General features: G+C 28.5%; 12 protein-coding genes and 2 long non-coding RNA genes across 16 annotated transcripts; 8 read left to right on the top strand and 6 right to left on the bottom strand.

The window, feature by feature from the left end:
* Positions 1-23,138: 23,138 nt before the first annotated feature.
* LOC124936252 lies at positions 23,139-25,090 on the top strand. The gene is made up of 2 exons (XR_007099098.1): positions 23,139-23,182; positions 23,330-25,090. It is a non-coding gene; the product is annotated as an uncharacterized LOC124936252 (long non-coding RNA).
* A 3,485-nt stretch (positions 25,091-28,575) lies between these two features.
* On the top strand, positions 28,576-31,257 carry LOC124935971 (zinc finger BED domain-containing protein DAYSLEEPER-like). The gene is made up of 2 exons (XM_047476416.1): positions 28,576-28,727; positions 29,085-31,257. Exon 2 carries the CDS (start codon positions 29,109-29,111, stop codon positions 31,092-31,094), a length of 1,986 nt encoding a protein of 661 aa, XP_047332372.1. The 5' UTR covers positions 28,576-28,727; positions 29,085-29,108; the 3' UTR covers positions 31,095-31,257.
* Positions 31,258-34,089: 2,832 nt separating this feature from the next.
* On the top strand, positions 34,090-37,939 carry LOC124935871. The gene is made up of 8 exons (XM_047476303.1): positions 34,090-34,232; positions 35,734-35,900; positions 35,989-36,115; positions 36,228-36,341; positions 36,411-36,609; positions 36,682-36,739; positions 36,808-36,883; positions 37,559-37,939. The coding sequence occupies exons 2-8, from the start codon at positions 35,844-35,846 to the stop codon at positions 37,804-37,806; spliced, it is 879 nt and encodes a 292-aa protein (XP_047332259.1). The 5' UTR covers positions 34,090-34,232; positions 35,734-35,843; the 3' UTR covers positions 37,807-37,939.
* A 1,407-nt stretch (positions 37,940-39,346) lies between these two features.
* LOC124936962 (36.4 kDa proline-rich protein-like) lies at positions 39,347-39,887 on the bottom strand. Its single transcript, XM_047477487.1, has one exon. The coding sequence runs from the start codon at positions 39,861-39,863 to the stop codon at positions 39,414-39,416; it is 450 nt and encodes a 149-aa protein (XP_047333443.1). The 5' UTR covers positions 39,864-39,887; the 3' UTR covers positions 39,347-39,413.
* A 4,442-nt stretch (positions 39,888-44,329) lies between these two features.
* Positions 44,330-47,818, top strand: LOC124935837 (anaphase-promoting complex subunit 8-like). The gene is made up of 5 exons (XM_047476270.1): positions 44,330-44,464; positions 44,617-44,760; positions 44,860-45,169; positions 46,097-47,347; positions 47,474-47,818. Exons 2-5 carry the CDS (start codon positions 44,660-44,662, stop codon positions 47,567-47,569), a joined length of 1,758 nt encoding a protein of 585 aa, XP_047332226.1. The 5' UTR covers positions 44,330-44,464; positions 44,617-44,659; the 3' UTR covers positions 47,570-47,818.
* A 3,101-nt stretch (positions 47,819-50,919) lies between these two features.
* On the top strand, positions 50,920-54,197 carry LOC124934407 (calmodulin-binding receptor-like cytoplasmic kinase 3). Of its 2 annotated transcripts, none has more exons than XM_047474934.1 (7): positions 50,920-51,551; positions 51,634-51,816; positions 51,899-52,146; positions 52,785-52,950; positions 53,037-53,126; positions 53,200-53,504; positions 53,768-54,197. In XM_047474934.1, exons 1-7 carry the CDS (start codon positions 51,311-51,313, stop codon positions 53,972-53,974), a joined length of 1,440 nt encoding a protein of 479 aa, XP_047330890.1. In that variant the 5' UTR covers positions 50,920-51,310; the 3' UTR covers positions 53,975-54,197. The 2 variants fall into 2 exon arrangements, with proteins under 2 accessions (XP_047330890.1, XP_047330891.1); XM_047474935.1 differs by having other exon boundaries at positions 51,643-51,816.
* Positions 54,198-54,200: 3 nt separating this feature from the next.
* LOC124934408 (actin-related protein 2/3 complex subunit 3) lies at positions 54,201-55,184 on the bottom strand. The gene is made up of 4 exons (XM_047474936.1): positions 55,168-55,184; positions 54,981-55,089; positions 54,630-54,899; positions 54,201-54,536 (listed from the first exon to the last, which is right to left on the bottom strand). Exons 1-4 carry the CDS (start codon positions 55,168-55,170, stop codon positions 54,394-54,396), a joined length of 525 nt encoding a protein of 174 aa, XP_047330892.1. The 5' UTR covers positions 55,171-55,184; the 3' UTR covers positions 54,201-54,393.
* Positions 55,185-55,670: 486 nt separating this feature from the next.
* Positions 55,671-61,963, top strand: LOC124936142 (protein S-acyltransferase 24-like). The gene is made up of 13 exons (XM_047476605.1): positions 55,671-56,150; positions 56,245-56,385; positions 57,492-57,604; positions 58,272-58,351; positions 58,482-58,645; positions 59,427-59,565; positions 59,659-59,758; positions 60,013-60,070; positions 60,142-60,219; positions 60,298-60,396; positions 60,552-60,630; positions 60,700-60,848; positions 61,328-61,963. Exons 1-13 carry the CDS (start codon positions 55,875-55,877, stop codon positions 61,778-61,780), a joined length of 1,929 nt encoding a protein of 642 aa, XP_047332561.1. The 5' UTR covers positions 55,671-55,874; the 3' UTR covers positions 61,781-61,963.
* Positions 61,964-64,501: 2,538 nt separating this feature from the next.
* On the bottom strand, positions 64,502-64,879 carry LOC124935473. Its single transcript, XM_047475905.1, has one exon. The coding sequence runs from the start codon at positions 64,877-64,879 to the stop codon at positions 64,502-64,504; it is 378 nt and encodes a 125-aa protein (XP_047331861.1).
* Positions 64,880-70,397: 5,518 nt separating this feature from the next.
* On the bottom strand, positions 70,398-81,585 carry LOC124935474 (protein ENHANCED DISEASE RESISTANCE 2-like). Its single transcript, XM_047475906.1, has 8 exons — positions 81,447-81,585; positions 81,057-81,395; positions 71,369-71,493; positions 71,156-71,257; positions 70,893-71,084; positions 70,728-70,823; positions 70,555-70,656; positions 70,398-70,490 (listed from the first exon to the last, which is right to left on the bottom strand). Exons 1-8 carry the CDS (start codon positions 81,583-81,585, stop codon positions 70,404-70,406), a joined length of 1,182 nt encoding a protein of 393 aa, XP_047331862.1. The 3' UTR covers positions 70,398-70,403.
* Positions 81,586-87,012: 5,427 nt separating this feature from the next.
* LOC124936698 (nuclear cap-binding protein subunit 2-like) lies at positions 87,013-89,781 on the top strand. 2 transcript variants are annotated; one of them, XM_047477216.1, is made up of 7 exons: positions 87,013-87,121; positions 87,308-87,373; positions 87,882-88,105; positions 88,986-89,124; positions 89,196-89,229; positions 89,378-89,491; positions 89,630-89,781. In XM_047477216.1, exons 2-7 carry the CDS (start codon positions 87,356-87,358, stop codon positions 89,764-89,766), a joined length of 666 nt encoding a protein of 221 aa, XP_047333172.1. In that variant the 5' UTR covers positions 87,013-87,121; positions 87,308-87,355; the 3' UTR covers positions 89,767-89,781. The 2 variants fall into 2 exon arrangements, with proteins under 2 accessions (XP_047333172.1, XP_047333173.1); XM_047477217.1 differs by having other exon boundaries at positions 87,035-87,125.
* Positions 89,782-89,813: 32 nt separating this feature from the next.
* On the top strand, positions 89,814-90,692 carry LOC124936699. The gene is made up of 2 exons (XR_007099145.1): positions 89,814-90,138; positions 90,536-90,692. It is a non-coding gene; the product is annotated as an uncharacterized LOC124936699 (long non-coding RNA).
* Positions 90,693-91,683: 991 nt separating this feature from the next.
* LOC124935475 (ABC transporter G family member 10-like) lies at positions 91,684-94,793 on the bottom strand. The gene is made up of 3 exons (XM_047475907.1): positions 94,035-94,793; positions 92,197-92,851; positions 91,684-92,063 (listed from the first exon to the last, which is right to left on the bottom strand). Exons 1-3 carry the CDS (start codon positions 94,791-94,793, stop codon positions 91,714-91,716), a joined length of 1,764 nt encoding a protein of 587 aa, XP_047331863.1. The 3' UTR covers positions 91,684-91,713.
* Positions 94,794-97,743: 2,950 nt separating this feature from the next.
* On the bottom strand, positions 97,744-98,326 carry LOC124935476 (pathogenesis-related protein PR-4-like). Its single transcript, XM_047475908.1, has 2 exons — positions 98,054-98,326; positions 97,744-97,960 (listed from the first exon to the last, which is right to left on the bottom strand). The coding sequence occupies exons 1-2, from the start codon at positions 98,324-98,326 to the stop codon at positions 97,796-97,798; spliced, it is 438 nt and encodes a 145-aa protein (XP_047331864.1). The 3' UTR covers positions 97,744-97,795.
* Positions 98,327-120,919: the final 22,593 nt, after the last annotated feature.

The following is a 120,919-nucleotide window of genomic DNA, read 5'->3' on the forward strand; positions in this document are numbered from 1 at the left end:
AAGTAAATAAAAAAGTAAATAATAAATTAAAAGAACTATATTTTATAAAATTTATAATTCATAAATATATCAAAATAATTCTCATTGATTATTTTGAAACCATTTATCTAGTTTACAAAATTATAATAAAAAATTTGTTTCATATAATATTATCTTTGAAATCATGATTCAAATTATAAAGTGATTTTATTATTATCTATATTATAATATAATTTATTTTAATATAAAGAATATTTTTTAAATTATGATTTAGATTTTTGTAGATCATCATAATTAATGAAAAATATAACAAATGTTTTTAAAAAATAATGAACATTTTTATTTAGTTTATTTTATCACTAATAATATTTGAAAATTAACACAATAAAATAATATCTTAATGCTTGACATAAAAGTGCATTATCTTCCTTTTAGTTAAAAAAAATATAAAATATATAAAGAAATAATTTTTTTTTCTTTTATCACTTTTGCAAAATAAGATATAAAAAAAACTTTGTGATCTATCATAAAATATGTTATCAAATAAGTTTAAGTGAAACCAAAAAAAAATCATCTTTAAATCTATCAGAAAAAAAATCTATCAATTGATTTCCTTGTATAAATATATTATAAAAATATTGTCCTAATCTAGTAATTTACAATAAATTTTAATATTTTTAATTAAGAAAACTAATACCCACTTAAATTTAAATTTCAAATCTGTAATAGAATTAGTTTAAAATTGCTTTATACTAATTATGTTTTTATTTTATTTTTGTTAAGAGAAGGTGTGAAAAGGACCATAAAGAGAAGGACTTTTATGTAAATAACTTATTTATGTCCATAAAAAAATAATAAAACAATTTGTTTAGCGCGTGAGCGTAGGTTAGTGGACTAAAAAGTGAGTTTCCTGACATTAACATATCTTTTCGTTATTTTATCGTATTTGTTTTTTTTTTACTAACACGATATATTTGTCAAATTCTCGTGCATTGCGCGGCGCGTTAAGCCGTTATAATTAGCTATGTAGAGGCTGTTTGGTTTGCTTCTATAATAAGCCTTCTTTAGCTTATTGAAAAAATAATAATTTTATACATAAATATTTTAATAAGAGTAAATATGCCTTTTTAACTTATTATAGAAATGAGCAAATTTATACACAAACCTAACCTTTTGACAAATTAAATAATTAATATTTATATTTTATATCCTTTTAAATTATAAAACATTATACTTACGTCATTTTCTCAAAAATCCATTCATACTTTTAATTTTATATTAATATTTTATAATTTAACTTATTCATACATCTTCAAACAAATTCACAATCTTTCATTTAAATAATAAAATATTTGTAGGGATGACACAACTTTTTTTTATTCAACAAGATGATATAAGCATCCTTTATTTAATAATTTGTTATACTAATTTTAATCCTTCCCTAAAAAAAATTATAACATTTTATGTTTAAAAAATAATTTTTTATATTTTTATCTATTTTAAGCGTTTAAACTTATGAATTCAACATGTTTTTATCATCACATTTTTTTTATTCATTCTCTATTTTCATTTTTATTTTTCTATTTTTTTTTTTACTTTTTAATATAATTTTATTTAATCATTAATTAATAAGATCAAATAAAAATCTAAATAGCCTATTCTTTTACTTTTTAAAACAAAATTTAAAAAAAAAATTAAAAAAAAATCAATATCAAACAAGCTCTCGTATTTAACTTTTTTTTAAAATAATAAAATATTTATTTGAAGATGAAATTTTAAAAATCCATATCCAATAGATATTTTTTTAATAAGTATATTTTTTTCTTATTTGTTAATTTATTTTATTTACTTATTTAATTATTTATTCTAATTAAAATTTAAAATTATATATTAAAAAAATTAAAATTAATCTATTTATATGATTTATTTTAAAATAAATTATTTTTTAATTTAAGTAATTTATTAATATTTAAAATTGAGTTAATAAAAAAAATTATTTTAAATAAAAAATATTAAACTTGTAAATATATAATTTAAGTAATGAGTTATATATTATAAATGATTTATAAAAAAATATTTTAAAATAATTTTTTATGTATAAATAAAAGTGGACAACAGATTAAGCATATAGTCCACAAACACATTTAACTATCTAATTAGACGTAAAACTTGTCACATGTCGAGTTCGAACCCAAGACCTTAAGGTGAGAATATCCACTTATTTTTGTCGTAGGCTAGAAGAGGGTATATATATATATATATATATATATATATATATATATATATATATATATATATATATATATATATATATATATATATATATATATATGAGAAATTATTAGGTGAGGGAATGACTTGTCATAATCTTATTCGTTAAAAAAATCAAATAATTTCTCTATTTTCTCTCTTTTTTCTTTCACTTTTATATTTTCCAACCAATGAAGATATGTCAAGTCATTTACTCCAACCATTTCTTGTTCTACCCATGTTTCAAACAATTTTTCTCAAACTACCCATATTTTCATTCATATTCCCAAAATACCCACATTTCTCTCTCTAAATCATTAATTAACCATTAATTATCCATCTTTCACCCTAAACTTAATTATTATTTGATTTTATAAATATAAATATATAACTAAAATTAATAATAAAATATATTATATAAATAACATATATATTTTATTTTTACTTAATTATATAATATAATATATATAATTAAAATTAAACATTTTAAATTTAATAGGTTTAATTTTAATTATATATATTATATTTTTACTTAATTTTAAAAATATAATATATATAATTAAAATTAAACATACTAAACTAAATAATAAATAATATTATAAATTAAAATAAAATATCTAACATTAACTTTAAATAAAATAAAATAAACCTTAAAATAAATTTCATAAATCTTAAAATATTTATAAAAGTGTCAATTAAAAAACTTTAAAATAAAATAAATTACATAAACTTTAAAATATTTATAATATTTTACGTTTTATGTAAAACATATGTGTTATTTTAATATTCATGTAATATATGTATTATTTTAATACTTATATAATTTAATAAATTTTATTTTAACATATAATATTGAAGTTTTATGTAATGTATTTTATTTTAGTGTATAATATTTTATTTAAATTATTTAATTTAAAATATTTAATTTAAATTATATGTATTATATTTATAAAATTAAGTAAAAATAAAATATATATATTATTTATATAATATATTTTATTATTAATTTTAGTTATATATTTATATTTATAAAATCAAATAATGATTAAGTTTAGGGTGAAAGATGGATAATTAATGGTTAATTAATGATTTAAAGAGAGAAATGTGAGTATTTTGGGAATAAGAATGAAAAGATGTGTAGTTTGGGAAAAATTGTTTGAAATATAGGTAGGACAAGAAATGATTCTCATTTCTTCACCAAATTCTCTCACTATCACTCCTCTATATATATATATATATATATATATATAATTATATATATATATTCATTATTAAAATATTATACAATTTTATAAAAAAAAATTATTATTTAAATATATATATATATATATATATATTTATTGAGAAGTGATAGATGAGAAAAATTTAGACAGAAAAGAGAGAATGTCGTGCCATTACCTAGATAGAAAAAAAATTATTTTTGAGTGTTCCATGTAATTTCTTTTCTCATTCCCTTTTTCAAATTTCAAAATTGTAATAAAAAATAAAACATACAAATAAAACAAAATATTTCAACTTAGAAGACATCTATTATTTACTATAAAAATATATATAATCTTAAAAAAAAAGTTATAAACATAATCACGGTCAAAGATAAGATGCACAACCAATACAAACAATAGTATTTGAATCAAATTTTAAACATGTAATATGAATATTATTATTTGAAGAATTCAATGTTATGTGGCATTGAATTTCTATCACATTCACATCTGTATTTCTTGTTTGTTTTAATAATGACATCATCATTAGTACTTATCACAAAATATATTGAATATTGTCCTCTGTATATATGACCCTACTTACAAAAGAAAATTAAATGTCTCACCAAATAAAATTGACATAACAAGGCTCAGTCATTATAAAATTAAAATGTAAAGAAATGTCAAACAACCCTAATTAGTGATTGAAGAACTTTTTATATTGTTATATGTGGTGATGAAAGAAAAAGACAAGACATGTAAAATATAGTTAAAAATTAATAATGGCAAAATATGTCTCACCTTAATTAGTTTCATTTTCCTAATTGGATGTTTAATTGCAATTTGCTAATATGAAACCAATAATAATTAATCTCCACTCCTATATATTTTCCACAATTTTCTTATGGGTGGTGAACAATTAGTTAAACAGACAACTTTTACATCTGAAATTGAATTGGTACCCATATCTTCTTAATTGACAATAAAGCTTTGTCATATGAGCATTGTTATTAAGGGCAAATGAAAAAAAAAAAATTGGTAAGGGAATGATTTGAACTTTTTCATTTTTATCTTATTTTCTATATTCTCTTTTACTTGTCTTTTTAATTGTATGATTGATGTTCAGTTTTATTTCAATCTTCTCTTGGTGGGAAGTATTGCGAAACATATATTTTTTCTTCTTTACCTATATAACTTTGTATTTCATCTTTTACATAGTTGTGAGTTATATTTAAAATAGGAGAAATGATTGAGGAGGAATTTAAGTGAGGGATTACATTGGCTTGGCGCAAATTGATTGATTTAAAAAATAAAATAATTTATCTTTTTTTCACACTTTTTTTTCAACCAATGAGTGGTGCTACCTCCCCAAATTCTCTACATCTCGATAAATCATTGATTGATTCACTGTAGTTCTAGACCTCTGTTTTTCTGATGAAATTGGTAGTAGCATGTGCTCTCTTATGATTCCATACAAAATTTAATTAATAGAATTATCAAGTGACTTATTATTAGTTTAACCAAAAAATATTGATATATATATTATTAAGAAATATCTTTTTTTTGTCTTATTAATATTTGTTATAGCTTTGTACATATTATTGCACAATAAAGACATATAGGACAATTCAGGTCTGTTTCATGTTGACGGGTTCGGATTAACTGGTTAATTACAGGTTGAACAATACTAAAATATTAATAATAATTCTTTCATAAGAAAGAGTTAATTAATTTTTTTATTTAAAATGATACAAATATGAAAACTCGAACATTTTATTTAAAAATGTAAGTTTTTACATTTGAAAACTAAACTAAATAATATTAAACGAAAAATAAATTAAGAGTGAAATAAAAGGTACAATATGTGAGATTATTAACACATATATTCTCCTAAATTTTAAACATATATATAGGTCTTACAAACTAACTAAAATAAAATAAGAAGATGAGAAAATTTTGGATTTAGGAGTGATTCCATAAAAATCTTTCATTTATAAGTAAGCAAATTGATTTTTTAGATTGGATATATGTTTGTTGCTTGTAATTTAGCCTAATCTGCCTAGCAACAAATTAAATCCAAAGGCTTATTAGGTTTGAGTTATTAAATCATCTTTAAATATCTAACTATCTTCTGAATTATTTAATTTAAACGTAATTACTAAATAATTCAATCTTTTATAATCTAATTTTGAATAAAACTATTTAAATAACGATAAAAAATTAATATTAATATTTAAAGAAAAAATATTTTATTGAAAAATATAAGTTATTTTGATATCTCTTCGTTAATAAATGGATTAATGAAAAACAAAAATTACCCAATATGTTTATCCAATTTGAATTATTAATCAAACATTATTTCATTCTTATTCTCGTCAACATTATTTAATTCACTAACTAAAATATTAAAATATTATTTATTTTAAATTATTATTTTATATTTTATATTTTATTAATTATATATTAATATATTTTTTTTAATATTTTTACTAAAGAAACCACAGTCTTCATACAATCATCAATTTTTTAAATAACTAATTTTTGCAAGAAACTCAAATCTGAATCAGCCTTAGAGACTTAGAGTCTAACTTTACATAAAAAAAAATTGAATTGAGAGTTTAAAAATTAAACTTAACATTTTGATAGGTCAAAATTGAAGGGCATATTTGAATTTTGAAAAAACATGAAGTGTTTTCGGTTATATATATATATATATATATATATATATATATATATATATATATATATATATATATATAAAAGAAAAAAAAATTGCAAAAATATTTTCAATCCATTATAACTTTATTTAAGTGGAATATGGAAAGAAAAAATAATCAATAAGATCCAAAATAAACTATATTATTAACAATGAAATAGTATAAATAGTTTTATTTGTATTTTTTTTTGAAATAATTATTTTTTGAAATATCCACTTAGATAGTTTCCTCATTATCCCTAAAATTCGTCGATGTCTTGAATTTTCACTATGGATATCGTGTTTACTATGGATATCGTGTTTAAATGGTCGTATTCGACTCAGGTAATTAAATCGTGTTAGAATCTCAATTTTGTCGTGTCTCAATCTTATGCATGTCAATAATATTATGTCTTGATTCACTAAAATATTATGATTCATGAGCTTTTTCGTGTCGTGTTAATTCGTATCGTTCTAACTCGTGTTTAAATTTGTGTTTCGTGTTATTGCGACTAGGGTTGGTCATCGTGTCGGATTAATACTCGTTTTAATGCGTGTCATATCGTGTCTTGACACACTCAAAATATTATGGCTCGTGGATCCATTTGTGCCTTGTTAAATCATGTTTAAATCTATTTATCTTGTTGTTAATGTCTACATTATTATTATTATTATTATATTTTAAACAGGTTAGTATAAATTTTAACAATGTCAACTGAGATCAATTCTTTGTATGTTTGTATTTTGCATGCTAGAGCAAGAATCAGGTTTCTTCTTCAACATAAGGTATTTTGACGAGTTAGTGACAAACGGAGAATGGAATGATGCTGAGAAGTATTTGTCTGGATTTATGAAGTTACATGATAACCAATACTCAATCAATGAGATATTTTTCTAGATTCGGAAACAAAAGTATTTGAAAGCTCAGATAGGCTAAAATCAAATGTTTTTAAAGCATATTTTAGCTTCATTTTCTGTCTATCTTGGCTGGATCTTATATTTTCTTTTAAATTAATAGGAAAGACCGTCCTAATGCAATGGAAATCCTAGTGAAGGAATTAAAAAAAAAATTGCATTACAGAAATAACTCAACTTATGACATTGGAGAATTTTAGGGATAATGTGCAACTATCTAATTATGGAGATGCAAAGTTTGCAATATAATGCTTGTTGAACTCAAAAAGTTGATTGAAGTTAACCCCTTGTTCATGGATAATTAAGTTAACTCTTCCTAGTCCGAAGAACTCAAGGCTTCAGACATTAATCAACATATATGCTTGCAATTTTGTGTCATTCCTAATTATATGTATCAATGAAATGATTTTACATTAAAATAATCATTGAATTTTTTATTGTATTTTGTAATAATTTTTGTTACAATACTAGAGTTGGACAATAGGTTGGACTGACATGATCCAACATAATAATGATACGGAACGACACGATACAATATTATTTTACTTGGGTTGTGAATTGGACATGACACAAGCACGAGATGACACTATAAAAACACGATTATGAGTTTATACGAAAATGACACAGTCACGAGTCAACACGGACACAACACGAGTATTGACACGACACAAACACGAGTATACACACGAAATAAAATAAACATAACTAATCACATTATCTAAACATGACATTATATATGTCATTGTCTACTACAAAGCCATTAAATTTCTATCAATCGAAATTGACACGACACGAGTATAAACACAACATAAACATGAATATACTGTCACGATGCCCTAATCTTCCTAGCCCAATGGGAGGCTCAATCGTCTAAGTAGGTCAGCCCAAGGAATATTCTAGAAACATTGGAAGGATGATGGTTTAAAATCATGTGAAGCATGTCCTAGATTAGTGTGTCATTAATATGGTAGTTGGTTAGTGTGTCATTAATGTGGTAGTTGAGTATTGTGTCGTTAATGAGGTAGTTGGAATAAGTCCTATAAATACCTCAAAAGTAATATTTTGTAATGATTAAGTATACAATATAATATTACTCTTTGTAAAAGTTCATTTTATCTCTCTAGGAACCTTCGCAATGTTTAAGCTGGAGGATCCAAAACTACTAAAGAAAGGGGGAGATCAAGAGAAACTGTCGTTGACATTATCGTCAGGTTGGAGAAGGTAGAACTCACCATGACTCGCGGACAAGATAACTTCGGGGACCTAGAGGAACGCATCGCCGAGACTGAGAAGGAGAGAGACGAGCTCGAAGAAAGGATGCAATGTGCCTTGAACGAGGGGTTGTCCAAATGTCAAGAGAAAATTTTAAGTTAGAACTAAGACCTAAGATCGGTTTTTTTGAGCAAGGACCGAGGAATCTGACCGAGGATTATAACTTAGGACCGAGAGGTCTAACCTAGGACTGAAACTCTTAGGTCCACGACCGAGAAAGCTAGACTTGGGACTGAGTCTCCCAGAACTAGGACCGAACAACCTAAGTTCAGGATTGAGCCTCCTAAACCCCATAACCGAACCCTTTAGTCCCTTGACTGAGTGTTTTGAGCCCTAACCTAGACCACCTTAGTTTAGACCAAGCCCGTCCGAGCCTAGATTGGTAAAAACGGACCCAAGCCCTAGGACTCTGGTCATAAGGCCTGTTTAGTTTCACTTTTCAAAATCCAAAATTATTTTTGTAATTTTAGAACCCTAATCCATTTTCAAATACTCTCGAAAGGTTAAAAAATGAATTTTAAATATTTTCGGGATATTTCTCAAACAATATTTTTTGGAATTTATTTTTAAATTCTAATACTTTTTCTAATATCTTAGGGTTTTTACTCATTCTTATATCAACGCAATCGCAGGTACGCCATTCTAAATAATTTTGTACAATTATTTACGTAATTTAAACATATCCTTGTTTAGGACCCCGAACTACTAATATAAACTCATCCTTATTTATGGAAATAAATGTTAAAAATAAAACTTTTGATACCCAGACTTTTTTACTTTATGAATAAAATCGTTCTTTTACGGGCATGAAAGACATAACGCGAAAGAATTTTCCTAAGCGTAACGAAAAAACAAACCTCTTATGGAAATTATAGTATAAAATACGTTTGTAACGTACCTTTTACTGATTTTATTTGGCGACTCTACTTTCAAATAAATATTTTTTTCTTAAATTAATTATGTTTAATTAATTTAAACTGAATTTCAAGTCAAATCATAGATTATTAAAATTTGAATAAAATTAATTATTTTTTACATAATTAATTTCAAAAACTCTTAGGTATTTTTAAAATCTTTAAAAATAATATTGTTTTATTTTTTAAAGATGTATGACACGCAAATCAAGGCTGAAACACATCGAACCTTGAGTTACCCCGCGATTCTATCTGTATTGTCACATGTCATCCAAACACGTGTTAAGCTGCGAGGGGACCATTCACGGGGGTTACAATGACATTAAATATGTCATTGTAAACTACAAATTCATTAAATTTTTATCAATCAAAATAGACACAATACGAGTATAGATACGACACAATACGAATATACACACAAAACTAAATAAACACAACTAATCACATTACATCAGCATGACATTAAATATGTCATTGTAAACTACTAACTCTATTAAATTTCTATCAATCTTTCTCATTTTCTTTCTAAAATTACTCACATTTACACTAACATTCTCAAACTATCACATCTCTATAAATATATTTATATTCTCATCTAATTAATAAATTATTTTATAAATTTAATATATAAAATTAATATTAAAATATTAAATTTAAAATTTAAAATAAAATATTAATTTAAATAATATAAAATAATTTAAAATAAATTATATGAACAGAAATAAATGAGTCTCTTAATTATTCTCTCCTTTATTTGACATTACTTTTATTAATTTATTTATTTTTTAAAATTTAAAATTATTTTATAATTTTAATTATTATTGATAGTTTAAATAATAAATATATGATAAGAATTTAACTTTCATAATATAATAATATATATTTATCATTATAATAAATAATATTTTTTAAAATATTAAATTAATGAATATTATTGAAAAAGTATATAATAAATTATATTAATTTAAATAAGAAAAGAAGGATATGGTTTTTAAAAAAAGAAATTAAGGTAATAATTGTTAATATTTAATTTAGACTATGGTAGATGGTTGATGAATATAAGGGACACGCGGGTCAAAATATTTTAAGTGTGTCACGCCACAACATGACAGGTATGAAAACGGACATCGACCCGACATGATTGGGTCGACATGATGAGTAGATCTAATTGGAATAACACGAAACAAGAATTTAAAAACGAGTTAGCATGACACGAATATACTCATGGACACAAATAAACACACTACGAAAGAGTCCGTGAATCAAAATATTTTTAGTGGATCAAGACATGCACGTGTAAAAAAATGTAAATGACGACCATCTTTAGCGATTAATTATGATAGAAATTGGTATATTAAGCTAATAATATTGATTGGTATTATAATCTATCGGTATTAAGCTAATAATAATGATTGGTTATAATACTAATCGGTATAGTTCAGGAAAAATACCGATTGATATTATAACTAATCGGTGTAGACTGTATACTCTAAAATATTTAGAATTTATTAAGTTATAGTACCAATTCGTAAAAACAAAATTTGGTATTGCTCAATTAATTAACCAAATCATTTCTCAGTGCTAAGTCGCCATAATCTATTATTTGTATCATCCTCCTCCATCCTCATCGGAGGAAACAATCGACTATCTTCTTCTACTTCCAAAATGGGAAGCGATATGGGAATCGTCAGAAACGCGGAGGATCTGGTACATTCCGTAATGAAATCTAATGACGCTTCTCACGATCATGCGCATGTTTTTAGAGTCCTAGACCTTGTTCTTTCTCTTGCCGCCAAGGAAGGCTTGTCTTCTTTTCCCGACTCTATGCTAATCTTACTTATCTCTCTTTTTGACATATGAATTGATATATAGAATCTTGCTACTTTATTCAATTGTTCTTCCTTTTTTTTATACTTCGTTTACACTTGGTTTACATTTTGACCGGTAAAAATTGAAGCTCTTCTTCATGATATATAGGTCATTGTTCTTTCTCTGCACTTACTGCTTCTGTTTATCTAATGTTTCTAATAAGAATGAATTTATTTTTACAGGAGATTACAAATATATATGTAAGGTATGTGGGTTATGTGTAAGTATGAGATAAGGTTGGTGAATATCTCTATATATATTCAATGTTGAACTGATTTGTTCTTTTTTCTATTTCTGGTGTAAAGCAATCCATCGGAGGAGAAAATTACTGAGGACTTCCTTGATAATGAGGGTATAGAGGAGAACAAAAAGTTAAAGATAGGCGTTTTCCTATACTGATTCGTTATTAACCAATCGGTGTTTCTCTATATTAATTGGTTAATACCAAACGGTGTTTCTTGAATTTGTATTACAGAGAAATTTTCTAGCGACCGATGACGATCGTATTAAATCTAATTGTTGTTTCTATATACCGATTGGGATATATTGAAAGCTTTTTTTACTAGTGACGCATATAAGATTGAGACTTGTCATAACATGTTAGTCTGATAATATTACTATTATTATTTATACAATAGCAAAATTAATAACTTAGAAAATATTTTTTTTATATAATAATATAAGTATTTAATTTATATTATATTAAATAGTTATTTACTAAACATTATGATCTATAAATATATTGTTTTCATATAAACTAGCCTTTAGCCCGTGTATTTGCACGAGTAATAATATAAAAAATCGTGAAAAAAATTACAGATAACATTTTTAATTTTATTTTTAACCGTTTTAAGTTTATGGGTGGGTCAACCCACAATCCAAACCAAGTATCCATTTACTCAACATCATTATATATTAGTTAGTTAAAAATTTGAACTTATATTAATATTAAAACGTCCCGCGTTAATCAAATTTGGTGTTAAATTTAAAATATAAAGTCTTTGTAGCCTAGTTGGTTAAAGAGTTGTACTTGTTTTGTTAGGTTGTAAATTCGAAACATACCTCTAGCATTTTTAATTTTATTTTTAACCGTTTTAAATTTTAAAACGGGTCAACCCACAATCCGACCCAAGTATCCAAATTAACTACAACTCTCGACCCGGCAATCCGGACACTTTAAAAATTAAGCATCATTATATATATATAGATTAGTTAGTTTAAAAGTTGAACTTATATTAATATTAAAATGTCCCGCGTTTATCAAATTTGGTGTTGAATTTAAAATATAAAGTCTTTGTAACCTAGTTGGTTAAAGAGTTGTACTTGTTTTGTTAGGTTCCAAGTTCGAAACATACCTCTAGCATTTTTAATTTTATTTTTAACCGTTTTAAATTTAAAAACGGGTCAACCCACAATCCGACCCAAGTATCCAAATTAACCACAGCTCTCGACCCGGCAATCCGGACACTTTAAAAATTAAGCATATTATATATATATATAGATTAGTTAGTTAAAAAGTTGAACTTATATTAATATTAAAACGTCCCGCGTTTATCAAATTTGGTGTTGAATTTAAAATATAAAGTCTTTGTAGCCTAGTTGGTAAAAGAGTTGTACTTGTTTTGTTAGGTTGCAAGTTCGAAACATACCTCTAGCATTTTTAATTTTATTTTTAACCGTTTTAAATTTAAAAACGGGTCAACCCACAATCCGACCCAAGTATCCAAATTAACCACAGCTCTCGACCCGGCAATCCGGACACTTTAAAAATTAAGCATCATTATATATATATAGATAATTAAATAAATAGAAGGTTCTATTCAACTAGTCAGCCCAATACCAAACTAAACCAAGTGTCAGGCAAACAAATTTAGCCCAGTATAATTTTTTTTTCTTTCCTTCTTCTTATTTATTTATTTTTAACTTCTTATTTATTTATTTTTAAGAAAAATTGTGTTTATTATAGTTACAACTTACAAATGAATATTAAAATCGATTTAAATTTTAACCGTTATATTATCATATTTAATTAAAAAAATTATTTTATATTGAATATAGAGTCTAATACAATGTTTTATATAATAAAATTGATATATTATGATCGAATATACAAATTTTATTTAAATATTTAACTAATTAGATACAACACTCAAAAAGTCTAAATATATTTAATTAATATTATGATGTACAGATTGCAGATCTATCAATTTGATTTTTACGTATTTATTTAATAAAAATAATTTTGTTTAAAATTATTATTATATTGATATTTTAAAACATGTCGAATTAATTATTAGATTATCAAACGAATAAATATATACCTCCAGGCTCCAGTCTTTGTTAGGTTGAATTTTGATGGAGTATAATTGACTTAATATAAACAGGTTTAATTATTAAAAAAAATATATATGACTCAACTCAATTAATATTTTTTTTTTGTATTTGTGTGTTTAGTTGTAGTTTTATTGTGATTTTTTTCACATAGAATAAAACCGTGGTCAACTTTAACCATAAATGACTAATATTTTAATGATATGAAGATTGTATAAATATACTAACGATAAAATGTGACTTTCTTGAGCAAACTTAAAATGAAATAATATTTTAAAATATTCATGAATGGTCAAAACTAAAACTCACTATTAAATGTTTTTTCATATTAGCATTGTTATTAAAGACATGAAAAAAAAAATTAAGGGAATGAAAAAAAAATTTAATTTTTATCTCATTTTCTATATTCTCTTATATAGTCTTCTTAGTTGAATGATTGATTTTGAATTTTATTATGAATTGCATTTGATCATCTGTTTTAATTATATAATTTTGTATTTAATCTCTTACATTAGACTTAGGAGGGAGATATTCTCGAAATTGACAAAGTAAAAAGGAAGCGAGTTTGAAATAGTTATAGCACCTTTTATTTTAAAATAAAAAACTCACACACTATTGTTTCAAATCATAAGGTTGTATCCATTTATTCTCTCAGACCAAATTTGAAATTAAATTCATTTTTTTAATTTTAAATATGGTTTTGTACCAATTTAGTAAGAATTTTTTTTTTTGAATTCTTTGTTGATATGACATGCTATTTTTTTCATTTATTTTTTTTCAGACCAGATATGGTCTAACTATAAGCATAGTTTCGAAATTTATATGCGAATCAATATCGAAAAAAGAAGTTTCTTAAACAATGTGATATCTCACACCGATAAATTCTTAACCTTCCTCCCTCTGATTAAGATTACATGTTCTAAATTATGTTCGTTCAGCAGCATGAATGAAAGAACGAAGAGTTTGAATCCTGAGGTTTAACTAGAGGCATCTTACATGTGGTCTTTCTTTTTCAAGAAAATAAGGACTTAGAGCACCAATCGGTTTTCTTACCGTTAACTCGATTCTGACCCTGGGCAACTCACTTGATGATTGATCTCAGTCAAAGATGCTAGAGAAGGGCATTCATTATAATAGCTTTTAGCGGCAAGAGAATGACGAGATTGTTAGAGCTGCCGAATTGAAGTCGAAGACGGATCAAGCCAAGACGATAAATACCAAGTATATAAGTATATAAGAAGTGATTTGAAAGAAAAATATTTTGTTCTCCTATCGTACAAATTCTCAATTTCTCCTTATGAGCTTCAATTCTTTTTGCTTTAATAATTCAATATTGATTTTTTTTCTAATGTATTGATACCGTCTCATTTAGGAAATAAGGGGTCTTCAACCCAATAAAACTTAGAAATACCTTCACGAATAAATGTAGGACGAATATATGAATGTTAGTTGAGATTAGCATGAAGTCGGTTAAATAGACATTATCCAATAACATTTTTTTTTTTTAAAAAAATGATATATTATTAAAAAATATACTTTTTTGTCTTATTAATATTTTATAAATATCTGTAACAGCCTTTGTACATATTATTGCACAACCAAGCCAAACATGTAGTTGCACAAGTGGTCCCTAAACTTACTCAGAACAGCACAATCCCTTTGTCCAATTGTCCCCCACAACATATAATTATACCAGTACAACAAAATCAAATTAAATTAGTTTTATGTAAATATTGTCATTTTTCACTTACAAAGTTAATTAATTTATTGAACCTTGTAATAAAATCTTTCAAAACTAATACTTTTTTAAAAAATAATTGTTATAAATTCAAATAAATTAGTCAAATACAATATATATATATACACAATTTTGGTCAGAAGCTTTGTTTTTTTATTACCATCCAATTTATTTCTCTATCAAAATCATAATGATAGTCATAAAATTAACTCATAAGTTTTGTGAGATAGTACATGTTTTAATCCCATCTCTAGTATTTTTTAAAATATAAGATTATGTCAGTAATTAACTGTACTTAATATTTTTAGAATTAGTTAAGATGAACATAAGCTAACCACATCTCGTTAAAAATAAAAAATGAAAGACAAAACAATATATATATATATAGTTAAAATTGAGGTACAATGTTAAAAATGATATTTACTTACAAATCTTACTTTCATGTTTGATTCATCACTTGAATTTTCCATACCTATATATATTACAACTATCTAGTATCATATTTTTTTTCCAATAATTATTAGTATTTATTCACTTTTAATTAAGCTCTATTTCCTTTTTATTCAATGGATTAATTTCTACTTTTACCAATAATAAAAATATATTGAAAGTCATTATTAATGTAGAATTTGATTTTTGTTTAGTGTTATAAACAATCTTTACATTATTATGGGTATCTAATTACTTTTAGATATATAAATTGGTAATTTCCAAGTATTTTGAACTAAAATATTAATAATGATTCTTTTATAATAAAAATAAATTAATACTTTTATTTTAAATGAAACGAATATGAAGATTTGAGCATGTATTCTTACAAATATGCTTTTATGTTTTGAAAACTAAATGGATTTTTACAAGTAAAATAATATTATACCAAAAAAAATAAAAAGAGAGGGAAATAAAAAGGTACAATATGTGAGATTATTTAACATGTATATTCTCCTACATTTTAAACATATATATATATATATATAGGTCTTACAAAATTACTAAATTAAAATAAAATAAGAAGAGAACAAATTTTGGATTTAGGAGTGATTCCATACAAATCTTTCACTTATAAGTAAACAAGTGAATTTTGTATATTGAATATATGTTTGATGCTTGCATTTTAGCCTAATCTCATCTACCTATCAACAATCCAAATGTTTATTAATTGATAACCCACTAACTTTTACATTGAGATAGACTTATATTTAAAGTATTTTATGAGTTTTTGGATAGTTATTTAGATCTACATATTTGAGTTATTATCTAAATTATTTTTTGATAAACTATCTGGTTGAAGAGAAATTGTCGAACTTTCTATTATTGTAGTCGTCCGATACGTATCATTAATAATGTTATTATCATGACGCTATTTAAGATTCGTTCAGGAAAATCAATAGAGTCCGTTGGGAAGTTAATTGTTGTTCTCGCGAGCTTACGAGCTCAATAACCTATTGAGTGACATTTTTTTATTTATTTTTCATGTCATATTTTGTCGTTTTGCTTAAACGATTCACAATATTTTTAATATACATTAATCATATACAAAATAAAAAATGATAATAAATCAAAAGTTAATTAAGATTGAGTTATTGAATAATCTTCAAAAATATCTCAGTTATCTTTTATTTTTATTTTTATTTTTAAAAAATTAGTAAACAATTCAATCTTTTATAATCTAATTTCAAATAGAATTTTTTAAATAACATATTAAAACTCTTAAAAGGAACTTTATATTTAATGAAAATTTAATTTTTTAAAAAGGAATTATAAGTTATTTTGATATCTCTTAGGCTTGTCTCAAATTGGTTAGTTGGGATTTTATTCAAAAACTCAATTATCAAATTTCTTATCATTTTATCTATTAAATTAATCAATCAATTAAATAAAATATCAAAAAATTTCTTATTTAAATATTTTATTATTCATTAAAGATAAATATATTTAAGTAATATATACTAAAAAAATCAGTTTTTTTCCCAAATTATATTCAACTGTTTTTTATAAGACCCAATATTTACCCCCAAATAACTCAGATCAAACGAGCTCTTAGGGTTCTTTCATAATTGTTATTTGAGGGTTTTGTTTTGTTTTTTTTTTAAATAAAATAGGTTATTTTAATTTTTAATTTGTTAAATTATTATAATGTTTTTATTATTTAAATTTTATTTTTTTTTAATAAATAAATATATTTAAGTTAATAAAAATAATAATTTGATGATTAAAATATAGTGATGCAAGGGAGATTTAAAAAAAAAAAACTCTTAAAATCTCCAAAACAAAATCTCAAAATAATTAATTAGTCAAACTAGCTCTAGTTGATAAATGGATTAATAAAAAAACATGCGAATAATATGTTATTTAAAAATGATTTTAATAACTTACATTACAGACAAAATGAATTGAGAGGAGTGAAAATTACTTAACAATTTGATAAATCAAAAAAAATTGAATGGCCTATTTGAATTTTGAATAAAAAATGAAGGAGTTTTTTTTTTCATATATATATATATAATAGAGGAGTAGTAATAGAAACAAAGGGGGGGGCGAAAGATGCGCCGGCGAGGGCACGTGGTGGGGGTAGGTCTGATACGACGCCGTAAAGAGAACGGAGGTCTGGTTCTGGTTTTAGGTCCTTCTTCTCTGCTATATCGGTACTTGTAGTACTACTTGTGATGGAACAGCAACTCATACCATGAATCACTCCTACTAAATTTACCTAAATTTACTTGCCTAGGATCCCTATCATCATTTTTCAAACACAAAAATTACTTCGTGGGTATATTCGGTTTTCCAATATTTCAAACAAACTTTATTTCACTCATGCTGTACCAAGAGATTATATGTAAGAGTCGGATTAAAAGTTCGACTTCGATTTGATCTGAAATCGCTTTGAATAAAAAAAATATAACTTTAAGATCTGATTCTAGTTCTCCTCAATTAAAAAAAACGTCATTTCACTCCTTTTCTTGTTAATAAGATCATTTAATTCATTACAATTTTCATTAATCACATTACTTAATTTATTAAATAATGCATTATTCGGTTTTAGGTTATTCAAATAATCTAAAAAATAATTAAAAAAATCAGATATCACTTCATTACTTTTTTAATCCATCAAGTTAATTAATTCATTAATCAAAATACTAAAATAATATATATTTTAAATTATTATGTTATATATATATATATATATATATATATATTCCTTTAAATATTTTTATAAAAAAAATATGTCTAACTCCTCAAAATCATCACTAATCATTATTTTCTCTCTAAGTTATTTCAATAACCCTAATCGAACAAGGTCCAAAACACTAAAAACCTACATTTTAAATTATTATTTATTATTTTATTATTATATATCAATACTTTTATGGGTCAAATGAATTGAATGAAGTTTTAACAACAACGTTCGTTATAGACGATTGAAATAAATTACTCTCGTCATGTGGTGGACGATTTGAAAAAAAAGAAATATAAGAGTTTTTGAATGGAAAAATTATAGATACGAACGTCTCAAAAAAATCATATTACACATGTTCGCTTCAATTCGAAAAAGGTGGGCTTGTGGGGGATGAGAAATTTTTGATTTTTTTGGTATTTTAAAATTTTTACGTCATTTTCATATTTATAATTTTATTTCTTCTTTTTATAACGTTTAAAATGCATTTTGCATAATTATATATTAATACCAAAAAAAAAATCAATTCTCTCTCAAAATCATTCATCCTAATTAATTTATTTTTCTCTCTTAATTTTTAAATAACCTATTACTGAACAAGCTCTGTTTGGATTCAGATTTTTCAAATGATTTGGGTTATTTAAAAATTGACATATATATATATATATATATTATATTTAACGTATTTTGGTTAAATGAATTGAATGTTGTAATGAATAATTGTTTACTTATTCAAACTGAAAGAGCATAATGTATTTTATTGTTAGAAAACTTTTGAATAAAAGATATCATTCAAAATCTCGTTATTTGAATAAAGCGTTATTCACGGTAGAATTCTTGTATGTAAATGAAAAAATATTATATTATGGTTAATCGTTGTCGTATGTATCACGAGAAGATTGAATCGATAACTCACTTATTTTTACATTGTCGAAAAAATGCTAGTATTTTGAGTCTTTTGTTGAGTATTACTATGATTCATTGGGTGATGTTGAATCTTTAAGTAGTTACTCATAATTTGGATTGATACGATTAATATGACAGTACTACATACTTAGGTTACAATCCAAATTATTGTTTAGTAGACTATTTGGTTGGAGAGAAATCACAAAACTTTCAATGATCGTAGTCGTCCGATTCGTATCATTCATAACGCTATTATTATGACACTTTCTGAGTTTCGTTCTGAAAACTAGTAGAATTCGTCGAGGAGTTAATAGTTTTTCTCGAGTACCTACGAGCTCGATAATCTATTTGGTAATTATTTTTTAAATTTTTTTATGTGATATTTTTTTAGTTATAATTTAACCATTTTCAAATAAACAAAAACGAACAAATTAAGGTGGTACTGTCAACAACTGGAGAGAAAGAGACAATGAGAGAGACGCAGCCGGCAACAGGCAGACGGTGGACGACGTGAAAGTAACGGACCTTTTGTTATTTTCCAAAGCCCAATATTATTTCAATGGCCCACCAATAAGGCCCATGGCCCCATTGCCAACACCGCTAACTGCTACTAAACGCACTGCATGCCAAAATCTCATTAATTAATTTATTTATTTAATCTAACCCTCATTATTGCCCACCCCAATATTATATATATTAAATCATTTCAGTTTTTTTTAATAAACAGTTCAGAAAACAAATTTCATACAGACTTGTGAACAGAAATAATCAGAATAAACATAAAAATGACAAACAATATCAACAACTAAAGAACATTAAAGTGAAAATTATTTTTTTTATGGGATAAATTTAAATCTGCTTTTACATTAGATAATATATCCGATGATTAAATATTCGAGGTATTTTAAAATTAATTATAATAAATTTGTTATTCAAAAACAAAATTAACTTAAAAAACACATGCATAAAAATAATTTCATACAAAAATATCTTATTAAACAAAAACGGAGAGTTCAAGTTATAGTATAGTTGTAGAAAAAAGATTGTATAGCATAACTTTAATTAATATATTATGTGTTTAAATTTATTTGATTCGGTTATTTGAATATATCATATATTTCAATCATAGTTACATAATTGAACGCGGGTTTAACTATGTTTAAATTATTGCATCTCTATATATAGCCTACAGATATAATGAATCATTTGAGTGGCTTATTACAGCTCCAATTTGTTACATTCAAATAAATTCGATCACTATTTTACAACTGTAAAGCTAGCAATCTCCCTTGACCAGGCCACATGCAATAATAGTGATTTTTTATTTTATTTTATATTTGAATAATAATCATAATAATACAGGGTGGGTATTTGTTGAATTATTTATCCCTTTATTGGGATAACAATGTTTACTTTCAACTTTTTTTCAAAAATATTTACAATCCATTACTGTATTTAAGTGGAATATGGAAAGAAAAATAAGTAATACTATCTAAAATGAACTAATATTATTAACAATGAAATATCAAATAGAGAATTTAAATAGTTTTATCTAATTTTTATTTGTTAAAAAAATATTTTATTTTATTTTTCATTTTAAAATAGGATGGATGTAGAAAAGATATAAAGGTGTGTACTTTTAAAGTTTGTGAGAATTATTTAGGATTTTTATTTATTTTTAATTGAATTTGTATAATGAAAAAGTAAATTATTTGGATTTTTAATGGATTGAATTATTATAATTTATATATTAAAATTTAAATTTTATAAAAAAAATTAAAGTAAATATATTTTAATTGATAAATCAAGTTATTGAAATAAAAAAAAATAGATTTGATTGACGAACTTTAATAAAAAGATTAAAAAAAATATATTTTAATTGATCCAAGTAAAAAATTGAACATTTTTTAAACAAACAAATATTCATTGATCTGGTGAGATAGAAATCCCATTGACAATGGAGATAATCAAACTATTACTATTTATTTGTAAAGAATCATTAAAAAAAATCATTGACTTACACAATAAGTGACATATATATAGAAAAATATTCAAATCAAATTTATATAATATTAATGTACTAATTATATATTCAATTTTTGTTTTTCTGAAATAACATATTTTAACCTCCTTACACACAATTATGGGACTAGTAAGTACTAAATAGAAATTGACAATTATTAATTTTCTCAAGAATTCTAAAATGATCTAGAGAGAGAAACTAAATGAATGAGTGATTTTGATAAAATGATAAATAATTAATATTATTAATCTAGCTTAAAACATATGTATTGGGGACCATAATACTTCCCATACCTTTTAATTAATTTTAAATATAAGAGAGGACATCAAATATTATCATCACATGGCCACTCACATGTCATGGGAATGGGTTATGCTTTTTAACTTAATTATATTTCTTCCCCCATACCATTTTCTCCTTTTATAACCTTTTCTTTTTCTTCCATATATTTCTAATTATTTAAAATGATAATTAACTTGGAAATTCACTTTATTCATTTATAACCTAGTTCCATGCCTAAAATCGTATTAACATATATATATATAAAACAATTCTTGTATTGCATTTGGTCAAATTATTTGCATAATTTAAAATAAGTAATTAATAAAAACAATTGTAATTTGATCTTCAAGCAATTCAATTATCCTATTGTCACCCTCCTAAATGAAGATTGTCATTCTATCTATAAAACTAAATCTAAAAGTTTTACTTATAATTGAGAGTAACGCAATATTATTTAAAAAATGTGAAAAACATTTTTTCCGTCCATTAATAGACATGAAAAATCACGTATATTGTAGCAAAAAATAAAATAAATGCAAATCAAGTTATAACATTAATTGTCACAAATTTAATCAAAATAAAATATATAAACTTAAAAAATAAAGATAAACACCTAATGTCAAAATATTAAAAATATCAATGAAAACATTAATGTCTAAATTACTTATAAGTTAATAATTTGACATCACATTGTCTATAAAAATAAGCATATATATAGAAAAAGGCTAATTAATGAAAGAGAATCATTTTTTTTTGTTTAAATTCAATTTCTTAAACAAATCAAGATAATTATAATATGAAAGGAGAGAAAGTAGTTTTGATTGATTACCAGAAACTAGAAGAAGAAGTTTTTCCTTCATATTATTTTTCCTTTTTTAATTTTCCAAATAATATAAATTTACACCAAAATACAAACAGAGACAAAATAAAATAAAGAACATCAAATGCACATGACATCATTGATCTTCATAAACTCTATGCTTGGATCCAAATATGATTAATATTACTAATTACACGCTTTTTAAAGTTAAACTCTTGTGAGCGGAGTAAAGACTAAGATTTCATAACTTCAAAGTCAATTTATTTATGCCTATTTATGGAATTATAGAGTCAAAATTGAGGGTCAATATAATTGAGAACATATGCAATCTAGTAGTTGACCTGCCTAATTTTATTATCTTAGCATTGATCACTTACCCAGCAAGGCTGGGACAATTAAAGTTTCCGACAGTTCGATGGACTGTTTGAGAGCCTTGCAAGAGTTTCGAGAGTTAATGATAGGAGAGAGCGATAGAGAGACTAAATTATTAAGAAAATTCATGATTAATCTTACAATTAACTACCAAGACACATGCATTTGCTAGGTTTTCCATTTAGATCAATCTAACCTGTTTATTAACTTGTAATTTCATGTATCCATTTGTTATTCTATTGTGGTTGAGAATTGAGATTAATATTTATACTTAATAAAAAAAGTAGAAATATTATTTATTTTAATTAAAAAAAAAGTAGAAATAAATGCAGAAGAGTCTACCGGTCCCCAGACGCTAACTCTTTATAAAGGGCATTGGAAATATTAAAGATATGCGATCCGTGGTGGTCCGTTACTCATCTCCAAATTTCTTGCTAGGGTTAGATTTCTCTCTCTAAAGAAGAGATTTTTATGATATTTCAGAAGATAATTCAAAGAAGAATTCACAAATCCTGTCATGATTTTCCACAGCTTTCTTGAACTACATCTCTCAAACATTGATCTATATTTCTCATTCTCTCTCTAGATCAAATCCATGGAAAGAAGAAGTTCAAGAAAGTTGTGGGAAACTATGGCAATTATGGATTTGGATGAATTGATCCAAGATTTTACTTACCCAGATAGTTAATTATCAAGGTAATTCTCAATTTTCATCTTTCCTTCAAACCCTATTTACCTTTACATGTATTAGATCAAAAGTTCATGTCTTTTGACCAAAATTCACTTGAATTAAGTCAATTCGTTGATAAATGATGATAAAGATGCCGAATTTCTTCATGGGTATCTTTTCTTTTCACTAATTCTCAGTTGAATTGCGAGAAATATAACTAAGAACTCCAAAATGATATTTTTACTGCAGGCATAGAATTTTACTGGGTTTTACTTAAATTTCAGTGAAATTAATCAAAGTGGTGAAAACTGAGCTAATTTTGCAGGGAAGATTCCCTGACTTTCTCACTTTCTCTCTTTCTCTCTCACACAGTAGACACACACACACGAGTATATAACTCAGAGTTCATCTTATTTGCCTTCTGTATCTGCTTTTTAATCTGATTCCCTCCATTTCCGTGGAAAAGGTTAAACTTTGTCTCCGTTAGGAAGTAAAAAAAACAATTTTACCCCTGTTCAGTCCCCACTTCAACTCTTATACATCTAAAAAAGATTGTTTCATCTTCTCATCATCAGCTTAGTATTCCTCTTTTAGCCCATTAATCCATACCCACAAAAAAAGTACTTTTTTTGTCTGAATTTTGATGTCATCTTTGATGATAAAATGTAAGTGATATGTCTGGTTTGTGATTATGTAACTGTTGTCTTTCATTTTTATTATTATTGTAATATTAAATGAACCGTTACAACCAACAAAGTCATGATATATTAACCTTTTTGAAAAGAAAAGAAACTTTCATTATGGGCAAGTGGTTCCTACAAAAAAAAAGGTGTTATCTTATCATGAAAAACTTTCAAATTAATTGACTCATGGTTTTCCAACAAACTCCTAACAACTTGAAGATCATGTCTTGATTTTGGTTCTTTTAATATCATAATTGACATAAATATGCAATTGCTTGTGATAAGGGAGATGGTTGTTGAAGCTCTTTTTGTGTACTTTAATGATCTTTTGATTAAATGATGGTTTAATTTGATAGTTTGGTAGAGTTGTTGTTATAACTAGATTGTATTTGATTTTGGGTTTCAACCCAAAGGAAAAAAAGTGTGAATTATGTGTGTTGAATTTTTAATTAATTAATGGGTGAGACAATGAGTTATGGTCGATTCACTTATCATGTAGGTTGCCAATGCTGTCATTTCAAACCTATACTTTTTTATCCAAATCTCACTCACTCACTTTTGTTTTTTTTTAAATAAAGATATCACAAATATGTATAAAGTGAGAGGTCCGGAATCAACACCAAACACTAGATCCTAAAAATCAGAATAGATCAACGTGTGCAACCAAAAAAAATGATAATAATAATAATAATATCGAGATCAAGATTCAAAGGACTGAAAAGTTATATCTCATGGTAAAAGACTCAAAGCTCCAAACCATCTTCATCATGTTGATGTGGGTTCTTGAAGATATATTCAAGTTAATCTTAGTTCATCGAGAACTTTGATATAGGATTTTGAAGTGTTGTTTTGGTTTATTTTCACTTATACTAGCTCAATTGACTATAGTTAATAGTTGATCATGTAATTTGTACTACTTTGATTTGTTTTTATGGCAATTAATACAACTTTTCGTGTTGATACATTCATCAATGAAAATGTAATCATTTTTTAAGAATTTATATCGACTAGGTTGACGTTCCTTTACATGACATTCTCTCGCAATCCTACACTAAACACATTTTCATCTCTACAAAATGGCGTGAGACTCCATAACATGTAATTTTTCATTGGTAGAGATATTTAAAAAAAATAAAATCATTTTAATAATACATAATTTTATAAAGCCCAAAATTATAGTGACAACCAACAAAAAGCTATTTAAGTGAAGTTACCACATTAGGTGGTCATTAATTTAATGGACAGACCAATAATCAACTTTAAAGGGACTTAAGAGGAAGCAAATAATTAAAGAGTTAATGATCTACACTCAAAATTTAAAGAGTAAAAAAGACATTGTTTTGGTAAAAAAAAATATGAGCACAAGATTTTTATTTTAAAAAAGGGGTAGCAAGAGGAATCCACTTCTCATGTGTCGAGTCAAAGAGGATTTGAAAGCCAATAGAGGATCCGAAAAAGAATTTCGTGAGGGGACGAAAGATATGCACAACCAAATAATTATTAAAGATGACAAAAAGTTTGGTTACGAGATTAAACAAAAGTGATGATATCAAATTTATTTATTAGCAAGTCATCAAAACCGTCAATAAGATCTAAGGAAATATTAAAGAAAGCAAGATGTTAAAGACAGAAAGAAAAGTTTACAAAATTCAGGACAAATTATGATAGGAAGAGGATGTTCTCCAAAGAGGGGCATGAAATTGGTGTGGAACAATCAATTTTGAATTTATTTGAAAACTGATTATTTTAAGTTTTTTGTTTCTTTCATTTTGTAAGAATTTTATCACAATTTATATTGTAAATGTTTTGTTTCTATTTTCATTATAATTTTGTGATATTCCTAATTATATGTATCAATGAAATGACTTCACATTTTAAAAAAAAGACAGATTTGTTTCGCTTGTATTTTGTAATAATTTTTGTTACAATTTATACCTTAAATATTTTATTTAACTATTTCATCATAATTTTGCGATGTTCATATATATATATATATATATATATATTTAAAAACACATAATCTAAAATAATAAAAGAAACAAAAGAAATAACGTAAAAAAAATTAACCTAAATAAAAAAATAATAATACATAAATTCGATCTAGCAATTCTAAGTTCGTCACACTTTAGTATTAATCTCAATATTGTAAATACATAAATTACATATTTATATAGTAATATGTTGGAAGTAGAAAGACCAAATTACCCTTCCAAACACATAAACAAAACAACATATCTACTTATATATTGAATAAGAATACCTATTGGGCAGGCATGGAAATATATGGAAAAAGAAAAAACTAATAAATAAACTATAAGATGAAAAAACCCAAATGGCTATAGCAAACTTGTTAAAAGTTAAAAAAAAAAAACCTCATATAATAACCACTATTGGATTACTTAGCTATCTAATGGCCAAATATTTCCTAATTAAAATGACTAACTCATACTAATTTATTAAATTTATCTTAAAATATATCTTTCATTCTATCCAAAGCCATGTAGAATATTAGTAACATAATGTTCCAAGTTACAAGCACTTTATCACAATTAAACAACATAAAAAAAGACGATAACATTGTCAGATAAAAATTCGAAAACATTTTAAACATCCAATATTGTAAGAAAACAAATTCATGATGAAAAACAACGTATTGACCAAAAGAAAAGGCATTGATAGAGTGTTTCGTCCCGTTAGGTGCCTCACCACCAAGAAAAATCAATCAACATCCCGAATCCCGAACTATAGAATAAAAACCTCAGACATCACCAACTAGATTTGGACCGTTCCAAATTTAGAACTCAAAAAATTAACCATAGTTTGCTTAGCTATTTGCTAGCCAAAATATTTCCTGATTAAAATGACTTATAATAATTTATCTTAAAATATACCTTCATTTGTTGAAACCATGAACAATATAGTAATGTAATGTTTGTCACAAGTTACAAGTCCAGTCAAAATTAAACATCATAAATAAGAACAACATCATCGTTATAGAAAAAAACTAACCGTCGGGTATGAATTCCCGACGAAAAATGACTACATCTTGGCTAAGAGGAGAAATCGACAGAGTATTTCGAGAAAAAATTTAGTGCCTCTCGTCATTAAGGAAAATTAACCGTTGTCCCACACCAAATTTGGTGCCTCGACATTTCTAAATTTGTAACCCATAACAAATTAACCATTGTTGGATTACTTAGCTATATGCATGCCTAATTAAAATTAGGCATAATGACTCATTTATAACCATAACCATACAAAACTTAGTAACCAAATATTTGTCACAAGTTACAATAATTAAGTACAAAAAATTCTATCAAAATTAAATAACATAAATAATAATAAGAACATCGTCATAAACAAAAATTCAAAATTTTCATAAACGTCGAGTAGCAGAAAAAAATTGACTTCCCGACGAAAAATGACATATTGGCCACGAGGAGGTATCAACGGAGTGTTTCGATCGCATTAAGTATCTTAACATCTTACAAAATTAGTTGACCTCACTCGCCAAACAATACAACAAGAAGATCTCACATCATCAAACCATATATGGAAAATTCTTTTGACTACTTAGTTATTTGTAGATCAAACTATTTTTCCTAATTAAAATGACTCATAATAATAACTTATTAAATTTATCTTAAAATATACTTTCACCATTTTGAACAACCATGCAAAATAATAGTAACTATAGCACATAATTTCTAATCAAAATTAAACAACATAAAAACGTCGAACAACTTCGTAATAGACAAAAATTCTAAAAACATCATAAATATCCGTTAGCAGAAAGAAAACGACTCCTAACAGAAAATGACATTTGTCAGAGTGTTTCGAACACCATTAAACCCTTAGCGTTACAGAAAAATTAGTCTCATCTCATTCCAAATTAATAATACAACAAGAAGCTCTACCATAACATCATCAACCATAGCTAGATAATTACCTAATTTGAAACAGTAATTAAACCGCTAACAAACTTATTAAAAAATTTGTAAAGCAAACCATCAAACATCGCTAACGACAAACTCAAAACAATCACGACCAACTTTATTAAACCTAATCTAAATAACGAATACACGCAACTACTCGACAACACGATTATTACTATCCGACCAAAAAAACAAATACAAATAATTTAATTACTTCTCAACTAATTTCCTAAAAAAAAAAATTAAATAAAAAAGTACAAAAATCCATATGACATCATTCATATATTTTGATTCCATGATTGAATAAAAAAAGAAAAAAAAAAATCAGAATTATTGAAAAAGTAAACCCCACCATAAAGAATGAGAAGGAGGTCCACTATATTAGGTGGGCTACATATTCCGAAACCCTAAATGGATGGGCTATGATCGGTCCATTAATTATCTTTTCCTTTCCGAAAGTCCAAAATTCAATTCGCTTGTAACCCTTGTTTTCATTTCTTCTCTTCTCTACAGACTCCTCTTTCAAGATCTTATCTTTTTACTTTCTTGTCCTTCTTTCCATAGATAAACTTACCAACCAAACATAAAGTCCAATTGGGTTTCTCGGGTTGCAGCCCAATTCCCTATCTCTCTCTTCTCTCTGCGAAACCCTAGATCTCAATCCTTTGAAGAAGATCTGCTTCTGGATCAGGCCAGGTTAGAACCTTAATTCAGATATGAAATCTTTTGTGTTTTCTGAAAATAATTTTGACCCGTAATCGTTTTACTTGTTTTCGATCTATTGGTTCTCTTATATGTTAAGTTGAAACTATATCTGTCCGTCGTACGTTATCTGATTTGTTTCTTTTCTGGTTTTCATCGGTCTTAACTCTTAATTGTCTCTATTCGCAATTGGGTCTTTGAATCTCCATGGACTTTGCATATTTTGAGATCTATTCGCAGCCCATAGTTTAGTAAAGATAACATCTTTGTAGTTTCTTCATCGATTGACTTGAATAGATGAGATCTGGTTCAGATCTGTTACTCAGTCGGGCTTTCTTCATTTCCTTTCAGGATTTGGAGTCTCCGATAGTTAAGATGGAGACAATTCCAACTGATAACAACGCTATCGTTATCGCGGCGGAACTGCCGGGCAAGCGCCGGAAAAAGAAATCCGTCGTTTGGGAACACTTCACAATTGAGACTGTCGGTGTTGGTTGCAGAAGAGCTTGCTGTAAACAATGCAAACAATCATTTGCTTACAGTACTGGTTCGAAAGTAGCTGGTACGAGCCACCTTAAACGTCACATAGCCAAAGGTTCTTGTCCTGTTCTTCTTCGTAATCAGCAGAATCAATTCTCACCCTTTAGTGCTCCATCTAAATTGGGTGGATCTGACCCACCAAAACGAAGATACCGAACTCTAAACCCGTCTTACCTTGGGTTCGACTCTGAACGATGTAGGCACGAAATTGCGAGAATGATAATCGTCCATGAGTACCCACTTCAAATTGTGGAGCATCCTATTTTCATTAATTTTGTGAAGAACCTCCAACCGAGATTTGAAATGGTTAGCTTCAACACTGTTCAAGGAGATTGTGTGGCTACTTATCTACGAGAGAAACAAAAGCTACAGAATATTATCGAGGGAATTCCGGGTCGAATCTGTTTAACCTTAGATATGTGGAATACGAGATACTCATCCGGTTATGTGTTTCTCACTGCCCAATTCATTGATAATGAATGGAAGCTTCACCGGAAACTTCTTAACTTCATTATGGAAATCTTTCCTGATTCTGATCTCGCCTTCAACCATTCTATTGCGGCTTGTCTCGCCGATTGGAACATGGAGGGTCGACTTTTCTCGGTTTCGATCAACCAACCATTGACTGATACTGGAATGGATAATATCCGAGTTTTGCAATCGCTCAAGAACCCGGGTATGCTCGGTGGACAGTTATTACTTAGCAATTGTCTCGCCCGGTCACTCAGCGAAACTGCCTTGGAGGCATTTCGGGTGGCGGAATCAACTGTCTTGAAAATAAGAGACTGCGTTAAGTACGTAAAGACTTCTGAATCCCATGAGGAGAAATTCTTCATTCTTAAGCAACAACTTCAGGTCCCGAGCTCGAAAACTTTGGCTATGGACGACATTTCGAAATGGAACACGACCTACGAAATGCTCATATCCGCCTCGGAAATGAAGGAGGTTTTTGCCTGTTTCGACACAATCGACCCCGATTTCAAATTCACCCCGACTATGGAAGAATGGAAGCAAGTCGAGACGATCTGCACTTACATGAAATTCCTTTCCGATACAGCCAATATATTAGCGTCTCCGAATCTCCAAACGACAAATGCCTTCTTCCACGAGGTTTGGAAGATCCAGCTGGAGCTGTGTCGAGCTTCAGCTGTGGAAGACCTATTCATAAGTGACATCGCAAAAGCGATGCGGGTTCCGTTTGACAATTATTGGAAAAACTGTTGTCTAGTATTGGCTATCGCTGTTGTGATGGATCCTAGGTTTAAGATGAAGCTTGTAGAGTTTAGTTTCTCGAAGATCTACGGTGAGGGCTCGGCTGAATATGTTAAGATTGTGGATGACGGAATCCACGAGCTCTTTTACGAGTACATGACGGAAGACAATGTTGGTGTTCGTGTTGGTGGTGGTGGTATCAAGATAGAAGGGTCGCCAACTAGCATGGGGGTTAACGATGCTTTGGGACTGACAGATTTCGATGTTTACATTATGGAGACTTCGAGTCAGCAAGAACGATCGGAGTTGGATCAGTATTTGGAGGAGTCATTGTTGCCTAGGGTTCATGAATTCGATGTTTTGGGATGGTGGAAGATAAATAAGATGAAGTACCCGACTTTATCGAAGATGGCTCGTGATATATTGACTATCCCTGTTTGCACTGTGGGTCCTGAATCGGTGTTCGATACAGATAGGAAGGAATTGGATGATTATAAGTGCCGGTTGAGGCCAGAGACGGCTGAGGCTCTTATTTGCGCGAAGGATTGGCTGAAAGCTGAACCGGTTGATATTTATAATGCTTTGGTGAAGATGGAATTTCCTATCTAAAGGTTATTATTATTGATGTTGTTAGACAGACTGTTAAATGCTAGTTTTTGTTTTTTGAATTGTGGTGTTTGATTTTAGACAAGTTAGGGAAAAGAATTGTGTACTATTGTTCTCTTGGGGATTTATTTGGAGGTACAGATGTTTCATGACTCAGTTTCGGTTTTTTTCTTGTGCTAGTTTTTAACTTTTTTTCTTTCTCTATTGCATTTTTATTAAGGCAATTACATGAAATGTGGAGGAAAAAAGACATTTTTGTAGGAGTTGTGATTGAGCTTGGTAGGATAGTTGGATTGATGCTTTTGGTCTATTGAGTAGGTTGAATGAACTAGGTCTTGTGAAAATACTGTCCTTAGGATGTTTATCTTGTTTTTAAGTTTGTCTTTAGGATGTTGATATCTTGTTTGTTGTTTGTAAGTTGCTTCAATACTAGAGATTGTTTTTTCATTTAATAAATTTGTTGCCAAAGAGAGAATCAAGACACTTCTGAAATGAAAACTCATGTTGGGTTGTATTTGAGGGAATCATGTAAATACCAAAATCGTTGTTTCTTTCTATTAGTGCATTTTATGATAAGTGTTTGATACTTATAGAAATCTTTTGTTACACGTTTTCTCAATAAACGATAGATCTTCTTAATGACAGAGGTGAGAAAGAATATGTAAAGATATTCAAGAAAAAGATAGAGAATGGAAGCTTTGGTTTGGAGTCGTCGCTAATTTTTTTCAAAAAAACTGTGCAAGATGCATTTGGAGAGATTCTTTATTGGTTGGATGTTTGATAACATCCTGGTGAGGGTTAAAACATCATGTTGTTCCTTCTATTTTGCTAACGGTACCATTTTGTAGGTATTACATGGGTTGACTTAAGTCAAGATGACTCGAGGATTCTATTTGACGACAAATTAAGCTAAAGGACACGACTTAATTATATCCTTCACTCCAAATGAGTAAGTTTTGAATTAAGTGGAAAGGTCTTTGTTGACATTTTTTGGTTTTAGGTGGTTCTCCTTCCTATGAAGGAAAATACAAGTTAGGAAAAGGAGTTATAATTTAGAGCCTAAATCTAGAACACTTTTAAGCTATTTTTGTTAAGTAAGTTCTAATCCTATAATGAATTGTATATAAAACTTTATAGATAAATATTCAATTTCTTTAAAACGCGAAAAACACATTATACCTTAAAGAGTACCCAAAATCATTCATTTATTAACGCCTTTTATGACATTCTATATAATTGATTTTTTATTTATTTATTTTCTTTTGATTACGCTCGTGTTAATTAAGATAAGTTAGATAGCTTAAAATGTTTGAATTCAAAAGAGAGCATACGACATTTAACCGATTAATTGGGCTGTATTTGAAATTTGGGATTTTCCTTGTTATTTTTTTTATAAATAATTATTTCATTTATATAAAAACAATTAAATTGAGCTTACAAAATTTACTAGCTTAAATTTGAATATTATTAATTTTTTTTAATAATAATCTTAAGCATGGGCTAGAAGCAACCTTTATTTTTTTTAGGTTTGTCAGGGGTTTTTCAGTTTGTCTAAGCACTAGGACAACGCAACCCTAAGCCCAACTGTCTATTTTTTTATTACTTGTAATTTGTAAATAATTAGGATAAGTTTGATTTGATTGGTTAGTATAAATTCACTTCATTGTTCAATGTAACACATTATTAATAAAAAAATATATGATAAAATGTCATTTGATTTATATATTTTGCATTAGTTGGTCGGTTATAAGTAATCTCTTATAATTTAATTATAACAATAATTTTGTTTTGTTAAATCAAATTCAGTATTAATTTATATGAATAAGTTAAATAAGTTTTGAAAAAGAGTGAATACATTTTTTTTCTTTCTCTGATATTGATCATTTAAATAGAGTTTCTCTTTACCGTAAAATGTTTATTATAAAAAATACTTATTAAGTTATTTTTTTTGAATAAATATTTGTGGATTTATGTGTAATATATATATATATATAATGATGTTTAATTTTTAAAGTGTCCGGATTGCCGGGTCGAGAGCTGTGGTTAATTTGGATACTTGGGTTGGATTGTGGGTTGACCCGCCTTTAAATTTAAAACGGTTAAAAATAAAATAAAAAATGCTAGAGGTATGTTTCGAACTTGCAACCTAATAAAACAAGTACAACTCTTTAACCAACTAGACTACAAAGACTTTATATTTTCTATTTAGCACCAAATTTGATAAACGCAAGACGTTTTAATATTAATATAAGTTCAATTTTTTAACTAACTAATATATATATATATAATGATGTTGAGTAAATGGATATTTGAGTTGGATTGTGGGTTGACCCACCCATAAACTTAAAACGGTTAAAAATAAAATTAAAAATGTTATTCGTAAATTTTTTTCACGATTTTTATGTTATTAATCGTGCAAATGGACGGGCTAAATGCTAGTTATTTAAATTTCATTTTAATCTATATTTTGAATAAAATAGTTGACTAAAATTTTCCCAAAAATATTATTGAAGATTTTCTGTCTAGGTTTATACCCAAATCCATAACAAATCCAAGTAGTGTTACTAAATTGTTATATTTGTGTAAAACTCACTGTTTGGGTTGGAACTAGGGTTGACAAGAATTGTGCCTTGGCTCGGGCTGTTTGGTTGCGCAGTAATTTCTTGCATGTGAGAGTAGGGATGGTAATCGGACAGATCGGAGCGTAAAATGTGTTTACCATCCCGTTCAATTTTAATTTTATTTTGGCGAGTTTTTTTACCATTTTTGTCCCGTTTAATTTCGGAGAATCTCTCAGGACTATTTATCTAATAAAATAAAAACGCATTATCCCAATTCAATTTTGGAAGAAAAAAAACCTAACGGACTGGTCAAAACCCGCGGGACGGATTATAATTTTCATCGTAGCAATATATTCGGGTCGAACAAATTGTAGAGTCACGGGTTGGTAATGGGTTTGCTAAACAGGTCGGTAATGGGTTGATAAGCGGGTCATATATAAAAGCTAGGTCTTCTGTATCTATTCTCTTCTCTTCTCTGGTGTGATTCCTCTCGAACTCGCCCGCCGCCGTCGCCGTCGCCGTCGCTGCCGCCGTCCTATAAGCGTTAACCATCATCTATTTCCTCTCGCCAGGTTTTCAGGTACTCTTTCTTTTGTTTGTTGAATTGCAACGATTCTTCTGATTAGGTGTTGCATACCTTAGATAATTAGAATCTATAAAACGATGAGATTTGGATTGAAATTTGGGATACTACTTACATTGTTAAGCTGGATTAAGAATTGAAAAAGTAGATGATGTGTTAGAACTGTCTTTGAGAGACATCTAAGCAGGAATATGAGAATATCTGCATATATTATGTTAGTAATTTACATTTATTTGATCATGCAAGCATGAAGTATCCCTTTCTACTGAAGATGAATTCTGTCAAGTGGAAAGGTGTTTTATATTTGACCGTAATCATAATCACTATCACTTTTGCATTGTGAAGATTCTTCTGAAATCGGGTTTGGATGCCTTTTATAATTATGATCAATACATGAATTGTGTAATTTGGATTGAAATTTGTGCTACTTCGTATCATGTAGTATCTACATTATCGTTCTATATTGATATTTGTTCCCTCCTATCCTTAGCCTTAATAAAATGCAAGCAGTTACCTGCATTCCTGCCTTTAGAAAGATAAAAAGACTAGTGCCAGTTAAAGAGGCCGAGTAGGGCACCATGTCACTTCCTTGAAATCATAATGCTTATGAAAGCAGCTGTGTTATTGTTTTGTATGATACAAATATTATTGTTTATGTGACCGTGTACTCATGCAAATTCATTTCCTAGTCTTGGAAGTATATTTCGATGTCAAAGTGTGGAATACCTTTGACATTTAGGTTTCAGTATGTTAGGTGTGTGTTGAAATGCATTTTATCTTCTTTTTTCTTTTCTTTTTTCATTCAGGTGTTCATTTAAACTTGCTTCAAAAGTTTAAATCACCCACTGGTTTTTTTGTTAAATTATGTTTGTCCATCTGATTTGAAACAATACGCTCAACTAGAGTAATTTGTGAGATTAAGCCATGAAAGAAAATCCATGCTGCTTGATAAACTACCCTGCAGCTAACAACATTTGATTTCTTCTTATAATACTAGATTAAGTTGTGCTGGTTATTTTAACTTTTGGTGCAAGTTTAATGGGTTAATTTAACTTCTGTACTTTTTGGCGGCAAAGCATTTGGGAATTTACGCATTTGGGCTCATTCTCTAGGTTCTAAAATGTTTGATAGTACATGAAGCAAGATATCTTCATAGTATTGATGCACAGATTTCTCTCATATTTATTGCATGACAAAATAAATATTATGAATTTTGAAATAGAGTATAGATGCATCTTAGTGTGAAATGCCAGCCTTGTGAAATTACATATCCTATTGAGTTCATCAACTGTTGGAGTTGGTTATAATTCTGTATTTCTTTTTGTGATGAAAAAAATACAAAAAGTAATTCATGTATTGTAGACATAATTTTTGTATCTGAAATATACTGGCAATTTCATATATCCATTTCTCAATGCAAACAAAGGCAATTATTTCAACGATTAATGTGTGAACAAATATACTTCAAGGACCTTATTGCTAATTGGGATAAATACAGGGAGGGAGCGCAAGGGAAATTTCTCAACACAAAAAGAGGAACACTTTCTAAGTCTTAGTTTCCGTGTTGGCAATAGTTTCTTGAATATATCTTTTGCCTCTTTATTGGAAATGGATCTCAAGCCTTTTAAGCTGGACATTGATGAACTCATTAATGATTTTGCCGAGGTATTATTCATCATTGACATGCCATTTCTTACTCAGTGTTGTTTTTGTGAGTTTCTGTTCATAATAGTTTGTTGCTGATGAATAACAGAAAAACCAGTCATCCTTTACGGAATGGAAGAAAGTTTGGCTTTCCAGAAAGTTTTCCCTCTTATTTGAGGCTAAGCCCCCTACAAAGCACGCCTTCTTTATGCAATCACTGTATGGTCACTGTATTGGTATGTCCTTCAAACTTAACTGCTCTTACTGTAGATTTATAGAGTTTATCTTTATTGAATAATCAGGTCACATTCATATTGTTAATCTGATATGGATTATGATCATTTTCAGGTTACATGATCTCAACAGATTCTATGCAACATAGATTGGGTGGTCTCTATTGCCTTTACTGTCTTCATGAGATTCAACCATTCAAACCGCCATTCAAAGCTTACTTATCTGTAGGTATGTTTACAATTCCCCCACAGTAATGCGATCTTTTTTATTGTATTATGAAATCATTTTGTTGGCCAGGGGAACTGACGAGTCTCAGACATCTTGTTGTTGATGCAAGAAATATGAACATAAGAGTGGTGTCTACATTAGTGAAGGCAATGCTGGAAAAGAACATTTTTCTTTTGGGGGCAGTGGATTTACGCGAAGCAGCTGTAAAGGAGAGGGTAGATGAACTCACAGATATACAGAATGCTCGAATCCAATCAGCATATAACAAGTTTGTTAATAAAACTTGACATCCTTCATTCTCTGTTATTTATTGATGCATTCCTTTCATTTGGTTCAATAGGTTATTTTCAGAGCCTTCTGGCCAGGCGAAGCTTGAGGACTACGTTCACATGGATTTGGTAATAATTTCTTTAGTGTAAATAGATTTGGATGGACTTGCATAATTTCAATACTTAATTTCTCGTAGGGTAAGGAAATAAATGTTGATGCAATAATGAAAATTTCCAAGGACTATGCAGTTGCCAAGGAGCTCGCCATCACAGGTACAAATCTATACCCGTTTTTCCTATTATTACCAAAAACCTAAGTAATATGGAGTTGTTTTATCTAGGCGGGTAAACCTAAAATTTGCTCAGGGTCTGTCTAGTTGTATTTGACCAGGTTTGGTTGAGTGATATTAGAAGAGTAGACCCTTCATCCTTCTTAGAAGGATAAATTGGCTTCATTTTAAATACTTTGTTATAGAAACAGAATCCCTATCTATAAATGTGCTTTCTTGATTTTCTTCTTCTTCTTTGCTGTTTGAAATTCATCAGTATCCTGAGGATAGCAGTTAATTGTTATTCTCCTAAATATTCATGGCAGCTGGCTTGATATCTCTGCATTTATTTCAATAATTTGGGAAACAAAAATTATTTCATATTTCTCATATCCATATGAGATCACATTTGTATGCAAACTGGGTGTTTCAAAACTTAAACCTTGTTTGATATCTATATGGGTTATTTGAATAACCCAAACTTGTTATTTTCAAATAACCTTGTTTGATATCAGTTATTTAGGTAAAAAGACATTAGGGTATAGGTATTAATAAATGACACTGATTAAACAACAAGGCGAAATCTCTACCTCTATTATTGTTTTTCAATTCTGCTTACTTAAATGTTAATTACCTCAAAAAAATGAAAAATCAATGGCTGTTGTTTTGTTCATTGAAGAGGCTAGCAAAATTGTGGATGTTCAAGACATAAAGCACATAGCAAAAGGCGACAAACTGATTGGAGAAGTTGTCAGGAAGTGTGCCGAGGATTGGAACACTCAGAAGCAACTGTTTTATCAACGAACAGGAATGGACCAGAAAGTTTCAATTGAAAAATCCAACGAGGCAGACGAAGAACACGAGGAGGGAAATGCGAATAATTTCACAGACGAACTTGAGCAGATGCTCTATAATACCGAAGATTAGAAAATAACATATAATTAGATTTAGAAATGGTTTGGTGTAAATCTTCTATTCTCATAATCAATTGTTCATTGTATTAGTATATTCAAAATTTAACTAATTTGAGTGATTAATAGGAATTTATTAATATAAGATTTATTGACAAGTTTTTGGTTATGCTCTCTTAGAATAAATATAGTTAATTAAATTGATTTTGATAATAAAATCTTGTAAATCATAGCATCATTGAACTTAGTTGAAATATGTATTAGTTTTAAGATTATATTTTAAATCTTGAATAACTTCTTTTATGTTAGCAAGTTATGTAATTCAACCCCCAAATTAGACATCTTGATATAGTGTAGAACCTTGATCTTTTTTTTTTCAACTAAAAACCATTTAATTCACTCTATCATAAATTATTTCACTAAATTTATTAATTAAAACATCTCTCATTTCTTTAAAAAGAAAATATTTTATCATTATATATTTAACATTTTAAGTTTTTTTTATCAATGAAACTCACATCTTCAAAATCACCACTAATTTATCTATGAATTCAATTCAATCATGATTATGCACATGTATGTTTTCTATTTGAGTATAATAAATCTATGAACAACATAATTATGGTGCTTGTTTTTTAGGGTTTTGTATGTTGTTAATATTAAATTTGGTTTAATAGAGTTTAATTATTCCAATAACAGATTCTAACCAATAGTAAAAACAATATTATCTATAGTTACTTCTTTTTGTCATATATGTCACATGCATTACAGCTTTTACTTATGTCCTTACACTCCTATATCACTTACCCCATAGAAAGAGTTAAAATACTATATGAATTTGAAAAGTAAATTTCAAAGAATAATTAGCAAGAATGTGTACAATAAATTAACCCATGAGCACTTACAATCACATAAAATTAATTAATATACCAATGGTTATTTTAGACTCCGAGATTGATTTTATAAAAATGGTTCGAATGATGTCATATACATGAATTTGAACTATCAAAATTTTAGTTATTTAAAGTTTTTTCTCAAATAGACAAAACACCCTTCATCTTATTTTAGTCATCTTATTTTTCTAATTAATTTATGACGTTTTAAAATAAATAATATCTAAAGACGTTTTGGATTTAATTTTTTAAATTGAGTATTGTCTTCAAAATTTACACATTCTAATTTGTCGAAGTTTGTTTTAGTGACTAGAAAAATTATGTAATACGAGGAAATATTTGAATAGAGATAGATTTTTCACAACATATAATTTTGTGTACGGTCTATCAATTTGGACGTATTATTATTTTAAATTAAATATTTTTTTTTGAGATATACACGTTTAATTAAAACGACTGAATATAACTTGAATGCTTTAAAAAATGTAATTTGTAGGATTAATTAAAAAAAAAAATACTATTTTATTTGTACAAATGTGTTAAATTAATTAAGAAATAAGATACTATGTTAAAAATAAGATGGATATTTATTTGTTAAAAATTCTTAAATGGAGAAAATAAAACTTGGATTTGTAGTTAAAAAGATAAACAAATATGTTTATCAAGTAAAATAAACTATTATTTAATATGCTAATGTAATTATTATTACAAATTGATCAACTTAAAAAGCCTAGAGGATACATGTAAATCCAGGAGGTGGTGTTTTTCCACAAGTAACAAGAAGTTGTAGAGCAAGAGGGATATAAATATTCAAGTTAAGAAGCTTTAATTTCAATGTGGTACAAATACAAGCAGCAGCCTCCAACTCCACCAGCCCTTCTAGAATTGGACAGCATCTGTTCATCACTGGTTCACCAATTCCTATATGAACCAACCCACCAAGAAGATCCACACAAGCACTCAACTTTAGTGTGTCAATCGGGCAGTTGTTGGCCGGAGATACTGGTTCAGTCACCGGAGGAAGGTTGATTGGTGGCTTGACAATGGGCTTCTTTTTGTGCTTGTGAGGATGATTGGAGCAGGAGGAACCACAATCAAGAATGGGGGCGGCGGAGGAAATGAGAATCATGGAGATTAAGAGAAAACATATTATTGTCATCTTACTAGAAAAGGCCTCCATTTTGTGAGAGAGAAAGAGAGATTGGAATGGTTTGTAAATAGGGTTTTGGTCTGTTTTATTTTTTGTTGTTATATAGGAGAGTAAGAATGATAGGATATCCAATAGACCTCGTTTGGTTCCATATTCCTTTTTCAAATTTTCATTCCTTTTACTATTCATAATTTTTTTTGTTGGAAAATGTTAAAATATCATTTCATTAAAAATTTAAAAAATGGGAGGGTCAAAAATTAAAACTAGACAAACCCTAAATATGATTAAAGAATGACAATCAAAAGATTTTAAAGAAGCTGATTAGTAACATTCGCAAAAACAAACAACAAAGATTATAAACGAAAAGAATACAATAAAAAACAGATCCTAACTACTCTAATTAGGGTGTTTATTTCTATATAAATTTGTTACGTCATATGACCTTCTTCCTCTTTTCTTTCTTTTGTGATGCAAGAAGATTGAATTGAAGAAAGATGATGAGTTTTGCTTATTCATTGTGTAATATTTCATCGTACGAATCCATAGTCGGGTTAACTTCTCATAGCAGGGAACGATCCATTAAATGAAGTTACGATGGACTTTAGGATGAGCTTGAAGAAATAAAGAGAAAATTTATGTAAATATTTCATCTATAATGAATTAGATTGAAAAAAATTAGGGAATTAAGAAGTGACGTGATTTTAATATATTAAAAAATATGATTTTTTTTTATATTTAAGCTCACCTCAACCATAATGTAAATCCATCGTGCTCACGCGTATTCCTCTTTCACTGTCCATTTGTTCATATATTTGCAATCTCCCCGCGGGAAGTGTGAGCGAGCAAGTCTTTATGTCTCCACAAGAAGTACAATTTTCATCTAGAGAACATTTAATTTTGAGACTATTAAAAGATTGTTTGAAAATAAGTCTTGTTTAACTCACTTTGTCTAAGATCAATCTTCCTGATTTTGGTTGAGGTCAAATCATATTAGCCATGTTCATCGGCATGAATTTGATTCTCACTACTAGGTTACTTCTTATTTCTTAAAAACAATTATTGACACTTCAAAACCCTACTAGGTTAGTTTATGTGGTTTCTTGTGTCATTTGTTTGTCTCTTTGTAGTACTCAGATCATCTATCTTTTTCATTTCTATAAAAACAAGTACATTAAGTTGAAATTTGGCAAACAAAAGAAAGATGATCACGTGAATATGGGGTTGGTGGGGGCTATTTACTAGTCATTTGATTGTTTCTCATTATTGACTGTAATACACTAACACTTAATAAAATATCATATTTTTTAATTTGATTATTAGAAAATAATCTCAAATAATCCATCTATACATCAAAGGAAGCTGTCTTAAAGATAAATGGCTCAATTTAATTATAACAATTTAATTAATATATATGGAATGAAATTAAATAACTTTATGAAAGTGCAAACTGTTATATCTATTGGATAGGCACTACTTTTCAGAGATGAATTTGTAAGCTTATGAATCCGTGATTCTTCTAGCCAAAATAAATTAATGAAAATATCTGTCATCTGTTTTTTTTGTTTGTTTTTATTTGTGTCAGCGAGAACCCCTCCACTCATTCTATACAGGTTAGTTTGGTGTTAATTAATAAGTTACAATTGTGTAATAAATTTTTACTGTGTATAAATAAAATCAAACATATAAGTTATTAAATGTATCAAACAAATTCAATATTAACAATTTAAATAATTTATAATGAATGCTAAGATTTTGTGTCATAGAGAAAACCTTACTCTTCCTTAGAGTTTATTTAAATAAATTATCAATAAATTTTGTCTTTTTATATATATCATATTTTTATCTATATATTCATAAACTAAAACACTAAACTATATTTTATTTTTAAATATATATATATATATATATATATTTTAAATTTCTTCCAAAAACTTTTGCGGATTTTTTTTAATCTATATTCGTATTTAAATTTAGAATTTGTTAGATCACTTGGCGCCACATATCAATATGGATCCACATATTAGCTAGGGTATAGATACAATGTTACTTCATGTGCCAAATTTTCCAAATAAGGGTGATTCATATAATTTTTCTTCATAAAATATTGTTTGCTTTATTTTATCATATGTGATCCTCCTTTATTCACTTGTCACCATGACTATTGTCCTTTTAAATTCGAATATTTAGTGATAAAAATAAGGGCTATGCATAAAAATTCAAATACACAAGTAAAAATATAGAAGTTGATTAAAATTAACCGTCATTTCAATATTTCACAGATCTATTGTATTAGTATATATGTAATCAATGGATTATATATAGCTTAAGAAACTTTTTAGAAAATATGTAACATTCAGCGTATTGGTAATTCCACAAAACTAATCGTTCTCTCATGCTAAACACAACTTTCCTCTCTTTCTCATCGATAATTGTTCCCTCTAATGATTTGATTTTCTCCTTACACAGCGTTGAAACCTTCCCTTGATGTTAAATTGAGCCAAAAACTTATCTCGTGTACAACTTTTTTTAAAAACTTAAGAAAGAGTAAAAGGACCTTAAGCTATGATAATTAAAACATTTTAGCATATTAGAAGTGATAGAATAAAGAAATCTAATGTCTATATTAAAATTGTTATTGAATGATATATGTGTCACAAATTTAAATAGATCATATCTAATATATAGACATTAAATCAAACTTATAAAAAAACTAATATTATATTGATATTATTATAATTTATCATATTGTGATAATGTCTTAAGTAATTAAACTTATAAGAAAATTAATATAATAATATAATATAATATTGATATTATCACAATTTATTATATTGTGATAATATCTTACAGATATATTATATTATATTCTACAACCCTCTTCAAACTCAAGATGGAAAAGTTCTTGAACAACTTGAGGTTGAAGAAGATCGAGATGTTGAACTGTTGATGATGTATTCTTTAAACTTCAGAAATTCGTGAGCTGTTTAAATCCATCAAATTACATGATGATAGTGTGCTGACTGAAAAGAATCAGTGAAGTAAGTAGAACTCATGATCTTTGAATTCTGAGTGAAACAACAACCGAAAAGAAACTCCGAAGTTACTCGTGAGTCTCAAGATATTCATCCAACAACAGGATGACAGTGTGTTGCCTATAATTAAAAACTAGCGAAGAAGGTAGTTCTATGAGAATAAAATGGCTGGTGAAACAACACCTAAAAATAAACACATCCTAACAGAATAATGATAGTGTGTTGACTAAATAACGTCAATAAACACATATAATATATATATATATATATATAATGATGCTTAATTTTTAAAGTGTCCGGATTGCCGGGTCGAGAGTTATGCTTAATTTGAATATATATGTGAGAGTAAATGGATACTTGTGTTGGATTGTGGGTTGACCCGCTCATAAATTTAAAACGGTTAAAAATAAAATTAAAAATTCTATAAGTATTTTTACCATAATATTTTTTTCACGGTTTTTTATATTATTACTCGTGCAAATGCACGAGATACATGCTAGTTGGATTAAGACCAATAAAAATATGAGCACCGACTACTGTAATGCAACAACTGAAAACAAAACTCAGAGATTATGATTGACGAAAAAAATAAGATTATCAATAGAATTATTTGAAAGAATTTTTTTTTATTAAAAATATATAATAATAATAATAATAATAATAATAATAATAATAATAGAGTTTTATTACGGACTTCCATCAATGACTAAAGTAATCATTGATGGAGGCAACGAAATACTAAATTTTATGCTAAAGAATAAAACGAAATCTCTTCTCACGGAGATAAATTTATACAATGATAGAATATAGAGAGAAAAGATAGAAGAGATCAAATACTTTTCATACTCCTTTGAGAGCAATTGAAATTAAACCTAAGATAATGATCAAACTCTCATTTTGGCTGGAACCATATTAAAATGTTTACACTCACAACTTACAAAATCATTTAAAACAACACCAATCTAAAAAACAAACCCTAATATAGCATATAATGCAACATAGCAAGTCTAACCTATACAAGTCAGCATTTGCGTTACTATTATCTATCCTTACACATTCGGCGCGCAAATTCAAAATACAATTAAAAAAAATCATTTGTACAAAAAATTATTTTACAAATGGTTAATCTAACTAATAAAGAAACTACAACTTATTTACTAAACTAGTCCATTGCATATTGACCAGGACCATATTCGGGTCGGAATGAAAAAGCTTAGTGTTGCGGGTCGGTAATGAATTTTAAACAGGTCATATATAAAAACCTAGTTCATTTCTATCTCATCCCTCTTTCTCCTCTCGCACTCGCCCACCGCCGTCGCCGCCGCCGCCGCCGCCGCCCATAAACGTCGACTATAATCTCTTTCCTCTCGTCCGCCTACTACCACTCCATCATTACGTTCCTGAAAAAAATCTTCTTCATTGTAAGTGTAAATGTCGATTCTGATACAGATCCATTTTGTTAAAAACTTAAGCTTGTTTTTCATTTTTCACAGATCGATCCTATTTGATTGATGCTTTCGAAGGCACATTGACGAGTAAAAATCAAACATTGAGGGAGCTATTCTTCTTTGGAATTCGCAATTACCGCCAAATCTTCAGGTACTTTTTTGCATTTGTCTGTTGAATTGCAACTGCCACAGTCTCCGGCGCCGGCGCCGTCTTCTCCGCCAGCGTCGGAATGACAGCGTCCACCGAAATATTTGAATGTCAAATGAATTTTAAATATTTTATGTTCAAATTTACTATAAAAGGTCGGCGGGGAGCGGGAATTGCTGAAATTCAGTTCATGATTTGATGAGAGAAAGAGAGATGGGAACTAAAGAAACTTGTAGGATTGAACTTCGAACTGCATATCGTCAGCTTTCTGATCGTTGCCTTTACTCCGCCTCCAAATGGTAACCCCCTTTAAAACCCTAGTCTCTAACATTTTGTTCATGATTTACTTTGATCGCTAGCTTGTTTGTGATTCCTTTAACTTGATTTCTACTTATTAGGGCTGCGGAGCAGTTAGTAGGGATTGAACAAGATCCAGCAAAGGCTACACCTTCACACACTCGATTCCAACGAGGGAGTTCCAGCATTCGGAGACGATTCAGAACCAGCGATGTAATTTCCACCCCATTCGCGGGAGTATCTTATATTTCCACTCCTGCCCTAGAGGAAGATCATGAGTTTATCGACAATGATTTTTACCTTCTGTCAAAATCATACTTTGATTGTCGAGAATACAGACGAGCTGCTCATGTTCTTCAGAATCAAACCAGCAAGAAAGCTGTGTTCTTGCGTTGTTATGCCCTCTACTTGGTTTGTTCTCTTTACGAATTCTTTACATATTGATTTTTGTCATATCTTTGTTAGTTTTAGTTTCATTCATCTTCTGCCTCTCGTTTTTTTTACACTTACCTGTCTTCATTAGATATAGGAAGAAGTTCATGTGTTAGGAACATATTGAAGTCATCATACATGGCCATCATAAAGAACTTGATGCATTTTTTTAATGATATTGCTGAAGATTGACATGATCAGTGACCTTAAAACCATATCTGCCTCTTCTTTAAAGATGCAAATCATCCTTTTTCGATTGTAGCCTTTTGAATTCCATAGGCATTGCAGCTATTGTAGTCACTGTCTCTTTTGGAAGTGTTATTCACGCCCGTGCAAACACTGAGTCATGTTGGTTCTCATATATAATGAAAATACGTGCGCTCTTGCTTGCACAACAATACAAATGATAAGTCTGAGTCCTTCACAATTTCAATGTTCACTGAAATTGATATCAGTCCTTCACAATATCAGTGTTCACTGAAATTGGTATCCTTCTTGCACGGGGCACATTGTCAAATTTCTTGGGAGGCTAAGAATCTTCTGCAACCTTTACTTTCATTATTCATTTTATGCTCATTTTTCGTTTATTCTTCACAATTTTGTTCAACCTGTCCACATTTTGTGCCAATGGGCTATGCACAACCAGATATTGATGTTTCTGATATCCCATTTAGTTGTGTTTCTTGTTGCGACTCTCTTTTCGTCATTATTTAAATGCCTTTTTATTAGAAAAAAAACAAATCACCCTGCACATAAGGAATTGGTTTTTCTTGTCATGTTCATTAGGTGCTGTTCCTTTTTGTAGCTGTACATTTCCAATCCATTTGACCTAAAATCCTAGTTATGACCTATTTGGCATGTCTTGCTTTTCACACTTTTTTGTTGTTGTGTATTTGTTTCATAAAGGCTGGAGAAAAGAGAAAAGAAGAAGAAACAATAGAACTTGAAGGACCATTAGGAAAGAGTGAAGCTGTGAACCGTGAATTGGTTTCCATCGAGAGCGAGCTATCATCTCTCCGCAATAACGGTTCAATCGATCCTTTCGGGCTGTACTTATACGGTCTTGTTCTGAAAGAGAAAGGTAGTGAAGTTCTTGCTCGCACAGTCCTTGTTGAATCCGTAAACACCTATCCTTGGAATTGGAGTGCTTGGTTAGAACTCCAATCCTTGTGCAATAGTATCGAAATCCTACACAGCCTCAATTTGAATAACAACTGGATGAAAGATTTCTTTCTCGCCAGCACTTACCAAGAACTCCGTATGCACAACGAATCCTTAGCAAAGCTCGAGCAAATCCAGGGAACGTTCGGTCTCAGTAACTACATTCAAGCCCAAATCGCGAAAGCCCAATATTCTCTACGTGAATTCGAACAAGTCGAGGTCATATTCGAAGAACTTCTGAGAAACGACCCGTACAGAGTAGACGATATGGATATGTATTCAAACGTACTCTATGCAAAAGAATGCTCATCCGCCCTAAGTTATCTCGCGCACAGGGTGATCTTAACCGACAAATATAAACCGGAGTCTTGTTGCATTGTCGGAAATTATTACAGCTTGAAAGGTCAACATGAGAAATCAGTTATGTATTTCAGGAGAGCTCTTAAACTAAATAAGAAATTCTTGACAGCTTGGACTTTAATGGGTCACGAGTATTTAGAGATGAAGAATACTCCAGCAGCAGTAGATGCCTATAGAAGAGCTGTGGATATTAACAGTTGCGATTATCGAGCTTGGTATGGCTTAGGTCAGGCTTATGAGATGATGGGTATGCCTTTATACGCTCTTCATTACTTTAAGAAGTCGGTTTTTTTGCAACCTAGTGATTCACGTTTGTGGATTGCTATGGCTCAGTGTTATGAAACCGATCAGCTTAATATGTTGGAGGAGGCGATTAAATGTTATAGAAGAGCTGCAAATTGTAACGACAGGGAAGCGATCGCGTTAGCGCAACTGGCAAAGCTGCACGATCAGCTTGGACATGAGGAAGAGGCGGCCTTCTTTTATAAGAAGGATTTGGAGAGAATGGAAGCAGAAGAAAGGGAAGGTCCCAATATGGTTCAAGCTCTGATCTTTCTTGCTACTTATTGTAAGTCTCGAAAGAGATTTGAAGAATGCGAGGTTTATTGTACTCGTTTACTTGATTACAATGGCCCGGTAAGTTGTCTTCTTTTTCTTAATCTCATTTAATGATCCCATTGATTTTAGTTGGATTATGATCATGATCCAGACACATCTCCCTTTTTGATGTTAATTTACATGGTGGTTTTTTTGGTCTTGCAGGAAAAGGAAACCGCGAAGAGCTTGCTTCGAGCTATTAGGGTATCGCAACAAGCGGGGTTTCCTCCCTCGGATGATGATGAACATTTTCCTCTCTAATAATATAGAGGTAAAGTAAAAGATTGCAGTTGTTTCTTAGAAATTCACAAAATATTAGAGTTCTTTCAGGTTTGTATTATTTTCAAATTTGAGGTTTTTAGTATGTTAGCAATAATTAAAAAAAAATGTTACTAGGAAACTGTGTGTGAAGGTATAGATAGCATTTGTTGGTTTTGCATTGTTGCAGATTATTTGAAAACAACTTTAATTTATTGAAAATTGAGATTATTTGGATAAAAGAGGTGGATACAACTATATAGTGAAATAATAATTAAAGAAAAAATTTGTTGTTAATGATTTGATGTTTTTTTGGGAAAAATTGTTGTTAATGATTTGATGTTGATGTGTTAATGGTTGGATAGATTAAAAGAGACGCACAATGCACCACAATTATATTTATTGATTAGTAAACTCAAATATTTATTTTGTTATTTTAGATTTTATTGATTTTTTTTTTAAATTGATTGATAAAATAGTAGTTAATTATTTTTAAATTTAAATTTTATAAAAATAAAATATTTTAATTAAAAAGTTAAATAATTAAACGAATTAAAATATAATATAATTAAATAATGTTTTGATAGATGGATTTTTAATTGTTTTTTAAAAATTATATATTTAAATATAAAATTAATTAAAAAATAATAATAAATAAATAGCACTATAAAAAATATATTTATAAAATTAAATATATTAATTAATTTATTTGAACAATTAATAATATTTTTTTATAATTTATATATATATATTTATTTACTTTTAATGTAAATTGATATAAGATTGTAAAATAATTATAAATTCTTAAAATTTTATTATTATAAATATAAAATCATGAGAATTTTGTTTATTAAATAGTTATCTAAAATTAAAATTGGAAATAGGTAAAAGATTTGAATCAGAACAACTCCATAAATATGGAGATATCGAGGAAATAGATGCGGTTTGAAAACTTCCGAGTCAGGCCTCTTTGGATCACGACTCACACGTGAGCTACTAGTGTCTCCTGCAACTGGAAGACCCATAGCTTCACCTAACTTCTTAAGAACTTCTTTGTCATTCTAGTACTTGACGTCACAAATAAATTCAAATACAGAAAGATGGTGGACTAAACTACTTTAACAGCATAGTGGAATAACTAAGACCATCAAATGAAAATAATCCATCCATGGGCTAAATTGGAACCTTCAAACATAAAAAGGTTCCAATGGTATTTGGCTTATATGCAGTGATAGTAACAACAAAACCTCCCGTTCTTTGGGAAAGTGATTTTCATTCTACTTGACTTACATCAATCTTAACAAATTTTCAAGAGTTTAACTAAAAAAATTGTTTAAGATTTTTTTTACTTTTGTGTGTGTGTTTTTTTTTCTATTTTTTTTTTCTTTTACATCACTCTTATTTTAATTAAATCATTTAAGTTATTAATTAAAATAAAATATCTTTATTTTACTTTTATTATGGTTTGTAAATATTACTATTATTATAGTTTTTGTATATATTATTATTATTGTTATGGTTTTTTAGATATTATTATTATTTATATTAATAATAATATAAATTAATAATAATAATATATTAATATTAATAATGATAATAATAGTAATATTAATATTAATATTAATATTAATATTGTTAATAATAATAATATTAACAATATAAATTATTAATAATATTTTTTTATTAATAATATTAATAGTATTAATAAAATTAATAATAATATCAATATTAATATTAATATTGTTATTGATAATAATATTAACAATGATATTAATCATATTAATAATATTATTATTTTAATTATTAAAATTATTTTAATTATTAATAATAATAATATAATTAATTTTGTTAATATAATTAATTTTATTAATATTATTATTAATAATATTAATTTGATTAACAATTTTTTTATTATTAATATTATTATTATTAATATATTAATAAATTTATTATTAATAAAATAATTATTAAAAATATAAATTTTATTTTTATTAATATTTTTATTAATAATAATATTATTAATAATATTATTATTTTTGTTATTAATATTATTTTTATTATTAATATTATTAATAATAATAAAATTAATATTTTTAATAATTATATTATTAATAATAATATTATTATTTATAATTTCATTATTAAAAATATTAATTTTATTAAAAATATTAATTAATAATAATATTATTATTAATAATATTAATTTTATTATTAAGAATATTAATTTTATTAATAACTTTATTATTGATAATATAATTATTAAAAATATTAATTTTATTATTATTAATATTTTTAATATTAATTTTATTATTATTAATAATAATAACATTATTATTTTTATTAATATTATTAATTTTATAAATAATTTTATTAGTAATGTTAATTTTATTAATAATTATATTAATTTTTTTATTAATAATAATAATATTATTATTATAAAGGAGTCTGTCATGTTTATTGTTTCTCAATGTTTAGATAACTTCCTTTATTTATATTATTTTTTTTAAAAATAAAAATATTATTATTAATATTGTTATTATGAATTTTGCTATTATTTATAATATTATTAATAATATTAATATTTTATTATTATTAATAATTTTATTATTATTATTAATATTAATATTTATTATTATTATTAATTTATTTTTATATTTATATTTTAATATATATATTTAAATTATTATTTATTTTATAAATAATTAATAAATATTAATAAATTTATAAAAAAATTAAAACACGATTATTAACAAATTTGAAAGAAAAAAAATCATATATAAAACAATAGTTATTTGAATTATTAATAAATTGAGTTATTATAATATTTTTTAAATTTATTTAAATTTTATATAAATAAAATAATAATATTTTAATTAATATTTTAAATTAAATTAAATAGGATAAATGATTTTTTCATAAAGATATAAAAATAATAATCAATTACCTCTAAATTCTCTTATTTATTATTATCTATAATATATTTAAAACAATCAAATTTAAAAATGACAAAATTTGAAATTAATTTTAATAGCTACTTATATATAATAAATTCTTATATCTTTTTAATAATTATAATAATATTTCTATAAATTTTTAAGAGTTTAATTAACTATACGATTTTAAAGCTAATTTAATTTTGGATATTCTAATGTTAATTTTTTTTTTAAAATTTTCTTAATTATTGTAGCTCGTATGATTTCCAAATAATAAAAATAAATGGCAATCATTATTTTATTATCACACAAAATTCTACAAGAGTCAAAGTCACGTGTGTCTATTTTTCTTCACTTTTTTTTCTTTCTTCTTAATTTCTTTCGTCTACAATCTTCCAAAATTTCACATTTCCTTGACTGTTGAATTCTATAGCCAATAATCTATCCATCTCTAACCTCTCTATTCTTGCCAATCAATTAATTATCACAATTCAATTTGTTGATTCAATCTCAGCTGCTTTCTGTATCAGGTTCATTTCTCTCCCTTCAAGTAACCATTAATGGAATTACCAAATTGAGCTTGATCAATCCTTGCCTTTCTTTTCTACACTCTTCAACATCGTTTTCCTTCGGAGTTATCAATATTCAACTATTTCTGTCGTTTTCCTTTGTTATTGATTCGATATCTGGATTATATTTGAAACCCTAATTTCACAGTTCATGAAAAAGTATTCCAACCTTGGATCTTAGTCATAGTTTTGGGTAGTGTAATTAGATCCTGAAGATAGTAAGTAGATAGTGTTTCGATTTGATGACTAATCATTGCTGCTGTATTTCCTTCTTCATTCCATTATCGAGATGGAGGGAAGTTCTTCTTTGCTTATTATTGTTTACTCAACTGCCAAGAATCCTTGGCGCTAGCGTGATACAAATTGAATCTTTAGGCTGCTCATTAAGTGATGGTTTGTTTTCCATAAATGGGAGATTGGTTGATAAAGAGTTATTCTGCAAGACCTTCAATTCTCAGTGTTGCCAATCACCTCCTTCATTAGGTAAACAACACAATGAGTAACACTTATTGTTTTTTCTTATGTATCTGAATCAATAGAATGCTCTAATAGAATGTATTTGCAGAGGGTTCAGGTCGAAAACTTTTGAGCGAAAGTAAGAATTTAGACAAGTCAGTATTGTCTTCTCCAAGGAACATGGTGGTGGCAGCATCGGGGATTATGGTTCTTTTATGTAGTTGTTTATGTCCATGTTTCTGGAGAAGAAGGAGAGAAATGGAACATCATGCTATGTCGAAGGATAATTCAAGTATGTAGAAGAATTTTGAATTATTCCACACCTTTATTATTCTTGAAGCTAATACAGAAAATTGTAATTTGTTGATTTGCAGTGAATGGTTTATCTACTTCTGCTGTGGAACTGGATAGTTATCCATTACGAATACCACCTAGTCCTTCGAGATTTTCCATGTCCCCTCCACCAAGTAGAGTAAATTCACTACATCTGAATCTGAATCTTATTATTAAAGCAACCCATCATTTCTCACCCTCGATGAAGATCGGAGAAGGTGGCTTTGGAGATGTTTACAAAGCTCAGTTTCCAGATGGACAGATAGTTGCTGTAAAACGAGCCAAGAAAGTAAGTTTTTGTTTTGATAATACACCTTTATCACTTGAGTGCTTATTTGAATTAAGTTCATTTGATGATTTGTTTAAAGTAACTTATTTATTTAGATTCAACTCAAATTAAGTTAAGTTAAAAAAGCTAAAGATATTCATCTTGGTAATATATATATAAGGGTAAGATAGTCTTGATCCAAATAATAACTTCATAAGAATGTCCAAAACAACAACTTAGACTTGAAAATGCATAAAATTACATTATAAGGGTAAGATAGTCTTTAATGACTTTCTAAAAGTTAGTTACATATTTTATCAAATCAACTAAGATATTATTTCGATTAATTACTTAAGATTTGGATATTTTCATTTAAGCTTGTTTGATCTTGGGTTATTTAAATAAACCCTATTTAAATAACTTAATTCATCAATCAAAATACCAAGATACCCTTACTTATTTTTTATAAAATGTAAATACAAAAAGACATTCTAGTAATCTAACTTAAATAATCCCAAAAACCCCACTTTTTTATCAAGCAAGTTTTTGATTTCATAACCTTCAAATAACACACTTTGTGGCTTAAAATTCAGTATTTAACATTCAATACTTATCAATAGTGTTAATATATCTCATATTTATGCTCTTTTGTGGAATAGGAACTATTCGAAGCCTTGAAAACCGAATTTACAAGCGAAATTGCACTGTTGTCTAAGATAGAACACCGAAATCTGGTGAAACTGCTCGGGTATATAGATCAAGGAAAGGAACGTCTCCTTGTCATGGAGTACATGCCTAATGGTACTCTTAGAGAACATTTAGATGGTAAGCTTCCTTATTTTAAAAAAAGATTGGCAGCTCATTAACTAACAAACTGCTAGGCCTAAAGATTTTGCTCTCTTAAAAAACAGGCGTTCGTGGAAAAACCTTGAACTTCAATCAACGGATGGAGATCTCAATCGATATAGCTCATGGCTTAACTTACCTGCATTTATATTCGGGTAATGAAACTGCTGACCCGTTTAATAAAATTCACACCTGTTTAAGCTAACCACGATTTGTTGTAATTGGCAGAGAAGCAAATTATTCATCGAGACATTAAGTCATCAAATATCCTACTGACTGAAGGAATGAGGGCTAAAGTGGCAGATTTTGGTTTCGCGAGATCAGGTGAAACTGAGTTCAACACTGAGAGAACTCATGTTGTGACTCAGGTTAGAGGGACAGTCGGTTATATTGATCTCGAGTATGCGAAAACGAACAAACTTACCCCGAAAAGTGACGTTTACTCTTTCGGGATTTTACTTCTTGAAATCTTCACAGGTCGTCGACCGTTTGAAAAGAAGTACCCGGATAATGAGAGGATAACGATTAGATGGGTATGTTTTATTTAATTGTTCAATTATTTGGCTCTAAACACGTGAAAGACAAAATTACTCACTCAGGATAGCGCTGACTGAGATAAAAGAATCTTTACAAAATAGGAAATTACTTAACTAAAGAAAGAACAAAATTCAACTTCAATTTCCCATTTGAAATTCTTTAAAGTAGTTATTGAAGAAGATGTGACATTCAAATGTGTTTTTCTCTAAATAACTTCATTTGTCTTTGCTGTTGCTTCCTACTTTGGTTTGTTTTTCAGGCATTTGATAATTACCAAAAAGGGGAGGTGATGCAGTTGGTAGACCCTTCTATGCAAGAAACACTTGAAGAGGATGTTTTGGTGAAAATATTTCATTTGGCGTTTGATTGTACAGCTTCCACACGATCTCAGCGACCCGATATGAAAGTAGTCGGTGAGAGGCTGTGGGCGATCAGAATGAAATGTCAAAGTCGTGTAAGGGGTTAGGTCAAAAGAAATACCGGTTTTCAAGATTAGCACCAATAGAAGAAAAGGTTGGATGAAATGTTTTTTTTTTCTTCTTGTTTTCATGTTCATTTTGTGTTGTAATTTGGGTGGTGTATTTGCTTAGCATTTTTAAGAATCAATCTTTTGTTTAAATTTGTAATCCTGTAATAGAAACAGAAGTTATAATTTTATTTATATCTCTTAAAGCAAATTGAAAGATTCATACTTACAAAAGGTAAAATGAAATTCAATTAAAAAGAATCCCCAGAACATGATCCATACTTACAAAAGGTAAACCACAATCATCATATTTTGAAATATTATTGTGTTTGGCCAACATTCTAAGTCTGGCTAGCTGGCCTGTCGTATAATATCGCCATAATACATACCATTATGAAAAAAATGAATGATTCAGTCAGTCAAGGAACAATAACGTTCATGAACTTTCTCTTGGCGAATGCCAGCCACCACTTGTTTGGAGTTCCATTGGGTCGATAAGCAACACTCAACAATCTCCCACTCGTTTCCTCTCTAATCTGCTTCAGATAATTCCTAAACAGCTCTGTTCATACATCCCAAAAACCAGAAATAAGAAAAATTCACATTTTACCAAAATCAAGAAGATAAGTAAAAGGTTTGTAGAAATGTTACTAACCGGATTCATTTTGCGACTGAGCTATACTAAAGAGACCGGGAAATGGAAACCCCGGTTCTCCAGGAACAGGAACATCTTCAAGCCCTAAGTTGATAACTGCTTTAGTTCCTTCTGCCAAAGTTCTACATCCTTCAAGCCTTTTCAAGGCCACATTAATGTAGAAAGTGAGGTAGATAAGAAGCTTATCAGCTGAGCTTTTGATGTCAAAGTTTCTATAGAACACATTCGCGCGAAAGAAAGTAATCGCTTCATCAACTATATCGGTTTTGTCTGAAAGATCAAAGATTTGTTCATTCTTTATTTGCATAGTAATGAGACCTAAGGTGAAGATAATACAAGTTGATTAAAAACCTTGATCAGAAACTGGAGCAGGTCCCTTTACATGACTTTTCAGAGGAAGAAGAGGACATCCACAAGCTTTCTTCACTCCTTCATCATCAGCAAAACTAGAATGGTAAACCTGCAACAAAAAACTTAATCCACATTTTCCAAAAAACTGAAAATGGTTTGTTTTCATTAGAGTTCGATTTTCTCTTACCATGTTAATCAACCAATCCTTGATTAAACCCTATTTCTCTATAATCCTGCAAGAGCTTGTACCGAACAGCAACAATCAAATAAGATATAAACCCTAATTCTCTATAATCAATGATTCTCAAACATAGGCAATAGATTAAAGATCAAACAAACTGAGCAAAAAAAGGGTATCATGGACGAAAAACAACTCAACCCAGATCCGCAGGAGAAGTATGGATCATCGTTGATCTGTTTGCTGATGGGTAATATAATAAACATATGCATATTCAATAGATCGGACAATATGAATGCTAAGTACCTGAATTACCGATTGTAAGCTCTGAATCGCGTGCGAAAATGGCGAAAATGAGGAAAATGGTGAAAATGGTTTTGAAGATGAAAGAAATAAATGATGGGTTGCTTATTGCTTGTAAATAAATGTCTGAAAGACTTGATTTTTACAGTGTTATTTACCTTATAATGTATAAATAATTCAATTTTAGGCTTTTTCCTCCACCCTTTACGCAGTCAACAAGAGGGGGGCCCTTCTCTCTCTCTCAATTGCTATATTTTTTTTTTCTTGAGAAAAACCCTACCCATTTCAAGGTCATACTCACAGTCACAACTACGCGAACAGATTCATATGTTATAATAATAACTATGTATAAGCATAAATTGATTGCGTAGTTGTGAGAATTGAGATATTTTCATTTGATCAATTCATTTTCGATGACATCGGAGATCGAGGTCGTTGAGGAGGAGGAGGTTGAATCTAGGGATCAAAATCCAGAGTCTGCCGTCGGAGGAAAGTCAGCTATCGGAGGGGAAGATGAGAATTTAAGGGATGATGTTTACACTGCGGCTGCGTATGGAGACATGGAGAAGCTTCAGAGATTGGTGAAAAGTGAAGGTCGGTCGGTTTCCATACCAGATAGTAGTGGATACTATGCTTTGCAATGGGCAGCTCTCAACAATCGGACTGCTGCTGCACAGTTTATCATTGAGGTTATTATCATCTTTGATGCAATTCATTTTCACATAATTTGTTTGAGCTGTTCTTGGGCTGGAGAAGATGACCTTATTTTCGAATATTTTGCAGCATGGTGGAGATGTCAATTCTGTAGACCATACTGGGCAAACTGCACTTCACTGGAGTGGAGTGAGGGGTGCGATTCAGGCAACTGAGCTTTTACTTCAAGAAGGGGCACGGGTTAATATAGCCGATATGTATGGGTATCAGGTTAGCTTTTCCTATGACTATGAGATAGTTTATCATCTATGATTTCTGTCAAACAGTGAGGCCATCTTAGGTAGTGAATTTTTCATGGATTAATTGTAGATTGAAGACAACATTGAGCCTATTTGGAACACCACATGGTATTTCGATTTCTCAAAATTTTAATTAAGGCAAGACAATGTTCGATTAACACAATAGTTTAGTGTTTATTTTAATTAAGTTCATAATTGTTACTTAATATCACTTCATTTTTTTAGATTCAACTCAAAATTAAGCTAAAATAGTTAAGGTGAGAAATCTGGTTTAATTAGTAAGCTATGAATGACTTAATCGGTAATTTATTAAAAGCGTCCAAATGACAAGTTTAACCGTTAATCAAATTACTTATTTATTAGAGTAAATTACCTTATGGGCTCATTATTATTAAGAAATGTGTCTATTAGTTTTAGCCCACGAAAGTCCAAACCAAACCTGTTACAAGGTCCAAGCTGCAGAAAGTCTTGAAACATTGGAAAACTATGTGAAAGAAATAATAAGAAAGCATGCCAATCATAGTAATGCCGGGAATGCAAATGTTTTGCTATCCCGTTTCATCAAAGTCTCACGTGCAGTTTCTTAAAATTCAAATTAAAGCTCTCACATTTATCAACATCATCTGCGCTAATGGTTTTCAAATTCAAATTGGCATTTACACGTTAGTATATTCAGGCGCACCACACATTCCAAATGGGCTCATTATGGCTGTTTTATTTCCTTGCAGAGAGATCACGATCCATCTATGAATACTCTGTAGTAATTAAATTATTTGTTTGCATGTTAATCTTTGTTTATGCCCTTTTGTTTGGGTTAAAGTAACACAGTTTATATTTTTTTGGAGAATGTCGGAACTTACTAATCATGTCTCAACAAATAGTTGCAAAGGACCCATCTCTTATCTTGCATCCAGAAGTCACCTGCAGATTATTATAGAAGTTTATTCAAGTGTTACATCATTAGTTTCATTTGCATCTGATTCCATAATTGATACATCATACATCAGTTTTTACTGTATATTGTCCGGTCTTCAATTTTGTTTCTTGCGAAAAAATTAACTATATGTTTGACTGCAGGTAGTCCATGTTGCAGCACAATATGGCCAGACAGGTTTCTTGTATCACATTGTGACAAAGTGGAATGCCGATCCTGATCTTCCTGACAACGATGGGAGAAGTCCTTTACACTGGTACAGTGCACTGAATTAACTAAAGTTGTGAGGCCCGTTTGAAAGTTCTAACCAAATTCTATTGTGTTTCTGGTTTTTGCTTTTACTGACATATGTTAACATCATAAATTAACTATGTAGTTATTCATACATTCAAATTAAGGCACTCACATACATTAATATCAATTTTCACACGCAAATTTATTCTTTACAGTCAACTGCTTCTTTAAGATAATCACATGCTTTCAAATAGGCTAAATATTGCTATTTCACATGTAATTGCAAACATTTTAGGACTTGCATTTTTTAATACTGTGTTGGTTGCAGGAGCTTGTATAAAAAACATGTAGCAGGTAATTTTAGTTAGATTCATGTAGGTCTCATATTTGAAATCTAGTCACAACTACAACTACAAATATATTGAAAATTGTATTTCCAAATTGGCTCAGTAATTCTGTGTCTGAAGAAGTCATTTACGGGTGTCATTTAACTTAACCTTTGTAACTGGGTTCTTGGATATTATTTTAAATTTAGTTAGAGGCCATCACTTGATCATTTGGTATAAAAGAGAACTAATTTTTTATTTTACTTTTATGTAGGATGAGAGGTGAGGTATCTTCGTTTAAATAGTAGAAATTAGGGAACCAAAAATACTGCATTCTGTTTACTAACATGTTCAACATTTTAGGGCTGCATACAAGGGTTTTGCTGACTGTATACGCCTTCTGTTATTTCTTGATTCATATAGAGGGCGGCAAGACAAAGAAGGTAAGGGATATTTTATTGCATAAATTGTTATAGAACCCACCTTACTGTATCGTCTATTTTGTTCAAATCAGTTTAATAAAAGAAACTCAATACAGCTTGTCTTATACTGGATTCAACCTTTTTTTCTCAGGTTGTACCCCTCTTCATTGGGCGGCAATTAGGGGGAATCTTGAAGCATGCACTGTTTTAGTGCAGGCTGGGAAGAAAGAAGATCTAATGGTGGCTGATCATACTGGTTTTACACCAGCTCAGCTTGCTGCGGATAAGGGTCACAGACAAGTTGCTTTTTTCCTTGTAGGTATTCCTTAGACTGTTTTCTTATGTGATTTGAGTATTTAACTGGTTTAAACAAACATGGCCTTTTAAGAGCCTATTTGGAGAGTAGTATTTTGTTACACCACGATCTCATTGAAAAATCGTCAAAAGTTAAAATTGTAAGTGATTTCTTTTTTATCATATAAGATTTTTTGGATCATGATCCAGAGTATAGTGTAATTTTTTTTTGCTTAATGTGGTCTACAATTTTTTATTTTATTTTATCATGATCCAAACTATAGTGTCAATTTTTTTGCTTCATTTGGTGTAGAGATTTTTTTCTCGATGTTGATTAGATTATTTATTGGATTCAGATTATCTTTTAAATCATTATGATCATTTGCAAATATAACAAATGTAGATTTTTCATATCATAATCTTACTTCCATCATTGTGCATCTTAAGATCAGAAATTATAAGGAATAGAGTATGCCAGAAGGGATAGTTTCATAATCTCGTGAGGCATACTTTAGAATTTTTTTTTTCTGAAATGGATGTAATTATAACAAAATTAGCCTTAAAAGTAAAAGGAAAAAACTCCCAACTACCTAAACGGACCTGAGTATACAAGGAACCCCTATATTGTATAGATCAGGATTTAATCAAGATGATAAAAGAAGAAAAAAAATGTTATCTAACCCTCAATTCCTAGAGTTATAATTCTTATTTGTGTGTTAGTATACTATAATGAGTGATTTTGTTATTTCTTCAAGGTATGTGAAACTAGCTTTACAGAAAGAGCTGAATGTGTTTTCTACAGGGGAATGCCAGAAAATTGCTTGAGAAGCGATGGGATCCAAACAGCCGCCTTGGTCGAATTTCCAAATTAGGCCTTGCACCTCTTCTTTGGTCTATCATTATTGTGCTACTTCTCACTTATATTAATTCAGTCATATTGGGTATGTTTTATCTTTGCTTAAACTTCTCTTGCACTGTATATTCATGGTTAATTCTTACCAGTTTCACCACTTTTGCTTAAACTTATGTTGCAGCATCAAATTTGCCAAGGTTAACTGCTAGCTTCGCTCTTTTTGCATGGTTTGGCGTCTTCCTAACAACTGCAGGGCTATTTTTGTTTTATAAGTGCACCAGGTATGCTTTGTCAAACTTCCTAGGTTTTTACTCTTCTTCTTCTGAAATATGAATATCTAGTATTCGATACTGGAAAATCATTTGTCCACTTTTTAATGAGACCATGGAGTTTTTTTTTTCCTAAATGAGAATTTCATTTAACCCATAGTAAGCGAGAAGAACTTTTGCATGCTTTATAATCATTTTATGTTTTACAAGTTTGATGCTGCAAGCTAGTACTATACCCACTTCCTTTTTCTGATTTATATTTGCAGGAAAGATCCAGGGTACGTTAGAATGAATGTGAATGACCCCCAAAGCATAAAGGACGATGTAAATGCTTCCTTTCTATTCAATCTCGTCTACTATAGCCACAGTAATTTTTATTGACAGAACTTTTCCAGGAACCCTTATTGAAAATTGAGATGAATAATCCTGCATTGCTGGCTGGAAACTGGTCTCAGCTCTGTGCAACATGCAAGGTTTTTTCTCCCAATCTTTTGTGACATATCATTCTTATGAACATTTTGCTAATCTAGTCATATTTGTTTTATAACTAGATTGTCAGGCCCCTTAGAGCAAAACATTGCTCCATTTGTGAACGATGTGTTGAACAGTTCGATCACCATTGCCCATGGGTATCCAACTGCATCGGAAAGGTGCTGAGTCTGAATCATTTTAATATCTTTTATATTTGTTTTTGTTTTATAACTAGATTTATTGGCACTCTTGCATTTCTGTATAAGCTTAGGATTTGGTTCCATTTCCTATAACTATGCTTCTCACCAGCTTTGTTAATTAATTTGTGTATCAGAAAAACAAATGGGATTTCTTCTTTTTTCTTGTCCTCGAAGTTCTTGCCATGCTGATTACGGGTGCTGTGGCACTTATCAGTAAGTTCCTTTGCAGCAGTTAGGATTGGGTTGGGATTTTCTGCAAGGTACTAATTTTCTGTAATGCAGGAATTTTGACTGATCAAACGGCTCCATCTTCTTTCGGAGCATGGGTGAACCATGCTGCTACTCAACATATGGGTGCTGTTGCATTTCTTCTTTCAGATTTCTTCCTCTTTTTCGGTGTGGCTGTCTTAACTATCATGCAAGCTTCTCAGGTTTGTTAAATCCTTTTAAGTTTGGAAATTGTTTCTTTAGATGAATACTAAACTCAATTCATCATTTTTTCAGTTAATTAGCTGTTTATAGTCATCTTATAGTCAAAACTTTTAAATTTGATGCCATTCTAGGTTATAAAGTTGGCATCTTGTGCCAAAAACAAACTTGTTTGATGTAGGTTTTTTTTTAATGAATCTTGTCTTTTTGGAAAAATGAAAATTTGTTTGATGAAACAAGTTGATTATTTGCATTAAATTGAAAAAAATATCACTTGTATTTAATATTTAAAATGTTGGATAATTTGGTATTTTAGCTGATTATTTGAATGATGAAGTAATTGAAGATTGGAATAGGTTATGTGGATTAATTTTCCCTTATATGGCCAATGGTCAATGAATGATAAGTTGTTTGATACTTGATAGACAGTTTGTTTTCTCACTACGATTTGCATAATATTGTTCTTATCTTTGGCTTGTAGATATCACGCAATATTACGACAAATGAGTTGGCAAATTCTATGCGCTATAACTACCTTAGGGGAGCAGGTGGGCGTTTCAGGAACCCTTTTGATCATGGAGTCAAGAAGAATTGCTCTGATTTCTTGATCAATGGATACAACGAAGATGTGGAATATGATGAAGAAGATCCAACTCTAAGGGAAGAAGGGATTGGAATGCTACCCATTTCAAGGGCTTCAGGTCATCTTCATAATCATGGCCATTCTCACATTCAGTCAGAACCAAGCGAAGGCCAAGAAGCAGCAGTCACAGATGTGAAAAGCAGCAGCAGCCGGAAAACAAATCAGAACCATGTTCATTCTTCCCATTGTAACCATAGCAACAACCACAACCACGGCCAATCAGACAGTGTACCTGTCGGTTTGGGTATAGGATTAGGGCGAAACAATTTGCGATCAATTGTTTCTTCATGATGATCTGTTTGTGAATTTGTTCATATGACCTAGTTCATTTCAAAGGTGTGCTTCTACTACTTTTAAGGATCAAAGTGAAAGAAAAAGATGAGTGAAAAAACCTTACTATTATTATTTGAACATATTGGATTAATTGGTTTGTTGGTCAATGGAAAAAAAAAATATAGATATTCATTTTTTTCATTCTTCTTATACTTTTATTTTTTTCATTAGGATAAAGAATTACATTTTAATTAAACGGAGCTCAAGTATAAAGAGATCTTGGTGATTGTTTTTTTTGTCATTTTAAATTCGGTGGTATATTTGTAACTAATTTGAATCATGCATTTAATAATAAAAACTTAACATAATAGAAAATTCAAATAAAAATTCAAATAAGTTTTCTTATTAAATGAATATTAAAAGATTAAGGCGTATAACAATAAAATTTATTTTTACACAGTAACTTTAACTAATAATTTTAATAAATTTAATTAATAATTTTATTTATATCTTGTCATAATATATCGATTTTTATCATGTCAAACTACATATTTGGTGGATCGAATCAAACCATTATATTGGGTGGATTGGATGTTTTTTTGTCCGGGTTGTGGATCGAATCAAACCATTATATTGGGTGGATTGGATGTTTTTTTGTCCGGGTTGGGTCGTTTAGGCGAACCATTTCCTGTCCTACCCACCTTTCAAACAATTTTTCTCAAATTACCCACCTTTTCATTCACATTCCCAAACTACCCACCTTTCTCTCTCTAAATTATTAATCAACTCATTAATTAACTCACTCTCTATCTTAACCCACTAATTAATTAATATCTTCACTTTTAAACTATTAATTAATTCAATTAAAATATATTATATAAATATTAAAATAAAATAACACATATATTTTATTTTTATTTAAATCTATAAATATAATATATATAATTCAAATTAAATACACTAAATTAAATAATTTAAATAGCTATTATAAATTAAAATAAAATAGAATACATTACATAAACGGGAATTGAAATAAAATATATTACATAAAAATTAAAATAAAATACATTACATCACAATAAAATACATAACATAAACATTACAATAAAATAAAATACATAATAAATATTAATCACGTTCAATATACAATAAAATGCATATTTTATCTTTATAATTCAATTTTATGATATCTACTCCATTTTCCACAAGAGCAAAAAGCTCTATATAAATCCACATTATGTTTGTTACCACCCTTCCAATATCCATTTATGGTTCTGTATTGTGCAGTAACGATTTCGAAGACTCCTCTTTGTTCATTATATGGAATAATCTTGTGTGATGATGTTTTTTTCTCAACAGTTTCAAATAATTCTCTTGACCTTTGACAATATGTTTGACCATTTTGAAGGTCATTATAAAAAAAAATTGAATTATAAAGATAAAATATGTATTTTATTTGTATATTGAACGTGATTAATATTTATTATGTATTTTATTTTATTGTAATGTTTATGTTATGTATTTTATTGTGATGTAATGTATTTTATTTTAATGTTTATGTAATATATTTTATTTCAAGTTCCCGTTTATCGTTTATGTAATGTATTCTATTTTATTTTAATTTATAATAGCTATTTAAATTATTTAATTTAGTATATTTAATTTGAATTATATATATTATATTTATAGATTTAAATAAAAATAAAATATATGTGTTATTTTATTTTAATATTTATATAATATATTTCAATTGAATTAATTAATAGTTTAAAAGTGAAGATATTAATTAATAGTTGAAAGAGAGAGGAATTAATTAATGGGTTTAGAGAGAGAAGGTGAGTTAATTAGTAGGTTAAGATAGAGAGTGAGTTAATTAATGGGTTGATTAATGATTTAGAGAGAGAAAGATGGGTAGTTTGGGAATGTGAATGAAAAGATGGGTAGTTTGGGAAAAATTGTTTGAAAGGTGGGTAGTATAAGAAATGGTTCCGTTTAGGCGGTTGAGCGATTCAAATATTTTAAAATACTCATCCTAGCATAATTTTTGTTAATTTTTTTTATTTTAAAAAAAATGCAGACTCAAATTTAAGTGTTTTGAAAAGTGAGGGAGTTAAGAAACGTACAAAATTTATGGCGCCATTAATTGAAAACTCTTTACAAAAAGAATATTTAAGTTCCCTTTTTTTTTATCTCCTTGTTGCTTCTTAAGGTTTAAGTATAAATTCACTCTTTTTTGGTCTTAATGTGATATTTTTCTTGGTTTAGAACTTGTGGCAATTTATTTCATAACTCATAACTTATATTGTAATTTATTTTTACACTGTTTCATCATTTAGTTTAGTTATTCCGATTAAAAGGAATAATAAAAAAATGTTTACTTTTTTCTAAAAAAAAATCAATTTAATTCCGTTTAGTTTAGTTTGTCAAAATCTTGAATATTCAATTTAAAAACTATAAAACTCAAGATAATGACAATTTCAAACAAATACTCTTATCAAACAAAAACTAAAATATCGAAGTAATGTATTAATAAAATTATCATCATTACATCATAATTGTAACTAATAAAGTTTTAGTGTGACCATATCGATTCCTCTATAATTGTAATTTTCACGATTAAATGGATGAATGAAAAACATTTTTTTACTTAATTGTGAAATATTAATTAGATAAAAGAAAGAAAATAATATAAAACCCAAAATTTATATATATTCTCTTTATATTAAATCCATAAAACAGTTATTTGCTAAGAGAATATATGTATACTTGATCATCTGCTTTCGACATAATAGAGAGCCGACTCGGCTTAGTTTTAAACTCGCCGCGTCGCCGCTGCTGGTGCGACGACGGCCGTATAAGAATCGCAAGCGTTCTCTTCACAAGATCTCCTTCAACACTTCCATTTCTCACAATTGAATAATCCTTATGTAAACTACACCTGAACGATCCAGGATGCGTCGTCGGCGAACACAAACAAGTCTGCTTTTGAGACGACGCCGGCGATACGGCGATCGAACGGCTGGGAGAGAATCGAACGGACGAAACAGGCGCTGGGGAAAGTCGCATGTGAATTCGCGTTGGAGAATTCGGTCTGTGATGGAATGAGGTAGAAGACATGGGCCGACTGGAATCTGGATGATGCTGTCTTGTTTGATCGGCGTTAAGAGGGGGTTCTCCGGCGATTTATTTTATAGGGAGGGAGGGAGGAAGAAAACGACAAAAAAGAGGGGGCGTTACCGTTAAATGACGGTTGTGTATTCGTGACACGTCATTGATGGTCCTGGATGATGGTGTCTGTAGTTGTGCCACGTAGAGAGAGAAAGAGAAAAGATTGATTGAGATTCCAAGGCACGAGAATTTAGATAACAGATAAGATCTTGTTCCTTAAAAGAATAAATAAAAGATATTGGATCGATCATTTTTTATGTACAAATCTCTTAATCAAATAAATGGATAACAAATCAGATTTCGCTCCTTATAATGTATAATTCTAATGTTTCTCATCTTATAACGAATGCAATAGCTAGAGATATAAGAGCAAGTGCATCAGTTACTCTAAACACAATCATTTATGCTATATTAAATTTTTTAACAATTTAAAAAAAAAAAAATACCATACATTAGTTAATCTAAACATTAATTCTAAAATAAAAAATTTTAAAATTTTGACTCTCCTAGTTTAAATTTAGCATACCAAATACAAATTTTATAATTTTTTAATAATTCTTTCTCTCTCCTCTTTTTTTAATAATTTTTTAATAATTCTTTCTTTCCCCCCTTTCTTTCTTATTATAATAATAGATTTTGGAGGGAATGCATATTTTATAATTTTGTAGGATAGAATTGTAAAATTTAGAGTAGATGATGTATTGACCAGTTAAAATTTGAGATGCTAAAATAGGTTTATGTTGTTTTAATGTATTTTAGATACTCAAATTTAGAGTAGCTGATGCAGTTGCTCTAAACAGTCAAATTCTAGTTTGATATTTTTAGTTCAGAGTAATTTATGTCAGATGTGGTTGTCTGCTCTCAAATCTTCTATATTTTCCCTCAAAGATGTCATGGGCTCGATCTTTCTAACAATGATTTGTGCAGCACTATTTACTATCTTCGCAAAAACGAGTAAATAGTCAATTTTACTCAAAGTAACACTAAATGTTTATTAAAAATAAAAAAAAAGTTTTAAAAAGAGAATAAACTCTTACAAAGAATAATATTATATAACTAGTGATTTATAAAATAAAACATTTAATGTATTTATAGGACTCTATCACTAATTTAAGGTATTCATTTTAATAGCTAATTAGTGACGCACTAATTTAGAGTATTCGTTCTAACTGTCAATTAGTGACGCACTAATCTAAGACATGTCTTTTTAATGTCAATTAATGATGCACTAATCTAGCACATGTCTTTTAACTACCAACCAATGATATTAATCTAGCAATGCCTTCCAACTAGAATATTCCTTGAGTTGGACTTACTTAGACGATTGAACCTCCCATTGGACTAGGAATATTGAGGCACCGTAACATTCTCCCCAACTCATTACGGCGACGTCCTCGTCGCGTCCTCCTTGTAATTCTAGATGATGTCTCTAAATGCGACAGAAGTTTTGAGCGATATGCTAGTTTTCCAACCCGTATCTTCCCTAAGAAAGGACATTTGTATTGCCTCACAAACCCCTTGTGAACTTTAAAAAATTGTCTCCCTTGATGGAGGAGAAGTTTTACTATCAGTCGGTTTCCTCCAAACTCCAGGTGTCTTCTCTTCTTGTCCTCTCATTTCTTCATTCTTTTGGCGGCCTTAGTTATTTCGCACTTCTCTTTCTTGAAGAGAAACTCATTCGGTTGTCTCTTCAATTCCTCCAATTTAGGAGGTTTCATGCAATAAAAAATCGTCGTCGATGGTTTAATATATTTGATTAACTCTTCTCTGTGATTCACCTCTCTCTTATGGTGGGGTTTCTTTGATAATCCAACGGGCATTACATTCTGACCTTTCTCTAGGACAGTTGTAATTTTTGGAGGTATCTTCTATTTGGATGCAACTTTCTCATCTTCTTTTAAGGTGACAAAAGATGATGGGTGAGTCTTCTTCACACCTTTTGAGAGTTGCATGACAGATAGGTGCCTAGTTTTCACTTACCCTCTTTTGTTAAAGGTATTGTGCAAGTATAGACTTGCTCTAGAATGTACATCGTATTGGCAGAAAGGAGTAAGATTGTATTTACCTTGTCTAGGAACTCTATGTCGATAACCATTTTGTAGTCATCCATGTCAATAATGGAGAAATTCATAAGGCTAATCCACTCCCCCAAGTTGATCTTTACATTACGAGCAACTCCATAAGTTTCACTTGGTTTTCAAGTTGACTGCTTTAAGCCACTCTTGCTCCTTAGTGTACCTGATCCCCAGTCTTCCCGTCTCCTTTACCTCTAAAAAGTTGTTGTTGGCTCCCGTATCATACAAAGCTTTAACCATATAGTTTTTTACTTTTATTTTCACGAATAGTCGTCTTTTCTTCGTGAACTTTGGCTCCTCAAACTTTGCTGTAACGACACTAAGTAGGTTTACAGACCCCAATTGAGATTCATCATGAAGGCGTTCTTGCTCCTCCATCAATGCTGGTAGTTTGTTTTTCATAGAGCACTTTTTTGCTTTGTGCAGCCCTTACAAAAGAAACACTTTATCCGGGTCTCTCTCCACGTTTCTCGTCTGATCTTCTCAACAATTGGGTTTGGTAAACTTAATTATGTCTTCATTGTTGTAGATATGATCTTCACCATTTTCCCCGTTGTCATTCCTTTCATAGGTCAACTTTGGTTTCTCTTGCATTCTCATTTCGACAAGAGATTCGGTCAAGACAATAGCGGTGTTTAGATATGGGACACCACGTCGTTCTAACTCCAGCTTCGCCCACATTTGTAGACCATCAGTGAAGGCGAACAAGGCTTCGTCGTCTGAGTAGTTAATGATCTCAAGGAGAGTGAAGAACTCCTTGATACTCCCCCTATGTGAGAGCCGCCGCAACTTGGACCTTGCTTCTCGAATGATATTTTTAGGATAAAACTGTCTCTTGAGTTCCTCCTTGAATTCACCCCAGGTATTGATAGAACATAGACCTCTTTCTATGTCACTATTTCTTCTCCTCCACCACAACATTGCAGTGTCTTTTAGGTACGGTATGGTAGTATATATCTTTCTCGCCTCTTCTACTAGGCCGAGTGCTTTGAAGTACTAATCCAGACCCAATAAGAAGTTGTCGATCTCTTTTGCGTTCCTCTCACCTAAATACGCTTTAGGTCTTGGAACGTCTATCCTTGTCGGATTAGGGACTCTTATAGGCGCACGTCCGCACTCTTGCGCAACCACCTTCTTGAGTAACGCCACATCCTCTTTAGTAGCTTGTAACTTAGAAATCATTACCTCAAGTTTTTTTTCAAGGTATTGATCTCATCAGGCAGGGTCTGCTCCACGATCTGAGTTTGCTCTTGATATTTAGACAACCCCTCGTTCTAGGCACCTTGCATCCCTTCTCGGAGCTCGTCTCTCTCCTTCTCAAGCTCGGCGATGCGTTCCTCTAGGTCCCTAAAGTTATCTTGTCCATAAGCCACATTGAGTTCTACTTTCTTCAACCTGACAACAATGTCAACGATAACATCTCTTGATCTCCGTATTTTTGGATCCTCTCGTTTGAACCTGGCTCGGGTTCTTAAGATCATCTCCGATCTCTTGGGGAAGTTTCTCCACTCCATCCACGTTGTTAGTCATTGCACTTTCCTTCGATCTCTTCGTCATTCTGCTCTAATACCACTTGTCACGGGTTCAGTCTTTCTACCAACTATCTGTGCGACACTAGTTACGATCTTCACAAGAACGAGTAAGTAGTCAGCCTTACTCGAAACAACACTCGAATACTTGGTGATTTACAAAGTAATAACTTTAAGGTATTTATAGGACTCATTATAGCTACCACATTAATGTCGCACTAATTTAGGGCATTCTTTCTAATTGTCAATTAGTGACGCACTAACTTAGGGTATTCCTTCTAACTTCCAATTAGTGACGCATTAATTTAGGACATGCCTTTTTTACTATCAATTAATGATGCATTAATCTAGCACATGCCTTTTAACTATTATCAATTACGGACGTTAATCTAGCACATGCTTTCCAACTAGAATATTCCTTGGGTTGATCTTACTTAAACGATTGGGCCTCCCCTTGGGTTAGGAAATATTGAAGCATCGTGACACAGGGAATGGGCAAAACAGTAAAAAAAAATTATTGTTTTACCCCCTTGAGTAGGGAAACAAAAAAGATTAGTCAGTATTTTCTTATGATGACTTGGTCGAGAGAGTACGATACATCGGTGTAAAAGTCAAAGATTGAGTTTCATCTGTGAGGTTGGTTATAGTAAGGGCTCGCTTTTAAAGATTTAGGAGAAGAAGATTCTATCATAATTTAAGTATAACAACAAAAACATAATATTTGTGTACATTCAAATATATTAAAAATTAATATATGCGGAGATTTTCCAAAAGAAAAATGAGTTTTCCAACCCAATCTGTCGGCTTTCCAAATCGAACATCATGTAATATCAAGATGATAATTGTGAAAGACCCACAACGATCGTTTGAGATGGTCGAAAGTTATACGATTTCCTTCCAACCTCGTATTATATCTTTTATATTATTATTTTTTTGAAATTTACGTTATATTATATTTGAGATATTATTTAGATTAGTAAATATGTAATTTTAATTAATAAAATTTAATTTTCGAATTTTTTAAGTTCGGGCTCGAGTAGTTCTAATTGTCAACGAACTGAGTTCGAGTAGTATCGTCGGCTCGAACTCGTTTACATTGTTAGCCATAACTAAGTAATTATATTGGAATAAAGCCTCAAGAATCATTTTACTTTCAATGGTGAATCATATATTTATGGTAATGTCTTTTATGACAAGTCAAAGTACATGATTTATTTCAAACATTTTATAAAGTGTGAGGAATTCACAATATTGTAACATGGCAATTGTTCACAATGAAATGATTTATTGAGATGTCTCTATGAGATTGTTTTGAATAATCATTTTAATATTAAGTATACAAAAACGGGTAATTGAAGTGAGAATTTTTGTTTAATAGAACATATAACAAATGTAAAAACGTTGTAAGTGGAATTGGGAGATGAAAATTAATTTATTGTCATGGGTGATTCATCAATATCCATGGCTGATTTTTATTTTTATTAGGGTACACAATATTAAAATCTATAAATTTACTATAGAGAAAGTTAAATACTCTTAGGTTATATTATCAATATTCACATGTTAATCTTTCTACCATTGTTGGATGCATATAACAACTCAAAATAATACAGAATCCCAGGGACATTAATTTACAATATATTGAGATCTAATCTCCATATTATTTCTATCATTTTAAATCCTTTCTTTTCATATTTTTTTTTATACATTTTTCTTTCTCTCTAATTCACCATAGATGAAAAAATGCGGCAGTACACCAAGAAAATAATCTGAAACAAAGATAAAATAATTTAGACACGTTCTCGATAAACATACATAAAAAGTTGCACGGTTATAAATTATAATTACCTGTTGTATTATTATCAAATATCAGGGCGATTGAGCAGTGTCTAGCCTAACACGATTCAAACGAACCGTCCCAAGAATATATTCAGGCAGTTCCGCTTCTTCTTTAGCCTAAAATTGCGCAATTATATATTATCATCTTTTACGATAAGGGTATTGAATAAAACTAACTTACCTCGATTAAGATTGCCAAATCAACTACAATAGTAGTTACATATCCAAGAACAACACCCATGACATTTCTTGCAACCGAAGACGATCCAATATCAACATCAATCTGGTAGATATTAATAATGTTTAAGGTTTTTTTTTTTGCCATAACGAATATTAAAAAAAATGTAACACTACCTCGAGGAAATTGTCTTGCCTAAGGTAATCACAAGAAACAGCTTTCCCTAATAAGTAAGGTTTCGATCCAACTGCTCGTTTGACCATCCAATGTCCCTATCATGATAAAATTATTCGTCTTAAATAATCTGCTTACGTGAAAAATGAACATTTTATTTACGATACCTCAATAATTCTTGGAATGAGTTTGAGCCTAGTGTTGCGAAACAAATTATTTCCATCAATAAACTTTCCCAATAAAGAATTTTGAGGGATAGGTCTATCAGCAGCATAATATAGAACAAGGCTGTAATTTGGTCTTGCCGGAACCTCCAAATTAACAATGAGGATAAATGGGAGTTTTTTCCCAGCTTCTGACTGCACAAAATCATGTTTAAATTAATCCAATGATGAAGATTCAAGAGGGTTTAATTCTTGGATAACGAAACCTGGACAAGCGATGATGAATGCAATGCAACTCGGCTAAAGGGTTTTTCGATTTTGAACCAATCAACCGCTATAAGCTTAAGAAATGGATCCCCACCCATCACCTGCGCGCATGCATGCAAACATCGCTCGAAACAATAAACATCGTATCGATAATATCGTTCCCTTTTCATGAGAATTATTCGTTTGTTTAACGATGATGGAGAGAAAATAACCTTTGCATTGTCTTTGAGGTACATTTTACCTCGGATCATAAAACCAGTACCACTTGGGGATGTCCAACAATTATCATGATCATTTTCATCTTTCCCGTGGCGCATGGATCCATCAAAGTAGCTACCTTGGAGAAATCAAACACAAACATTAATTAGATCATCATCTTAATATTAATTACACCAAAATTACAAAAAATAATCTTATGATTTGGACGGTTAATTGTGTTTTTAAAAAAAGATGGTTACAAATGAGCTAAAAATTAGTAATGCCTCTCTTTTTATTATTGGATCATTTAATTAACAATATATATGTTAAATATTTTACTGGATAAAAAGTTTTAGTTGAATTTAAGAATATTAATTTGTACCAAAAAATTATTATTATCACATATGAGTACACAATCATCTTGTTTGAAAATATTATTTTATTATAATTAATTAATAAAGGTATAATAAGTATAATACTCCGTATACATAATTTTATATTATATATAATCTTTATCATATTATTTACATTATAATTATAATATTATTAAAAATTTTCATCTCCTTCAATATTAATATTTTTTATTATTTTGAAATTAGTTTGATGGTACAATACAAACACATGATATTTAAATATTGAGGAGACGGATGAATAATAATTTAATCATCGTCTAAGTTTGCAAATCATTGTCTGGAAATAAAATCTAACATATGCTTCGTCATTTGAGAATTAAGTTGAAAAAATATTTTCAAAACGAAGGTGAAAGTGTTGCTCGCAACATGACTTATAAAAAAAAATGATACATCACGTATAAAAAGAATTTGCGTCTATATTCAACACAAATTAACAATTTTATAACATTTTAAATAATTTTAAATATTTATAATGTAAATTTAAAAAAAAATAAATATAAAAAACCAATTTCAAACGTGTACCAGAAATAATTTAAAACAAGATTATATATAAATAAATATTTCAAACTTAATTAAATATATAAGAAGCATTACACTTATTATTCTATTAATAATTATAATTTTTTAATAATTAAAATAAAAAGTGAATTTGATTTGATATAAAATATATGATTAATATTTATACAGAAGAATATCACTATTCTGAAAACTATTTCGGTCCCCATTTTTTTTTAGCATACTTGGTCCCATTTTTTAGCATACTTCGATCCTATCGGTCCAACTGGTTGAACATCTGATTGCACCGGATTTTATTTTAAATAAATTTTAATATATTAATACATAAATTATATATATAATCATTTAGTCGTATAAAAAAAATCAAATAAATACTAATTAAACTCAATAATTTTCTAATTAAATTAATATTGGACCAAATATTCATAATTCTCTACAATCAAAATAACAAATATCCATAATTTCTTACAATCAAAATAGCAATTACACCAACTATCTATAATTCTCTACAATCAAAACAACAATTATAAAAAATACTTATAATTTTCTACCATCAAAACAACAATCACATCAAATATACTTATAATAAATCAATAATATTAACAACAACAATATTGTCAACATCAAATGTTTAATCCAAACATAAAAGCTACAAACCACAATGTTGTGCGGAATGCAAGAAAATGATGAACAATGAAGTGTGGAAATAAACAGATGAAGAGAGATTTCTAATTGTCAAAAGATAAAGATAAAACAAATTACAGCAAAAGAAATAAACTACGCCTATAAAAATGCTGAAAACAAGAAACGTAAATACTAACTTAATTTTGCATAACTGTAGAATTAAATGTGATATTAATTCCTATACTAAAGGCAGATCATTACAAATTTCCACATTGCCTTAGTATCACCCAACAATCACACCAAATATACTTATAATAAATCAATAATATTAACAACAACAATATTGTCAACATCAAATGTTTAATCCAAACATAAAAGCTACCAACCACAATGTTGTGCGGAATGCAAGAAAATGATGAACAATGAAGTGTGAAAATAAACAGATGAAGAGAGATTTCTAATTGTCAAAAGATAAAGATAAAACAAATTACAGCAAAAGAAATAAACTACGCCTATAAAAATGCTGAAAACAAGAAACGTAAATACTAACTTAATTTTGCATAACTGTAGAATTAAATGTGATATTAATTCCTATACTAAAGGCAGATCATTACAAATCTCCACATTGCCTTAGTATCACCCAACAATCACACCAAATATACTTATAATAAATCAATAATATTAACAACAACAATATTGTCAACATCAAATGTTTAATCCAAACATAAAAGCTACCAACCACAATGTTGTGCGGAATGCAAGAAAATGATGAACAATGAAGTGTGGAAATAAACAGATGAAGAGAGATTTCTAATTGTCAAAAGATAAAGATAAAACAAATTACAGCAAAAGAAATAAACTACGCCTATAAAAATGCTGAAAACAAGAAACGTAAATACTAACTTAATTTTGCATAACTGTAGAATTAAATGTGATATTAATTCCTATACTAAAGGCAGATCATTACAAATCTCCACATTGCCTTAGTATCACCCAACAATCACACCAAATATATTTATAATAAATCAATAATATTAACAACAACAATATTGTCAACATCAAATGTTTAATCCAAACATAAAAGCTACCAACCACAATGTTGTGCGGAATGCAAGAAAATGATGAACAATGAAGTGTGGAAATAAACAGATGAAGAGAGATTTCTAATTGTCAAAAGATAAAGATAAAACAAATTACAGCAAAAGAAATAAACTACGCCTATAAAAATGCTGAAAACAAGAAACGTAAATACTAACTTAATTTTGCATAACTGTAGAATTAAATGTGATATTAATTCCTATACTAAAGTCAGATCATTACAAATCTCCACATTGCCTTAGTATCACCCAACAATCACACCAAATATACTTATAATAAATCAATAATATTAACAACAACAATATTGTCAACATCAAATGTTTAATCCAAACATAAAAGCTACCAACCACAATGTTGTGCGGAATGCAAGAAAATGATGAACAATGAAGTGTGGAAATAAACAGATGAAGAGAGATTTCTAATTGTCAAAAGATAAAGATAAAACAAATTACAGCAAAAGAAATAAACTACGCCTATAAAAATGCTGAAAACAAGAAACGTAAATACTAACTTAATTTTGCATAACTGTAGAATTAAATGTGATATTAATTCCTATACTAAAGACAGATCATTACAAATCTCCACATTGCCTTAGTATCACCCAACAATCACACCAAATATACTTATAATAAATCAATAATATTAACAACAACAATATTGTCAACATCAAATGTTTAATCCAAACATAAAAGCTATCAACCACAATGTTGTGCGGAATGCAAGAAAATGATGAACAATGAAGTGTGAAAATAAACAGATGAAGAGAGATTTCTAATTGTCAAAAGATAAAGATAAAACAAATTACAGCAAAAGAAATAAACTACGCTTATAAAAATGCTGAAAACAAGAAACGTAAATACTAACTTAATTTTGCATAACTGTAGAATTAAATGTGATATTAATTCCTATACTAAAGGCAGATCATTACAAATCTCCACATTGCCTTAGTATCACCCAACAATCACACCAAATATACTTATAATAAATCAATAATATTAACAACAACAATATTGTCAACATCAAATGTTTAATCCAAACATAAAAGCTACCAACCACAATGTTGTGCGGAATGCAAGAAAATGATGAACAATGAAGTGTGGAAATAAACAGATGAAGAGAGATTTCTAATTGTCAAAAGATAAAGATAAAACAAATTACAGCAAAAGAAATAAACTACGCCTATAAAAATGCTGAAAACAAGAAACGTAAATACTAACTTAATTTTGCATAACTGTAGAATTAAATGTGATATTAATTAATATACTAAAGGCAGATCATTACAAATCTCCACATTGCCTTAGTATCACCCAACAATCACACCAAATATACTTATAATAAATCAATAATATTAACAACAACAATATTGTCAACATCAAATGTTTAATCCAAACATAAAAGCTACCAACCACAATGTTGTGCGGAATGCAAGAAAATGATGAACAATGAAGTGTGGAAATAAACAGATGAAGAGAGATTTCTAATTGTCAAAAGATAAAAGATAAAACAAATTACAGCAAAAGAAATAAACTACGCCTATAAAAATGCTGAAAACAAGAAACGTAAATACTAACTTAATTTTGCATAACTGTAGAATTAAATGTGATATTAATTCTTATACTAAAGGCAGATCATTACAAATCTCCACATTGCATTAGTATCACCCAACAAGAAGAGCCTGATCAAACTACTATTTTTCTCATAACAGAGCAAATAGAGAGAGAGTGAATTACAGATCTAGGGTTTCAGGTTTCCTTCTTCTTCTTGTTCTTTGGCTGATCCATAGTGAGAGATTGGGGGAGCTTTTGATTGTGGAGTAGTCCAATCATTCCTAGTGTAATCACTTCTTTCATTTGAGAGCAGGGCATGTAAGTTTCTACTATTGACATTTGTTTGATTTAGTGAAACTTATCCCTCCCGTGGACGTAGGTCGATTTTGACCGAACCACGTATATTGTGTTGTCGTTTATTGCTTTGTGCTATTTCAGTTCTTGGTAATCTGTTTATCGTCATAGACGATTTGGAATCTGATTTGTTACAGGTTTTGATTTCTAAGAAGATCCATAGTTTTGCTGTTGCAAAACCCAACAGTGGTATCAGAGCAGTATTGATTGGTTATCTGTTTTAACATTGGAGTAGAGTGCTCTGCTGGTTATTTGGCGAAATTCATAGAAGAGATCAACTGGTTTCTTTGCTGGTGTTTTTGTCAGTTGTTAAGGCAGTAATAATGGGGAAATCTAGACCTGATATGGTGAGTCTGAATGGTACAAACTACAGGCAATGGAAACTGATGATCAGTGATCTGTTAGTTTCAGATGATTTGAATGAAGCAATTGAAAATGAGGGTGTTAGACCTGAGACTACAAAAGAGGCTGATTGGAAAAAGATAGATAGAAAGGCCTGCAGCTTTATTCGTTCCTGGGTTGGTGTAAATGTTGTGCACCATGTTGAGAATGAGACTACAGCGTATGGTGTGTGGAGCAAACTTGAAGCTCTCTATGCTGGGAGGTCAGCAGGGAATAAAGCAGCACTGGTACGAAGGCTGGTGAATCTGAAGTACATTGATAATAAATCAATTGCTGAGCACTTGAATGAATTTCAAAATATTTTTAATCAGCTGAGTAGTATGAAGATAAACTTTGATGATGAGGTGCAAGCACTTTTAGTCCTTGGATCTTTGCCTGCAAGTTGGGAGACACTTATTATCACTCCCAGAAACTCAGCATCAAATGGTAAAGTCAACATGGGATTTGTCACCAGTTCCTTACTTGATGAGGAGAATCGAAAGGGGGATAAACCCTCTAAGTCTGATATGTTGGTGGCTGATAGAGGAAGATCAAAAGATAATAGAAGTGGTTCGAGCAGGGGAAAGTCTAGAAGCAAGTCTAGAGCTCCAAAGAAGGATGGTGCTTGCCATTACTGTGGCAAAATGGGTCACTGGAAAAATGAGTGCTGGAAATTTAAAAATGATAAAGCGAAGGGTACAGTGAAGCCCAGAGAAAAGAAAGAACAGAGTGTAGATACATCTGCTTATGCTTCAGATGGTGAACTAACATATGCTTCTAACTGTCAAGACTCCTGTCTTAGCACATCTTCAAATGAAACAGCATGGATTGTTGACACAGGTGCATCATTCCATATAACTCCACACAAAGGTTACTTCCATTCATACAAAGCTGGTGATTATGGTGAGGTTCGCATGGGTAACAGTGGTGTGTCCAAGATAGTTGGTCTGGGTGATGTTAGAATTGAGACAAACATGGGCTGCTTCCTGACATTGAGAGATGTAAGACATGTTCCTGATTTGAGAATGAATTTGATTTCAGCAGGTAAGCTCGATGATGGAGGCTACCATAATGTTTTCAGTGGTGGAGCATGGAAGCTAAGCAAGGGTTCATTGGTTATTGCACGAGGTAAGAAATGTTGTTCCTTGTACAAGACAAATTTGAAAATTGTCTATGATGCAGCATATTCTGTTTTAATGGAGTCATCCTCTGAGTTGTGGCACAAGAGATTAGGTCACATTAGTGAAAAGGGGCTGAATGTTTTGATCAAGAGGAATGAGTTGCTGAATCTCAAGGATGCTCATCTTGAAAATTGTGAGCATTGCTTGAAGGGTAAGCAGAACAGAGTCTCCTTCAGTAAGTCAAAAGTTGAACTGAAAAAGAATGTCCTTGAATTGGTCCATACAGATGTTTGTGGTCCTATGAAGATTAAATCTATAGGCGGTGCTTCCTATTTTGTAACCTTCATAGACGATGCATCTAGGAAGGTTTGGGCTTATGCTATAAAGTCCAAGGATAAGGTTGCAGCAAGGTTTGAGGTCTTTCACAAGCTGGTTGAAAGAGAGACAGGAAGAAAACTGATGAGGGTGCGGTCAGATAATGGGGGAGAGTACATAGGCTCATTTGATGATTATTGCAAAGAGCAGGGTATTCGACATGAACAAACTGTGCCCAAGACTCCACAACAAAATGGTGTGGCAGAGAGGATGAACATAACAATGTTGGAACGGATGAGGAGTATGCTCTCCCATGCCAGGTTGGCTAAGCATTTCTGGGCTGAAGCCATGAGCACTGCAGTGTATGTGATCAACCGTTCTCCCTCCAAGCCATTGAATAATAAGTGTGCAGAAAGCGTCTGGTCAGGTAAAGATGTTAATTATGACTATTTACGTGTTTTTGGTTGTAGAGCTTTTGTGCATGTTCCAAAAGATGAGAGGTCTAAGCTAGATGCAAAAACCAGACAATGCATATTTTTGGGGTATGGTGATGAAAAGTGGGGATACAGGTGTTATGACCCAGTTGATAAGAAGGTTTTGAGAAGCCGGGATGTGGTATTCCTTGAAGATCAGACTATTGAGAATTTTGAAGATGGTGAAAAGCTTGATGCATACATACCTTTCTGGTCTTGAGTTGTCTCATGATGTTGAGGAGACAAGGCCACATGTAGCTTCAGACTCAGATAGTGATGATGATGTTCCTCAGGGTCAAGCTGTAGGCCATGGAAATGATACTAATACTGAAACTGATCTTGGTGATAATGTTGAGGTTGATTTTGAAGTTCAACAAGAAGATGGAAATCAACAGAATCAACAAACAGAGGTACTTCGGAGGTCTACTAGGGAGAAAAGACCAAGTTCTAAGTATCCTGCTACAGAGTATGTTCTTCTAACTGATTGTGGGGAGCCTATATGCTATAAGGAGGCTCTTGAGATTGCTCATAAGAAAGAATGGCTAGCTGCCATGGATGAAGAGATGAAGTCATTGCTGAAAAATGGCACATATGATCTAGTTGAAAGACCAGAGAACAGAAAAGTATTACAAAATAAATGGGTGTACAAGATCAAGTAAGAAGGTGATGATAGCAAGACAAGATACAAGGCTAGGCTGGTTGTCAAAGGTTTTGGCCAGAGGCATGGAATCGATTATGATGAGATTTTCTCACCGGTAGTGAAGATGACTTATATCCGGGTGGTGTTAAGTCTAGCTGCTTGTATGGATCTTGAGGTTGAACAAATTGATGTCAAGACTGCATTTCTCCATGGTGATTTGGATGAAGATGTTTATATGGAGCAACCTGAAGGTTATAATAAGAAAGGTGAGGAAAGCAAGGTGTGCAAACTTGTCAAAAGTCTGTATGGTTTGAAGCAAGCACCAAGGCAGTGGTATCTTAAGTTTGAGTCGTTCATGACCATCCATGGGTACATGAAGACGTCTACAGATCATTGTGTCTTTGTGCAAAAGTTTGCTTCTAATGATTTTATTATACTTCTCCTATATGTTGATGACATGCTGATTGTTGGGAGAGACAAGCTCAAGATTGCCAAGTTGAAAAATGATTTGGCTAAGTCTTTTGAGATGAAAGACTTGGGTCAAGCAAGACAAATTCTTGGAATGCAGGTCATTCGTGATCGGGTGAAGAAAAGGCTATGGTTATCTCAAGAGAGATATATTGAGAAGATTCTAAAACGATTCTGTATGGACAAGGCAAAGCCAGTTGCTTGTCCATTGGCTACACACTTGAAAATAAACAAGACAATGTCTCCCAAGGATGAAGAGGAAAGACAAGAAATGTGTAGTGTTCCATATGCTTCAGCAATAGGCAGTCTGATGTATGCAATGGTCTGTACAAGACCGGATATAGCTCATGCAGTTGGAGTACTTAGTCGTTTTCTTTCAAATCCTGGTAAGACACACTGGGAAGCGGTTAAGTGGCTAATGAGATATCTTCGAGGGACCTCCAAATACGCTTTGTGTTATGGTACTGGAAAGTCACATGTTGAAGGGTTTTCTGATTCAGATATGAGTGGTGATATTGACACAATGAGATCAACTTCAGGGTATTTGTTTACTTTTGGAGGAGGAGCTGTATCATGGCAGTCTCGTCTACAGAAATGTGTTGATTTGTCTACTACAGAAGCTGAATATATTGCCATTACTGAATGTTGTAAAGAAATGAGATGGATGAAAGAATTGTTGAAAGAAATTGGCATTGCACAAGACAGGTTTGTGGTGTTTAGTGACTCACAGAGTGCTATACATGTGAGCAAGAATCCAAGTTTCCATTCACGTTCAAAACACATCCAAAGAAGGTACCATTGGATCCGTGAAGTGCTCGAGAAGAAGGAGTTATACTTGGAGAAAGTGCATACAGATGAGAACGGGTCAGATATGATGACAAAGGGCTTGCCAAGAGGCAAGCATGAGATATGTTGTGCCAAAGCCGGAATGGTTCTGGCAAGAGCGTCACGATGATGAATGTTTATAGCAACATTCTCCCATGGCTCGGAAGGGGGAGAATTGTTGAGGTGTTCCTTGCAATTGCGGGCGGGTTTAAAATTCCGGGTAAACGGGTCAGGGTTTTCTTTTAGAAAACGGGTTAGAGTATAAATACTTTTTTGGGGTATTTTTCTCATAACAGAGCAAATAGAGAGAGAGTGAATTACAGATCTAGGGTTTCAGGTTTCCTTCTTCTTCTTGTTCTTTGGCTGATCCAGAGTGAGAGATTGGGGGAGCTTTTGATTGTGGAGTAGTCCAATCATTCCTAGTGTAATCACTTCTTTCATTTGAGAGCAGGGCATGTAAGTTTCTACTATTGACATTTGTTTGATTTAGTGAAACTTATCCCTCCCGTGGACGTAGGTCGATTTTGACCGAACCACGTATATTGTGTTGTCGTTTATTGCTTTGTGCTATTTCAGTTCTTGGTAATCTGTTTATCGTCATAGACGATTTGGAATCTGATTTGTTACAGGTTTTGATTTCTAAGAAGATCCATAGTTTTGCTGTTGCAAAACCCAACAACTACTTCCAACTGTCAACATTTAGCAGATCCAAACAATGAGTGAATTTGCTAAGTGGGACCGGCTTCGTGAACATGTCAGCAGGATTATGATGTGTGCTGATATTCTTCACTTTGATTCTTCTCTTAGTACGAAGAAAATGATAACGAACATCAATATGTTTGGTACTATCATGATGCACTTGATCTTTGGCCAAACAAATAGCACTTAAGCTATCACAAAAAACAATTGCCTGATCATGATGGATACCAAGGTCACTGATTAATCCTTTCAACCATATACCTTCCTTGGCTGCTTCAGTTAGCGCCATATACTCAGCCTCGGTAGTGGACAACGTCACCGTCGACTGTAATGTTGCCTTCCAACTAACCACAGAGTCACCAAGGGTGTAAACATAACCAGTCATTGATCTTCTACCATCGATATCTGCAGCATAATCTGAGTCAGAATAACCAGTTACGAGACACTGGTTATTACTCTCATAAATGAGACCAACATCGGATGTGCCTCTCAGATAGCGAAATATTCGCTTTACCGCTTGCCAGTGTTCCTTACCAGGTCTTGACATAAACCTGCTAACAACACTAACTGAATACGCAATATCAGGTCTAGTGCATACCATGGCATACATTAAACTACCTACCGCACTAGCATACGGTACATTAGACATGTATAACTTCTCAGCTTCAGACTGGGGTGCGAATGCAGACAAATGATCAGTAACAGTTGCAGGAGTATTGAGAGCCTTTGTTGTACTCATCCCAAAACGAGACAACATTTTCAAAATATAACTCTTCTGTGAAAGAAATAGCTTCTTTTGAACTCGATCTCTTACTATTTCCATGCCCAGAATTTTTCGTGCTCCACCTAGATCTTTCATATCAAACTCAGAACTAAGAAGGTCTTTCAGCTTTTGAATCTCCGACATCTTCTTGGCTGCGATTAACATGTCGTCTACATACAGGAGTAAATAAATCAAAGAACCATCACTGACTTTGCTGTGATAGACACAACAATCATATGCACTCCTATTGTAACCATGTTCAATCATGAAATTGTCAAACCGCTTATACCACTGTCGAGGAGACTGTTTAAGTCCATACAAAGACTTCTTCAGACTACAAACATGTGTTTCCTTACCAGGACAAGAAATCCTTCCGACTGACTCACCAGTATATCCTCTTCAATCTCACCATGTAAAAAAGCCGTCTTCACGTCTAATTGCTCGAGTTCCAGATCCTGATGTGCTACTATAGCTAGTAGTACCCTGATAGAAGTGTGTCGGACTACAGGTGAGAATATCTCATTGTAGTCTACGCCTTCCTTTTGACTGAATCACTTTGCAACTAATTGTGCTTTATATCTGGTCCCTTCAGCACTAGAGGTTCCATCTTTCCTTTTGAAAATCCATTTACACCCAATGACTCTTCTTCCCTTAGGTAAAGTAACCAGCTCCCATGTATTATTCTTGTGAAGTGATTCCATCTCCTCACACATGGCAGCAATCCATTGCGCAGAATCAGCACCATTAACAGCTTCATTGTAAGAAGATAGCTCGTTATGTATGACATTTTCAGCTACCTGAAGTGCATAACTTACCATTTCTTCAGTATCATTTATAGAGGGACTGATTGTCCTACTTCCAGGACCAGTTGAGATATTTCTTCCCTCGATTGAATGAATTAACATGTCAGGAGCTTTAATTTGCCTTCTAGGTCGTGTTGCAATGTCAAATTGACTTTCAGGTGCTCCAAATTGATAAACTTCCTCAGATGGCTTATTAGTATCGTGTGTCATGTCAGTTGTCCCTTGAACTGGAGCCACCTCAAGCTCCACCTGTTTCTCGGTATTATTATTTTCTCTAGAAAGTGATGGCTTGATAGAGGAGTTAAGTATAAACTTCTCATTAAAGGTGACATCCCTGCTGAGGATTACTCTACCTTCAGAAGATGACCAGATTCTATATCCCTTGACTCCATCTCCATAGCCCATGAAAATACCCTGTTTTGCCCTTGGTTCCAACTTTCCTTCATTAACATGATAGTAAGATGTGCACCCAAAGACTTTCAAATGAGAATAATCAACGACATTACCAGACCATACCTCGTAAGGGATTTTGCAATCAATCCCAGTGTGTGGTGCACGATTTATCAGATAGCAAGCTGTTAAGACAACCTCGCTCCAGTACTTTCTAGTCAATCCCGCATTAGAGAGCATGCTTCTAACTCTCTCTAACAATGTTTGATTCACCCTTTCTGCTACACCATTCTGCTGTGGTGTACCTCGGATAGTGTGATGTCTTGCAATCCCCATATCCCTGCAGAACTCATTAAACTCAGATGAACAGAATTCAAGTCCATTATCTGTTCGCAGCCTCTTAACCTTCTTTCTAGTTTGATTCTCCACCAGTGCCTTCCAATGTTTGAAGGTCTTAAATACCTCGCTCTTATGTCTCAGAAGATACAACCAGGTCATCCTTGAGTAATCATCTATGAATGTTACAAAATAGCTATAACCTCCTATACCTTCAACTTGAGTAGGACCCAATAATCAGAGTGGATATAATCCAGTGTGCCCTTAGTTTTGTGAACTCCCTTACTGAACTTGCGGCGATGTTTTTTTTCCGAAAATGCAGTGTTCACACAACTCAAGGTTGGTAACCTTGTGGCCAGATAGAAGATCTCGTTTGGACAGAATTTGCATCCCCCTCTCCCCCATATGTCCAAGTCGCATATGCCACAACTTGGTTACACCAGGGTGCCGATTCACAGATTTGGATGCGACCGCAGCAGAACCTGTCAGCGTCTTACCTTGTAGTATATACAAGGTATTCTGTTTAATACCTTTCAGTATTATTTTTGAACCTTTACTGATGCACAATGTTCCTTCTTCACCGCTAAACTTGAAACATTTAGCATCTAAAATGCCTAAAGATATTAAGTTCTTCTTCAGTTGAGGAACATGCCGAACGCCAGTTAAGGTCCGTATCTTACCATCATTAGTCATAATTTTGATAGTCCCAATACCCACCGTTTTACATATGGCATCATTTCCCATGACAACGTTTCCACCATCATAATCTTCATAGGTATCGAACCATTCTTTGTTCGGACTCATATGATATGAACACCCTGAATCCAACACCCACGTATCAATAGGGTGTAGAGAAGCGTTAGCTACAAGGACAATGTCCTCCTTCGAGTCGGTGTCTCTGTCTTTATGTGCTATCGCAGCCGTAGAATATTTGCCCCTTTTCTTAGGACAATTATTCTTTCAGTGACCAGGTTCTTTACAATAATTGCAGATGTCTTTAGCATTAGGGTTTTAGCTTTGTATTTCTGATCCTTCTTCTTTCCAGACCCTTTGTAGTTGACTGTGCTGACAATCAACCCAAATGCTTGATTGTCTACAATTTTACCGCTCGCCTTATGACGCAGTTCTCTAGTATGAAGTGCTGACCGAACTTCCTCTAGAGTTACAGAGTCTTTACCCACAACGAACGATTGAACAAAATTTTCAAACGAGTTGGGTAAAGATACCAACAGAATTAATGCAGCATCTTCATCTTCGATCTTAACATCTATATTTCTCAATTCAAGTAATATAGTGTTTAACTTATCAAGATGTTCACGAAGAGACTTACCTTCAAGCATACGAAGACTGAACAGACGTTGCTTCAATAACAACTTGTTAGTCAGTGACTTTGTCATGTACAAAGCCTCTAACTTCGACCACAAACCGATTGCGGTATTTTCATCTGATACCTCAGTAATCACTTCATCAGCCAGACAGAGTAAAATCGTTGAGTGCGCCTTCTCTTCCAAGACCTCAAGCTCAGCAGTGATTTTACCAGAGGAAGACTCCTTTGCAGGACCTGCAACTATCTTCGCCTTTTCCTTCGACAATGGTGCCCAGACGCCTTGTTGTTTAAGCAAGGCTCGCATTTTGATCTGCCATAGACCAAAACTGTTTTGCCCTGTGAATTTTTCGATTTTCAGATTCATTGAAGACATTCTCTCGCCATAAAACAAAAGTGATAATCTGATCGGATCTAACCCGCTCTGATACCAATTGTTGTGCGGAATGCAAGAAAATGATGAACAATGAAGTGTGGAAATAAACAGATAAAGAGAGATTTCTAATTGTCAAAAGATAAAGATAAAACATATTACAACTAATGAAAAAGAATTGCAGCTATCTAAAGTCAGAAAGAAAGAAAACGTAAATACTAACTTAATTTTGCATAACTGTAGAATTAAATGTGATATTAATTTCTATACTAAAGGCAGAGATCGTTACAAAATAGCAATTACACCAAATATCTATAATTCTCTACAATCAAAACAATAATTACAGAAAATACTTATAATTTTCTACCATCAAAACAACAATCACACCAAATATACTTATAATAAATCAATAATATTAACAAGAACAATATTGTCAACATCAAATGTTTAATCCAAACATAAAAGCTACCAACCACAATATTGAATATTCAAATCGTATAGTTCTTCTCATAATAATGATCGTGTTAACCAATCTCCATTCTCTCAATCCGTTCCAGCAACATAAGTCACCCAAATATTATCTTTATACAATATTTAACAAGGGAAAATACTAAATTTATCATTGATATTGTGATTATTTTCAAATTTATCCCTAACCTAAAAATCTGGTGTCTATATGCTTAACGTGGTATTTAAATGACGGTGTTAAATTTATATACACGTGGCAGATGTATTCACCAAACCTCTTGAAACCTCTTGAAGATCAAGAATTTGAAAAACTCAAAAAAATCTGAACTGGCAAGATTTTCCTCTTGAAGGAGCGTGTAAACAAATATTACCGTTGGAAGATAGGAACCTACTTGTACTAATGGTCTAAAGTCAATGACTTCAAATCTATTCTTCTCTCTATCAAACTGATCTATATATGTCCGGTTCTTCTATATTCTTTTTCAATTGATTCATTGCTGCTAAATAGCTTGGTTTAGTCACATTTTCATTTAAAGAAAAACATATGATTTGGTTAATTTGTTGTTAGCAAAGATTAATCAAGACCCTAGCTTTATAGCTTCTCTGTTTCACTTGACATGGCAATTGAACAAGTATTTTATGTATGCATGTGAGATTCAAAACAAAAATGCAAAATATAATAATAAAAAAATCATTCGAGGTTGAGGAAACCATGAAGATGGATCAGATTTGTGTTGAGCCTTACGAAGAAGAAAGAAAAAGAAAGAAAATAAAAAGGCTGCAAGAAGAAAAAGAGGGACTCTTAATTAAGTTAGTATCTTGTTTTGTTTGATAAATAAGTTTAATTAGTATTTATTGAAAAATAAATAAAGCCACACATACAAAAATTTAATACCATTGTTTAATAAATTTGAAAATCTTTAGCAACAATAAACATATAAACAACATATTTTTAGGTTAGGAATAAATTTACCATCCCTATTTAACAATATTAGTAAGTTATTATTACATTGAAGAACATCCAAATATGAAGTCAAATTGCTCATTAACTTTAAATTCTCAGAAAAATTAAGGTAGAGAAAATCTTGTGTGATGAACAGACAGTAATACTTCATACTGTACTAATTTGTCTTTGGTGAATTACATACTGTATTAATTTGTCTTTGAACAATTACATTATGTTCATCTTACAAATCCTTTTAGGACAAGAACAGTTGCTCTAATACTACATACTACAGTCTCCGAAATAATACAGAATAATCAGAAACATGATAAACTTATCGAGAACTCAGGTTCCCGCTGAAGAAGAGCACGCACAACACAGAGAGGGAGATAAAAAATTATAGATACAATGAGTTAAAGATGATAAATCCCGTTGAGCAGATGTTACTACGGATATTTCAGTATGACTTCTGGAGAAGAAATGCTGAAATATCCGTAAACAGAAATATCATATTTCGATAAGAGAATAATCATTTATAAAGGCAACATTTTGAATCAGAAATATTCGGTTTGATTTTCCGGTTGAACCGTCTAGTCGGACCGAATTTTGACCGGTTCGATAACCGTATTAAAGTCATATCCGAACCGCCTAATCAACCGTTTCACGGTCGGACCGGACCGGTTAAACACGTCATTTAAAGCTATAAAATCATAAATTTTTAGATTATGTTATAAATTTGGTTTTCATAAATTTAATTTATTTTTGATAAAATAAAATATTAAAAATCATTTTTGACAAACCAGATAATTTCTCAAGGGCTTCACCATCGCCGCCGCCGTCGCAGTTAATCTCTGCGAAAATCGGCGGAGGCGTTTCCATATCGCTTCGGCAGGGTAGGTTACTTTTTCTTCTTCTCCTTCTCCTTCTCATCTCAGACGGCATATCTATCTATGCTATGCTAGATAGAACATTCGAAATGTTTGAATGTGGCACCTTTAACTTTTTCCATTTCTTACTTGCATCCTTGAGTGTTATGACTTATATACTATGTTCTTATGTTGGGTTTACGTTTTTTCCAGGAAATAGACAGAAAACAGATCCGATTCTTCAATATCTACCAACTACTCATGGCTTCTCTATTCAAGGTATAGACACAGTGACTCCTTTCTTACTCTCCCAATATATTTTGCATCAATTTGACTTAAAGCTTTATTTGGTCTATGGTGGGTTAAATGGGTTTCCATTTTCTAAAGTTCCTTAATTTCATCATTCTATAAGGTACAAACTGTTCTAGTTTACCATTTCGATTAATATGTATCCATCTATCCATGCATTACTGTTATCTAGTTCCATAAGATAGCCCATCCTCAATTGAAGACATTGGATTGAGATGATTCGAGTGGAAAGCAAAAAAAAGGGTTGCAGTTTTTATTATGAGTTTATTTGAGTTTGAAATTAGTGCTCAAGTTATGGGATCTTTGATATATTTAGAAGCTGTAACATACATATATGGGCAAGTAAGACTGATGTTATGTTGTTTTCTTTGCTTATTTCATATGTGTAAATTGCTACTTTGTTTCCTCTGTATTGTTAGTTATTTCATATGCTTATTAAATTTCTGATAAGGTTCGACTTATATTTTTTGTTGGTTAGGATCCTAGCAAACTCTCGGCATATCGAGATAGGAAATTTTCAGGAACTCAAGAAGAATTTGATGAGGCACTACAAACGTCTACTACTCTTTATGTTGGGAACATGTCATTTTACACCACCGAAGAGCAAGTTTATGAGCTGTTCTCCCGAGCTGGAGAAATTAAGAGGCTAACTATGGGCCTTGATAAGAACACAAAAACTCCTTGCGGCTTTTGCTTTGTCATGTAAGAATTGTTGACATTATATATGTTGGTATTAGATATAATACCCTTTTGAAAACCATGTGCTTTATTTATTCCACATTTTCTTGACTAGATGTTTTTACATATTTGAATAGCATGTTTGGTATGACCCAAAATTGAAAGCACTCACATAAATCAACATTCATAAATATGTTATGCGTATGATGGCTGACAAGAACCCTTAATTGCTCATATATTCTATGATTTGTCAAATGGTGTTGAAAGTTGGCATTTGTTGATCAATGTGACCTGCATTAGTCATAGATGATTGGAAAATAATATATGAGATGGTATATCATGTCGCCTTAGTTGACACTATTTCTATGTTCACTTATCTTCCCCAAAACTGATAACTTCTTGCTCAACTCGGGTACTGTTCATGTTGTTATTCACCAGACATGTTATTTGCTGAACTTAGTTGCCAATGTTTTATATTTCAAAGTGACATTTGTTGGGAAGAATCATATCTTCATGAAAGTTAATCAAGCATATGGGATGATTTGACCTATCCCTACTTCTTATACATACTTTTAGCTCTGATGAAATTGTTTCCTGTCACATTTTTTCAACCAAAGACAGACATGTTAAATGTATGTCAGTAAGTTTCCTTTGATTATTGTTATATGCATAGTTGGAGAATAGCTATAAAGTTATAGAATGAAAAAGTCTGTCATTTAACTAGGGAACATTTAACAGCCAAAAGAAAGTTCTTATTGATATTTTGCGTTTTCCTTTGATTTTTTAGTTTCAAGGATTGTCAATTTTTAATAATTACAAGTGGACCTATGAGTTTCATGATTAAGTCGTGTCTCTGAGGTTAATCTAGAAAAGATGCTGAAGATGCTGTTAAATGAATAAACAGGTATTATTCTAGAAAAGATGCTGAAGATGCTGTTAAATGTATAAGTGGGACAATTCTTGATGAACGTCCAATTCGTGTGGATTTTGATTGGGGATTTCAAGAGGGAAGGCAATGGGGCCGTGGTCAAAGCGGGGGACAGGTAATGCCCATAATTTAATTGGATGAACTAACATTGTGTTTGTTCTAACTCATTGTGGTTCTCATGTCTAGGTTCGTGATGAGTACCGAACAGATTATGATCCTGATATCCTTAAGACGGCTTTAAGATGAATTTTCTATTTCCAATTTGTTAATTTTTAGTTTATTGCCTTCATTGTTACTCATGAAATCAAGTGGACATATCAAACCTTCAATCCTTTGCCATTTTTTGTTTGTTTCCTTAACGCACAAACGCAGAGGTGGTTATGGTAAATTGGTCCAGAAAGAATTGGAAGCTCAAAGAGAACTAGTTGACTATGGTGGTGCAGGATCACTAGAATCTTTCCCTCCAGTTATTCAACCCCAATGTAAGATATCCTTTGATTTTTTATTTACTTTTTGTAAGCCATTCACAGTCTATCTCGTTATTTTTCTATATAATAAGCGCACAACTGAATTTTATGTGGAAATGTTTATATTTACATCTTGAAATGTAACATTTACAGATGGTGGTAGACATGGAGGAAACCATGGTTATAGAGGTTATAGACATGGTAAAGGTAATGTTCACTTTGTTTACATATGTATTTGTTTGATTATCATGTGTTATTTGTTTGATGTAAATAGTGGTTTATTTGGGTAAAATGACCAAAATATCCTTGGTATTTAAAATTTTATAAAAGAGGTTTATTTGGGTAAAATGACCAAAATATCCTTAGTATTTAAAATTTTATAAAAGAAATAAAGTAACAATCTTTTGATATTTTAGTTGATGATTTGATAGAAGATTGATTGGTGATTGGATAATCCAAATAAACCACATCAAACATGCCCCCTAGTATAAACCAGATTCAGCCTGTAATGTATGGAATTTTTATCATGGTTATTATTATGTCCTGGAAACCTAGATTTCCGGAAGCGAGATCGGGACGATGACCGTCGTGGGCCACCAATCATCAACAAAAGAAGATCAGATCACGAGTCCAAAAGAAATCCTGATTCTGAAACTAGGCCGGTATGTCGTAGCACTAATTCTTCTTGTCTTCTTTTTAGCTTGTTTGATCTTGGGTTATTTGAAATAACATGGGTTGTGAATTTAAAATATTGTTTGATGAAAAAATGGATTATTTGGGTTAAATTACAAAAATGTCTTTTTGTATTAAAAAGTATGAGTATTTTGATGGATTAATTAAGTGATTTGGTTATTGAAAGGATGGATATCTGATGTGAAATTATCCAAATATCCCGAGATCAAACAAGTTGTTATGTTTAAAGTTTCATGTTAATTTTGTTTGTAAGATCAAAGAAGCTGATGGTGAAGTTCAAATCATTTTAATTTTTCAAATAAGTTGAATATTACTAAGATATCAATACTAAGACATCATTCATTCCTTTTTTTGATATTACTGTAGGAGAAGAATCCGCGATTTCGTGATAAGGGTGACTCTGATGAGGATTAGGAGGTAGATGATCATAAGAGGCGACATTAGATGATGATGATAGTGATTTTCTACTTTAAAATTGGATTTGCTGAAACCAGATTAAAATGCATGTTTATTTATTGCTTCATTTTAGAGTACTATATGGCTTATGCTTAGATAATTCTCCGTATCATGTTATCATGTTTGTCACATTTAAATTGACATGACAGTATATGGTTCTTATTCAAATTTGGATTCTTATACAAAGTTTGCACATTTATAGCAATTTATAGATTATGTCTTAACTCTAGATAATGACATGTCTAGATATTCCAAACAATGTATCTTTTTTGTTTTTTTTTTTATTTATTTATTTAGGAAGATAGTAGGAATTCACATTTATGGTTATAAGTTAGAAGAATAATATTTATCCCATAATTTTGAAGACAAGATGAAAGTGTGATATTATTATTATTATTGTGTTCTTGAGATTTTTCTTTTTTCTTTTTATGGCATCTTTCTAGCAACAATTTCTTCTTAATAAATGATCTGTTTGGGCTCAACTTATCAACCATTGGTAAATTAATATTTGTTAATGATATTTAATATATTCTCTTAAATTTATATAGTGAAATTAGTTTTAATGTATAAATTGTTTTAGAATTGATTTTTTTTTTGTATTTATTAATTTGTTAGTATGATATTAGTAAATATTTGGTGTCATGACAATTGATCAAGAACTTACAAATTTTTATTTTTTTAAAAGTTTTTTATATATGAATTGTAATTTATTAAAATGAAATATTGATTATAATTAATTAGTAGTTTATTCATGAATATTGATTAGTAATTAATTTTAGACCAATTTATAAGAAACGTCGCCAATTCCATTTATGGCGCTTCTTTAGTCGCTATATATGTAAAGATGTAATTTATGGTTCATAAGACCACTGCCGACGAATTATTAGCGGCGCATTTTAATACGCCGGTAATTTTCTACTTGTTGCTGCAGAGAGGAGTTCATTTGGATCGTCCTAAATAAATCATTTTCAAAAAAGCTACAAAGATTGTATGCATAGAATATTTTTTCAAATGATAATAATTCGATGATTGATAAACTCGAATGTCGCATTTGATAATAAAAAAAAGCACATCCCTAACTTAATTACCTATCTTCTTGTTCTAGAGTTTATGTAACACAAAATAATAACACTAAGCAATCTATACCCGATTATGAAAACAAACATTACTATAACATTAATCCACTTAGATGATTCATGAAACCCTAGCTGTTTCAAGAACTCTCTTCCATTTACAAGACATGTACCTTCCACAGACTGCAAACATTTCATCTCGCCCGCAGTTCCTCCAAATTCATTTATAACAATACCCTCAAACGGATACTTAAACAAGCTCAAATAATGCACGAAACGCCAATAAATCGGCACATCTTCCTTCGATATGAAATACCCAGAAAACAAAAAGAACGATCCCATAAGTGACGCAATCAATGTATAACCTGTCACAAAAAAAATTGTATCAAATTATTCAATATTTCAAAATCAAGAATTCTTGCAAGAAGTTTTAGTGACAATTTTCAACCTTAAACATTAATAGTCGGTAATTTTATTTAAAAAAAAAACATGTCTAACCTGTGACGAAATCGGAGACGATTGAACTAGCACACGCCACGACAGAATTCGACGTAACCGTCACCATCCATGCAATCAGCCAGAAATATAGGAAACCATCTAGGGTTCCCCTGAGGCCGACGAGCCAATAAACCGACAACGAGAAAAGAAACGCGACGATTAGAAGGAAAGGTAGGAAAACTAGGATACTCGAGATAACATAAGAGAAAACCCTATATGCTCCACGAGATGTTTCTCTCATCAAGATTCTCTTCTCTTCGAGAAAAACTGGTAAAACCTCTGCTGCTGATGACATTAAGAAGGTGAGGCTGAAAGCGAAGAAACCTAGTTCGGCTTGTTGTTTGAATTTCTTGGGTTTTTTGCTCATGTTCATGAATATGGTACCCAATAAGATTCCTGCAATAATTGCTTGTAGGATTTTTCCTAGGAATAGCTGTTTGTTTCTGTAAAGGTTTTTTGAAAATCTTTGGCTTAGAATTAATACCTCTTTGTATATAGGATTGGGATAGGTGATATGGTGATGATGATGATCATCATTGTTCATGACTTGATCGGATAGATTAAACTCTTGTTTAATTTCTCTTATCACTGCAGCTTCTTCAATGTCTATTTGTATGTTTTGAGCTAAATCAATGGCGAACTCGAGGACATTGACCTGAATAGAGATACAAATGTTTAACCAACAAAGATAAAAAAAAAATTACAAATAAATATGTCTTGTTTGTCTATGGTATGGGTGTAATAAAAACAATAGTGACAGAAAACCAATTGAACCAACCGAACATAGTAATGTACTATTCTTTCCTCAACGATTTGGTCTCTTCACTAACATTAGAACCGGTTTAACTAGGACCAACCCCTAAATAGTGAGGCGAACTAGAGCGCATTTGAGGAGCAGGGTCACCCAACTCAGTTGGGATTCGCTGTTACCAACCTCTGTGCCTTCTCACAAGAAGGAATGATGTAATGATTAAAAAAAATATTATATTTTTACCCTTCCTGCGAGAGTACACAAGAAGTTGGTAATAGGGAATCTCGTACACCCAACTCCAATCTTTTTCAAAAAATTAAAAAATAAATAAAATACTAACATTATTTTAAATCATTGTCTAAATCCCTCTAATAAATCAATTAAGTCAACTGAACTAAGCTATTCTTTTATAATCTTTAACTAAGAGTCTTATTCCAATTATTTTATTTTTTAAATTCAACCATAATCAAATGTCATTTCATCAACTCACTTATCATTCAAATTATTAACTAAAATATCATTTATTTTTTTAAATATATCAATATATATTAATACCATCTAATATATTTACTCAAACACACTTATCTCTTCAAAATCACAATCACTCTATATTTTTTTAAATAAGTCAATTTATTTAATAATTTTTATCTCAATATATAAAAAAAAACACACACAAAAAATATATACAAACAAGTGGAGACAGCTAATAATCTAACTCACTAAAGAGTTTAATTTTACTATATAGTTCCAACTTCCAACACAACATTCAAAGAATAAATACTAATAATAATACAATGTTCTATTTTTTATTTTTATTTTTGTTAGATATTGATATATTTTATTATTTATCAATAGATTTTGGTTGATAAACAAAACCCATTAAAGTATTTTTTAAACCTACTAAGATTTAAGAAAATTAATGTCAATAATGTAAAAAAACAACAGAATTGAACTAGCTAAATTATTTGGGATTAATTCTAAATAACCATGTTCCCTAACTAAAATGTGAGTTATTTGAATTGTAAAAACATACATACATAACTCAAAAATGACAAACTTTTCACAAAAAAAACATAAATAAAAATACCTGAGGAGGAATACAATGGCCAGAAAGTTTAAGTTGTTCTTCTAAAAGAAACAGAGGACCATGATGAAGGAGAACACCTTTAGAAATCAAAGCAACCCGATCAAGTATTTCCAAAATCCGAAAACCCGGTTGATGAATAGTCAAAACAATCGTTTTCCCATTATTTCTAGCCATAGATTTAAGCATATCCACCACATGAAAAGCCGAACCAGAATCCAACCCAGAAGTAGGTTCATCAAGAAACAAAACATCAGGATCATGAACAAAATCAAGACCAATAGAAACCCTTCTTTTCTCCCCACCAGATATACCCCTTCTCGATTCATCACCAATTCTAACATCACCAATATGATCCAAACCCATTTCCTTCAATAAATCATCAACCCTTTCAACTGCTCTTTTAGGTACTTTTAACATAGCACGATAAAGAAGTGTCTCACGAACTGTTAAAAGAGGGAATAGAGCATCATCTTGAGTTACATAACCAGAGATTTTTCGAAAATGGGGAGGATCCATTTGAGTGTCGTTTATGAAAACCTGACCAGATGATGGAATAACAACTCCGGCGAGGATTTCTAGTAAGGTGGTTTTTCCGGCGCCGCTTGGACCGGATATGGCGGTTATTTGATATGGGTTTGCTTCGAAATTAACGTTGGTTAGGATGGAATTGGTTTTAGCATTGTAATATAGATTCTTGGTTTTGATTTTGTAATGGGTATTGATATTGAGGATACTACTGCCATTGATGGGTAAGTTCATTTCTTCTTCTTTTTTTTAGAGGGAGAGAGACAAGATGAAATATGAAGAAAAATAATGTTGTAATATTATAATAAACACGTTTTTATTAAGGTAGGTAGAAAAAGAGAGAGAGAGAAATGAAAAGGGTCACAAGAAATGTCAGGTTATTTAATTAAGGTGTTTCATAGCACACAAAAGTCTTGAAGAGAGTAAGTTCCATGTGGTTGACTATATTTTTCAAAAAAAAATTGTTTATGTTTCTTTTTAAATATTAAAACTATTATTAGATTTGAGTAAAGGGTAGTGATTTAAGTGCTGTTTTGATTTGGATTTTAGAAGTAAAAGATAGAGATTTGGGATTGTTTTGAATTGGCTTTATATATATATGTATAAACATATATTAATGTTTAGTAAGTAAGTTGAATAATTTATACCAAACTTAAAAGGAGAGGTTATAGGATGTTTAATGTTAGAGATTCAAATAAATTGGTTATTATTAAATATAATTGAGGATTTAGTGAATAAATTAGAACAAATAATTAAGTTGTGTGAATCAAATTAATTACTAATCCTAGTTATTTTATAAATCTAGAAAGCTCTTTTGAAAATCTGATACATATGTAACTGATATTTATAATAAAATCTTGATATGAGGGACATCTAAATAATTATTAAACAATCATTTTTATTAATTGATTATTTAAATCATTCATTAATCTATAAAAATAACTTCGTCTATAATGCTTTACTAGATTTTTTTATTTTAATTTGTTTGGAAAATTTGTTATAATCGATTTGAGAGTTATGTAATGTATTTATATTTTTTTCTTATTTTCATTATTATTTTTATATGAAAAAATCATTAATTCTCATACACATTAGAATAACCAAGAACCATTATATTTAAGAAAAGAGATTGGATTAACAAATAGATTATCCAATTCAAACAGTAGACTTTAACTAATACAAGCCTATATAAATTTGTAACTTTAGTTTTCATCTTAATAAACAACAATAGCTACTAATTAATGTGGGTATTTTAGAATTTTATGGGAACTTTTTTTATATAAAATTGGATTTGTTTTTACAATTCTCAATTTATCAAATTAATGTCATTTTAACTATTAAATTAATGAATTTATTAATTAAAATATTATTGTTTTATTTTTATTAAATTTTAATTTTAAATATATTAAAAAGTATTTTAGTATTAAATCAATTAAAAATCCAATTAATCTACTAATTTTGTATGAAATAATATTTTTTTAGACAGAATTTCAAAAAACTCATTAAAAAAATCTAAGATCAAACAAGATCTAAAGAATAGCTTCATTGAGCTTATTCATATTTATTATATTCCAACTTAAATACTTAACTTATTCAATTCAAAATTTGTATCAAGATTATTAAGGCCCAATTTATTTATAATAATTTGTTTTCAAAATTATTTTGACTATTTTAGTTAAGCTTAGTAATAATTTATTTATTCTTATTATAATAGTGAGTGAGGAATATACTTTGGGCGTGTATTTGTGTTGGGGTTGACTTTTGGGATTGCATCTTGGAAAAAGAGAGAATATTTTGGAATTTGTAGAAATTAAAGAAGTGGTTGAGACATTGAGAATTTATTTTTGCAGAAAAACTTCAATGATAACGAAACCAAATAACTTCAAGCTTGTTTAAATACTTATTTCACTTTTTTACAAATTTTCTATATTAAATATAAATATATTTTAGTTATTCATTACTATAAACTAGATAAAATCACATTCATTAGTCATTACCCAACAAATGTGTTAGTATAGTATCCTTAAAAACTTTAGGTTTATTTTGATTAAATTTGATTTTTATTTTTATAAGCATTGCGAATATGTAAAAATTTGTTAGAGTAATTTTAGGGGGTAAGCTATCACGTAAATAAAAAAGATGAATTAAACGATTAATGTAACAAACAGATTCAACTTAACAATTAAAATAAAATGAATATTATTATCAAAGTATCTAAAGTATCTAAATGTATAATGTAGAAGAAGTTGAAGTAAACTAACCTTAATAGTAATTGAGTTTATTGCCTTAAAAAAATCTAGCAAATAATAAAATTTTATTATAAATATTTATTTTGTATGAGGATAATGGATACCCATTAATTATTATATTCTATAATAATTAAAATTTTGTAAACACAAATTTAAAACCTTACTTCAGAAACAAATTAACTTAATCTCATTTGAATCTTGTATAGATCCATTTTAAACCCAAATTTGTATATATTATGCAAATATTTGTCATAATCACCTCATTAAAGTACAATTTTAAATTAAATTTTATAGTTTGGTACATATCTTTAGTTATAATCAAGTTATTTTATTAGAGTGATACAAAATATACTTTTTTAATTGCTTAAATTGGAATAGATCATAAGTAGCAATTTCACATACTTAAAAATTGTTTCCTATGATTAAAAAATGGGGAAGAAAACTGGCATATATAAGAGTTACAAATTTGGTGTTGCTTAAAGAACAATTTTCTAAAGTTAATGTCAATGTAATAACTCACATTGTCGCAAAAGTGTTTTTCCATCACAAGAAAATATATTTGGAATCCCTTTCTAAGACATATAATCTACCCGTCTTTGATAAAGGTTAAAAAATCTCGATATTATATCTTGGTATATCATTTGACAGAATATTTAACGGTAAAAATATGCACTAACCAAATGTAACATGATCTCCTTCTTTCACACAAAAAAGCATGGAGATATATATGAGCATGAATATTGGAGTGTATCTTCTCAATTCTAATACAATTTTTGTAACAATATTAAGGAAGAATCATTGAAAAATTATTAATCTTATTGAAAAAATTCAAAATTATATAATATATGCTTTCATATTTAAAAATTATTATTGATCAAATAGATGTAACTTACTCAAAAAAAAAACATAAATGAAATTGAATATGATAAAACAAATACGATGAAAAAATATATATGAATAAAAATAAAACAACATTCATCGTAATAATCAGCAACCTACGAATTCATAACTCACGGTAAGGTGGCCTTGAGCGGATCCTTGTCCATCAGTGTCTAGTTCTTGAAAAACGTCATAATCCAAATCCAGTCCTCCGTTGCTACATTGATCCACAATCCTTACAATCACTTGAGCCCCCGTTCCTTCATTTGTCACCTACCAAAAGAACAAAAAAAAAACTTCATTAAGCATAGAAGGAATTTATTCAACTATTATTTGAAGAGTTTTATTCATATTCGATTGATTTACCTCAAGACATTGCCCACAAGCCTCCTCTCCATGAGGCCCTTGAGGCCCACAAAACGCGGTCCAACCATATTGACTTCTCCATGACAATGGCATGTCAGCATCCCATGTCGCACAATAAACACTAGCCGTGTTCAAATCCCATCCGATTTGAGCTGCGTTATACAAGTTATACGTAGCCACTACATCCGACGCACTTTGCCCTGCAACAAACACTACTAGAAATCCTAGAATATAAGTCATGCTCCATAGATATTGGGGTGACTTAATCTCCATATTTCTTTCTAACAAACACTCAAATTATTAAAATAAATTGAAATAATGATATGAAGCAATTGTGATGTCAAATTATGGTAGATGGGAAAGGGTTTTATATAGCATCTTTGTTGTGAGCCGTACATATTGTTGTGATGGATCCATCAACAATGGAGTAGGAATTTTGATGTTTGATGCTTTAGAATATCACTTTGGACCTATCACTAACGTTGTTGCATTTGCAATGTGCTTTATATGGGCTATATTTTTGTTCTATTTGTTGACTGCTAAGGAAATAGACAAATTGGATTGGGTCATTATAATTTCTTTGAAATAAAATCTATAAATATTACATTTAGATAATTATATATATATAATAATGATTTTTTTTTTATCAATAATAAAATTATAATGCCAAATATATTAGGGCCCGATAAATTCATACCCGACACAAAAATACGATCCAAACCGAATAAAAAAAATTAGGTTAAGGTTTTTATTCTTTGGTTCGGGACGAAATTAGTTCGACATGTTTAACCTAAGAAAAAATATCAAGTGATCTGAAATGACTAAAGTAGACCCTACTAACCTGTTTATTTATATATATATATATATATATTATAATTTTGTGTTTACCTTTTTCTATACACTTACTTATTTTGTTTTTGTAGAGTTTAATACTAGAGTATTTGTTATTTAATTTCATTGGGTGTAATATTAGTTACATCGAGTTAAATTAGGTTAAATTAAAATTAAGTTGATCAATCAAATCAAATTCAATCCATTACAAATAAAAATTACGGATTCTTGCTCCCCTCACATAGAGGGAACAAAACAATAATTTTAAATATTTTTTTTATTGTTTTGCCGTCTCACAAGTCACAGGGACAGAAATATCAATCCTAAATGCAAATAAACAAATAAGATAAGTTATAGATTTTTGACTTGAACACACAACCTAAATTAACACCACTATATTATTATTATTATTATTATTATTATTATTATTATTATTATTATTAAAGTTGCAATATCTCAATGATATTTTATTTTTTTGTCATCAAGGGTAGGAAAATGTATTAATTTTTAAATTATAAAAAAATCAATATTTGGTAAATATATAATTTTTTAATTGAGGATTAAAATAATAGTATAATTTATTTTGAAGGTTAACCATTTGTTTTTCTTAATTATTAATTATACCACTTAATTTATAAACTAATATATTAAAATACTGATTTTTTAAAATATAATTATTTTATTTTTATAAATAAAAAATCATCATCTCAAAACCACAATCATTAAAAATTTTTAAAATAAACAAAATATTATTTAAAACAGCATTCAACCTTTTCTAAAATAAATCAAATATTATTTAAGTAATCCCAATCAAAAAAAAAGTTACAATGACTTGATTTTAAATAATTTAAAAAATATTAGGATCATTAATTTTCTCTTCATTAATCATAAATCAATTTTTTGTAATTTATTTGTCCAACCATGCTGAAACTAAGCAATTAATATATATATATATATATTATTTTCATAAAATAATATATATTATATTATATTATATATAATATATTAATATTGTTTTAAATATTATATACTTATTAATTTTTAAATTTAAATTTAAATTAATATATATATATTATTTATATTTTTAATTTTTCTTTTTCTTTTTATTTATATATAATATTTTTTCACCTATATTTATTTATACAAATATATATAATAATATATTATAAAAATAATTTTAATTTTAATAAAATAAAAATAATAGTTTTTATATTATATATATATATAATATAATAATTTTGTTTTAAATATTATTTACTAATTAATTTATATATATATATAACTAAATTTGTATTTTTATTTTAACAATATTCTTATATTTTAAAATATTTATGAAGAACAATACATTATTACAAAATACATTTATTTATATATTATGATAAATTATTTATTAAAAATATTTTTTTATATAAATATTTATAACAAATATTTATTATTAAATCTATAAAATATTAAATATAGGATACCAATATATTATTACAAAATACATTTATTTATTTATTAGGATAAATTATTTATTAAAAATATTTTTTTTATAAATATTTATAACAAATATTTATTATTAAAACTATAAAATATTAAATATAGGATATCAATATATTATTAAAATTAATAATTTATAGTATTATTTTTTTAATTTTAGATATATATTCATAAAATATAGTTATTTTTATTGTATATATATAATAATATATTATTGAAAATATTTTGTTATGTTATTTGTTTTTAATTTATTATATATATATATATATATATATATATATATATATATATATATTAATAGAGATCTTAATTAATTTTAAAAAATAAGTAATTTATAATAAATTATAAATTGTTTTTATGTAACATAAATTTTGTAAATTAAAATGTAAATGAATATTATAATAATTTTTTAGTTATTTTTATTTGTAAATATAAATTTATATATTTATAGATACATTTTTATAATATATTTTTAATTATAATTTAATATATTTTTATATTTATAAATTTTAAAATTAAATTTATAAATAAATAAGAAGGTAAAAATAAATGATATTTTTTCTGCACCTTTTCTTTCTTCTATATAATTTGTTATAATATTTTTACAATATTATTTAAACAGTTTTATAATCATTTAATATATTTGTTATTTTAATAAATTTAATATTAATTATAATTATAAAATCTAAATATATTTTATTTAATATATAATTTTTTTATCATCATTAAGTTTTTATAAAGTAAATTTATTTATATATTCTCATAAATTATTTATTAAAATTATAATTCATTACATACATATTTATTTATTGTATTTTAATTTTAATTTTATTATCTTTTATTTTAGTTTTTTAGTAAATTTATTATATAATATAATATATTTTATTTATATAAAAATTAAAAATTAAAAATAAAGAAGTATTAAATTTATATAGATTTTTAATAGAGTAAGAAGAATATAAAAAAAAAACAAAAATATATTATAAGTTATAAACAATTAGTTATTTATTATATATATAAATAAATAAAAGATAAATCATAAATAAATATAAAATTATTTATTTAAAATAAATTTATTATATATATAAATAAATAAAAGATAAATCATAAATAAATATAAAATTATTTATTTAAAGATAAATTGTATAATTTTCTATTTTTATTATAAAATATAATAAAAAAATTGTATAATTATATTTTGTAAATAAGTTTAAAAATTATTTTAATATTTATAATAATTACTCTTTATTATTTTTCAAGGTAGCCATGATTCTTTTCTCATTCTTATATTAAGATAATTAATATATTAAGATGTATTTTAAAATAAATTTAGTTTATCATCCGCTAAAAAATCATTATAATTCATTATCAAGACATTTAAAAAAAAATAATAATAATTGATTTATTCTATTTCATAGAAATAAATAGTGAGCAAAAAAATATTTTCATATATAAATAAATAGTGAGCAAAAAAACTATAAAAATTAGAATTTATTTAAAATATTCAATAACATATTTTTGAATAATGAAGTTTTTTTTAAATAAAACAAATATTATTTAAAACAACATTCAACATTTTTTAAATAAATTAAATATTATTTAAATAATTCCAAAGTTTATAAGGAAAAAGTTACAAAGACTTGTTTTTAAATAATCTGAAATAAAAAATAATATATTTTCATCCTCTCATTAATCATAAACTATTTTTTTTTTTTTTGAATAATTTTCTATTAAATATTAATATTTTGAGTAATATTACCCCCAAAATATATCTTTTAATTAAAATTATTAAGTAACAAATAAGGTAAATACAATCAATACAAATACAAAATAAACTAGGTTTATAGATGAGGCTCAGATATGAAGAGATCTTTTAGATTTGTTTACCCAACCATGGCCGCAAATTCTCTCCACCGCTCCGATGATCTCTCCGATGACCGGAAAAAGTCACCGGTGAGAAAAGGGGTGGCCTTCTTTAACTCTGTTTTAAATTTTTGCTAAGAAATAACAGTTAAATAAAATAAATTTGAAGAAATTAAAAAAAAAAATTGAGATAAATAGGAGGCTCAGATCTGGGTAAGAAAAGAGGTGGAAACCAGACAAGATTGTTTGCCCAACCATGGCTGCAACCGGGTTGCCCCGCCAAGGAACCGGGTTGCCCCTTCTCAGTTTCCACCCAAATGAACTCCAAGAGAGAATCAAATCATCTTCATCGCCTCAATCATCTTTAAGGGCTAGTTTATGATCAATTTGACGAAATGACCCTAATAATTGGATTATTATTAAAATGCTTTCATTCTTCCTTTCTCAAACATGGCTAGCTAGCTTCTTCTTATTTCCCAAATATACTTCCTTCTTCTTCTTCTTCTTACTTCGATCGATCTGTGCATGCATAACTAGATCGCACACACCCAGAGAAGAAGAAGAAGAAGATATAAGGAAGAAAAAGAGAGAGACACACACACACACCCAGAGGGTTGTTGAATAAGGGGGGTTTTCAGATCTGAAATCATCGGCTCCGATGATCGGAAAAGTCACCGGAGAAAGAGGGGCAACTACCCTCCGGTAAAGAATTCCGACCTCTTTCCTCTTCATATAGCCTCATCCAGAAGTGGAGTTCATTCTTCCCCATCTCAGCTTAACCTAAAATCGGGTATTTATATCAACATGTTTAATTGGCTTTTGTCCTTAATACCCTCGTCTTTATAATCAAACTAATGTTAGATATATGTTCGAGTTCGGTTCCTTTCTGAACTTGAAGTATATATAAAAGAATCATTTAATTATTTACTAAATTCAATTTTATTTAAAAGAGTAATGACAATGTTAAAATAAATATTACAATTATAGGGATGACAATAAGTTCTGTATGCTCGCTATTAGTCAGTATCCAATAGTCGGGTTTGGAAATTTTTTAATCGAGTTTGTGGTTAGGCATGGAGAGGGAGAAGGTACGAAATAGAAAGAGTGTGCGAGAAACTCAAACTCAACTTTTCAAATGCTTCATTATAAAAAATGATGTTATAAATAATCATTTAACTTGTTTTTTCCATTACTACTCTAAATATCATCGTAAATATATTTCAATAAGGATATTTATCTATATAAATCTTAATCTTAAAACTTTATTTTAATAACAAAATATTAATTTCTATAATGGGTTTAAGTTTCATAAGGATGTGTGAAAAAATAAAGTAAATTGAACAAATCAATCATATAGTGTCAAAACATCTTTACAAAAATATTATGAGAGGGTTAGTAAACAAAAAGATACACATGTAATAAGGCTTTCAAATGAAATATCAGTTTGTTTGACACTAAAAAAAGGAATTGTTTGACACTAAAAAAAGGAATGTATACCGACTAGAAATAACATCACCAAAATAATTGGCTAGTATGAAATAACATCACCAAAATATTCGGCGAATATAAGTATCAAACAACCCAACAAAAGTTAAGAATATTATTTGAATTATAAAAATTCGGGACAAAATTTGATCCAAATAAAAAAAATATTAGATCGTACAAAATAAAATACAAACTCAAATCTAACCCCAAAAAACAAATCACTGTAATTTATTTATATATATATATATATATAAAATGAGTAAGATCAATACAAATATACTAATAATTATTAATGAGATTGATTTATTAAAAAAATCACTATTAATAATATTTTATTTGTACAATAATTAATTTTTATATTTAATTTTTTATATATTTATAAACTTTATTAATATTATTTATTCTCTCTTATTATTTCAAAATTAAAAAATATATAAATTAATTAATTCAATATATATATAAATAAATATATAAGAAAAAAGTAATTAGTCAAAATAAAAAAAATATATTATTAAATTTTATATTTAAAATTTTATTCTCTATATTTATTAATTATTATTAATGTAATTTGATTTATTTATATTATAAATTTTATTGAAGAAAATTCAGTTATAATAATTTAATTTAAAGTTTTATTTTTAATAAATTTTATACAAAATTATATTTATTAATCATATAAAACATGAAAGAAAATAGATAATATTATTAATCATATAAAATTTAATGAAAATAGCTTAGTATAAAAAAATTTGAAAAAAAAAATGGTACTGTAAATAGATAGATCTAGAGGCTCAGATCTCGTGGTGGTTGTTTGGCCAACCATGGCGGTTAACCCGCCTAGGAACCGGGTTGTCTCCCTTAATCAATTCATCTTTACAGCCTTAATTTTCTCTCTTTCACACTTATTCAATTTTTTAGTCTAATAAAATGATATTCAACTCATTTCCTACCCCTTCTCTCTAAAGAATATGTGATAAACATAAAAATAAAAAATTAGAATATAAAAATAATTAAACTTGATAAAAGGAGAGAGAAGGAGAAAGAGAGGGAGGCTCAGATCTGGTTTAGAAAATGGTGGAGAAAACAGAGCAAGATTGTTTACCCAACCATGGCTGCAACCGCTTATAATAAGGGTAATCGGGTTGCCCCGCCAAGGAACCGGGTTGCTTCTTCTCAGTTTCCACCCACCTGAACTCTCTCCATAGAATCAATCTTCACTGCCTCATGAATAGTACTTAACAGCTAGCCAGGATACAAATTATTGATTTCTTCTTCTTTAGATCTGAACATGCAGAAAGGTGTATGTATATATATATTGTTGGTCAAAGAAACAAGAACAAGCATGCATACTGATACAGCACCAGTCAGCATATATATATTTATATATATATATGTGAAGGAGAAGACTGAAGAGATAGAAACGCACACACTCAGAGGGTTGTTGAATGAGGAAGAGGATGAAGAAGATGGGTTTAATTTCAGATCTGAAATCATCGGCTCCGATGACCACCGGAAAGTAGTCACCGGGGAAAGAGGGGCAACTACCCTCCGATAAGAAATCCGACCTCTTTCCTATAATTATTAGCCTCATTCAGGAGAGAGAAAGAGACTTCTTTCATCACACTTCCTGTCTCCTCATAGATGTCAATATCATATTTATAAAATAATAATATATTTAATCTATCACTTCATACATTATAATATTAATAATATAAAATAAATTAAACTTTAATTATTTATTAAAATAATCTAACAAATTTTAAAATAGTATATATATATTTATATATCTAACCTAATAAGAGATTGCCTGCAAAATAATAATAATAAAAAATCTCTATTATCTATTCTTATTCTTCGGCCTTCATAATTGGGATCATTATAATACATAAACTAGAAAATAAACAATGATAGGTAAAAATATTTTTAATAAAATTATTTAAAGTGTATTAATATATAATAATAATAAACAATAATTTAAAATATAAAATATTTTAATATTTTGAGTAATTAATTGAGTAATGAGAGTGAAGTGAAAAAATGTTTGAGTGTGTTGAGTTATTAGAAAAATCGAATGAACAAAGTCTTATATTTTTTTATTTACAAATGTTACTTCCCAATTTTATTTTCTTTTATCACTCTTAATAATAATAAATATAGGGTATTTGATGGATTCATTCGAAATCCAATTAGAATCCAAAATATAAATTTTGATTAGATTGAGAAATTTGATCAAATAATACTAAATTTATTTTGGAATTAATTTAATTTCGATTGGATTCAAATAATCTAATTAATCTAAAATAATTTGAATTAAAATATATTTTGTTTTTTTTATTTACCGTTTCTCTTCTCTAACCAAATTTTTATTACTTAAATAAGTTTTTTTTTTTTTTACAAATTTATGTTTTTACAGTATTAAAATTTTAAATAATTTTTTTTAATTAAATTATAACTCTATTTTTTATATAAATATTAATTCATATATATAATATTTAATTCACTTTTTTCATTTGGTAACTAAATATAAAATAAATTAATTAATTATTATTGAATAATTTTACGTTTAAAATAAATATTTTTTAATTTAAATTGTCCAAACAATATTTAATTTAATTTGTATTAATTAATAAAATTAGTAAAATAGTTTGAAGGATAGAATACATTTTGGATTTAATATAGATATGACGAAACAAATGTGTCTATACCAATACCGTTTGCTCATTCTATAATTTAATATATATATATATATATATATATATATATATATATATATATATATATATATATATATATATATTATAAAAGTTGTGGCCAATTTCTAATATATCTAATAATAAATCATATATTTTAATATAGCCACAATAATAATTTCTAAAATAACAAATATTAACGTACAATTCACACTTATATTATATAACGTCTGCTTCTTCTGCTTCCCTTTCCCATGTCTGTTTTCCGTCTACGTCGAACTGTAGCCCCCGACGACTCCTGCTTTCCCGACTAATGTATTTGCGCAGACGACTCTTGCTTTCCCGACTAATGTATTTGTGTAGACGACTCCTACGTCTACGGAAAAAATATTGCATTTGCGCAGACGCACTTACAATTTCTTTTTTTTCGCATACGCAAAATGCATTTGCGCTTGCACAAAATGCAATTATGCAGATGTAATATACATATTCCAACCTCTTAGTTCAACCTTCTCACCTGAGATGATCGGCTTCGTTGGTCGGAGAGGAGAAGAGAGAAAGAAGAGGAGAAGGATATCCACTGCCCAACGGTCTAAAAGAAGGAAAAAACATTTATTTGGGAGTAAATTGGTCTTTTGCATGTGGCAAATTAAAGGTCAATCTTAGAAAAATTAACTTCATGTTATTTTTTATAATAACCCAATAACATTTCGTCAAATATTCCTTTACGGTTGCCTATATGTTTTTTTTCTGAGAATTATGTACTAAGATTATAAGTCTATTGAGTTTATCTACATGTGTTTTGATCTTTGCTTTTCCATTAAATAACAATACGAACATAAAGTCTAATATTCATTTATTTAATATTATTTTGTGATGTGTAAAAACATCAAAAGATAAAAATTGATGTACCTTACATTATTTAAAAATTGATTATAAGGGTCGTTGAATAAGGAAAATGAAGATGGATTTTTAGATCTGAAATCACCGGCTCCGATGATCGGAAAAGTCACCGGTGAATGAGGGGCAACTACCCTCCGGTAAGAATTCCGACCTCTTTCTTCTTCACCGTCATCAAATTCCAAATTATAAACCCTAAATCTATTTCAAGACTTTGTCAAGGGCACTTTTAGTAGTACACTTATATATATTAAATAATAATAAAAGCTCAAAAACTGTCATAATCTTTTTACTATTTTTTTCAAGTTAAATTACGGGTCTAAGTAAATTTATAAATCACATAAATTGATTTTTATTAGTTTGTAAAAAAAGTATTATTAAATAATAAAAGTTAAGTCTAAAATTTGTTTAAAAAAATAATAAACTACATATAAATTATTTTAGCATAAATCTGATTTTGACTATTTAATGAATTTCACTCGCTCTTAATTTAAATTATCTTTTTATAAGTTAAATATGCATTATTGTTTTTTTTATTACCCTAATTTGGAAATGATATTTTGTTGGTTTAGTGATTTTAAAGAAAAATTTATTCAAAAACACAACCATTCAAAACTCACTAAAATAATCCAGTAATTAACTAGAGTCAAATTTTAAAATATTAAATGTCAGGTTATAATTGTGGCGTCTAATGCTTCCTATTAAAAAAAATGACCATCCAAAAATCAAAATAAACAAACAAAGTTTTGGACCATACCAAAATTAATTTGGCCAAAAAAAAAATAATGCTTTAAAGTTTTAAATTTGATCAGCTATGTAAATTAAGAGGAAATATATTAGGCATATACTAAGGCTGACTCAAGAAAATAAACTCATATTTGATAGGAAGATCAAATTAGTATCATTATAATTATTTTATAATGATAAATTAAAATTGATTTTGAGGGAATTGTGTGATTAATATTCAAATTTATTAGTTAATAATCCTTAATTCTCACCAACTTTTCTGTTGCCATATTTGCATCCTATAGATCAAAATAATATTTTTCATCAAATTTTCACATAAAAATTAAATCTAATTCATTTTAGTATAAAATAAAAATAATTTCAGTTTGATAATTATCAATCAGCTAAAAACTACATACTTAATGGCCAGGCATTGTGTGTGGAAAAAAATTATCTCTCCCTCAGGCCCCCTCTTTTTTTTTATAAAAAATCTTTTACTTTTAAATTATGTTACATTTTCAGGTCCATTTATCAAAATTAAATTCATTTTCAAAAGAAAAAAACTAAAATAAAAATATTTTCAATTTATTCAAATAATTCATTTTATATAATACAAATTTGATTTTTTTCAAATAACTTAAACAAAGGCATGGTACTCTGTAGTCTGTAGATGGCAGATCCGGTTAAGCCCAATTTTTGGATAAATTTTAATCAAACTCAATTAGGGATATTGTATTTTTTTATAATAAAAAAATATTGGTAATCTAATATAAAAATAATTAATCAAGTATAATAATTTAAAACATTTTTTTTATTAGTTAAAAAAAACATATATAAATATATAATAATCATTTAAAATATTTGAATAAATAAATTATAAGAAAAAAAATAATATTTATTGCTAACCTTTATCTCTTCTTTCTTTTATGTATATTATAAAATTAAATAGATAAATGTGTGTACTCTAACATTTATCTATTCAATTTTAAAATTTACATTTTTAACAATTATATATTTTAGGGTGGTTAAGACCGATTTTGATTTTTATTTTACAAACCGGTTAACCGACCGTTAATGGTATCGGTTTTATCAGTTCTGGTTCTACCGGTTTTGGTCGGTTTCGATCGGTTAACCGAGTTTAACCAAGAACCGATAATTCATTTTTTTAAATTAAGTAATAAATTTATAAAATATATATATATTTTTAAATTATTGTTGATACATTCTTATTATACTATTCTTCATCTTTTCTTATCTCCATTATAATATATTATTATTATTAGAATATATTATATTATAATAATATACTTTATTGATATATTTAGGAATATGTTATAATATATAATTTTATTGTAACAATATAATAAATTTTATAGTTATTTTGTTAGCTTTTTATAGGTTTCTTGAAAAAATTCAAAGTCGATTAATCTTTGACCAACCAAGTATAAACGAATATGATTGAATCACCTTCTCAACTGATAGAACGAGAAATAGAATCGGTAAATTATAATAAAATAAAGGTTATTTGAATAATTGTGTTCATTATAATAATATGCAAAATATTATATCTGTGTTTATAATTATATGATTAAGTATTTTCAATATATTATAAATGAATCCAATTGTAAGTGAAGAATTTAACAAAAACATGGAAAATGATCATATATTACAATCTTCTGGAGAGGTAGAGAACAAACGAAAACAAATCAGGAGTGGACTGAGTAGTGTTAGTTCTTGAAAGAAACATTCAATAGTTTGGGAGCATTTTGAAACCTATATTGACTATGGAGTTTAGAAGGCTAGGTGTTTGCATTGCACTAATGCCTATTATGCAGATTCAAGCAAAAATTCTCCGTCTATAAGGCAACATATTCTTAAATATCCAAACAATCCTCAAACAAAAAAACTTACAAGTAATTCAAAATCAATTAACTTTCGATAGAAGACAAATTGATGAGGTTATAGGAAAAATAAAAGCTAGTTTACATGCTTGGAAATTTGACTATTTTACAAATAATTTTACATATTTTAATGAAATTATTTTAGTTTGTTTTTAATTTATTTTAATAAAATCATTTCAGTTTGTTTTTAAAATTTTAAAATAAAATTTTTTTATAAATTATTAAATATTATTTATAAAAATAACTAATACAAATTATAAAATATATAATTAAATTATTACCGGTTTAACGGTTAAACCGTTAGAAAATAGGTAAAACGAAAACCGAACCGTTTAATCGGTAAAAAATCGGTTAATCGGAATCGTTAGAACCGGTAACCAATAAACCGTTAAAATGAAATCGGTTAACTACCCGTTCGGTTGGATTACCAGTTTTTCGTTATTTTTTTTTCACAATCTTATATCTATTTAAACTTTAAAAAGTAATGTTTAAAATACGAGATATATGGAAATTTAAAAAATATTATTTTAATTATAATTATTAAACATAATATATTGTAAAGTAATAACATTAAAAAATTGAATAAGTTTATTTATTGTAATATATAATTTTATTTATAACAAGTTATTAACATGGATAAATTAAGTATTTAAATTCAAATAAAATATCATTACGTAAAAATAAAAATAAAACCGGAAAATCGGTAACCCAATCGAATCGGTAGTTAACCGGTTTTATTTTAACGGTTTATTAGTTAACCGATTCTAGCGGTTCCGATTAATCGGGTTTTTACCAGTTAAAAGGTTCAGTTTTCGATTTACCTATTTTTCTACCGGTTTAACCGTTAAACCGATAATAATTTAATTATACATTTTTATATTTTATAATTTATATTAGTTATTTTATAAATAATAGATATATTATAAATAATATTTAATAATCTATAAATCTTTTTAATTTTAAAATTTTAAAAATAAAATGAAATAGTAAAACAAACTGAAATAATTTTATTAATATATATAAAATTATTTGTAAAATAGTTAGAGCATTTCTATCTATAGTTTGATCAAATTTCCAAGCATGTAAACTAGTTTTTATTTTTCTTGTAACCTCATCAATTTGTCTACTATAAATTAATTGACATTAAATTACCTGTAGTGCCATTTTTGCTTGAATATGCATAATAGGCATGAGTGCAATGCAAACAACTAGCCTTCTGAACTCCACCGTCTTTGTCAATATAGGTTTCAAAATGCTCCCAAACTAATGAATGTTTCTTCCGAAAATCAACACCATTCGGTCCACTCCTGACTTGTTTTCGTTTGTTTTTTTTTTTTTTGTCTCTCCAGAAGATTGTGATATATGATCCTGACTTATTATATATCCTGACTTATTCAGATAACCTTTATTTTATTATAACTTATCGATTTCACTTCCCGTTCTATCGGTTAAAAAGGTGATTCAATCATATTTGTCTATACTTAGTTGGTCAAAGATTAATCGACATAATGAATTTGAATTTTGTTAAGAAACATATAAAAAGTAACAAAATAGCTATAAAATTAATTATATTGTTACAATAAAATTATAAATTATAACATATTCCTAAATATAGCAGTAAAATATATTATTATAATATAATATATTCTAATAATAATATAATATATTATAATAGAGACAAGAAAGGATGGAGAATAGTATAATAAGAATGTGTAAACAATAATTTTTAAAAAAACATTTCATAAATTTATTACTTAATTTAAAAAATTGAATTATCGGTTCCTAGTTAAACTCGATTAACCGTCCGGAACCGACCAAAACCGGTAGAATCAGAATCGATAAAATCGATACCATTAACAACCGGTTAACCGGTTTGTAAAATAAAAGTCAAAACCGGTCTTAACCGGAACCGGTTAACCCGCTTGAACACCCCTGATTATGTATATTTAAAAGTTTAATTATTTATTTCACTTTGAGGTGAGATTGAATAAATATATTATTGAAAAAACGGGTCATCTTGTAATTATTAGAAATATAAACTGGTTGAATTAAAGATAAGAGGAATAACTAATCCTAGTTGATTTTCAATAAACCCAATTGAATTATACATTTGGTCAATGGTTTAATGATCTACTCTCGTTAATTTAATTATTATTAGTAGTAATAAATTATCTGAAAGTCTATTATATTTAAAAATAATAATGACATACAACTTAGCTGTCATTTTTTAAAATTATTTATTATATAATATTTTCCATTATATTGATAATTAATTATACATGAAGATCATATCTTACTTTGTTTATATTTTATTCAATTAAAAAAAATGGTTTTGACAGCATTGATTATTTTTTAAAGTAGAAAGAAACATTTAATTTGATGTGAAATATTTTGAATTATACTATGAAATTGATTATTTTATTAAAATATTTATATATAAACAAAATCTTCTCAATTTATTATAATATTCAAATATTGACATATAAAATTAAATTATTTCTAGTTAATAAATGTATTAATCTACAAAATTTATTGCTACCAACTATCTTCTTTTATTATTTAATAGCACATGTTGATAGGAGAATCTTGTACGAGGTATTAAGAAGAAGAAATACATGTAAGATTTATAATTAATTTGATTATATATAAGAGTAAATAAATATTTGGGTTGAATCGTGGGTTGATCCAGACATAAATTTGAAATAATTAAAAATAAAATAAAAAATAATATATGTATGTTTCGAATTTATAACATAACAAAAACAAGTACAATTGTTGAACTAATTTAGATAATAAGACTTTATTTTTAAATTTAACATCAAATTTGATGAATATATGACATTTTTATCTATATAAGTTCAATAAGAATTTCCCAATTTTGAATATCACCCTAGTCAAGGCTCAACAGTTTGTTGTTTCAGTTAGAGAGGAGAACTAATAAAGCGACTACAACGAACGAAAGAATTGAACCAAGGGCTATTACTAGAATCCCGGGATAAAGAAAGGGGCATTCGATGGTCTTCGAGATGGTATAGTTCCATTCCAGATTAGATAGTAGGGATCGATGCAAGTACAGTTTGGGGGAGGCGGGCGTCGATCCAACCTTATGAATATTGAGACTATAACCGTTCTGAACAATAGAGTACCAGCTAAAACACATTTACCTATTTTTGTAACATCTGTTGATGTACTTCATAGTTGGGTTGTACCTTTCTCACGTGTCAAATGTGATGTTGTACTTAACTAATATATGCATATATAATAATGTTTTAATTTAAATTTTCTTGGTTTGTCGGGTTGAGAGTTTTGTTAATTTGGATATATATGTGAAAGTAAATTGATACTTGGGTCGGATCGTGATTGACCCGTCTATAAACTTGAGACGGTTAAAATAAAATTAAAATGATATATGTATGTTTTAAATTTGCAACATAACAAAACAAGTACAACCTTTTAACCAAGTGTGATTAGGGTGTAGTTTTTAATGGATAATAGGTCAGTAACAAATGAAAGTGGTTAAAAAATATGAACAAATATTTGATTGACCAAAGTGTGAGGTCACGAGGTTAATTGTCGATGAGATTGGTGATTTATTTTCTTAGGGATATGAGACATGTGAAAGTGTGATTGGGATGGTTTATCAAAGGATAAGACGTGGGTAACAAATGATCGTGAAGTCACAAGATGAGAGGTCGGTTGAGATTGTGAATGGTGGTTGGTTTACTGATGGATAAAAGGCGTGTGAAAATATGATAAATAGACATATGAAAAAGGGTGAGTCACAAGATGTCGACTAATTAACTAATTGGTTATAAATATTAAACACAAAATATGTATACATACACAAAATTATAAAATTATTTCAACAATCTTAAGTGATTTAGCGGTTAAGGTGTTCACATTTCATGAATAAGACTGGAATTTGAATCCCAAAAGATACAAATTTAAAAGTGAGTATTATAAATATTTGAGAGATCAATGTTAAAAATGCATTCTTAAGCATTTGAAAGTGTGAGGTCACGAGATAAAAGTCGAATTGTGGGTGGTTTATCAACCGAGGGGATAAAATGACATATAAAAAAGTGTGAGTCACAAGTTGATGGTCAATTGTGGGGTTAATGGTTGGTTTGATGAGATTTGGTATTGGTTGTTGATTTATTGAAGTGGGGGTAAAAGATGTCGTCTAAGATTGGTGAGTTATTTGTCGAGGAGGTAAAGAGACATATGCAAGATAAAGAGGCATGTGAAAAAGTGTGAGTCACATGATAATGGTCAATTAGGGGATTAGTGGTCGGTTTGACGAGATATAAGAGGTATGTGATCTATTGGAATTGATTATTGATTTGTTGAAATGTGAGTAAAAGAGGTCGACTAATTTGGTGGATAGTTTGCGAAGGGGATAAAGAGACATATGAAAAGTGTGAGTTACAAGAGGTTGACTAAGATTTGGTGGGTGGTTTGTCGAGTGGATAAAGAGGAATATGAAAAAAGTGTGAGTCACAAGAGGTCGACTAAGATTGGTGGAGGTTTGCCGAGGGGATAAGAGGTGTATGAAAGTGTGTGTGGTCACGAAGATGAAATGTCGATTGGGATTTGGTGGTTGGTTTGCCGAAGTGAGGGTAAATATAAGTGGTCTTCTAACAAATTAGATATTAGTGGTTAAAAATATACGAATTAGATGTTGATTGACCAAAGTGGTCGATTGAGGGATTGGTAGTTAATTTGATGAAGTGGGGGTAAAAGAAATCGCGATAAGAGTAAATATGATGAGATGTGAGGTGGGGATTTGTGGTTGATTTGTCGAGAGAAGAAGCAGATAATAAAAGGAGACATTGAATGCTAAAAATATATAAATGAGGTGTGGTCACTAGATTAGATGTCGAAATTAGGATTTGTGGGTGGTTTGTCGAGGGGATAAAGAGACATATGAAAAGTGTGAGTCACAAGATGAGAGATCGACTGGGGAGATTGATATTTGGTTTGACGAGAGATAAGAGGTGTGTAAAAGTGTGTGTAAGGTAATGACATGAGATGTCGATTGAGATTTGGTGGTTGGTTTTCCGAAAGTGGGGAATAATTTAAGAGGTTGGTAATAAATGAGATATTAGTGGTTAAAAATATATGAATGAGACGTTTGATTGAACAAAATGTAAAAGTGTGTGAGGTCACGAGATTAGAAGTCGATTGGTGAGTTATTTATCAAAAGAACAAATAGACATGTAAGGATTGGTGTTGGTTTGACGAAGATAAGAGGTGTGTGAAAGTGTGTGAGGTCACGAGATAAGATGTCGAATGAAATTTGGTGGTTGATTTACAGAAGTGGGGGTAAAAAAAGAGATCGTTGTAATATAAAAGTGGATGTTAATAAATAAGATATTAATGGTTAAAATATATAAATGAGATGTTCATTAATCGAATTGTAAAAGTGTGTGAAGTCACGAGATTAAAGGTTGATTGAAATTTATTTGTGGGTGATTTTCCAAGTGAATAAAGAGGAATATGAAAAAATGTGAGTTGCAAGATAAGAGGTCGATTAGTGGTAAAAGAGGTCGCGATAAGGGTAAAAATCGTGAGATGTGTGGTGGGATTTGTGGGGATAAGAGACCAATAAAGAAGATATCAGTGGTTAAAAATAATATGAATGAAATTTTAATTGACCGAAATGTGAAAATTTGTGAGCTCACGATACTAGAGATCGATTGATATTGGTGGTTAGTTTGCCAAGTGTGATAAGAGGCATGTAAAAAATGTGAGGTCATGATATAAAAGGTCGATTGAGATTGGTGGTTGATTTAACGAGAGATAATAAGTATAAGTGAAAGTGCGTGAGGTCACGATATGAGATGTGGATTGTATGATTGGTGGTTGATTTGTAAAAGCAGTGGTAAAAAAAATATCGCTGTAATGGATAAGAGGTCGGTAATAATATAATGCACGTCTAATAAATAAGGGTAGAGCAAGATGTATGACAACTTTAAGATCGATCTATAGTAACAAACAAGATAAATGATCTAACTCACTTAATTCTTACTAATAAGAAATTTATATTTTTTTCAAACTCATAATTTTTTTAACTTTAAATATTTAATAAATTTTAAAATATATATTAACATAAGTTTTAGATTTAACTTAATTTTTATAAATTAAAAGTAAATTTAAATAAATTAAATTTGATTATTATTAATTTATTTAAAATATTTATAGATAAATAATATTTTGTTTTATATTTTTCCGATTAATGTTAATTATTATAAAAAAAAATAAAAACTAAATTATATTTCAATTTGATTTGTTTCTATATTTATGGTTTTTTATTTTTATAATTTTAGAAAATATGAATTGTGATATTTAAATGCATTTAAAATTAAGACTAAAATAGTGTGTTCATATTATATTGACAAACCATTGAAGTGTGCAAAATTTGAAATGTGACTTAGACAGAAAATAAATTATAAAAAAAATCAAATATTTTTAAAATTGTGTATGCAAATTCAATGGATCAAATACACGAACAAACATTTTCTCATGAGATGTTTAAATTTTATATCCAAATAAAATGAGAGATAGGTTTGGTTTCACTTTTTAAAATTTAAAATTATTTTTGTAATTTTGAAACTTAAATTCATTTTTAAATAATCCTAAGAGGTCAGAAAATAATTTCAAAATATTGTTCAAATATTTTTCAAACAAATATTTAGACTAAGGTCCCGTTTGGAATTTTTTTTAAAATTTTAACACTTTTGTGATATTTTTTAGGCTTTGTACTCAATCTTACATAACCGCAATCACATATACGCACTTTTAAATAATTTTGTACAATTATTTACGTAATCTAAACTTATCATTATTTAAAACATCCGGACTAATAATTAAAAAAATAAATGTTATAAATAAATCTTTTGCTAACTAGACTTTTATAAAAAAATAAAACCGAAATCAACCGGCGCGAAAGACAAAGCACAAAAACTCTTTCCCGAGCGTAACCAAATAACAAACCCCTTATGGAAACTCTTATTTAAAGTACGCTTATACACGTACATTTTACTGAATTTTATCGACTCTGTTTTCAAATAAATAATATTTTCTTAAATTAATTATGTTTAATTATTTTAAACTGGATTTCGTCGAATCATCATTCATAACAAATCCCAGTATTATTAAAATTTAAATAAAATTAATTAATTTTATATACTTAATTATAAAAGTAGTACAATCAAAATCTTTAAAAATAATTTTTATTTTAAAAAGATATCTGACGCATAAAATAAAGTTGAAACGCATCGAACCTCGAGTCATCACCCCGGATCTCCATCCGACACTTGATAAGACGCGGACTAAAGAATTTTCCCCAGTTACAATTATATATTTGTTTATTATATATATATATATATATTAAAAATATATTTTATATTTATATATTTAATATGTTATTTTTTAAATGATTTTTTCTTTATTAATTTATATATATATATATTTTAAAAATAATTTAATATTTAATATATTATTTTTTAAATGATTTGTTCTTCACATTAATTTCTATATTTATATAATTTTTTATCATTAAGTTTTATAATATTTATATATATAATTGTATTTTTCATATATATATATATATATATATATATATATATATATAATCACCTATATTTATTTATAGAATATGCATATAAATAATAATTATTTTACATAAAATAAAATAATAATTATATTATATAATAATATATTAATATAGTTCTAAATATTATTTGCTTATTAATTTTCACATATTATTTTGATTTTTATTTATTTATATATATATATATTATTTATTTTTATTTTTATTATATTTTATCTATATATATTTCTTTTATTAATTTAATTTTAATTACCAATATTAAATTAAAAATATTCATATAGATTAATATAATATTTCACCACAATTATACACTTATATATATATATATATATATATATATATATATATATATATATATATATATATATATATATATATATATATATATATTATGTTTTTAATATATTTTTCATATTCTTATATGTAAACTTATATATTTGAAGATAAACTTATATATATATATATTTTATTTTAATTATATAATATATTTTATTTTATTTATATAAAAAATAAAATTAAATAATAATTAAACTTATAAATTATTTTAATAATATGAATAAGAATGTTTTAAAATAAAAGTATCATCCAAACATAAATTATAAAAAATAAATGCATATTATTATTATTATTATTTACTAGTTATTAATGCATATTTAGTTTAGGTTAATTATTTGTAATAAATTATATATTAATTATAATAATATATAATAAATAACATAAAAACATAAATTATAATTATATAAAATTATATATTTTATATTAATATATAATATCTCATCACAATAAAATGAAATATACAACAAAATAAATTTATTTATTTATTCTGATAAATTATTTATTAAAAATACATTGCTTAGTATAAATATTTATAACAATTTTTTTTATTAAAGTTATTAAATATATGTATATATTTTATATATTAATATATTATTTATTTATTTTTTCATTTTATTGTCAATTAATTTATTTATAAATGTAAATATATTTATTTAAAGATAAATTTTTAGTGTGTTTTTGTGGTAATTATATAATATAATATATTTTATTTATATAAAAATTAATAATAAATACACATTAAATTTATATATTCTTTTAATAAATTTTAATAAAGGAATTATAATAAAGATAAATTATAAAAAAAATGTAAAATTATTTATTTTAATTTCATAATATTTTATTTTTATTATATAATAAATTTCATTTATATTATTATTGGAGATTTGAAGAAATATAAAGAGAAATCAAAAAATAATTTCAAAATTTTTGTTGATAAATAAAACGAATATATTTTAAATATCAAACTTTAATAAATTTAATATTAATTATAATAATACAGTTATAATTATAACAAATTTAAATATAAATTCTATAAAATTATATATTTCACCGATAAATAAAATGATACAAGTGTTTACATATTTATAATTTTTTTTTTATTAAATTTAATAAATTAAAATTAATAATTTGTAATATTGTTTTATTCTTATTCTCTTTAAAAATTTATAAATGTAAACTTTTATATATATATATATATATATATATATATAATTTTATTTTAATTATATAAAAACTAAAAATAAGCATGAATTAAATTTATATATTCTTTTAATAAAGTAATCAAAAACAATAATAAAAGATGTGAAAAAAAAATATTATGAAAAATAAATTATTAATTTTTTATAATTTATTTTATAGACCTTGTGGATATTTTGGTGGATATATGGTTAATGACATTTTTGTGGATAGTAAAATAGAAAAAATATAATAATTTCAAATAAAAATATTTTTATAAATATATATTAATGAATTTTATATTTAATATATAATAAATATAAAAAACAAAACTCGATTTTTTTTATTTAAATTATTGATATAGATAAATATAATATTACAAAATAATTTTATTTATTTATTTATATATTCTGATAAATTGTTTTATAAAAAATAAAGTTATTAATATAAATATTTATAAAAACTATATTGTTTTTTTATTATAATTAGGAGATTTAGTTTAGGGTTTATTTGTTATATTATATTATTAATTTCTATTTATGTTACTGGTGGTAATGACTAATACACACTTTGTTTATTTATTTTATTACTATAAAAATACTTAATATTTTTTATTATACCATTTTTTAGGGAAATTTCTCTAGCTGTTTTGAATGAATGAGTCATTCTTTTTTATTTATTTGTTTATTTTGAATTTTATTTTATTAACCAAGTCAATATAAATATATATATATATATATATATATAAATATATTTAAAATATATCAATAATCACATAGCATATATAGCAGGTTTAAACTCAAAATTATCAATAAATTTTATTCATTAATTTTAATTTAAATAAAAGATAAAAATTAAATATATAACACTCTATAAGTTTGAGTAAAAGTAAATCATTATATACAAAATCAAACACATTATTAAGTAACAATTATTTTTTCATGCATGATTTGTCGTTATACTTAAATTACTTAAATTGTTTTTATTATTTTTAATATAAATTAACTTTCTTACACAAAAAAACATTTTATACATTTATAATAAAGTATTACAGTTTTATTTGGTTGTATCAAACTAAATCACAAAATTATTACAATAGATAATTTATAAATAATTATATATATTAAATAAAAAATATTAAATTCATATTTAAAAAACATATCATTATTAAATTATAAAAAAATATCAATATTATACTAGTTAAAAAAACATACACAATAGAAGTTGTAAAAACGCTATTATTGTGGGTTGCTATATAAATTAAAATAAATAAATGGATAATATAATAAATATTTTTAGTTATTTTTATTGGTAATGTAAACTTATATATTTAAAGATAATTTTTTTATTGTATGTTTATTTTAATTATATAATATATTCTATTTATATAAAAGTTAAAAGAATTAAATTTATTAATAAATAAGAAGAATTAAAAAAAACAAATATTAGGAAAGAATAAATTATAAGAAAATATAAAGTTATTTATTAGATAAATAGAAAAAAAGATCAATTCTAAATAAATGTAAAATTATTTATTTAAAATTAAAATTTATCAAAATTTTATTTTTATTACAAAATATAATAAATTTTATTTATATTAAACACAAATATAAATAATTAATAAATAAAATTATAGTTTTACTAAGTATTTAAAATTAAAAAGTATTTAAATATATATATATATATATATATTATATATAATTTAAGAAATATTAAAAACAATAAAAAAAAATCAAAAAAAAAGTAAAAGAAATTTAAAAATTTTGAAGATAAATAAAACGTTAGAATATTTTTAAAATATTTAATTTTAATAATTTTAATATTAATTATAATAATAGATAATAAATAATAATTATATATA

This window comes from Impatiens glandulifera, chromosome 4 (genome assembly GCF_907164915.1).
Source record: "Impatiens glandulifera chromosome 4, dImpGla2.1, whole genome shotgun sequence".
In the NCBI taxonomy this organism is placed as follows: domain Eukaryota; kingdom Viridiplantae; phylum Streptophyta; class Magnoliopsida; order Ericales; family Balsaminaceae; genus Impatiens; species Impatiens glandulifera.

Excerpts from the sequence above, each read along its gene's own strand:
- LOC124935971 (XM_047476416.1), top strand. The coding sequence starts at position 29,109 with ATGGAGACAATTCCAACTGATAACAACGCTATCGTTATCGCGGCGGAA.
- LOC124934407 (XM_047474934.1), top strand. The coding sequence starts at position 51,311 with ATGACTAATCATTGCTGCTGTATTTCCTTCTTCATTCCATTATCGAGA. Across the intron at positions 52,147-52,784 it reads CTGTAAAACGAGCCAAGAAA|GAACTATTCGAAGCCTTGAA; the intron begins GTAAGTTTTTGT and ends TTTGTGGAATAG. Across the intron at positions 53,505-53,767 it reads AGAGGATAACGATTAGATGG|GCATTTGATAATTACCAAAA; the intron begins GTATGTTTTATT and ends TTTGTTTTTCAG.
- LOC124935871 (XM_047476303.1), top strand. The coding sequence starts at position 35,844 with ATGGATCTCAAGCCTTTTAAGCTGGACATTGATGAACTCATTAATGAT. Across the intron at positions 36,740-36,807 it reads ACTACGTTCACATGGATTTG|GGTAAGGAAATAAATGTTGA; the intron begins GTAATAATTTCT and ends AATTTCTCGTAG. Across the intron at positions 36,884-37,558 it reads CAAGGAGCTCGCCATCACAG|AGGCTAGCAAAATTGTGGAT; the intron begins GTACAAATCTAT and ends TGTTCATTGAAG.
- LOC124935476 (XM_047475908.1), bottom strand. The coding sequence starts at position 98,326 with ATGGAGATTAAGTCACCCCAATATCTATGGAGCATGACTTATATTCTA. Across the intron at positions 97,961-98,053 it reads CTTGTGGGCAATGTCTTGAG|GTGACAAATGAAGGAACGGG; the intron begins GTAAATCAATCG and ends TTCTTTTGGTAG.
- LOC124936962 (XM_047477487.1), bottom strand. The coding sequence starts at position 39,863 with ATGGAGGCCTTTTCTAGTAAGATGACAATAATATGTTTTCTCTTAATC.
- LOC124935475 (XM_047475907.1), bottom strand. The coding sequence starts at position 94,793 with ATGAACTTACCCATCAATGGCAGTAGTATCCTCAATATCAATACCCAT. Across the intron at positions 92,852-94,034 it reads GCCATTGTATTCCTCCTCAG|GTCAATGTCCTCGAGTTCGC; the intron begins GTATTTTTATTT and ends ATCTCTATTCAG. Across the intron at positions 92,064-92,196 it reads CGTCTCCGATTTCGTCACAG|GTTATACATTGATTGCGTCA; the intron begins GTTAGACATGTT and ends TTTTTGTGACAG.
- LOC124936698 (XM_047477216.1), top strand. Across the intron at positions 88,106-88,985 it reads TGCGGCTTTTGCTTTGTCAT|GTATTATTCTAGAAAAGATG; the intron begins GTAAGAATTGTT and ends ATGAATAAACAG. Across the intron at positions 89,492-89,629 it reads TCCAGTTATTCAACCCCAAT|ATGGTGGTAGACATGGAGGA; the intron begins GTAAGATATCCT and ends TAACATTTACAG.
- LOC124935474 (XM_047475906.1), bottom strand. The coding sequence starts at position 81,585 with ATGTTGTCTCGTTTTGGGATGAGTACAACAAAGGCTCTCAATACTCCT. Across the intron at positions 71,494-81,056 it reads AGGATTAATCAGTGACCTTG|GTAGCTACTTTGATGGATCC; the intron begins GTATCCATCATG and ends GATTTCTCCAAG. Across the intron at positions 70,657-70,727 it reads GGCAAGACAATTTCCTCGAG|ATTGATGTTGATATTGGATC; the intron begins GTAGTGTTACAT and ends AATATCTACCAG.
- LOC124936142 (XM_047476605.1), top strand. The coding sequence starts at position 55,875 with ATGACATCGGAGATCGAGGTCGTTGAGGAGGAGGAGGTTGAATCTAGG. Across the intron at positions 56,151-56,244 it reads CTGCACAGTTTATCATTGAG|CATGGTGGAGATGTCAATTC; the intron begins GTTATTATCATC and ends AATATTTTGCAG. Across the intron at positions 60,220-60,297 it reads AGCTCTGTGCAACATGCAAG|ATTGTCAGGCCCCTTAGAGC; the intron begins GTTTTTTCTCCC and ends TTTTATAACTAG.
- LOC124934408 (XM_047474936.1), bottom strand. Across the intron at positions 54,900-54,980 it reads TGCTCCAGTTTCTGATCAAG|ACAAAACCGATATAGTTGAT; the intron begins GTTTTTAATCAA and ends TTGATCTTTCAG. Across the intron at positions 54,537-54,629 it reads TCAGTCGCAAAATGAATCCG|AGCTGTTTAGGAATTATCTG; the intron begins GTTAGTAACATT and ends ATGTATGAACAG.
- LOC124935837 (XM_047476270.1), top strand. The coding sequence starts at position 44,660 with ATGAGAGAAAGAGAGATGGGAACTAAAGAAACTTGTAGGATTGAACTT. Across the intron at positions 44,761-44,859 it reads CTTTACTCCGCCTCCAAATG|GGCTGCGGAGCAGTTAGTAG; the intron begins GTAACCCCCTTT and ends TCTACTTATTAG. Across the intron at positions 47,348-47,473 it reads TACTTGATTACAATGGCCCG|GAAAAGGAAACCGCGAAGAG; the intron begins GTAAGTTGTCTT and ends TTGGTCTTGCAG.
- LOC124935473 (XM_047475905.1), bottom strand. The coding sequence starts at position 64,879 with ATGTCTTCTACCTCATTCCATCACAGACCGAATTCTCCAACGCGAATT.